At 37.4% G+C, this 144,179-nt stretch overlaps 3 protein-coding genes across 11 annotated transcripts; all 3 read left to right on the top strand.

Moving 5' to 3' along the window:
• Positions 1-25,242: 25,242 nt before the first annotated feature.
• On the top strand, positions 25,243-45,301 carry Plscr5 (phospholipid scramblase family member 5). Of its 2 annotated transcripts, none has more exons than XM_020157800.1 (7): positions 25,243-25,255; positions 32,563-32,711; positions 37,101-37,143; positions 38,114-38,334; positions 40,581-40,742; positions 42,571-42,732; positions 45,263-45,301. In XM_020157800.1, exons 1-7 carry the CDS (start codon positions 25,243-25,245, stop codon positions 45,299-45,301), a joined length of 789 nt encoding a protein of 262 aa, XP_020013389.1. The 2 variants fall into 2 exon arrangements, with proteins under 2 accessions (XP_020013389.1, XP_020013388.1); XM_020157799.2 differs by having other exon boundaries at positions 32,563-32,741.
• A 15,959-nt stretch (positions 45,302-61,260) lies between these two features.
• On the top strand, positions 61,261-95,874 carry LOC109682524 (phospholipid scramblase 1). Of its 7 annotated transcripts, none has more exons than XM_074060174.1 (12): positions 61,261-61,408; positions 65,230-67,067; positions 70,029-70,381; positions 70,856-70,906; positions 81,049-81,074; positions 82,421-82,501; positions 85,682-85,905; positions 87,221-87,263; positions 89,763-89,983; positions 90,101-90,262; positions 94,330-94,491; positions 95,544-95,874. In XM_074060174.1, exons 5-12 carry the CDS (start codon positions 81,062-81,064, stop codon positions 95,598-95,600), a joined length of 963 nt encoding a protein of 320 aa, XP_073916275.1. In that variant the 5' UTR covers positions 61,261-61,408; positions 65,230-67,067; positions 70,029-70,381; positions 70,856-70,906; positions 81,049-81,061; the 3' UTR covers positions 95,601-95,874. The 7 variants fall into 7 exon arrangements, with proteins under 7 accessions (XP_073916275.1, XP_073916276.1, XP_073916277.1 ...); XM_074060175.1 differs by having other exon boundaries at positions 70,847-70,906; XM_074060176.1 differs by lacking the exon at positions 65,230-67,067 and having other exon boundaries at positions 61,295-61,408.
• A 1,983-nt stretch (positions 95,875-97,857) lies between these two features.
• Positions 97,858-122,113, top strand: LOC109682523 (phospholipid scramblase 2). Of its 2 annotated transcripts, none has more exons than XR_012443075.1 (8): positions 97,858-98,062; positions 104,963-105,028; positions 111,929-112,236; positions 114,044-114,086; positions 116,676-116,896; positions 117,014-117,175; positions 117,523-117,699; positions 119,892-120,020. XR_012443075.1 is itself a non-coding variant. In XM_074059008.1 (8 exons), exons 2-8 carry the CDS (start codon positions 104,965-104,967, stop codon positions 121,682-121,684), a joined length of 990 nt encoding a protein of 329 aa, XP_073915109.1. In that variant the 5' UTR covers positions 97,866-98,062; positions 104,963-104,964; the 3' UTR covers positions 121,685-122,113. The 2 variants fall into 2 exon arrangements, 1 of the variants encoding a protein (XP_073915109.1); XM_074059008.1 differs by lacking the exon at positions 117,523-117,699 and adding an exon at positions 121,655-122,113 and having other exon boundaries at positions 97,866-98,062; positions 119,892-120,053.
• The last annotated feature ends 22,066 nt before the right edge of the window (positions 122,114-144,179 follow it).

Genomic DNA, 144,179 nt, shown 5'->3' with positions numbered 1-144,179 from the left:
ATTTTTAGTTTACTACAATGCCATTTGTTGATTTTAACTTTTGTTTCCTATGCTCTGGCATAGAAAATCACTGTCTGTGCTAATATCTTGAAATGTTTCTCCTACATTTCTTCTGGTAGTTTCAGATTGTTAGGTCTTACACAAAAGTCTGATCCATTGTGAGCCATCTTTTTTCAAGGTAAGAGATAGGGCTCACATTTCAATCTTCTACTTGTGGAATCCAGTTTTCCCAGCACCATTTGCTAGAGAAGCTGTCCTTTCTCCAATGTGTGTTTTGGCAACTTTGTGAAGAGTCATTTGCCTGTAGATGTGTGGATTTATTTCTGAGTTCTCTATTCTGTTCTACTGGGCCTTATGTCTATCATTAGGCCAATTTTATGTTGTTTTTGAATTTGATTTTGAACATGATTTATTTTCAAAAAGGACCATGCAGGAAGAAATGTGAGCTATTCTAGGATGTAGAAACTAAAGAGGAGTCTAAGTTATCAGGAATAGAATAACCTTTCCATTCTGTGTGGTTATGCAACCAATAAATACATAGTTAGGTTCATTTATTACATTTTGAATTTGGATTTTAGGAATTAAGTATTCCAATTCAAATTAGGTTTATATTTATTGAAATATGTAGGTGACTGAAAAGCCAGAGCTACAAAGCAAAGAAAATTATCAATAAATACAAGCCCTCTGACTTAGTACTTGTCAGATTTACTATCAAATAACCAAATTCTCAATTTCATAAGAGCTCTAAGATACTTTAAAAGAAAATATGTAGCGTGTCAGGGAAAGACTCAGGTTCTTTTACTATTATAATTATTAGCTAAGAGCATTTTTAAATTTGTTCATTTGTTTGCTTTACCATTTGTTGTTTTTGGAAAAATGTATATATTCTTTTTCTTCAAAAAATGGTTACATTTTACCAGTGTAGCTACAAATGATAAATCTTGCTTGGTCCTTGGTACCAGAAGTAAGAATTTATGAGGATTTCTATTAAGTATCTATTTTGAGCTTTTACCATAGGCCAGTAACTGTGTCACTGTACTAAGGGCTTTTCAGTATCCTTAAAATAACTCTGGGAAGGATGTATCACTACTGTCGTTTTAAAGGCATGAACCCAAATGTTTTAACAGATTAAGGAATATACCCAAGAATCTCACAGCTGCTTTCATACCAAGACTGGAAACTAGGTTTGGCTAACTCTGAAGGCATTACAAACAAGCAGCCTGTAGCCTCCTAGTTACTGCAGCAACTTCATTTGACAGGTCACTTGTGTCCAACTCCAAAAAGCACATCAAAGCCAAAGGGTACAATCTTTGGTAGTTTTATATAAAATCTCCATTCTGAAGAGGAAAGCACTGTTTTAGCATGTGGAAAGACACACAGGCCTTAGCTGGCAATGTATGATTATAATTTTTTGAGGTTAGTGTCAAGATTGAAATTTTGTGATCAAGAAGGTTTAACTACATATGACTTTGTATATGATCATGTTTGTTTCAATGTATCTACCTTTTGAATCTGTCTTCCACGTATGACAGAAAGTATGCGACTTTTGTCTTTCTGAGCCCACCTTACTTTGCTTAACTTGATGTCCTACAACTCATCCATTTACCTTCAAGTCCCATGTTGCTATTCCTTATGGCTGAGAAAAACTCCATTGTGTACCACATTTTCTTGATTCAGTCATCAGTTGTAGGGCATCTGAGTTGTTTCCATAGCTTGGCTATTGTCAATATTGCTGAGGTGAACATCAGTGTGTAGAGTTTCTGTTGTATCCGTATCCTGATTTACATCCTTTGTCATAGTGGAAGTACTCTGTGGAACTTGAGGGAGGAGGGAAAGGAAAAGAGAGTAATAGAGCATCAACAATATCATAAAACATAACATCTGTAAAGATAGTAGACATAAGGCTATGTATTGAAAGCTGCTGACAAATGGCAGGGTAAAAGGGTAAGGGAAAGCAATGGAAGGAGTTGAATGAACCAAAATAAAGTACACTCACAGGGGGACTCATTGAGAAATCTCCTTGAACATCCACTTAGATATTAATAATGAAAGCAAGGCAATAAAATATGTGTGGGAGTGTACTCGTGAGAGGCGGGAGAGTCAACAAAGGAGATTAAGGTGAGGGAATATGGCTGATGGACTTATATGCTTATACCAAATAGAACAAAGAAACTTCTTGCAACAGTTTTAAGTGGGGCAGAGAGGGGGGTCAAGAGGGAGAAACAGTGGGGGCGATCTAACCAATGTACATTATAAGCCTATTTGAAATTGTCACAATGAATTCCCCATGTACAATGAACATATCCTAATTAAAACATATTTGTCCTCACCTATTATTTTGAACATTTAATAACTTTGGAAATTACCTTTTTCTATAAGCTTGCAAATTTCTTCTTATTAATTTGAACTGAAATTATAAGATAGAATGGAACTTACATACAAAACTTAGACCACAGGAAAACATTCTGAAGACAACTAGTACTACTTGACCCACAAGTAATATGAATTAGTAGTTGGTCAAAATTTCAAAAGTTAAGATAAAAAAGAATACTCCTATTCCCACACAGTTTTGCCGGGATTATACTTTCTAAACTTAAACCTCAGTACCATAGTTTCAACTTCAAAGGACATTTCCATTATTTCAAAATCTATTTATGTGTGTAGGTGGGGATCTTCCACCTTCAACTGGGAGGGAATAATCTTAAAAAGTAATGACATGGTGAAAAGAAACATCTAAAGAATTTATCACTCTTAGAGGTGTTTTCCCTATGCTGAGGATCTGCATCAGTTCTTGGCTGTACCTATCCTATGAAAGTCATTTAAAACCATGAAATTTGTAAAATCTCATTGTGGACCGACATTGACAGATGAGCACTGGAATTGGTTTTGGTGACAGGAAATGTGACCTTTGAACCTCAATTAAGTGAAATACTACCTCTAAAAGAGAAGTCCGTTTTTCTCCTTTTTATATCTACATTGCCAAAGATTATCGGTTTTGAATTACGTCAGTAAGATATGTGGAACCTTGTTTTCTGGCCTATATAATGACCTCTAGAATACTCTGGACTTTGTTCTTAGCACACAATGCTTAAAATATTTACTGCCTGACTTTATGTATGATAGTCATATACAGATAATCTATAATAGTCATATACTGTATTGTTATATATATACTTTTTGATAAAAAATCATAGCAAAAGCAGAAAATATGTACAAAATCTTGGTATCTATCTTCGATATTGATTGGATATCTGAGTTCTATTTAAGAATAATTCTATGGTACCATAAATACAATCATGCTAGCAACAAAACAGTTATGTAAGAGAAATTCTGAGGAGTTTCGGAATGATAGCCCTTGGGCTGCCACAGTCTAATTCCTCTAATCTTGAACTGCTTGAAGCCATCATTTGTGTTTTGACATAAGATAAAATGATGTGAAATTGTTCCATATTTTTCACTGTGCTAGTGTTTCCAATATAGCAGGTGCACAGTTAATCTAGTCATATAATTATGTTTTTGTATAAAGTATTTTTGTTTTGTTTAAGATAAACTTCAAAATAGAAGAAAATACCAATTGTAGCAACCTAGAGAAACTATAACTATGCAGAAAGTATAGATTTGGGCAGAACATTTTTGTAGATTCTACCACTTTGCTTCCTATTTATACCAAGTGGAGTATCAAGAAAAAAATTGAAGTGAAATAAATACAAGATTTATAACTAGCAAAAAGTTTAATAATATAACATATTAAATGATCTCATGCTACATTAATAATCATTAAAACATAGACTATTAGAACTGTGGTGCTACACAATAATGAGGCTTTTAAAATATATGCACACCCGAAATAAAGCTTTAAATTAAAAATAATGAATATTGCTTATTTACTCTTCTAGATGGAATTTCAAGACTGTTATTAAGTGAATAAAACAAATTAGATGGGGATTGTTAGTGGTCTTTTATTATTGTAGAAGATAAATGCTTTGTTAGAATTGAATTCATCTCAAACTTATTCCTTCTGCATGCTAATTAATAGAACAGAAGCACGGATTTGTTAATTAAAATAAGATACCTCAGGGAATTAAAATTAATTTTGATGTCCTAATAGATACCCTTATATCAATAAATCTCCCAGATGTTTTGTCAGCATTATATGAAAGTAGATAAAGGCATTTTTAGCTTGACTTTGGCAAGAGTGAAAGGGGATTATCCATTTTAGGCTAATCACAATGCATGAGGTAGATTAATGTAGTTTTTCATTAAGACTAATCTCCATGGATATGTTAGAAATTTCAGAATAAGCTTTCAAACACTATATATCTAAGTCGTTTGTTCAAGTCCCATCCAGTTTAATAGTTACTGAAAGCTATAACCATCTGGCAGATGTTTTCTGGCCGATGTGAAATGAGTTGAGGGGCTCATTTCTGTTTCTATTGAACACATGTCCAGGTCACCAGAAACACTACCACCATTTGCACCCTAATTAGTAATATCAAGCATGTTGTGGACTGTATGGTAATGGAACATGGGCTACCCTCCAAATTTGGAAATGAGTCTATTCAAACACAAATAGATGTGCTCTTGAGGGTCAGCATTCAGAAAGCTTGCATTCTGTGTAGCTGAAATTTCAAAGCCACAAAAGATTTTTTTGCTATTTAAAGTAATCATAGGGCTTTTGATATGATTTTTTTCCTTTTCTGCTAATACTGTAAAATATAACAGAGCAAAGGGTTTCATCATTTTGGCTCTTAACATTTTGAGGAAAGCAGAACCTTTTGAAATTTTGGTAATAGTTAGAGCTTCCCCCATAAAGCCATCCTGTATATATACACCATATTTGCATATAATTGACATCAGAGATTTCACAGAATCTGTACCCCAGCACACACAAAAATGATATGAAGTGTAATCAATATTTTTACTGTGATGAATCAATCACAATATCAATCGACAAGTCTCTTCAAACAATATGAGGCTCAGTGAAGGTAAGTATTTCAAATGGAAAGATTTGAAATAATCTATGTCCTTCCTTATCTCTTAGCTGGATTCATACACACACACACACACACACACACACACACACAACACACCCATGCACACATGCAAAAACAAAATACTTCCCGATGTGTTTATAAGTTGGTAGCTTTTTTTAAAAACCTCTGAGGACTATAAAATAATTAAAGTATGTGGGAGGGGTACTTTTGGGAGTAGGAAGAGTGAATGGAGATGAAGGTGAGAGAAAATGGTTGGTGGGATTCATATACATATATAAAATAGAAAAATACAGTGATGAAATTCTTGCAATTGCCTTAAATGGGGCAGGATGTGGTTTGCCAAGGGGGCAGATGCTGGATGCAATGTAAGGCTAATTCAGAATTGTTACAATGAATCCCACCTGTACAATAAATATATCCAAATAAAAATGGAAATAAATAAATAAATGGTTTATCATGGAATTGTGGTTGTCACTGGTGGTGCTAGGGGGGTGTGCACATGTATGGCCATAATTTACAGACTATCGGAATATTGCGTCATTTTGAGTAATCTGTATGGATCTGTAAAATTAATTAAAAATTTTACAAGAATTTCAAGAAGAGAACTATGAATTACTAATATGCTTTTGGTGTTGATCAAGCCTAAAACCAAATATGGAGAACACTGTTCTCAAAGTATATGATGATATAATTTAAAAGAAGCCCCAAGATGAAGGACAGGTAAAACCAAAATTAAAAATCAAGAATGCCATCAGGGTCGTAAATGCAAAACCAGGAAGAAATAATGTCAAATAAGCCAAAGAAGGACAGCGTTTCAAAATAAAGGAGTTGTCAACAGTCAAGTGCCTAGAGAGGTCAAGTGAATAAAGATTTCAAAGCATAGTTAGTTTGGGCAACCAGAGGGCCATCTGTTACCTAGGAAACAGCAGTATCCAAGGAGTGACAGACCTTTGAATTAGGGAGGGGAAGCCAGAGTTCACTTGTCTACCCAGTGAATGGCGGGTGGTGGGCGGGAAGAGGAAGCTGAGAAGGCAAATGTTGTATTTAGGAAGCTTCTGTTCAGATAAAAGAAACAATGACTAGGGCACACAAAGAAGGGAAATATTGTATCACATTTTCTTTCATGTGACATTTAAATTCTTGTGCAAAGCATCTCACACAGATTTAAGAACTTCCTGCCAGTAAGGGGAGGTCCGTTAAACATGACAAGGGATTGCTAAGAATGGTTTGTGGAATCACCTTTCCCTGAGGTTCATCTGTTCAAATTACTTGCTAGACATACATACTAGAGGATGAGAAGGTAAAGCCTGGAGGTCAGGAGCCCCAGGAGCTCCGGGAGGCCCAGGAGGCCCTTACAAAGTTGTAACACTCTCATTTGGTATTTGCTACTTTAATTAGCCTGTGGAACATTGCACAGATTCCTCGTGGTTATCAAAAGGATAAAACATGAGGAAAAAGGATACATAGATAGTACCAAAGCCCTTACACCATGTCCTTATCTATAAATACTTGCAACCAAATTGAACTATGATTTTCACATTTTTCCTTGCTAATTTGTTTGCTTCTACTTGATTTGAATAATTGGTTTCCTTCTGTACATTGTCTCATACACTAACACAGGCAAGTGTAAATTCATTAAAGCAGTAAAGATGAGTTAAATAAAATTCCATGGTTTGGAGATATGTCATAATTTTTACAACTGAAAATGCTCATGTGTACTTTTTTCTTTGTTTACTTTAAACCAGCATACTATCTGAGCCCTCCTCTAGCAGGCTAAAAGAGGGAGGGGGGTGGTGAGCTTCTGCAGAATCCCTAAAGTCCTCTCTTCTGATAATTGCATTTTAGTTACAAAGAAAAGACAAAACCATTTTGAATTATTTTCCTCTCACTCTTTCATCACAATATCTTGGTGGCAGAGTCACCAGGCTTTTTGTGTAAATGGATAGTCAGGTTTCACACTGTCATCTACTTGGGTAAAACTAATCCAGATCACTTCAGGAAGGTTCACAAGGCAGTATTCAAGCAATCAATGGAAACATGGCTGCTTATTAATTTAATAAACTCTTCTCACTGTCCTCTTAATAAACACAATATGGCCATCCACAAGAGACATCCAAAAGGACAGACAAATGCCAGGTCATAAGAATGAACAGGACAATGATCTTCACTGGGAAGCTGTAGTCTACTGTTTTTCACTTTCACTTTCTAAAAGAACTGCTTGTATTGAATCACAATTTGTTTAAATGAATTAATGAAACTTGTGGAGTAAAATAGGCAATTCTAGATGTCTGTGAACACCAGCTGATGACTTAACTGTGATGTTTGGAAGATGAAATTTTGAGGGAACATGCTTCTCCATGTTCATATCATATAGGTTTGACTTTCTGGGATTTTTGTGTGTGTGTGTGTGAGGGGGTGGGGGAGAGGCTCTGGGGATTAAAACCTGGGGCCTTAAATATGGCAAGTGCTCCACCACTGAGCTATACCCCAGCACTCGGTGTTTTGAGGCACGGTCTCACTATGCAGCTCAGGCCAGCCTTGAACTCCCTCTATAGCCCAGGTTGACCTCCAACTCATCATACTTTTGTTTCAGCTTTCCAAGTGCTGGGATTGCAGCTGTGCCTAATCTCCACTGATTTAGGCTGGCTGTTTTTAAGAAAACTTTGAAAGCAGATAAACTCAAACCTTCCGTGTTTGAAAAGGAGGAAGAGGGAGTCCACACTCTCACCTGTCCATCCTCACTTGAGCCTCCAAACTGCTATGTCTCTCATGCCCACAGAGTTCCCAGAGGCCTTTCTTGGAACAAGAGGACTTCCCAGGATACATTTTGAAATTTGTTGATCTAGTTTATTACTTTTTTGTATTTCTTTTCTCTCCTAACTTGTGTCGTTTTACAGTTCATAATCACTTTCAGCTGAACAGTAATCAAAGGACATGTTTGGAAATAAATTTTGTGAAACACATGCACAGCAATCAGAAAATGGAGATGCATGTCTCACTTTGTCAATTAAGTAAATTAAGTAAAATATGTATCTGTGTAGTAAACCCTAAATGCAGCATCTAATATAAAGATCCTAAATGTTTTCATTGAAACATCCTATACAATAAAATTCAACTTGTGGTGTTTTTATACTCAATGGTATATAAAAATATATATCCCACACTCTGAGTTCCATCAGGGTGACTTCTGGTGCATCAAAATGTAAATTCACAGTTCATGTGATTTACTGTTTAACAAGGCATCTTAATAGAAGATACCACACATGAGGTCAGCCCAGTTTCCTCATTTTGGATTTTTGGCTTTGCACATTTGTGCAGTATACAGGGTTGCCATACCTAAGAAGAAATCAGTCACATTGTAGATGTGGGAATTTTGCATATTAATTACATTTTTTCTGTCAGATTCAAAAATTCCACTTCTAACAAAATCAGAAAAGGTTCTTTCTTTTGCTCCTGAAGCTCCCTACTCCTGCCATCTCTACCTACCCCTACCCTGCTCTCTGCCCAGAGGAGCTGACTTTTTTCTTCTACAAATGAGAAACTTCATGTTCCCTGGCTTCTGGCTGGGGTTGAGAGCTGGGAAGGTGGGAGAAGAATGAGGTTAGCAGAGCTGTTGCCCTGTCTTAGTCTCTCAAGGAGATCAATCTAAGTGACTCTTCTCCTGGATTCCTGTTGTAATTCACGTGCTTGCCTCTGTGAACCTCAGTAGACAGAGGGGTATTCATTTTTTATCTCAGACTCACATATTGTTCTCACATCATTATTTATAAAAACTCTTTTGGTAGCCAAACATTCCTGCTCTATTTTGAAGGTACTTCCTGTTTCCTTTTGTTACGGAAGTACATCCCTCCTTTATTCACACACAGGCGTTATACATCTATGCCTGTATTCAGGGCTTCAGTTCTACTGATATACACCTCCCTAATAGAAAAAGGCAACAAAAGGAAAATAGGAAAAGAAGGGTTCATGGGCTTTATATGGCTCTCATAGGAAATCTTCAATTAGGAAAATAAAATACATTCCCTTTTCTGTGAAACACATTACTCCAAATTGTAAAACAACAAAAACATTGATTGGAAGTTTATTTCAAATGACTAGCTCAAAGCATAAATGTCAAACCATACAAAGTTTTCAAATATAAGTTTTATAACCCAGCCTCCAACACCTGCCTCCATTGTCTTTTCAATAATTTTTACCACCTTTGGAAGAATATCATAATACATTTTTAAATATTCTAAAAATATTAGAATAGCTAAATATTATAATATCTGCAAATCTTTATGATTGTTCTTAGACATACAAACCAAATTTTTGGTTTATTAATTTAAATAGTACATATCAACTCTCAAAAATCTTACATCAACAATTTAATGAAATCATACTTCTTTTTACCACACCTTAATATGTGCAAAGATATACAATTGTTTTTACTGCCTCATGATTTCTGTAATATGCCTTGTATTGTTTATCTGAAACAGGTCCTCTGTATTCTATCCACTGGTGCACTATAAAAACCAAAGACTAAGAATAGCATTTATGATATCATGCCATACAGTACTACAGAATGAAGTTGTATAAAGGAAAAGGACAAGTAAACTTAAGCTACCAACTATTTACTAAAATGGATCTATGCCGAGCCTCGAGGTCTAATTAAACCTCTTGTCAGACAATCGATTGCTTAACACCCTACTGCCTGAGTTGCCTCTCCCTCCACTTTGAACTATATGCACTTATATGCAATCTTCCATGGGAGAGAATTGAAATAACCATCCAGCCATTTATAAATTATAAACGAATACAGAGCTATTTATGTTAATACTTCAATGGGTTTATTATTCTTAGGAAAAAAACTGATAATAAGAATGAAATGATGGCTTCAGGAAGGTAGCCTTGGTAACGGTTTGGCTTGGTTTCCATGGTTACAAAGAGTACAGCTGAGAGGCTCAAAGAATCACAATTTCCTTTGATTGGTAGATTCTGAAAAATGATGATTTGAAACGTGACAGGGGATTTAAAAAAAGAAAAAGATTTCCTCATGAGGAATGAGGCATTAAGTATAGTAATGGCACACTGATGGTTGGACACAGACAGGCCTTTGAAATTTAATGAAACCTCCTTTTACTCTTTCATAAAAAATTGGGTAAAATATCTCAATTTATAACAGCATGAACCCACAGGCTAAAATCCCTGCTTCTTATTAATGAGACAAAGTATATTATATTGTTTATAATATACATTTAAAAATTAGCTTAACATCTATTCGTTGACTAAAATTAAGAGACTGAAACCAATGTTTCTGATGTCTCTGTATTGTTTCATGAGATTTAGTAAAAGCAAAAAAAAATGGTACAATAAAAAATATATAATGAAAAGAACATCAAGAAATTTAGGGTTGAGAATATATCTGTAGCTAGTTGCATGAACACAGCCACCTCATTTTAATTTCTACTTGTTTCTTTTCCTGAACTATCAGTATTTAACATCAAAAATAATACAGAATCTATATAAATATCTATGCTAATATCGTATAGATATTTGTTGACTTACAATACCTGAACATGTTGTAAGTTGAAAATGTATTTACTACACCAAGCTTACCAAAAAACATAGCTTAGTGGCACAGTGCAGGGGTTATTTAATCTCATGATGGAGCTGCTAAATCCCACAACTGCACAGCATCTTGAAATAGCATGATACCCATATATCACTAGTCCAGAACCAAATCATATGGAATTTTATCTAAAAATATCTATTGAATGCCTATTATTTCACACAGTAAAGTTAAAAAAATTAAACCATCAAAAATCAAGAATGTCTGTAACTTATGATTTTAAAGATTTCTTTCTATACCTTGAATCCTATTATTTCAAAATATTTTCTCCCAATGTGAAACACAAGGTTGAAAAGATGTACGGACAGGCTTAGAAAAGTCTACCAAAAGATCTAGATATTTAGCCCTTCACTGTGATGTCAGAGTCTCCAAAGGGGTGGGTGAAAAATGTCCGACACTTTTCATTTAAGTTTTCCTAGAAGGAAGGTATTAAAAGGAAAGAAAGGATACACAATCTTTTCCAGAGTTAACTTTTTCCACCTGGAAGACAGCAGTTGAAGACAAAAAACTGAAAAAAAACCATAATTCTTTACCCCCATCACCACGACAACCACCAGGTGAACAGAGCACCCTAAAGACCCTGTGGCTGAGCATCCTAATATCACACAAGCAATGGTAGACAAAAAGAAGTTAAAGGAAATTTCCCTCATATGGTTGCATGAATCACAAGTTTATGTGTTTCAAAAGGAAATACTGCACAATAACCATTTACCATATGGTAATCAACTTCTTGAGATTCAAGAGATGCAGAAAGACTTCTTCAGACACATAAGCAAGGAAAGAAAGACATTTATGGGGTGAAAATGCCTGTTGTCTTTGATCATCAACATAAATACCCAAGTACAATAGGAGCAGGCTCTAAAGTGAGTTGAACCTGGTAGCGACAGGATGAGGTGGAGAGGGAGGGGGCAGAGGTGGGTAGAGAGAGGAGGTGGGGGAGGAGGGGGGTAAGGGGAGAAATGGCCCAAACAATGTATGCACATATGAATAAATGAATAAAGAAAAAAATAAAAATGTAAATCAGATTACATCCAAAAATATTAAAAATAAAGTGAGTTGAAACCCAGAGAATGCAATCCAAGAATGTTATACCCAGCCAATGTGTCAAGCAAGCATAAAGGTGGCAAAATTCTCAGATAATTAATGTGCATGATTATAGAAAATAACTTAGAGTATTTTATGTAAGTATACCCAATATGTAAGGCCCAGCTCTATAAGAATAGAAATAGGAACTCCAATTTCCAAGTCAAGAGAAGGAAAGAAAATAAAGAGAAAGTATAAAAAAATCTTTATATATTCAATGGAAGATAAAGATGATATTTTAAAAAGCAGAAAAATTACAAATAATATGTGAAATGAGATGGTAAAAATAGTCCAAATGATTCAGAAATTGAAATATACAAAAATACCACAATGAAATATGGGTATTATTAGATTGGGTGGTATATTAATTTGTTTTCTGTTACTATATTGAAATACTGAGGCTGAGACTTTATAATGAAGGTGGTTTATTTAGCTCACAGTTCTGGAGGTCTAGCATTTTAACACTGCTCTGCTGATGATTTGGTGATTTACACATTAGTGCAAATCAATACTTATTTATATAGTTATATATTAATATCTTATTTACATAGTGATTTATAGTAATGTGTTTGAGACATGCATTTGGATTCATGTGTGCTTTTAAAACCCTTAGATTGTTTTATGTTGTACTTTTAAGTTATAAGAAAGTTATATTCTCTCAGATAGTTCAATCAGTGAATGTTTATTGAGCATATAGCAATGAAACAGGCACTGTTTCAATGCTTAGGATGCATTAATGAATAGTATAAACAAGGATCCTTGCTCTGGAGGAGTTACATTCTTGAGAGAGGAGGCAGATATATAATAAACACAAGAAATAAGATATGCATACAGTGTGTTAGATAATGATGAAGCACAATAAAAAATAAAAATTGAACAGGACAAGAAAGACCTGGGCAATGCTAAAGGAGGGTTGTTAGGAATACTAAATGGGGTAGTTAGAATATGATAGAGTAATAATGTCGCCATTTTGTGAATAGGCAGCCATTTTATCCTCAGGCCTCACTTCTTTGCCTTGTTGATTTCTGGTTTGCACCACCACAACCGGAGACTCCCGCACACGCACTAACTTCCTCAAGCTCCCTCTTCTATAAAAGCCACACTTAGCCCAGAGTCACTGCTGTGCCATCTTTCCCTGGCCAGCCTGGCAGTTTCAGCCTGCCATTAAACCTTGCTCTTGGATGCGAGACTTTTCTTGTGAGCTCTCTTTGTGAGCAGCATTTTTCCTAACAGGATAGACATCATTTAGAAGGTGCTGATGATGTGAAATTAAATGTAAGATGAAGAATCACCAGGCTGTTTAAGGAATAGCAGAGAGGCCGTGACTGATTTGTCATAAAATGACCAGGGTCAAAGGATGTGACAAAGTAGCCACATAGGATGAACTCTGCCCAGTGCGCCCCAGGGTGCAGAGATACAGAGAAGATGTATATTTTCAAAGAGTAGTTTTTGCTGTTTGCCTTGAGACTCGAGTACAGGGTCGGGCAGAGGTACAGGGAATGCATCCATGAGACCAGTACAATAGTCCAGGCATGAGGTCATCCTGACTGGACTAGAGCAGCTGCAGTGGACACTGAGAAGTTTTGGACATTTAATGTATTTTGAAGGAAGAAGCAAAGGATTTCACTTACAAGATATGAGGCCTGAGAGCAAGAGTCAAGGACAAATACAAAATTTGTCCACGCTGGAGCTGGGCAACTATGGGTGGGTGAAACAGATTAAGAGTTCAGTATTGAACCTGTGGATAAGTTGTTATTCAAGTAGAGAATTCAGTAGGGAAGCCTAAGCTTAAGGTATACTTTCTAGTCATGGACATATTAGTGTATTTAAGGCCATGAAACTAGACAAGATCACTCAGAAGTTAACATTCAGAGAAGAGGATAACGATTGCAATTTGGGGTACTCTGAAACAGATATCAAAATAATGATATGTCTCCAGCAAAGCAGACCAAGAAAGAGTGTCCAACCAAACTCAAGAAAATGTGACCAGCTAAAAGTCTGTTGAGGAGCGCTTGAAGGAGGTGCCTGTGATCGACTGTGTCAATAGTTACCAGTAAAATAAGAGAAAAACCCACATCAAGCATTGGATTTAAGAGTAGGGAGATCATTATTAATGTTATAGAAAGTAATTTCTGTGGAATGGGGAAGACAAAAGTTTAAATTAGTGGCTGAAAGAAAGCCAGAGATTGCACAAACAGAAATCTCTTGAGGAGATTGCTACAAAGAAGACCAAAAACAGGGGTAGAGGAGAACACCATGTTAAGTGACGTAAGCTAGGTTCAGAAAGACAAAAGTCACAAGTTTTTGCTCATATGTCCAAGGTAGATCCAATATGAATATAAGCATTGTCAAATACACATATAATTATTTGCAGGAAATGTTTCCAAAAGTGAAATTGTTAGAGGAGACTATGAGAGAAGGAAAAGAATGATAGTGAATGATAATGATATACGTGTGTGAGTGTGTGTGTGTGTGTGTGCGTGTGTAGGAACAAGACACAAGGAAACACACTAAAAACTGTTGAACAATACAGGGTAGAGGAAAAGGGTAAGGAAGAGTAGCGGAGGGGGTAAGAATGCTTTGGGCACAATATACTTACAGGTAAAATACCAAGGCAAAATCCCCCATGGAACAACTAACAGACAGTTAAACAATGAATGCAAGGTAATGGATATAAAACATGTCATGTTAATTGGAGGGCACTAGTGGGAGGTGGAGGGTAAATGAAAAGGGTAAAGGAGGCGACTATGGTCAATGTACTTTCCATACATGTATGAATATGGAACAGTGAAACATTGAAGTTATCTTAAGAAGGGAATGGGGTAGGAGAAGAGAAAAATGGAGGGGATGAACCGAACCAGGGTATAATATATGCATATATGGAAATGTTGCAATGAAACCCTCTATAGCGTACACTAGTAATGTTTAAAAAGAAAGAAAGAAAAGGGGTAGTATCTGATAGGGGAATGGATCAATAAAAAAGTTCATGATGGAAGTAATGATTTGTTGCTGACAGACATGATGCCAAGGAGGATGAAGCTTGATGAAAGAGAGGAAGTCACTGGTGCAATGTCCTTTATAGGTTGAGACCTAGTATGCACTGGAAGGAGAGAACCCAATCTGTTATCTGGGAATACAGATGACATCTGAGGATGTGCAAGTGTCCTTGGGGACAGGTGGGCAGCTATGGCACTGGGGATTTTTGAAAGTCATCTGATTGCTTCCATTTTCTCAATGAACTGAGAATAAGGACCAGGAAGTATGGGGTTCTTGTTTAGAGAGAAGGTGTGAAATAGCTATCCATAAGAGTGGGTAGAATGGTGACTCCAACACTGAAGTCCCACGTGATTTTGAGGTCAGGAATACAAAAGTGAGACCAATAGACATTGTTCTATGTGCTTCATACATGCTTGGGTAGAGACATGAAATTTGAAAAACATCAGAATTAACTTGGAGTTTTTTTCTTTTGCCAAATAAATACTAGGTAACAGGAAATGCTTACACAGGAGTGTGACTATAACAATCTTTTTATGAAACAATTATTGGTTGAAAGGGAGAGATGGATATGTAGGACTGGGGACCTTGTTGGATCAAAAGTCTATGTTCATAGGAGTTCTAGAGGGAGTGAGCCAGAAATAGAAAGAAAAAATGGAGGAACACTGATCGTGAATTAAGGTGATGGAAGGACACAAAAATACTTAATATACAGTGTACAGGATACAATAAGACATAGGGAAAAAGGTTCATATTTTTAAGGAAACTGAGTTAGAGTATGGACACGATCAGTGGAGAAAAGTGAGAGTGTCAGGTTACTGAGACCATTTGTGTGTGTGCTGGGTTTCCCAGCAGTGGAGATAAAGGCAGTGTCAGAAAAGATAACAGAAACCCTGGATCTAAAATCACTGAGAAGTAAAAGTAAATCTCAGTAGACACCAGCAGCTGTATAAGCCTTGCTCCTCCTTTTTTATTAAACATTCTCCAACTGTGCATTCAGGTTATGTGTGCATTTAACTCATCATTTCTAGTGTCTGCATGTTATTCTAGAGCAAGAATTCACTGTGTTTTGCCTTTACCCATTTTCCCAGCTATGGACATCTAAACTGACTACAACTTCTCACTCCTGATGATGATCCTGAGTGTTTCCTGTGGGGGATTTTCCCTGAACTATGTGCCCTTGGTATGTATCCACACAGGGTCAGGACACCCCTCAGAGCACCAGCACCAATCTATAAACCACACCAGTGAAGAATTAGAACAGGCCAAGAACTGAGAATCTACTTGTAGGCCCCTATCCTTTCACCTAGCTTTCTCTTCCCTCTGTGATAACTAAACACACGTCTATATTTGTAATGGTCATATGTTTGCTCTTTTTTTTAAGTGTAATTTTAGTTAGGTTCTAGTTGGGCATGGTGGTATACATTTGTAATCCCAGCTACTCAGGAAGTGGACTTAGGAGGATCATGAGTTCAAGACTAGCTCAGGCAATGGTACCTGTGAGACCCTATGTTAAAGACAAAATAAAAACAAAAATGGATCAAGTGGTAGAGCACTTGCCTAGTATGTGCAAGGCCATGGGTTCAATCCAGCACCATTAGAAAAAGTATAGTTTTACTATCTAAGAATGTCACTGGTTTAGACCATTTCAAATTCTGTGGAAATGGAGTTGCTCTATGAACATGTTTTCCTGTGAATTGCTTTGGTTATCGCCTATTTGATATTATAATGATCAATACTTTTATAAACAGTCTTACATATTTTTCATGAGGAAATGTTATTTAGGGGATATCCATAGAAGTTGAATTGCTGAGGTATAGATTATGTGTCTCTTCAAATATATTAAATAACGCCAAACTGTTTTCAACAGTTCTGTAGCAATACATGTACCAGCAGTGTATGAGAGTTGATATTGATCCATGATCTGCCATTACTTGGTACTATCAATCCTCTAAATTTTTGCCATTTCACTAAGTATTTAATGGTATCTCACTTTTCTCTGCTTACTATCAAGGCTGAGTACTGTATAAGTTTTCAAAATATTTTATATACGTAGAAATTTATATTCCATTTATAGATATAAGTATATTTTTGCCCAACATATACACAAGAATTAACAGTAATTACTTTTGGAAAGAGAAGGACTGGTATGGGGAAAATAGAATCCTTAATTTACATTTCACATTTTACAGAACAATTAAAGTCAGTTTTCTCCTTCAATATATTACTACATTACTACTATAAAACTGTAGTAGTAAAATTTTATTTTAAAGACTGGAAATTAAAAATTAAACTTCAAAATTGTCTTCTAATATTTATATATTTAAACAAAATTTATAAAGTCATCAACTGACTATTAACCTGTCTCAACCAAGGTTTCCTGTTTAACCAACTAGAGAAAAGATAACGGATATTTCAAAATAAAAAAAGTAGAACTCTGCAGAACATAAATGCAAATCACTTCATGCAAAACAATTCAAACACTATTCACAGAAACAAAAGTAGGGCTTTATGGATCCTGTTATAAATAAAATAGTCAACAGTTACTTGTTTAAGAAGTTCACTAGTATTTACTTATTTTATTATGTTTCACTAGGGTTGCATTGTGACATTTATAAAAGTTCTTACAATATATCATAGTCGAATTCATCCCCTCTATCATTCTCCTTTATCTCCCTTTCCCTTCTATACACTTTCCTTATATCCTCCCCCTTCCCACTGGTATCAACCCTCAGACAGGGCCTGTTTTACCTTCCTGTTATCTGTTTTTGAAAAAAGACATTTTTATTTGTTTAAGATGGCTACACAGGGAGTTTCATTGTGACATTTCCATGTACATATGTACTATAACCTGAATTGGTTCATCTCTATTTTTCTCCTATCTTAGTCCCCTTGTTATGGTGATTTCACCAGGTTTAAAAATTCTGTATCCATTCTTGTACAGAAAGTACATCAACCGTATTCACTTTCTTAACTTCCTTCTTTTCTCCTCTGCGGAGATCACTTATGGATGGATTTACATGTGTCTTTTTAGGAGCAACAAGCCACCTCATGTGTATCATTACGTCTCTCAGGTGAGATGCTCTTCTCCTCCACCCTGGAAACTTACTCTTAACATTCAGAAACAAGGTCCAACAGGTCATATTTTAAGAAGTATTAATGCCCCAAGCAGCAGCAAGAGGTATTAATGTCCTCTTCTTCATGTTACACGTACTTTAATATAGGACTTTTTTGCATGTTATGCTTTGCTCCATAGTAATAATTATCTTTTTACAATGCTGTTTTTCAACTGGCCCCAGAATGTACTACCATACTTGGGACATCAACAGATTCATAAATATTTGTGAATAGACATTTCATGAATACCTTTAAGATCTACAGGTCAAGGTGACATATCAGACGTTCATCTGACTAGTCTGTATCAGTAATTACAATGGGAATGTGAATCTGAAGCTAGCGGAAGACCTCTGAGACTCGATTTTTGAAATGTCCATTTGACCAAAGAACAACTCCATAATGTGTTTTCCAAAAATCATAGCAGCCTATATTTCTAGATACACCAAAAAAGTGGCATATGATTTTTTTAGTCATGACTATTATTTTGAAGTGAACAACTGAATCATAGTTCTCATCGTTATCCATTTTTTATAGTTTATATATTGTTTGTAAGAAAAATAATTAAGGAAGACCTGAGCCATAAACAATGCAGCTTGTGACATCTATTTCATCTTTCTGTCAGTGAACATCCCATGCAAGCAGAGAGTGAGTCCGCACCTGAAGTGCTATCTAGCAACAAGAAAAAGAATATACACAAGTAGAAAAAGCAGACTTTGTTTATCCACCCATCTCTAGCCTTCCATCCTCTGAAGCCACATGACAAACACATGTGAAACCAGATGGAATATAAGAATCATTCCAGTCTTTTTTGTTTGTTTTTGTTTTTATATTTTTTATTGCTGTGCTGGGGGTACACTGTGACATTTACCCAAGTTTTTACATTATAATATATGTGTCATTCTTGAATTCACCCTCTCCATCATTCTTTTAGTAAGCATTTTGCAAGGCATGTCTTAAATGTGCTAACATTTTTCTCAATGACTTAGCCTATAAATAGCACCCGAAGTAAACACTGAATATGCATTATTAACCATAAATTAACTCTAATGTGCTTTGCCTATATATTTAATGTATGTTTATTATAATAACTATTTCAATTTCTTGAAACTTTGCACTTGAGGATCCAAGCTCAGGGAGCTTATTTTCAATGCTGAAATAGAAGTAAAATGCACTGCAGAAAGTGTGTTTTCCAGCTGGCCCTGACTCCCAGCTGCACTGGCTGTGCATGGCAGGGCTGTTGTCAATGAAGCAGTTGCTTGCCGAGCACGGCTGGCTGGCGGCTGCAGCTACTGAAGAGCTGGTTGCAGTATTTTGGTGATAATCTGAAGATGCTGACAGAGGTTGGGAGGACATTAAAATTGGCCATATTAAACAAGGCATAAGGTAATTCTATCTTAAGTAATGGTAGAAACGAAGATTTTCAAATGAGTAAAGGACTCCTTAGGTGGGAGTATTGAGGTCTCTGGAGAGTTTTTATGTCTTCTTAATTCTCCTATTAATGTCTTCTTAATTCTCCCCCTCCATCTGTTTATTAACTCCAAATCCCTCCTTTCTGTCATCTCTCTTTTCCTTCCTCTATCAAACACATACATAAACATAACCTTGAAATATATGTAAATAAATAATTATCGATGCATCATATGTCTGTGGGGTACAGTTTTTTCTTATAATTTCTCTCTCACTCCCTCCCTCTCCTCTTCCTTCCTTCTCTCTCTCTCTCTCTCTCTCTCTCTCCCTCTCCCCCTTTCATTCTCTCTGTTTTTTCCCTATAATATAGTCTAGAATGTTTTCATAACCCTGTATTTGGGTGATATCTGAAGAGTTTGGGAGAACAGATTGGCCACATTAACCAAAACATGAGTAAATATAATTTAAATAATGGTAGAAATGAAGGTAGAACCTCTCGGAACATTGTCTTTCACTTTAGGTTCTTTACAAGAAAATACCTTATAAATTATTAAAAGTTTTCATTGTGCCCAACAGACCAGATAAATGCCAGAAAACAAAGACGTCATGAAGACAGATTATGTAGAAACATATTCAATTTACCTTGGTCTTACTTGAAGAAAACATGTAAGACTAATAATTTGAAAAGAATTTCTATGCACAAACGAAAATTTTGTTTCTGCATTACAGAATAGGCTTTACAGTCTATTGATTATAGAATACGATTTTTCCCACGATGTCCTTGAGCACAGAACTACAAATTAAGAGCCTTTCCATGCCACCTTGATCAATGAGGACCACGGGATAAATTTGCTCCAGAACCACCATGCTTCTCTCAGCTTCACACAGATTCTTTTGTGTACTTAAACTTCCTTTCCTTTCTTTCTGGTTCTTTGAGTCAATGTTTTGCTCTTTTTAATTTTGGTGGAGAGGAGATAAGAGTTACTTCTTATTATCAACCAACAAGGGTGATACAATTTACTGTTTATTACTCAATAATGAATTTCTTGATAGTTACTATTTTCCTGTTTTAAAACAACAGAGAAATGGAAATTTAACATGCATGTCTGAAACAATGAGATGCTTACTATTGATTCTAATTAGTTATGCTTTTCAGGGAGAGGAGGAATCACATCATTTTATTTTCAGGAAATAGAAACTGACTGACAATTTTTTTAAGTAGAATATTGAATCCTTGTGTTGTGTCGCTCCACTAGAGTACACATTCCCATAGAATAGAGACCATGGCATTACACTTTAGTATGTTTTCTCTCACACATGGAAGACATGAATGAGACAGTAGATGGTGTGGCCATTTTGACTGATAACGGCAGTCCCGGTTCTTCTGTGGAGTCAGAGGAATTAGGTGAGGACTGATGAACGTGAAGGTGAAGTTAGATGTGTCACCCATAGCAGGAGGAAAACAGGTGAGGCCTGTTCTTGTGGAGCACAGAGCAGATTACCCAGCTGCCTGATCACACAGCACTAGGATCCTTGAAAGGCCTGAGAGTTTATTAAGGACAGTTTGTCTATGTAAGAGGAACCTTTAGCCAACATTATAATAAATAGAGATCAACTGAAACGGTTTCCACTAAAGTCAGAAATGAAATAAGGATGTCCACTTTCTCCACTACTATTCAATATAGTTTGGAATTCCTAGCCAGAGCAATAAGACAAGAGCACGAAATAAAAGGGATTCAAATAGGAAAGGAAAAATTCAAACTAACCTTATTTGAATATGCCATGATCCTACAAGTAAAAGACCCTAAAACTCTACTAAAAAATTAGAAATTATAAACTCTTCCAGCAAAGTAGCAGGATACAAAATTAATGTACAGAAATCAGTAGCTTTCCTATATGCCAATAACAAACAGACTAAGAAAGAAATAAGAGAAACAACCCCATTAAATAGTCTCAAAAACAATAAAGTGCCTTGGAATAAATTTAACAAAGGAAACCAAAGATCTTTTTAATGAAAACTATTAACCACTAAAGAGAAAAAACGAGGAAGACATCAGAAGGTTGAAAGATCTCCCTTGTACATGGATTGGTAGAATCAACATTGTAAAAATGTCCATACTACCAAAAGCAATCTACATGTTTAATCACTATCAAAATTAAATGACATTCTACACAGAAATAGAAAACTCAATCTTGAAATACATCTGGAAACACAAAAGACCTCAAATAGCCAAAGCAATTCTGAGCAAAAAATGTCCAATGCTGGAGGCATCACAATACCCAACTTCAACAATAAAAACAACAGGTATTGGCACAAAACAAACGGGAAGATCAATGGATCAGAATAGAAGACTCAGACATAGACCCACACATCCACAGCTAACTGATCTTCAACAAAAGACCCCAAAACACGCAATGTAGAAAAGACAGCCTCTCCAACAAATGTTGCTGGGAAAACTGCATATCCACATGTAGAAGACTAAAACTAGATCCCTGTCTTTCACCCTGTACCAAAGTCAACTCAAAGTTAATCAAAGACCTTAATATAAGGCCTGAAACTTTGAAACAACTACAGGAAACAGTAGGAAATACACTGGAATATATACATATAAGGCACTACTTCCTAAGTAGAACTCAAAAGACTCAGCATCTAAGAGAAAGAATGAACAAATGGGACTGCATCAAACTAAAGAGCTTCTGCACAGCAAAGGAAACAGCCACCAGACTCAAGAGACAGCTCACAGAATGGGAGAAAATCTTTACCAGCTACTCATTCAATAAGGGACAAAAATCCAGAATCTACAGGGAACTCAAAAAACTCAGCCCCAAAAGATCAACATCCCAATGAAGAAATGGGCACGTGAATTAAACAGGGAATTCTCAAAGGAAGAGGTACAAATGGCCAGTAAATACATGAAGATTTGTTCAACTTCCCTGGTTTTAACAGAGATGTAAATCAAAATAACACTTAGATTTCATCTCATCCTAGTTAGAATGGCCATAATCAAGGGTAATAACAACAAATGCTGGAGAGGATGTGGCGAAACAGGAATCCTTATACACTGCTGATGGAATGCAAATTATTACAACCGCTATGGAAAGCAGTACGGATATTCCTCAAAAAACAAGATATAGAACTGTCATATGATCCAGTGATACTGCTCCTGGGCTTCTACCCAGAGAAACATAAGAGAAGATACAGTAGAGACACCTGTACACTGATGTTCATTGCAGCATTATTCACAATAGCCAAGCTCTGGAAACAATCCAGGTGCCCTACAACTGATGAATGGATCGTGAAATTGTGATATATACACAATGGAGTATTACTCAGCCACAAGGAATGATGGCATGGGGTTTGAAGGTAAATGGATGCAATTGGAGGGCATCAAGTTAAGCGAAGTTAGCCAGGATCAGAAAGACAAAGGCAGCATGTTTTGGATCTTTCTCAGAAGACAGATCCAAAGATAAACATATACACAAAAACAAGCATGATCATATGCAAACTCAGATGTAGAAGATGATTGTAACAGTGGAACTACTCTATGGAACTTGGGGAAAGAGAATGACAGAGCAACAGAAATATGGCATACCATAAAAGGTGGCGGTAGAAGATATAAGAATGTGTATTGAAAACTGTTGAAAGTGGGGGGTGGGAAGTAAGGGGGTAAGGGAGAGTAATGAAAGGGGTTGAATGGACCAAAGTAAAGTACATCCACAGCAGGGATACATTAAAAAACACCTTTGACCATCAACATAAATATTAATGATGAAAGACAGGACTGTAAAATATGTACAATGTATATGGGAGGGGGTACTAGTGGTGGAGGAGGGTGAAGGAATGAGATTAAGGTGAATGGTATATGGTTGATGGACTTCATAAACCTATGTGAAACAGAACTATGAGAACTTGCGATTGCTTTAAGTGGGGTGGGGAGGGGGTTAAGGAGAAAAGACAATTGGGGCGATGTAAGTAATGTGCAATATAAGTCTAGCTGGAACTGTCACTATGAATCCTCCCCTGAATAATGACTACATCCTAATAAAATTTATAGCAATAAAAAGATGCATTGTGAGCACATGTGTCGTGATGTATATCCTCCATACAACTATTATATGCTAATAAAAAGTAATTTTTAAAAAAAAAGAATTAGCTTGCTCCAAAGAAATTTAGAAATAATTTTGTAAACATACTGAATCAAATCTCACCCAAACAGAAGTTTATCACCATCTGATTTGGCTTACTAAGTAGTTTGGTGAGCCAATTATAAACACTAAGTCTCCATAAGTTATACAGACTGTGGGGGACACAAGCTGGAGGTGTAGATGGAAGGGAAAAAGTAACAAAAAAAAAAGGAGTGTTTGTGAGCCACTGCAAGAGAAGGACTGAAAAACAGACAGCATAGACTGATGAGAGGGCTGAGGATGGTGGATTTTAGGCCTTTAAAAAGCAGAACCATGTTGGTCCTATCTTTGGTAGGACAGTAAGAGAGTGCCAAGGAGAAGTCATAGGAATTGGAGACACCTCACAATATCCTTACCAGGTTAGATAATTTAATTCTTCACTGAAGATTAAATATCGAAAGATCCCATCTGTCGGTCAGGAGACCATGTCCAAATGCAGGAATGGCCCGCCTTGTATGGTAAAATATTTTTATTTTAATTAGATTATTTTTTAGTCTCAAAGTTGATGGTCCATAAAACAGACAAAATTAACTGCAGTATTATGACCACAACATAAAATACCCATTTGATAATGTAAGTAACTTCATTTCTTTGGATTAAAGTTTTTGCAAATGTCTATTAAATTTTTGAGAAATTTAATTTTAAAATAAAAATCATATTTATACCTCTTTTCTGCAAAGTGAAAATTTAAATAATATCAATTTTTTCTAACCCCAATGGAAAAACAAAACAAGAAAGATAGCTCTTGGCCAAATAAGAAAATTTTAACCTTTTGAAGTTTACAACCTGTTTTAATTTTTTCTTGCTATATCTTCTAAGTCCTTTTAACTATTTTTAGAAGTAGACAGTGTTGCTGAAAATGCAATATATCTTACAAGTTCAACTTTTGCAAATCAAGCCAAACAGGGCAATTGACTTGGCCAGCAAATCTCCTGGGCACCTCGACAGCTTCAGCTGGACAGCTCGTAGAAATACAATCTGTCTAGTCAGGGTTACGCCACCTTTTTTGAGTATGCAGTTAAATGTATGCATACTCTGATTAATCAAGTTTAATTTTAAAATGAAAAATATTTATTTATGTGCATAACGAGTAGGGAATACATCCTTTTCTTTTTGGGGGATGGCGTACAGGAATCACAGGACAAAAATATGAATAATGATCAAACATTTTCAACATGTAAAGAATTGTATTTACAACTATGAAAATCTGACACATAATTGGATGTTTTCTCACAGCCTGTGGCACAAGAGACTTCTCGAAATTAAAAATCCAGACTATTTCTGATGTAGGAATAAATACAAACATGCATATTTCAAGACTTACAAAACAAATGAGTGGAAATAAGACTCTTTTTATTTGTGATAACTATATAAAGGAATTATTATATTTGTAATAATTATACAAAGGAATTTATTGTGATATTTCCATGCATGCATTTCATGTACGTTGATCAAATTCATACCCTCTGTTCCTCTCTTACTCCTCTCTTGTTTTTTACAGTTTTAATAGATGTCATTATGCTATTTTCATACGTGTTAAAAATGAATGCAGTATGCTTTCTTTTCTTGTTTTCAGTATTTTTAAATGGCTTCTTCAGCTACCAAGTTGCATGACGGTGTCTGAGCAGTGTTTACCTCTGGCAATAGTTTCATCTATCTCCCCGTTATCCAAACAGATAAAATCAAGCCTACTGGAAACAGCAAGGTGCTCCCTTCCCGTTATTTGTAAGCTGACATGAGGCAGACAGACATCTTCTGAAGTTTTATGCATGCTGTTTTCTCTCCGTGTTGCAACAAGAAAAGCCTTTTCTTTAACCTGGCTGCCTTTGAAAAAGTGACTCAGACATATTCATGGCCTCTAAAGGTAAGAGTATAACCAGCTAATAGATTTTTCCTTATTTTACGACTAAAAATGCTTGGTTGTTGAGTTGTTATAGTTGGTAAGACTGATACTTTAAAAAGCTGTCATCTGTTGTTTTTAAACACCGGAGCTTAAGTTTTTAAGTCCAAGGAGTGAGCATGTTACCTTAACACATATACACACGCGCACACACACTGTCTCTTATAGAATGCAAAATTCAAATATAAAATATACTTTCATTGTCCTAAATGTAAACAGTAAATTAATGAGAAAAACTTCATAACAAAATTGGGAATGGGATATTTAACATCAAACCCAAGGACAAGATGAAATTTCAAGTTTAAAGGGCTCTGAAGAAAACTTTTCGTATGTAAGTTACATAGTGTTACAATGTAATTCAGTGTTGCTTCATTTTTCATTTGTGGTTAAAATATGTGACACATACAAAAAATAGGTAGGTGAGGTGGTACACATGTTATAACCTGATTTGTTTATTTCATAATGCACACACATATCAAAATACAACACTGTACCCTCTGTACATAGAATTACTATTTGTCAGCTAAAAATAAAAAAATGGTTTAGTTAAAATATGAATAATACATGTGCTACTAAGTCTGATGAACTGGAAATAAGTTTTTCTGTTTTATGAATTAAAAATCTTTCAAAATGTATTTGATTATAAATTAAATACAAGAAAGCCAATAAAAATCTCTAATTGAAGCAAGAAAATCAATTAGGAACATTTGAAGGGCAGGAACTGCTAAGATTTTCCTCAAATTCCTAAAGCTGTAGATATATTATTACTGCCAACTTAAATTTAAAGAAGTTCTCAAAAGATAAAAGTTATAGTTTTCTTAGGATAAGTTGAAATCCCACTAAAAATATTTGTGAAACTTGCATAAAACACCAAGTTACATCTTTTTTTTCTATTATCAGAACAAACCATTAAATTCTATGCTATAATAAAAGTTTTAGAAGAGTTATGACTTGTATTATCTGTAGAAACTTTTAGATCTAGTTTTAAATAAGGATCCACAAATTTATAATATTCTAAATTAAATTAATGACCCATTTAAAGAAATGTATCAAGTAGAATTATTTGTTTCTTTTATCAAACACACTTCACACACTATTTAAAATTTAAGACAGGTAATCTTTTCATTCTCTATCAACATTTAAAGTATAACTGTCACTGAGACTCATTGGGAAAGCTTGCAAGCAAATTGTAAAATACGTATACAAGAAAGAGCAAAATCCTAAATTTGAACATGTATACTCTTCATTTTCTTATCCTCGAAGACAAGCAAGCAACTCCTTGACAATCTGAGCCCAAAACATTTTATCACTTTACAAAATAGGAGTTACAGCCACATCGTAGCCTGCAAGGTTAAGAGTTGCAGAACGCATAAAATATTTATAAGTTAGTTATACATTTTTAAAAGAGTAGATAGAAATTCAAACCAGATAGAAATTCAAAGGACTTCCTTATTCATCTGGTGGTCTGGCTCTTTGTAGAAACTTGTGAGTAGAAAGCAATGTGATGATCAAAATATGATTAATCTTCCAAAAAGTAGTGATGTTCAGAAATGATAAAGAGTGAAGACTAAACCTGAGACTAACTTTAGGAGGAAAACTACACTCCTTGTGCAATCTAACCAGAGGAGTTAGCACATGGCTTGGATGAAACACTTGTTGCAGACTCTGTTCTACTTAAAAGAATGGACATGACAATGGAATTCTCTTTTGAATCAGAAAGCTTGTTTGAATGGAGAGGTATTATCATAATTACTTGCCTAAAACATTTTTTAATCTTTATTTTTTAGACAGGGTCCTGTTATGTGGTCCAGGCTGATCTTGAACTCACTGCTTATCCCAGAATGGCCTTAAAGTCTTTATCGTCCTGCCTCAGCTTTCCAAACGCTGGTATTACAAGTATTCACCATCAAATGTGGCCAGCCTAAATTTTTTTTAGTGAAGGGAGTACTGAGGTTTGAACTCAGGGCCATGCACTTGCTAAGTAGGTGCTCACACCCCTCATTCCCTTTTACATCCGTTATTTTTCAAATAAGCTCTCCTGGTTTTACTTGGGCTGGCCTAGATCACAATCGTCCTATTTATGCCTTCCATATAGCTGGGATTATAGGCATGTATCACAACCATGCCCAGATTTATTGGTTGAGATGGGGTCTTGTTAATGTTTAGCCCAGGCTGGCCTCAAACTGCAATCCTCCTGATCTCTGCCTGTCACTTAGCAGAGATTATAGATGTGAATCACTGAGTCAGGCCTAGACATATTTGAGGATAGTTTTCTTTAAGTATATTTATATTATTTGTTTTTTATTTGCTGGTTATATTTTTAAATTGTACATAGTAAAGGGCTTCCACACATGAATATAATGTGCTTTGATCATATTCACAATCTCTATTAACATATTACCTATGATTCCATGATTTTCTCTGGCCCGTGAAACTGTACTGTCAGTTAACCTCTCCCAGGGGAATGCAGGGTAAATACAGGCATGCCCATCTCTACTACCTAACCAAAGGACAAACTCTACTGGATGCTATTAGATCCAAAGAAATGTGGGTTGCCTGGAATAATAAATAAATTTATGTACAGGTTGGTCTTAAACTGCAAATATGAGAAAAGCAGAGAGGGATTTTTAGGGTGGCCTAAACGACAGAGGGCCCAAAGGATTCTTCATTGTGAGCTGCCACCCCAAGGAGGAAGCCCCTGGTCTCTCTGTTGGCCATTGGCTCCTCTTTCTTTCAACACTCCCAGACAAGACTTTCCCATATTCCACTCCTGAATACTGTGGACTTGGGGTTCTAACTGCTTTGATGTCTCTAGGCCTACTATCATGTCTAAGGACTTAATGACAAAGGTCAGGAATGCACAGCCACTTTTTGATGCTTCATAATCTGTTTTTATTTTTTATTCGGCGGTAGTGGGGTCTGAACTCGGGGCCTCATACTTGCTAGGCAGGCACTTTAGCAATTTATTATGCCCCAGCCCTGACTACTGCATTTTTTTATAGCAACATAGTTTACTTTTAATTATTTTTTGAGATACTAGAGATTGAACCCAGGGTCTCACACATTCTAAGCAAGCACGCTAGTTCTTAAGCCACGTGTCCAGCCTGTTTGTTTGCATTTTGTTTCCAAGGTAAGGTCTTGGTAACTTTGCCTGGGCTGGCCTCTAACTTGTGATTCTCCTGTCTCTGCCTCATGAGTGGCTGGGATTACAGCGGTGCACTACCACCTTTCTGCCAAAAATTAAGCAAGGAAAATGGGAATGAAAGTCTGATAACCTCCTACCAATTACTCCTAGAAACTATCCCTATGCCTTTTAAATTATATTCAGTAACGTGCAGAGAACCAAATGCAAATTCCACAATTTTTTTGTTTTTGGCAGTGCTAGGGGTTTGATTTCAGGGCTTCCCACTTGCAAGGTAGTTACTCCATCATTTGAGCCACACCTCCAGCCTCTTTTGCTCTGGGTATTTTGGAGATAATGTCTCACTTTTTGTTCAGTCTGGGCCTTGATCCTCCTACTTGTCCTTCCCTCATAACTGGGATGACAGGCACCCACAACTGCACCCAGACACTGGTTGAAATGGGGTCTCACAAACACTTTGCCCTAGCTAGCCTCAAACCACAGTCTTCTCGATCTCTGCCTTCCAAGCATCTGGGATACAAGGCACCAGGAAAATTTCCATGATTTTTTAAATACGGATAAACTGATGTAACCACAACCGAGATGGAGATATGAAACACTTCCAGCACACCACAAAGTTTCTTTTCAGATCAATACACATGCATGTCCATTTTGAAAATGAGCCACTATTCTGAATTTTATTATTGAGAACTAGTGTTTTCTAGGGCATAATTTTGCTTCTGTTTTTTCTGAAATGCAATAACAACAGTGGTTTTAGCAATATGCTGAAAAAGAGATGTCTGCTGTCTTTTAATATTTCCCAGTGTTACAGCTCGTCTGTTGGCTATTTGCTCCTCTCCTGATTTTAACGTTGTCTTACAGAGTCTTCCTTTTGGTTCACCACATGGGATCCATCCCAGTTTTCAAGCCATTCTTTGTCTCTGCCCCAGATCTAACAGAAGTTCAGGATGGAGTCTATATGGGAAACAAACTGCTGTCATGAGCTGTCATAACTATCGTCACCTACAGTATTATCACTTTGAAGCTATGTGTTAGTGGAGCTAAATGACAAGTTTTTCTTGGTTTTTTTTTGTTTTCATTTACTTATTTTTTTATGCTACTGGAATATTAATTCAGGGCCTTGTACTTGCTAGACAGGTGCTCTATGACTTCAGCGAGGCTTCCAGCCCTTTTTTTTAATTCTTAGTCTCCCTTTTTTTCCCTGGGGCTGGCCTCACACACAGTCCTCTAACATATGCATGTATGCCTCCAATTAGCTGGGATTACAGATGGAAGACCACTATGCTCAGCTTGTTTGTTGAGATGGGGTCTTGCTAACTTTTGCCCCTGTTGGCTTTGAACTGTAATCTCTGCTTCCCAATTCATTTGGGTTAAAGGCATGAGTCACCACACCCTGCCCCATGTTTTCCCATTTGTTCCTAATCATAAAACATGCAAAGTCTACATGTAATAGACCCAAGGAGCCCACATTAATAATAACAACCAATCTCTTCCTACAGCCTTAAGGTTAAATAGGTAAATGAATCATCTGGCTTTGATCTCTCACTAATACTACATGTGTTCCCAACCTTAACGAGCTGTCATAACTATAGTCACCTTATGTCAGTGTCCAAAGAGATGTTCTTTGATTGTCTACATTTATTTATCCATATTTTGATGCCCTTCCAGGAGCTCATTCAGTCTGTGCTTCAGTTTTTTCATGATGGGAATTTATCTTCAAATGAGATCCAGTGAATTTTTAAATTTTATTGTTTTAGAATTTAAGGTACAGAAAGCTATCCACCTCATGCCCCAACTTTCATAAATGTGGCTATCACTTCTGTAGTAAGACCATCGTGACTGATTGTTACAGACCTAGCACCCCAGTCTTACTGTATGGTTAATGGGAGTACTTACTCAAGTCTTCGTGCAGCTGGAGTACATTTCATCTGTGTGTCAATGCAGAACCAGTTTCCTTGTCCCTCTCGTTCACGTTTCTTTAGAACAGTTGGAATTACAGTCAGGCATTGCCTAAGGATGCTGCAGCCAGTGATGGACCACAAAGGCATGGTGGCCCCAGAAGATTGCATTGCCTGGTGAGGTCACAGCCTCCTTGGTTTGTGAAGTACATTCTGTGATGTTCACATAAAAACAACATCCCATGATGCTGTATTCTCAGAACATAATGTTCCAGCTGTCAAGCAGTGCTTGACTGAACAGTAAGCCCATCTTACCCATGGGTTTATTACACAAGGTTTTGACCACATATAGTCAAAAATTAGTTTTAAAAGATGAAAAGAAATTTCAAAAACAAAGCAAGAAATTTAATTCCTGCATGCGTTCTACAGCTCAGTGAATGCAGAGAAGCTATCAGTCAGTCCCATGTTATCATCAGCTGTGTTTAAATTGTTGTGTGATTTGCTGTTTCTCTATCCTTAATTTTGTAAAAATCTGCCTCCCCAAAAGCACATGAGGCCCTAAAGCAAGGTGGAAGTGAATGTGCTTACCTTAAGTGATAAAGTGAAAGTTTGAGATCTGTTGAAAGGTGGCAGGTCTTTATGTTAGGGGGGGGAAATGAACCAAGCACCAGCAGTGCCGGGCTCAGCCCGTGCATCCTGAGCAAGCTCGGCTCTCCTCAGTGGAACCAGGTAGTCTGAGGTGCTGAGGCTCTGCTATTCTTGTGCTCACGACCCTTTCCGTATTTCAAAAAACCTGGCCAGATACTTTGGCCCACGTCTATTCCCCACATAGTGTTGATTAACTAAACGCACTTGCAAAAACTCATACTTTGTAGATAAAGATGAGAAGTAAAAACCAACAATACTCTTTGAAAAATATGTTGATATTTTTCATGAGGGAGATATCAAGAAGCAGGTATTAGAAGAAAAAGGGAAAATAATTCTTTAAAGGCTATCATTTACGTTTTAAATTAAGTAAAGGACTCTGCATGTAACACGTTAGGGCTGATGCATAAATGTTACACAGACTAATGTATAGTAAATGAAAACCTCCAAATTCCAATTTGAATGACAATCGAAATAGTAACATTTTTGTCTAGCAACAAAATAGAAAAGAGGTGATTTCTCTAAAAAGGCAAAGTTCAACTATATAGAATTCTGTAATTATGTTACCTTTTATAACATTGAGTGAGCTGAAAGGGGCTCATATTATCAAAAAAGTATTAGATATTTTTTAACAAAATACTAGGAAATCAAAGATTAATTTGATGTTTATAGCACGCTCAAGGTACTCACAGCTGAGCATGGTGGAACTCATCTGTAATCCCAGCACTGGGGTGGCTAAGACAGGAGAATTGTAAGTTTGAGGCCAGCGTGGGCTACATAGTGAGTTCAAGGCTAGCCTGGGCTACATAGTGAGACCATGTTTTAAACAAATAACAGAAGCTGACAAACCAGCTGTGAACGTCTCATAGTTTATAGACTTAATAGATTTAATGAACTCAAACCATTAGCCATCAAAGCATATCCTCAGATCAGCAGGGCTATTAGGTTGAGGAACTCATGAGCCCCACCTCTCAGCCCAGCTCCTAAATCAGAAGATGATGGAAGTCCCAACAACCTGTTTTGATAACTCCTCCTGGTGGATCTGATAAAGAGAGATATAAAATCGACAACTTCAATGGAACCCCAACAGTATGGGAATAACATTAGACAAAATATCCTCATAAATCGCAAGGCACACCCATAATATTTAGAGAAGGGAGACTATGCTTGAAAGCCATCATTGTGATTAACATTCTAAGTCAAAGGGGATCCGTTCATGAGTGTGGGGTGCCCAGTGCCCTTTGCCATTGTTTTCTGTGTGTCGCTTATGATTCTTAATCTCTTCCGGCAGGTGTTACTTACCTATCTATGTAAGTGACTGTAGGTAATACATTTACGTTTCCTAAAGTCATTTCTTTTGACCTAGTTATCCAGCTTTTTCTTACAACTGCTCCCAACTGTCTTTCACATTCCTTTTTCTCATACTTAGGGGTCGAATGATAATGACACTGAGCTGTGAAAACAAAAGAAAAGGGCACTGAAACGAGAGTGAGCAGGAGAGGAAGGAAGACATAAAAATATTCTGAGGAGGATGAAATACAATGGGGTGAATTTAAACGTGCGTTGAGACTGTTATTCTCTTGCAGATGCGCAGAAGCAGAGGAGTAGAGGCCTCCCTGGTTTCCTCCCTGGAGCTCCAGATCCAGATCAAAGCCTTCATGTCTCTTCCAATGCAGGGAACCAAGGACGGCAGCCTGGTGTCCCTGCACCAAATACTTTCCTGTCAACACCCAATGTCCCTCCTGGTCTAGAATGTTTAAGTCAGGTGTTTATACCTTTCTACTTCTATAAAAAGCATCTCCCTTAAAATTAATACAAACTTGATTTCTTGCTTTTCAACCCAGGTTGAAACACTTCGGTGAATAATTGACTGTGAGAAAGGCTTTTTACATCATGCAATTGTAAAATACTGATTTTATTTTTATTTATTTATGGTGGTACTTGGGGTTGAACTCAGGGGTTTGCACTTGCTGGGGAGGTATTCTTCCATTTAAGCCATGTCCCCAGTCCTTTTTACTTTGGGAATTTTTTAAGTAAGTTCTCCCTGTTTCTGCACAGGGTGGCCTGGGCTACAACCAGTAGGCTGTTAGCTTCCCACATAGCTGGCATGAGAGGCACAAACCTCCTCCCCCACCCCAGTTTTTTATTTGTTAAGTTGGAGGTCTCTGGAACTTTTTGCCTGATCTCCACTTCCTGAGAAGCTAGGATTATGGGTGGGAGCCACGATGCCCATCCATCTCTTTTATTTAGAAAGAAATTTGTCTTTTTAGGGCTACTTTCATTTTTCTTATTTACGTGACAGTGATGAGACTATTTTCAATAGAACTGTTTAATACAATTATCTACCTTCTGTTCATTGCTCAAGGTGTCAGCAAACTATTACCTAATATATCTAAGTCACTTACAGCTGTTTAATTAAAGAATATTTATTGAGTACTTGCTATACTCAAGTCATATTAAAAGCATAGTCCCTCTCATACAAACATTCTGTACCCTAGTTGAACATTTAAAAATGTTGATAAATAGCTCAAGGTTGTGTATAAAGACCAGATAAGCACATACTTATAATATGTGCAGGTGTTTAGAAAGTTTGTTAGGGCTCAAAACACCCTGGGAGAGTTTCTGCAATGACTTAAGTGTCCAACCTTTTCAACAGTCTCAAAAGGAGAATGAAAATTCAAAGGAAAGCAAATTACCAGGTTAATATTACTATCTTCTGATGCTGGTATATCCTGGACAATTTGCTGGAAAAAGCTTGATACTTTTAGGTATAGTGTGGTTCTAGTCATTGCAGGTAACTCAAGTTTCATAGTAATACAGTCAACAAGGACCATCCTCTGAGTTATATGACAAATAAGTAGCAATTGCTATTCATATATACATATATATACACACATATATATGTTGATTTTGTATTTTTCCTACAAATGATTAGAAATATGCTAATATTGAGATATCAGCACATTTGCCTCAATTTTTAGCTTTTTGGCATTCTTTCAAACTATAAAGTCTATCTCCTTTATCAAAATCAAATCTCTGTGTTAATTCCCTTAAGGTACAAGAAATTTCTGTTATGCCTGATAGGGTTTAAGCTGCATGCAGCGTATGTTCCCAGGAAAACGTTTATAATTGCAGATGCCTTCTCCAGAAACCCACTGGCAGGCAAATGTACTTTGGAGACTGCGTAGCTCAGAGAGAGGTGTAAAAGAGCTGGAAAAGTGCACCCACCACCCTCCATCTGTAGAAAGGATCAGCTGTATTCACTGATAGAGTTGATTAACTGCTGCAAGCTGTCGGGGAATATTGTCAGACAAGGTTCTGCCAAGTATAAAAGTGATACACCAGTGCCAGAGGGCTGAGGTTTGATGGTCACATATGGTCATCACATATTCTCCTTCCATCCATGAATGATGACACGCATGGCAGCCAGATGCGTGACAAGCAGTCATTCTCTTTCAACATCCAATAAATAGAAATATGAACTCGTTGGCTTCAGTCTGAAATGTGGCACATTTCCCAAAATCATATCTTTTCTGATTATTTTCAGAAAACAAAATATGCCATAAATTGTTGGATATTTTAATTCCAAAGGGAACAATAACTTAATAATTAAAAGTATTTGTTTCCTTCAAAGCAGTATATATATAAAAGCACAAATGAGCATCTCAAAAGTGTTTTGCCATGATTCTGTAAGAAACAATATTTAATGAATTTTTAGGTGTTAACTTTAAACTACAATCCAGAAGAACTAAGTAAAATCACAAACATCTCAAAATAGTACATTCTTCAAGAAATAAAAAAAGAAAATAGATAAGAAAAATCATTATTATTAAAAAGTTAAGTAAATTTTTACACTTTTTGTCAGTCAAGTCTATCCACAGACTATTGAGAATATTGTTTTTATAAACAATTTGAAAATAATCATATACATATATAATATAGGTTAAATCTGAATTTACATGATCATAAAAGTCAATAACATCTTATTCTGTGGTCCTAAGGGATAATTACTATACCTTAGTCACCTATAACTAAGAATAGTAATTTAAGTCCCATGTACATATTAATTTTTTTGAAATGCATATATGAAATAGAATCAAGGATACTAGTAAACCTAACTAAAATATTTATTCATAAGGTACATATCCAAGGCTGTTATATTTTCACCTCTACAGCTTTCCTATAAGAAATACTTTTCTTGCTCTGACTTCCTGGATGTATAATTATTAATCTGTTTAAAGTTTTCATCAACTCCTAGACTGCCCGCCAATAGAGGAGAGGATGGAAGAGGCCCATTTGGACAATGGCTCATAAGAGACTCAGGGCTACCTAGATAAACTATAAAAATAACTAAAATCAAGACCCTCAGATCCAGAGGTTTTCCCTGAGAAAGAGATGAAATCAAATCTTATTACAGAGGTTGGAGTCAGTAGAAGAGAAAGAAAACAGGGAGCAAAGACCACCAAGTTTTGGAATTGTGTACCCTAGTTCCTAAGTTTAGTTTAGCAATTTCAGTATCACAGTAGAAAATGACCACTTAGATTCTTTGTGATCTAGGGTACGTTCCTTAATCTCTTTCGGATTACTTCCTTGTTTGTAGCATTAATGAAATCCATCTCTGAGTGTTTGTGAGAATTAGATCAGACATTATGCTAAAATATGTAGCACAGTGACTACCTCATGATAGTCACTCAATAAACAATTGCTGTGTTGGACACTAGAGAGGTAAAACCTCCCTTTTCATCGTAGAAAAGATATCAAGGGATAGCTTCAAATTTCAGAAATGAAGTTTGATCCATATTGCTAATATGCATTGACCCTATTGGTCTCCATCCCTAAGAATATATACCTGTAATATTTATATCCTTTATATCATTTATATCCTTGTAACGTTCCCCCTTTTTCACACAACTCTCCAATAACCTCAAAAGAGAACAAAAATAATGCAACACACTACACAATTTATTCTGTTTAAAAAAAACAATTTTCCTTAATTGTTTATATGATTTTAGAATAACTCAGATCAAAACTTAATTTTAGAAAAATATTTTAAGTGAGTCGTAAAAGTTCTGTTTTATCAACAAGAAGATTTAAATTGAAGCAATGGTATTAGCTTGACTCCTACCTCAAGATATTCAAGGAGAAAGAAGAAAATAATGGAGCTTCGAACTTTCTTGGTTTGTGGTGTCCAATCAAAACCAAGTTCCAGTAATGATTGGCTGATGAAACCATTCCTGATGAGTTTATTAATGGGAAGGGAGAATAAAGTGTTGAGTGCAAAGTCCTGAGTTCAATCCCCAGTGCTGCCAACAAAATGGCAGAAGAAAATACAATAACCTGCAGTGTTATACATAAGCACTGTCTTTGTATTTCCTTTTAATGTAATCATTTTTCAACTAAACATTATCACTGTAAATTAATTTTATTTGTAATTACATAAGGCAAACTTTATGACACATATTTAGAATTCTTATTATGCTTAAATTGGTATTTGGTTCCTTTTCTTAGCCTAAAGAAAGGATGAATGGGAAATACTTATAAAATATCCCCTTTCAGGGCCTAAGGCATGGCTCAAGCACAAGGTCCTGAGTTCTAACCCAGTACCACCAAGATAAAATTAAATAAATAAAATAACCTCTTTCTGCCTAAACAGTGTCATTTCATCACTGAGATGAATGAGTTGCAGACTGACAGAGTGACAGTAGAGCCTGTCAGTGACTGAAAGGAAAGGCTAGACTCTCAAATCCTTATTGTCTTGCTTTATTCTTTAAAATCAGGGCATTATGAAACATCTTAGACATTTTCATTAAGAGATAGCTTGAAAATCTTCTTCAACTCTTTCTTTTTACTGATCAGCACAGGAAGAGTTAGCATCGAGTTAACCAATGTTCCTATTCTTAGTCTTAGAAATTCTGCCTTGGAATTTTAAGAGTTCCTGTAACTTTGTATTTCAAGAAAGACACTGTCCCCTGTTTTGCGTTATATCTGTTTACAACTGTTTTAGCAGAGAATATGAAAGTTGTCTAACTTCATGTAGTGTAGTAAATAGGTCAAGAGCATCTCCAAAGGTTTCCAAAGCCTGCCGATGTAATACTTTTTATTTCTTTATGTCGTCCTCTGACAGTTAGACCTGATCATTATACACCAGCAGGTGGAGCTTCTCGGAAGTAAGTATGCTCCGCTCTGCACTTATTAAAGTGGTTGAGATGGTTTTAGTGTCCAGATGTTCCGATGTTCTTTTACACTAAATACGTCATAACCAACAATGTTAAATGTGTAGAATGGAATTAGACCAAAAAGAAAAAATTGTCTTCTCTTTTTTTCAAAAGCCAAAAGTAAATGTAGTGTGCTTAAGTAAAAATGGAAGTGTAAGATTCTCTAAATCTTTGGTGCTGTTGCCATCCAAATTCTAACATTACATTTAATCTTAAAATGATAAAAGGTAATTGACTATTCCAATTAAAATTTCTTAGCAAATACAGAAATACAAGTCAAGATTGAGACTACATAACTAAAATCCCTTAAAGCAAAACACTGTGCTTTTATTATTTCACCAATGGTTCAACAAACAGGTAAATTATTCATCAATACAGAAATTTATGAAGATGATGAATTACATGAAATTGATTTCAAATTACTTTCTGTTCACAATATTCTATATTCAAACCCAAACAAATCAAAACTGAAATAAATATTCAGACAGCACACAGCTGTAGAAATATTACCAGTCAGAGATTTCAGGTGAGTCATTACCACTGTAAGTTGTTTCCATAACTTGAACAACAAAAATTGAGTACTTGAGTGGTAGATTCTTCCGTACAGCATTGTCTCTTTTTTTTTTTTTTTTTTTTACAGCATTGGTTCTTTACTTTAAAAGTGGTTCTACAGGTGTGGTCATCATTCTAGAATCAAAATGAGTGAACAAGTTAGCTTTGTTCTAAGAGTTCACTTTGATTCTGTAGCTGAATGTTCACAGTTCAGAGCACAGAAGTAGACACGTATGAAGAAGAAACCAGAAACAACAAAAATTAATCATTGATTCTTTTTTTCTTTTAATACTGTCTCCTCTTTACTTATTTAAAAGTATTGATGCCAACCAAAGAGTCATCATTTTACAAAATGGTTTTTTTCTGTTAGTGATACTTGGCACTGAGACCTCCAACAAATATGAGATTAAAAATGGTTTGGGACAAAGAATTTACTTTGCTGTGGAGGAAAGCCTTTGCTTCAACCGTAATGTCTGTTCCACACTGCGGTCCTGCACCCTGAGGATCACAGATAACTTAGGGCAAGAGGTGATCACAGTCAACAGGCCCTTGAGGTGCAACAGCTGCTGGTGCCCTTGCTATCTGCAAGAGGTTAGTAACTGGCTTTGAGTGTCTCTCTTTTTTCAGATTAGCAATTATTTATTTAAATGACATTTGTCTGGAGCTATGGAGCAATTAAACTTTCAGTTATTTAAATTAGCATATTGCTTTTCAGAATTAGAACAGCTTGAGAATTTGGTGAGTCACTTTTTTTTTCCAATGAAACACTATGGTGGCTTCATGGGGTTAATTGGTAAAGATAGCTCAGACATCTTGTAATCAAGACACATCCTTGTGAACCTCTGTATTAGCTATATAATTGTAATGTCTACAAATTCCAGCATTAAGCAAATATGTGCTGGTCTCTCAAACAGTAGCAAAGTCCAGAATGTGCTCTGTTCCTCTAAGGTGCTGCCTTGGTTGAGTATTATTATTGAGTAGAGAATTTCACTTTGCATCTGTGTATTTACTACAAACACCACGTTTTGGCAAAGGCAATGTTATTGTTCTAGAGGAATTGATGCAATTACTTTAGTTTGAAATAAAATTGATTGTCATTATTGTTTGACAGACCCAAAACAATAACTAGTATTGATATGTCACAGTTGAATTTACACTGACCTTTTGCTCACTTTAGACTTTGATATAATGCCTCAATAAGCTAGAAAGAGCCAGTTTTATTCTTTGCATTTTGCAGTCCAGCAAACTGGGCTCAGAGAATAGAGATGGCTTACCCATGATCCAGAAAAACATCATACATGGGACTTGATCTAGTACCCTGATTCAATCCTAAGTTTCTTTGTTGAAGACATCTGTATAAATGTTGTCCTCAGGACAATGGCAATAAATGTTAGTATGGAAGATGGTTATTTAGGAAAGTTTCTAACAGTGGCTAGTGCAACTATTTCTGTATTTATAGTCAAACACCTGGCTAAACAATAAAGGAGGCCCAAGGATTCATACATGGAGCGCAAGTGTTCTCATCTCACTAGTGAGAAAAATTAGGATTCATATGCCCAAAGATGGCATAGTCAGTGAAATAATAAATATATACATCTGAAATTTTTTAATAATAAGTTTTATATTACATACCCTAATTAAACAAGGTCCATCTTAATATTCATTAGTATTTTAATTGGGTCATACTCAAACTGACTAATTATAAGAAATCTCAGAACAAGTATAATTCTATGAAGTCTAATTAAAACCACCTCTGTCTATCCAAGGACCCTACAGACATCATGCATATAGAGTATGAACTTAGTAATAAGTCAAATTTAGATTAGGGAATGTAGAGCTATGTTTATTTAGAAGAAAACAATTTTTGAATTTGTACCCAACCTCCCCCCAATTAATTTTATTAAAGGATTTGATGGCTTATATAAATACATAAGGATAACGGGATTCTATAATTTCTAACTATGAAAAAATGCAACTGCTAGTCTTCAAGACTTTGGAAAACATACACCCATAACCAAATTGATGTTTGTTTAATAATTCTATCTCTTTAAGAAGTATTTTTTAGAATGTATTAGTTATGCATGGAGATTTCATTGTGACATTTACATATGTGCTTACAATGTATCTCAATTAGATTTACCTCGTCCATCAGTCCCCATCATCCTCCCTTCTCCCCCTTCTTAGAACAGATTCAACAGACTTCTTTGCTCCATTTTCAGCCATACATACACAGAGTACGCAGTATTTGCCCTTCTTCACCTCTCTGTGTACGCTCCCTGCTCCTACTGGTACCCACCCCTAGACAGGATCTGTTTTACCTCCCTGTCATTCATTTTTAAGTGTATATTGCTAAGAAATATTTCCTTTCAATGAGACACAAAGAAGTTGTAAGTTAAAAATATGAAGAGAAAAAAATACAAGAACACTTAGTAATTGGTAGAGGAGGCTTAAGATACAAGTGTGTGATGGCTGCAACTAAGAAGTAGCTTTGAGTTACCACAGAGTACATTACTGTGCTTGACTAACTTCGAAATGAAATGGCAAAGAAGCTAGTGTTCCAGGGTGAGGAGATGGTCTGTTCCGGTCTGTTGAGGGAAGTGAGACATGGACTTAGGTTCACATCTGTACAGTGAATCTGCTTCTGTAACTAAGACGTTACAAAACATGAAACAGAAAACCAACTGCTTTATATTCTTAGAATCAAATATTTAGAATGATTAGTAGGATACAAAAATAATTTCATAACAGAATACTGTTTAGAGGTGAATTGACATTGACATGTAATTAAAATACAATGACCTTAGAAAATCTTACTGTATGATTGTCTCTTCTTACAGCTAGAAATCCAAGCCCCTCCTGGTTCTATAGTTGGCTATGTTGCACAGAAGTGGGACCCTTTTCAGCCCAAATTCACAATCCAAAATGCAAACAAAGAAGATATTTTGAAAATTGTTGGCCCTTGTGCAACATGTGGCTGTTTTGGTGACGTGGATTTTGAGGTATGGTGGACAAAATAAAGACATTTTTAATGTAGCTCCTGATTTTTTGTAACATAATTCAATCTTTATAACATTCATGTCATGATATATCCCTAAAATACTTTTAGAAGGTAATACATTAGTGAAATAATCTAATAAACTCGTTTTTTCCATGCCATTAATAAAAACTTGTAACTCCAGAGATGTTAGTCCCAGAATTTTTATAAAGATAATACTACAGATATTTACTATGTTGGCCATGATATCAATCCTAGACAATGGCAAATGTTATTCAAAGAAATAAATTTAAAATGATGATGATTATCAAATAAAAATCCCCAAGAGTAGATTTGCTATACACAATGGGTAAAAATACTATATCTTCCTACTTCAAGTGATATTTTTCAATCTTCAAACATCAATCTTCTTATGTATAAGATAGATAACCAATATTTTCTAACTTTGAAAATAGTAGTATATCTTATTTTTTGGTGGATTTGATTTATGTGCAATTATAACCACACATGGTAAAAAGCAAATAAATATAATATAGTACATATTTTATGTATTATTTATAATGTATATATTAGATCACCTAAATTATGCACCTTCTTTCCTGTAGACCTACCTGGTGGTCACCTAACACAGTTCAGGCCCCATTTCAGAAGCATAATCCATTAAAATATTAATGAAATAGAAAGCTATGTTTGTAAGACTTGCCTAACTTGTTTTGTAAAACATTCCACTCTTAGTTTTCTGTAATTTAATGTTAAAATTGGTAACTGCAAATTCAACTGTGATGATATGAACTACTGTAGCAGATTCTCTTAGACATACATCTTAGACATCAAAGACAACCCGATATAAGACATATATGTATTTTTCATTCATTCATATGCATCCCTCTTAGGTCATTCAGTTTTTAAGACTTCAGGGAACACTATTCACATAGAATACATTGTAAGTTTTTCTAAGTAATATATCCTAAGCCCACCCATCCCAAAGGACACAATCTTTCAGAGTAATGTGACATTACTCAGAGTAATATGAATGATAAACCCTAAGTGTTTTAGTATTCACGACATGGAGACATCCCAAGTAACTTTCTCTATTTTCTTTCATTGCCATACAGAAAGTGAAAGTTTATATTAAATCACTTTCAGAGTCAGAGTAGGAAACAGGATAAAAATTGCATAGTGACTATAGTTGAATTGTTGACTTTTTTTGGCCAAGAAGGACCAACAGATTTTGATTTCAGGCTCATATCAACTTCTTGCATTGTACATTAGCACAGAAATTTTTAATGTTTAAATAAGGCTTAGGATTAACTAGAAAGGAATGACATAACAAATACTGAGAATAACAAAAGTGTAATTTAACAATGTGTGATAATGTTCAATGTTTTAATAACTAACTTTAACAATACAAAATTTTTAACTTTAAAAAATTTTATCTTATAAATCTTTCTCTAACATATCTGCATATATGCACTTTTTAAAATTAGATTCAGGTTTTAAAATTTCAATCATAGATAAAGGAATTACCTTCATGGTTAGACAATATAATTGAACTGGTTGCCTGCTGCCATCTTGTGGTTGTCGGGCCTTAATTATTTTGCTATTATATTCTCCATCTGCATAATAAAAGCACAAAAAAGGGAACTGTGGCAGATTAGAAAATTCAGCATTCTCAAAGAGTGAGCTAGGAAGTAAAATTTACACAACTTTGCGAACATGAAATTGTCATTTGGAGATGATGAATAAAGTAATTCATAGCTGTCATGAAGTGATCAGACTGAGAAATGTAAAACCATTCTTCAAGTTTAATACCTCTTATTTTCATTTCAAAGGTGAAAACCGTTAATGAAAAGCTTACAATTGGGAAGATTTCAAAGTACTGGTCAGGATTTGTAAACGATGTTTTCACAAATGCCGACAACTTTGGGATCCATGTGCCTGGAGACCTAGACGTGACAGTGAAGGCAGCCATGATTGGTGCTTGTTTTCTCTTTGTAAGTCTGGTCTTAGAGAGGATAGGTGATTTTTCTCTTTCTGACTTGTCAGTTACTATTCAGCCAATCTCAGTTTGCAAAGATTTGACCCACACAGGTTGCTTTATCTATTGAAGGTGAGTTTAGGACCAATGTCCTTCAGAAATCAGAATTTGGAACTCTTTTGTCTCTTGGGCAGCCCCTTTCCAATGGCCTCATACCCCTCAAGGATGACAGTGTCCCTTGACATTTGTCTCATCATTTACTCAAAAATCGAGTTTCCCATTCTTTTCAATTTAGATTTTCTGATTTATTTTCCCTTTAATTAAAAAAGATGGAAGCATCAATGTCACATGATTCATCCTGGGTAAAGATCAAGACTGTTCTGTGTCTCAACAATGATCTGGGTGATATTCAGATCTTGAAAAGGGCAGTTTTTTGCCTTTCCAGTCTGAACATAGATACTTCATGACTTCCAGTTGTCATTACAAAGATATGTCCTTGCCCTTGCTTTCCACCTTACAATTTTATTAAAACATCCCTTGGTATCTGGACATTGGTGACCAAAGAAGATAGAGTAAGATGTGTGCCAAAATGCTTGGCTTATTAAAGGGAAATTAGCTCCCCTCCCCCAACAAATTCCTCATTTAGAACTATTTTCAGTGCACTTACAAAAACTCATAGCATTTTAAAACAAATCAACATTTTTCCTCATATTTTCCCATTCTTCAGGGTTTCGGGATCATAAATCTTATGATTGCATTAATGTATGTAACTACTGAATAAAAACTAGCCCTATTTACTGGACTTCCTTTAAACACACTTAGAAAATAATAAATTAATTAAAAATAATACTCTAGTTATTTCATTGATAGACAAAGAATTTAGTATAAAAACAGATAAGATCAGAGATCGAGATGTCTATCAGAATTTTTTCTTCAGGATGTTACGGGAATTAGCTGAACCTACTGATTCCCTATCATAGGTAGAAGATAGAATGAATATGTGTAAATACTGGGTTTTTATACTTTTGCTCATTTTCCATTTTTATCTAAATCTAACCAATTCCAGTCAGGTTTACCTATTTCTTATCTTATTCCCCTCTATCCATGTGACAGTGCTTTAAGTGATCACTTCCTGCCCACTCTTCTTACAATAGTGAAGCAAAGACAGACAGTTCAGACTGTCCCAGGCTGGCACTGAACTCACTATGTAGTCAAGTCAGGACTCAAACTTGAGATTTTCCTCCCTCTGACTTCTGAGTACTACAGTAACAGGCATGCCCCACCAAGCTTGGATCACTTTTCCAATTTTTTGGTGGGGGGGATTGGACCAGGGTTTAAACTTACGGCTTTGAACTTGCAAAGCAGGTGCACTACCACTTGAGTGGTTATTTTGGAGCTGGGATCTCCAAGCTGGTGCCCAGTTTCTTCTGATTTTTTCGATCATCCTGTACTTCTTCAGCACTAACCTCTCTAAACACACACACAAACAAATTCATTCACTCACTCACATACCCTTTTCCCAAGACCCTCATTAGACAATCAGTATTAATCCAACATTTGAATTTCATACTAAAAATAGATTTGTAACCTGCTCTACTCACCCACTTTACCTAATAGGCAGAAGACAACAATGTACTATGAAAAGAGGACTGTGTTTTCTTTGTCTTTAAACCTTAATCATTTTTCTTTTTAGTCATTTTCAGAAACCGTCTAAACATATGCTCATTTACAACAAAGACATTTCCTTATTCAGAGCTTGTATTCTGTGAGAGGTGAATGGAAAGTAGTCATAACAAAAGTCCTACTCAAAGCCAGGTGCAAAGTCCAGCCACCGGACCCTGTGGAAGCGGGTTCAAAGTGCAGATTCTCAGACTCCACCTCACATTCGTCAGAGACAAACTTGAACAAGGTGTCCCAGCGAGACTCCTCTATGCCCTATAAACTTGAAGAGCATTGATGTAGATAAAATCCCAACATCCAAAGGAGAGAAACATACTCACTAAGAATAGCTAACAGCACCCATCCTTGTTAAATTATAGTATCACTAAACATTTGCCTTTTTTGCCTAGATAACTTTTAAAACAATTTCTCAATTATATTTCCAACATAAATCACATTTTCCTATTAATAATCTCAGAGGTTGGTGTCTGCTCTTGAGTGTCTACAATTCAATTCTGCAGTCTTAATTTTTTTTTTTTTTGGTGGTACTGGGGTTTGAACTGAGGACTTTGTGCTTGTGAAGCATGTATTCTTCCACCTGAGCCATGCCTCCAACCCGAACTCTGCAGTCTCAATCACCCAAATAGTAACTGATGACACTGTGCTGAGTAGATAAGATGTGAAGTTACCTATACTCTGAAAATTCAACATATGTGTGCTATGACGCTTGAAACTTTTCCAGTTTTGTGCTACCGATAAATAACATGTTGCTGGGACACCACTGGAAAACATAATTGCTTTTCATAATCAAAGCTTCCATGTCAGGCTCTTGATCCTAATTGTTGCTCTTCTGTAAATTCACTCATATTCAGTTTATTTGTTTATAGGATTTTATGTTCTTTGAACATTCACTAGCTGGCTTATAACAAGCAAGATGATGAAAATAATAGAATACGCAGAACGTATTTCAGTAAGTAAAAGGCAAGTTTAAATGATCTCTTTCCCTTTGAAGATGTCTATATTCGACGCTATCTAATTCTTTTTTATTTTCTTCTAGATATCCCGTGGGCCCTGGATTTCATTTCTGGATGGTTTGAGTATTTGCTTTTTTGTAACAAAGCGTTAATTATTATGTTTATTAAAACATGGTTTAATGAGGCAATTACCCTGTTGTGAATTCATGATAGCTGAGTTCACAATTACTGGCTGGAGCACAAGGTTGCTTTGAGAGATTACCATTCTGTCTTTTTATCCTTTTGAAGTCATTGCTTCTCATGAAAGATGAGAGCTAAGGCTTGCAGCATTACTGATGAAAATTCAATTTTTAGACAACACTTTGAAGTTTTCCTGGTACTGGGGGTGGTTACTAATCAAAAGGACTGCATTTAAAAAAAAATTTTTTTTTTGAAAGTGGTTCCTTTTGACTTTGTTTGCTAATTTGCTATTGAGGAAAGATGCTTTTACAGGTTGAGTAAATATATATTGATGAGGAAGAGGAAGATAATGACTTCAGTTCATTCTAGTGGAAAGAGTTAGACTCCATAGGAAATGAATATTTATAAACCAAGGCATGATTAAATGCCTAATGATGCCAGAGATTTAAATAACCTTATGAATGATGTTCCAAATTAGTAAAAGGAGTGTTGTCTGGCAGGATTTTTATCTTTTTTGCAATGAAGTTTTAGCTAATTAAGAGACCTAAAGCTCTGAAAATGAAAACATGAACAACTCTTGGACTTAAAAACAAATAAACAAAACAAGTAAAGCTTGAATCTGTGAGGCAAATTCAGAAGCAAGGAAGTACTGTAAATTCCATTAATTAACATCTTTTACTTCTTAATGTTTTTGGAGTCCTCCCAATTTTATACCCTAGTTGTCTACATATTACCAAAGTCCTCACAAGAATGATGATCTCTCTCTTTCTCTCTTTCTCTCTCTCTCTCTCTCTGTCAGCAGTACTGGGGTTTGAACTCAGGGCTGCACACTTGCCAGGCACACAACCACTCTACCAGCCTGATGATCTCTTTTATGAATAACAATTTTTCCCTTTTCAAAATGATGGACAGGATATTGTTTAAGCAAGAAACCATAAAGGCTGTAACTTAGAATTACACAAACAGTAACTAAATTTCCAGGTATATATGAAGGTGTTTGCAGAAGCTCAGAGCAATCCCCCAGGTAACCAGGGAATGTCTGCCAAGCATTTGTTCCTAAGTTCATTGTTCAGAATTAGCAACCAATCGTCTCCTAGAAGTAGCCCTGTCTATGGTAGTTAGATTGTCCCAGTAGTCCACAACTGCTAACTTAGTTCTGTAAATGATGCAGGGTGGAAAGGAACAGGACCTCTTCCCAATTTTCTGGTTCAGTTACCTCTGGCATTCTTTGTTCTTAACTCTATGCTTTCACCTTTTCTGATGGCTCCCTCCTTTAGCAGGCAGAATTCATGACTTTCCTCAATCAACCATAAAAGTTCTTCTACTTGGAGCAGAGTAGTTTAGGTATTAACCACCAAAACCACAGTCAACTGTATACACCCTTTCTCCCAGTCACACTGTCCATTCCTTCAGGGCAAGTGGTGTCAGCTGCGAGTGGGAGCAATGTATTCTTAAAAATACATAGACGATGAATTCATCTATGTTTATTTATTTATCTATCTATTTATTAATTTTCTTGCTTTTTGCGGTTCTGGGGCTCGAATCCAGGGCTTTCCACAAATGAGGCAAGTGCTCTGCCACTGAGCTAAATTCTCAGCCCAATGCTTATTTACTTTTAACTGATAAAATTTTACATATTTATTACCTGAAGTCACTTGAAAGGCACATTGTGGAATAGCTAAATTGAGCTAATTAACATACGCATTTCCTCACATACCATCTTTTGTGGTCAGAATGCTAAAAAACCTACTGTTTTAGCAATTTTCAAGAATGGAAAATATTGTTATTAATTATAGCTGCAACATTACATGGAGACCTCTTCAATTTATTTCTACTCATTTAATGAATATTTTATGGGACTACTTCTAAGTAGTTCTGTGTTAGTAGTTCTGTCTTAGGCACTGGGAATGTTATATTCTATGGTACATTTTCCCTCTCTAAATATTCTTTCATCAAACATTTATAGAGTGCATAAAATGTACCATGCACCAATGTTAGTATCAAATGATAAACGTCAACAAAAAACACTAAAATACTTGCCCCCATGGACCTTACATCTAATAGACACAGATAGTAACCAAAAGCTTAACAATACAATGATATTATACATGTTTGTCCCGTCCTGCAGGACACATCAGCGTGGGTAGCGAACCTAGAAGGGGAAGAATGAAGGGACAAGAGACACGAAGGAGAGAAGGAGACAGCAAGACAGGAGTTCTGATCAAGCTGCAAAATTTTATTGTTCACACAGGGGTATTTATGTGCTGAGGGAGTGAGGGGTATGAGGAGGTGCAGGCTGGTTGGCTGGTTCTGCTATAGGGTGCCCGTTTGCGCCGGCGGCAAGGTAAACTCCCGGAAGAGAAGCAGGGACGGCGCCATCTTGTGCTGGAGATGGAGAAGTTGGGACAAACAACCGCAAAATGTTCCAGGGCAAGGTCAAGACAGAATGGCTCACAAAGGGAGCCTTGTCTCCAACACATGTTCATCAATACTGGCAGAGCTACTTGTCTAAAACAATTACCTGAACTTAGGGTTTTAGGAAAGGATGACAGGTAGAGGCTAGCGTGTGGCCTGTGGTGCACTCCAGCTATGGAAACCTGTTTACCACAGAGTCAGACTGTGGCTGATTGGCTGACTCAGAAACCTGTTCATTGCACCAAAGCTATTGGCGATTATCTGATTTTTAGAAATTTTGTAAAGGATGAACAAGTAGGTCAGGCAGTCAGCTAAAATTAGACAGTATAGCTAGGTCAGAGGGCACCTAGAAACCTTCATTATTACCTCCCCATTACCATAAGAGGTGGAAAGAATGAAAAGCAGTACAGACCAGAATGAGGACACTAGGAATATTAGGACATGCCCAATCGGCATGTTGCAGACACAGCCGACCAAAATGCTGCTTTCTGCACACCCAGTTAATATAGAGATTAAGCAACAAACTGAAAAAAATGGATAAAAATCTCAGCTCACATCACTTCTCAGGCACCCTCTCTTGGACCCCTTCCAGCGCAGGGAGCTCTACTCTTTGCTATTTTTCTACCTCAATAAACTCTCCCACTTTTTTTTTTTTTATTTTTCTTTTATTATTCATATGTGCATACAAGGCTTGGTTCATTTCTCCCCCCTGTCCCCACCCCCTCCCTTACCACCCACTCCGCCCCCTCCCTCTTCCCCCCCAATACCCAGCAGAAACTATTTTGCCCTTATTTCTAATTTTGTTGAAGAGAGAGTATAAGCAATAATAGGAAGAAACAAGGGGTTTTGCTGGTTGAGATAAGGATAGCTATACAGGGCATTGACTCACATTGATTTCCTGTGTGTGGGTGTTACCTTCTAGGTTAATTCTTTTTGATCTAACCTTTTCTCTAGTACCTGTTCCCCTTTTCCTATTGGCCTCATAAACTCTCCCACTTTACTTGCTCTCATTGTCAGTGAAGTTCATTCTTCAGCTTCATGAGACAAGAACCTGGAACACCGACCCTGCCTCTGGGTAAACACCAAAGCCAGCAAGGTTGAGTTTTTGTTCCTACACAATCCTTTCGTTTCAAAGGACATGGTCCCCCACTGTCTTTTGAAGTTGTGTGACTTTTGTAAATCAATTCCTGATTGATTAAACAAGTTTAATTCTGGTTTTGATTGTTACTCAATGGGAGGATGAGTTGACAATCAGTTCTCTCCCAGGAGGGTAAGAATTGCATTTTCCCCAAACCTTGAAGAAGAGTAATTCAGAATAAAGAACTAGAGAGAAAAGCTATGATATAGTTGAGTATACACCAGAAGAAAAAAAAGTAAGCAAGACATAAGAATATTTAGGAAAAGAGAATCCAAGGCAGCACAAAGGTCTGAGTCAAGCATTTTGGAAAAGTTTGAGAACCACAGGAAGCCTGAGTGACTGGAGAACAGTGAACATGAGGTGAGAAGTGTAAGCTGCAGTTAGAAAAGTAGCCCTGGGCTAGATCACGTACAGGCTTGCAAGGCAATTAAGGAAACAGAAGTGACAAAACCAGATTGGTTGTAGAAAACTATGCATAGTAAGAACAAAGACCAAAGTTCTAATTTCTATTTATACCTAGTATCTGTTGTGCCCCTCATCAACACAGAGGTAATTCAGTATTGTAAGGGCTGTGATAAAAAATTATAGCCCACAAAGGCACAAACAGGAAGCATTCAATATCACTTAGAAGAGAGGTCAGAGGCCTTAGGGAGTGGGCACACTAGTTTTTTCCTTCAGGCCAGCTGGGGTCAAAACTGGAAGGGTGTATACTTGGGAGAACATTCCATCTCAAGAGCACAGTATAAACAAAAGCACAGGGAGTAAGAAATGCAAGGCAACAGTTAGCATCAAGAACAGAGAGCCCTCCCTAGGACTCCAGTGCACCTCCTGAGCTCAGACTCCTTGGGCAAGGAGACCACCCCTTCATACTCACCTTAAATATAAATATCTGGTTTTTAGAGTCAGTGAGAATGGAAGTGTAAGAGATTTCAAATATTAAAATTTGATATTTTGCTGGGAAAAAAACTAAAACATGATGAAATTCTTAATTTGTATATAAAAGAACAATAAACATTATCAAAACACTGGGTTATGCTCAGAAAGGTTAAATTGGTTACCACATTACAGACCTTGTTTGCTTTTTGTCTACCTTCTAGGGTGAGAATATGAGTGGGCAGTAAATGGCAGAAGGAAAGGAAGCTTTAAAGTACATAGAATTACAATCTGGAATCCCAGGGAAGGAGTGTCTTCATTCTTGTGAGACCTAAATAAATTTTCATCAATATTGAATAGTATTCTTCTTGGGAAAAGCAATATCTGAACAACTTAAAATCTTTCATAAACCAATTTTTTTATGGATGTCTTTTAGTTACTCTTCCAAAAAACAGATAAAGTAGCTATAATGTGTTAATTTGAAATTTTCTCTGATAAAAAGTTCAAATTACACTAGATTAATTTTTTAAATTTTTGGTCAAAGTTAATGGATTCGAAAAGTATTTATTTCCTGATGTCTGTCAATAAGTAATGAAGGTTATTTTTGTCTATTACTTCATTGTCTTTCAAAAATTAAATTTATTATAACACAACTGAGAATTTATAGATTCTCAGATTTATACTCTGAGAATTTCAGCACCTGTACCACATTCTCAAGAACTTAGAATGTTTTAAAATATATCACATCTTTTAAAATACGTTGAAGACTAACAGTAGAAAATATATAGAAAGACTTATAGAGAAATTAAACAGTTTGTTTTTTCTAAGTTAAGCAAGTAATTTAAGTCAGTAATGGGCTGGATGTGGTGGTGCACCTGTACTGTCAGCTACCTGGAGGAATAAGAAGATCACAGGCCTGCCATGCTGGGCCAGGCAAAAGGCAAGTCCCTATCTAAAATCCTAAAAGCAGAAAGGGCTGGAGGCATGGCTCATGTATCAGAGCAACGTGGCTAGCAAGTACAAGCACCTGAATTCAACCCCTGCTATCATCAGTCAATGAGCAAACCAAGCAATCAGTCAAATCCAGCAATGTGTGTGTACAAAATCCATGCAGTTAATATGCATTTTTAATAAGTCTTTTCTGCTGCAGATGGCAGCACCACTTCACCTATGATGGACACCACTTAGCTCCACCAGAAGAATCACAGAAAAACACAGTTCTATTGAAATTCACTTTATGCTTTCTGTAATCTGGGAAAGAAAACATGATGATTTTGAATGTAAGAGGGTGAACCTTGATGTTATTTTTCTTACCAACTGAGAAACAGACTATTTTTCTTGCTACTGGGTATCTGAAATCTTTAGTAATTACTCTTTTCATTCAGCAGACATGATGCAATTCCAATCAATTTAGTGAATGCAGATTCCTATTTTTTCCCTGGAAACTGAGGAACACTAACTTAACAAATAGTTTTATAAAAGCAATCCTAAAAATCAACCGTAAAACTGAAAGCAGATTCCCAAATCTGATTTTCCGCTTGTTTACATAAGAACTATACAACCCTTACACACCATCTAAAATACTTGAAATCATGCAGAAAAACTTCACTTTGGTCACTTGCAGAGGAAATCTATAGACAATGCCAAGACACAAACATGGAATCTAGTCTCTTCTCGGAAGGGTGAGTAAGGCTGACTGTGAATACAAATGCCCTGCCATTTTAAAATAGGTTTTTAACATATTAAAGTGATAAGAACAAAAGTCATGATGAATCTTCCATACAGAATTGGGTGTGGTACAGAAGAAGGAAAAGGGCAATAAAATAAAGTAATAAAATGCAGACATTCAACTTTATCTTGTGTAGGTAATTTTCAACCCAGGCTGAATGTTTAAATCACATGGGTACATATTTTCTTAAATAGCAATGCCCAAACCTCATTCTAGACCAATTAATTCAAAACTCCTAGACCACATTTCTGGATCACTATATACTTTTTAAAAAATCTACCTACAATTCTAATGTACAAGTAGTAACAACTCCTTATCCAATATTGAAAATTGTGCAGATTTATAAGTTCAAATCTCAAATTGGGCATTTTAAAACTTTAATAGATTCTGGCTTATTTATATAAACTTTCTTTTAGCCTGACTTTATGTCTCTCTGGGGTCCTGGAATTGATCCCTAATTTACACTTTTTCTACTCATGTTTCAAATGTACTGGATGATTGTGAATAACAGTGCTAACAGTGGTATCCTCTTGTATTTTGAGAGTTCTTTATAGTACTTCAAAGCACTTCTACACATACTGATGATCTAATCTGGGCCTCACAAGAAAACAATGGTTTCAGTTGTTCCTGACATTGTAGATAAGCAAGTGCAAACCCCATTTATCCAAGACTCAGAAAATGAGAAGTAAAAAATTTAAATGACTTCCTTCTTCCTTATGTGTGCAGGTCTTGTTTACTATCCCAGAGTATATTTTAAAAGACTGTACATAAATATATAAGAGCTTGACAATGATGTACTAGTTAATAAATGATTGCTCACATGTAGAATGGAATTGATCTTTCTTAAAAATGACATCGTTAGTGAAATCATAGGTAAAAGACATAGACCAACAAGTCAGCAGGGGAAACAGCTATAATATTGAAGTAAAAGGAAAAACAAATTACTCTGCATAAGGATGCAGAACCATAATTCACTTGAAAAATAAAAAATAATTACATGTGTGTATGTGTGTGTGTTTAGTGAGCAAGAGACAGAAAGAGAAATAAAGTGTCTGAATCTCTTATTTGCTATGATAGAAGCACAGATATGAAAATCATGTCAAAGCAATATTTTCTTTGTATATAAAATTAAAAGATTGATAGCCAGGATATAGGTCTGCTCTAAAGTATATTAAATGTGTAGTTTATACCTACACAAATGTATCCTAACTTTCTGTTTGATAACCAAATTAAAATAATTTGATAGAAGTAGTAAGCTCCCAGATCTAACTCTGAGGAAACTGTATGATTGTGATCAAATCACAATCTTAGAACTTGCATATTTTTTCTGAAAAAAATTCTTCCTTGGAGCTGCTTTTGAATTTAAGTTAGTTAGATGACCCTAAAGAGTCTGGTTATCCTATTGTAGTTTGGAAAGTCTGGTCTATAAAACTCAATGGAAGAAATAAGTATGCAATCATATATAGGAATGATTCTTGACAATCAGTTCCCAGTGCCGTGGGGGAACACTGGATCTTATAACTTCTTATAATCCATATAAAGAACTAAATGTACAAGACAATGTAGTTCTCAGTAGAAATTTAAAAGCACATCTGAAGCACAAAGTCCAGAGATATAATGACTCTTACTGTATGTGGAAAGTTGCTGATAACAGAGTGTCTTCAAAGAAAAGAGGTTAAAGAATACATGGATATTTATTTATCAAATAGTCACTTAATAAACTCTGCTAAGAAAAACTTTGACAATATGGAGACCCTGTTTGGCTTGTGCACTTCCAAAACACCTTTTGCTAATAGTAACTACAGAGGCTATTGTGTGATGACTACGTGTGCCTACGTGTGTGAAAGAGAAAGAAAGAGAAAATACCTAGAAAAGGTTAAATGCCTATCTGCAATAGGAAAAGCACAGGTAGCAATAATTATAAGCCATATAAAATGTTGTTAGATTTGTGTTAAAAGGGTAACAGCCAGAAAATAGGCCCAACCTACAGGCTTAAGTGTACTCTGAAACGATTTGCTTTCTCACCAAGATAACCAAAAAGAGTAGCTGACCAACCAGGACACCAGTGACTCACTTCTATAATCCTAAGTACTTGGAAAGCTTAGATCAGTAGGATCACAGTTTGAACCAGCTCAGTCAAAAAGTTCATGAGACCCCTTCTCAATCAGTAGCTGTTCACGGTGGTATATGCCTGCCATCCCAGCTATGCAGAAGACTGAGACGGGGAGACTCCTGGCTTCAGGCCAGGGCAGCCAAAAAATATTTGGCAGGCCCCATCTCATCAGAAAAAAGCTGGGTGTGGTGATGCACACCCTTCATCCCAGCTATGGCAGGAAGTACAAAATAGGAGAATCATAGTCCAGGCTGGCCTGGGCAAAAAGTGAGATTCTTATCTCAAAAATAACCAGAAGGAAAAAAAAAGTCTGGAGATGTGGCTCAAGTGGTAGAGCACCTGCATAGCAAGAGTTAAACCCTAGTACTACTACCAATAAATAAATAATAGCCAAAGAAGAAACACATAATAACCCAGGGAAGATGAGAGACCACTATAAAGAAAACTCCACTGTATGTTGAGAAAATTGAAAAATTAACACATCCTTTAAGGAAGACTAGAAGGCTATGAAGAAGAAAGAAAAGGAAAAACTCCTCAAAGTAAATACATTCCTTTATACCTGGGACCACAAATAGTTTTGTATCCTCATCTAAAGAAATTTGCACTTCCTATTTTAATCTCACAGTTTTAGCTCCTTTTCCAGGAAATGTTTTGATAATAAGTAGCATAGTAAACTAATGTTACATATTAAATCTTGCAATTCTCAAATGAGAGTAAATAAAAAGCAAGCATGGGGCACAAAACCCAGGCAACCACTTGCTGACTCTTTGGCTTAATAAATTTACCAATCATGATGCACGTTAGCACAAGAGTCAGAAGTCAGATTTGTGTATTAGAAAAAGAAAAGTCAGAGGCATTATTTTTTCCATTTTAATTTAGAACACTATAAAAGAAAATTATAAATGTGCAATCCACATAAAGGATCCAAAAATTGTCATAAGCAATTGACAAAGGTGCAAGCTCTTTTCTTAGGTATTAGTTTACTATTTCTGAAACAAGTGCAAACTTCTAACCAATAAATACATTAGAAAAAGGATTCATCTTGGTCTTTGACTCTTCTGTCTCATGGTATGATCTCAATAACACAGTTTTTGGGGGGACCTACACCTTATGGGTTTTCTGGAGATATGGTCTCGAAAAATATTTACCTGGGTTGACTTCAAACTGTGATCCTCCTGATCATGGACTCCTAGTAGATAGGATTACAAGCGTTGAGTCACAGGTGCCTAGCACACATTTTAGCTGTTGTGGTGCTGTCTGCCATGAGGTCTTCACCAGACAGTAGAAGCTGGCATCATGCACTTGAACTTCTGGAACAGGAGAGAAAACCTCTTCATCACAGGTTACACATCCTAAGAAGTAAGAGGAAAGGAAGAAGGGAAATGGAAAGTCCCAGGAAGATAACAGCGCACCATCACCACAGAGACCTCCAGCCCTGATGCAAGGCCAGTCTTCTAAGAGAGTACAGAAGTGCTTAAGAGTAAACACATCTTGCCCAAGAAGCATGAAAATAAAGTGCCTCATCAACCTAGGCATACAGTAATCATGGAGACATTCTCCAAAGAATTATGATATTTATTTGGGAATAAAATGCAATGGGAATAGCGAGACATTGCAAAGGAAATAAACACTCCTAATGAACAACGGGTGTATTCAAAGTTGTTAAGGCAAGGCGAATGTTTTTAAGGCAAAAGTGGGGAGGGGTCACCTCAGATAATTTTGAAACAATTATCCTTGGCCACAAAGATTAATAACAGAAGTGGCATCAATTCAAGTTTGAGCAAAGAATTATTGGACAGATGTCCTCTCAGAAGCACCTTAAGTTTGTGGTGGCCTCTGTGAAAGCTAGTGATTCTGGCGGAGTGTTTTGTAATGGTTATTAGCAGGTACTCATGCCTAAGAATGCTTTCTTCATAACTTCCTGACTTTACATTTTAAAATAAGGTTGACACACGACACACGCTTCTTCATTTTGATTCTGAAAACTTCGCATTTCTTTCAGTGTCAAGTAAAGCAAAGAAGCCAAAAAGAAAAAAGAAAAAGAAATGTTAAGAAAGAAATCCCAAAATATTGGAAATCCAGTTTCTTAGAACTACCATATATTCTCCCGCTGAAAAGTAAACCATGTAGAAATCCTCCAACTAATGTTTCCCTTGGAACTGTATTGACAAACGGATACAGTTACCAAAGTTCCAAATTTCCAGTAAGTAGGTTAATGACTAACAGACTACCTGCCTTAGCAAAAATTCCTTTCACATCATTAAGAGCTAGACAGTGCTAATAGCTGGGAGGGTGAGAAAGGACCTAGGGGATGGATATTCCCTTTAGAAAGCTGTAGCTCCACTGATAATCTTTATAAACTTTCTCTGCCAACCCTCAAGACAGACATTTCTTATAACAATAGCAGACATCATATTCCCTTTCATCCCTCTGCTCTGACCCTTGCCAGAGCCCCCTAAGCAATTACAGCATCTTCACCAACCGCAGCTCTCAAACATTTGAATGGTTTGCATTCAAATGGAAGCAAAACAAACCAACAAGCAGCAACTTTGTTCCCTGGCAGTAAAGATAGTGCCACTGGTAGCTGGTGTCAGAGCTGGTTAGGACAAGAGTCTAGGCAGGAATGGCTTCACTAAACTTTCCTCAAAAAAACAGACATTGCCAGTAGTCTGTATATTTCACACATTGCTATAAACAGGGATGGTTCTGACAGCTCCATTTTCAGAATATATCAGCAACCCAAGAACCCATGACTTCATGCTCTAAGATTTGGAAATTGTATGATCTACCTGGTGAATCTTTCAGAAAATTTGGGTTATCTCAATCTTGCAATCAGTCTTTACAGAAGAGCTGGAAATAGTGGCCCTTTGAGGTCAGCCAATTCTGGCTTCCTGACTCGCAGAGCCACCTCTGTCCTTGGCAACAGCAGCATCTTGTGGAGTTTGCAGTCCCTCACTCCATTCAGTAACTCAACTGAATCCAACAGCCTCCACAATGCCCCTCCTTCAAACACTCCAGCAGACAGACTATCAAGTATTAGCCTTGGACACACAGAGCTCTCCTCATGCATCTTCCACCTCAGATCTAAATGATGATTTAGGGCCCCACAATTGGAAGAAGAAGTCCTGACCCTTGGTCTTATTTATATTTCTCCTATGAGACTTCAAAATAGAGGAGAGAAGTGGGGACTCCTCATCTAGATCATAGTAGGCCAGCTCTTAAGACTTTTGTGTAATTCAGCTTCCCCTTCCCTACACTCCCATCCTTTGCGAAATAGGCTCAGGCAGAGCAGGCTTACACAACTCTCTTCTTTCAGCTTGTGGGAAAGTCTGGACTCAGACACAAACTAATAAGACTTGTATCAATTTAAACTTCAACTATTTGTGTTTTCAACACCTGTCTTCTTCCATATTTTCTTTATCTGTATGCACACAAATTTGACAATGAAGTTAAGGAAATAATATGAGTTGATTCGTAAGTCTTGACGTGATAATTTTATTGAACAATCAGGTTTGGTTGTTAATAATACAGCAATACTATGTGTCGAGGTCTAATTTTGTAAATGTATGAGAACCATGTGCAGAGTTGTCTCTTAAAGGAAGGATGTTTTGGTTTAAAAGCAGATTTCAGCATGTAAATCAACTTAGAAACAGTGAATGGATGTAAAAATATTTGGGTGAGACCATATACATTTTCTGTGCTTTTTGTAAAAGAAGCAGGTAACATTTGCTTGCATACCTGAATTTATTTTACCAATGAACAGAAATGCACATAGTCATGTTTTGAGATATGAGACTGAATAGTTATTCCTTAAAAATACAACTTTGGGTTGTACTTTGAAATAAACGATGCTTTTCTTTTTTCAAAAAAAAAAAAACCTCCACATTTATTCTCTATAAGAAATTAATGTTATCTCCTGATCCAGAAACTTTAATAATATTTCTGTATAAATTATGCAATATTACATGAGTCAAATGTATAAAAACATACATTTTACAAAAATGAATACCAAGAATAGAGTTGAATGGATACAAAAACAAGCATTCAATAATTGTAAAAAAAAATATGGTGATTGACTCTCGAAGTAAACTCTGCTACAGACTTATGACTCTTCCTATTGGAGGAGGATACATATTTATGTTTGTAAAATGATACCAATTTTATCCTTAAACCTTTGTTCCAATAATATAGGGCCCAGTATGTACATTTATAAATGCAAAAAGCATTTCATAGTCACATCAGTCACTATTTTATGACTGACTATAGCTTCCAGAGAATGCTATAACTATAAATCTCATTGTTGATGGAATATTTCAATTACTCAAGTAGCAAGCAGGCGCATTATGAGCTGCAAAAGCATTTAGGCTCACACATAGAATACAGACTTGGATTTCTGCCCTTCCTACACTTGTGTGCAGTTATAAGGCAAAAACAAAACATGCCTATCAATGAAGGCAGACAGCGTACCTCAATGCTGAAGTCTCAAAACATCGGTATTAAGCTTCACAGATCTAAATTTGAAGCAATAAAAACAACTGCTGGACTTTCATTACTTATATGACTTGCTTGATTCAAATATAATGACGTTTGGCATTCCGATTTCCAAACGTGTTGCTTTCCCCTCTTTAGGACATTTCATATTTTTCTACCTGTCTAAACACTTTTCGAATATGGCAAAATTTTATCTGCTTCAAAATGATTCTTTAATTTTCATTTAAGCTGCATTACCTTCCCTTTTGTCTTCATGTCAAGAAAATATAATGGTAAGTTTATTATGGAAAATACCATGTTCTATTGTGTTTTGTAGCTGTTTACCTTCCATTTCTGATTCATCTTCTTTACTAGACTGTGAGTGGATTCTGAGCCAGCTCTGAGTCCAAACCACTTTTTTAAAAAAAATCTATCCCTCATGATGTCAAGAATACAAATGAAAATTTTAAGCAGATAGTTGTAACATCTTAGACTTGACTAAAAATGAATTTTAAAAATTTCAAAATAGAGGGAGTGTCTACATTCTATGCAAAAGAAAAATAGCTTTTACTTCACTATAAGCTCAAATTATACTTAAAAACCAGAGATGCACTGAGCAGAGCTGGTAGAATGCATGCCTATAAGATAAGGACAGTTCTAGCATTAGATGTGTCAAACACTCTGTGTCCTCAAGGTTACTAACTCCATGGGAATAAATTCCAAGGTTTAGGAATATGGGAAAACTGGAGAACATCTGGGAAAGAATGGCTAAAGGGAGGCACATTATGGGATCTATATTCTATGAAGGATGAATAACAGTACCCAGCACCAAGGTGGGAAACATGAAGAAAGATTGCTTATTCTGAATCACTCTGTAGTGCCCCAGGTTGCTCATCTATAAAACTGGTGCAATCCTTGTAAATTCTTCACCGGGCTCTTGTGACAGTTAAGCAAGTCACTGCAATAGTGCTGCCCTTTGAATAGTTCCTGGAACATCATAAAACCTATAGAGATGTCAGTTACTGTCATTCTTCCAAAGTGGACAAGGAACAATGACAGACACCGGCTGAAAGATTTTTCTCTGCTTCAGAAAGAACTAACTAGAATTTCCCAGCCCCTCAAAACAGTAAATAGCTCAACTTTGAACTTCAATGCTTTTCCATGAAGAAGTTACAAAGAATATTCGAGACTTGGGAAAAAGTCAAACTACATGAGCTTCCAGCTGCTAGGCAGGATTGTTTAAGTGTTGAAAGTGGCCATAAATGGCTAAATGCCTAGGCAGGTACCACTGAGCATTCTGCATGTGGTGCTGAGATTGGAAAGTTCCTCTTGCCTCTCCCCTGGGACTGGGGGAATTACTCCTGCATTGATAGTTGGGCCATCATCTTGTGAGTTGGAGTGCATGACTAAATTTATGACCTATGTATACAACACTAATACACTTCAGGAATAAAGAACAATGAGTACCCTGTTCCGAGAGTAAGACACAGAAAGAAAGTAGGTGATTCACAAAATACCCACTTTGCAAATTAGTCTAAAATTCTTCTCAGTAAAGGCAAACAAAGGCAGAGAGTAGCTAGGAGTATATCAAGGAAAGCATAAATGTCTCATCTGCCCGGAGTGTTACAATCGCCAGTAGGAGAAATCCAGCCATATTTTATTTCCACCTTGAAAATCCTCCAAGGGATGTTCACACTATGTACTGTTCTGCTTCATTTTGAGTTTGTAAATATTTGGCTTAGTAGGAAGCACAATGCAGAGAATATGGTTATTTTCCCCAATAAAATACTTAGTCTGTACTGAAATGATTTATATAAGGCAAACCAACCAACATTCTATATCACACTAAGAAAGTGAACCCAATAATTCTTCCCTATGGAAACCCTTTGCAAAGGCAACACTCTCTGTCATACCTGATGGTCTTTAATCCCACGTAAGTCACTCTAAAATCCAATGTCTCAAATTAATTAGTTAATCTCACATGGAAAAAATGTCAAATCAGTTTTTCTCTTATTCTGCATTTGGCAAACACCATAAATTTTTAAACCAATTGTTAGTCTCAACATATAATACCTTTAAATTTTCATTGAACTAGGTTTCTTCTATATATTGAGTGTATGGCAGAATTAATGGTCGCCAAAACCAAACTATACGCTGGATAATTGAAGCATAAAATAAATGTACCAAAGTTCATTAGGTAGTTTGCAGAATGGCCAGTGTCTGACTTGAGGTCATGCAGTAAGATTCAATGCCCAAACCCTTCTAGGACTTCTCCACACTACAGGTCTATGTGGAATTGGGGATGAAGGGGAAGGTGGAAAGGAAGAAATTAGGAATTCATGAAAAGCAGAAAAGGATATAGCACATTTGTTAGGGAGGAAATTAAAGCTTGAGAAAAAGGCAAGCTATTTTGATTTTTCCTTCCATACTTTTCATCTATAATCTCAACTGGTAGACTGGGTGCCTTGGGGAATAAATAAATTGAAAGGAAAAACATGAACATAAAGCAGTGAAAGTAAAATGTAAAGGGAGAAGACAGAGTTCCAAGACTGCAAATCAGCTAAGCTTATTACTGCATCTGATGAATTCAAGTTCAGTTCCATCCAGAGTTAATTAGAGATGGCTGTGAACACAGGTGCATTTGTTTGAGGTCATAATTACAGCTTTGTTGGTGTTTAAGTGATCCAGCTGTACAGAAACTGCAGAATTGTTCTCGTCATTGTAAGTGAAACACCTAACATTGTGAGCAAGTGCTCCTGGAACACGGAGTCCAAGGCCTTTGGGACTAGGCTAAGTAAAAACCTTAGTAATAAGGATGGTACATGAGAGAGGAGCTGCAGAGGTACTCCCTCCCTTCATATGACACCAAAGACAAGAAAGTCAGTTAGCATTTCCTTCCTCTTTTTCCAAGTTCCCACACAGTGCATTTAAAGTCAAAGAACCAATTTGGAAATAAGATTAAAGTTCTAGATTTCTATATTCTTACATCAGAGATCATGGGACTTATTTGCCCTGTGATGTTTACAGATGACAGCCATAAATTCCTGGGCCTCAGACTCGTGATCCTCCTGACATCCTCTTAGCCGCGTGTGTCACCACAACTGGCCTTTTTATCAAGAGAAAAACCAGAGTCTAAAGAAGGTAAGTTAACATGGTTGGTTAAAATATTTTAAATGCAGTTACATAGACGGTGAAAAAATATTTATAGGAAGAGGAAACAACTCATCTTTCAAACTAAGAGTCAAGGCTTCTTTGAGTAAAAGTTCCATTATTCATCCCCATATTTCCTTAGTACACAGTAATTCATGCTAAAAATTAAAGTTTCTTCCATGAGAAAAAGTAGGCAGTCTTACAATGGGTACTAACTTGAATTTTCCATATTAATGTAAGTAATAACCAGGTAACATATTATCATTTCACAGAATTAAATAATGCAAATATTTTAGAATTAAAAAAAAGTATCATACATGATTATAAAATCCTGTAATTATGCATGCCTGTGAAAGTTAAGAATTATGGGTGCACTTCTCATTGTTAATATTACCCAACATTGATTTCAATGTTACAAGTGAACAAAGAATAAAAATGAATGCAGATATGAGTATTGAAGAGACAAAATTGTCACAATTTCAGATTATTTTATTTTTAGAAAATAGTAACTGATCAGTTGAAAAACAAGAAATCTTATCATTTGCAAGTAAATGTATGGAACTGGAGAACATCATTCTGAGCGAGGTTAGCCAGGCTCAGAAGACCAAAAATCGTATGTTCTCCCTCATATGCGAACTTTAGATCTAGGGCAAACACAACAAGGGGATTGGACTTTGGTCACATGATAAAAGCGAGAGCACACACAGGAGGTATGGGGATAGGTAAGAAACCCAGAAAACATGGTAGTATCTGATGTCCTCAATGCAGAGGAACTAATGCAGAAACTTTAAAGTGACAGAGCTCAATAGAAGGGGATCAGGAACTTGAGAAAAGGTCTGTAAGAGATGAATCAACTTAGAATGTAACACATTTGTACATGGAAGCAATGCTAGGAATCTCCCTGTATATCTATCCTTATCTCAACTAGCAAAAATGCTTTGTCTTTTCTACTACTGTTTATATTCTCTCTTCAAGAAAATTAGAGATAAGGGCAGAACAGTTTCTGCCTGGAAGCAAGGAGGTGGTAGCGGGGAGAAATAGCTCAAACAGTGTATGCACATATGAATAAACGGAAAAAAAAAAAAGCAAAACAATAAGGTACTTAGTGAATCATTGACAAATATACTATGAATTAGCAACACACAATTTGAAAGGTCAATAACAGAAGATCCCATTTAAAATTTACCACAAATACTGTAAGATGAATAAATTTTAAAAATGTGTAAGAGCTCAACTTAAAATAATATAAATCCCCAAGGAACATATGGACAAGAAGAGAGCTTTTTAAATGTATCTTGAACTTGATACACTGATTCTAAGATTTATCCAGATGAATATATATGGAAAACATATGTATTCAATGACAGGGGACTACTTTAAAAGTTATCCAAATCCTAAATACTATAAAATTAAATAATTAAAACTGTAGTTTTGTACATAGGGCTTTAAGGTAAAGGTTAAAATGAAATAAATTAGATAATTCATATATGTATACACATGAGAGTTACATGTATGGTAAAATTGCCACCTTAGATCTGTAGAGAATACTTACTTTAAATGTCATTAGAACAACTAGACAATATTCGTAAAAAAGAAAGACAAAGTTAGAACCCTCCTGAACATAATGTACACACTAAATATTAAAAAATGGAAAAAACCATGCAACATTATAGAAAAATCATAGTCATGCCTGTATCCTTGTTTTGAAAAAGTGTCAAAATGAAAAACTTAGTAAAATGCTGGCCAAATTTTAACCACCAAAAAAGTTTAGAATTTTTATATTTTAGAGGAAAAAGCCTCAAGATAAAAGTGAAATGCCTCAAAATATTAACATAAATGAGCTCTTTAGAGTTTTTAGGAATTCCTAAAATAATTCAGGTGATCTAAGTAAATTAACATTAGCCAATGTGTGTATAAGTAGATATTGAATCTTAACAACAATCAAAATCATAGAGATTAAACATTTTAGCTTTTCAAAGAAAACATTCATAGTTATTAAAACCAGAAGTATTAAAAGAAGCTATTTGCTTTTAACATGTTTAGCAATAGAACTTTGATATACTTATTTAAATATCTTAACTTTGATTTTCTTAAAAAGTCATTTTCAAAAGCTTGCGAAAGTTTTGAATATTTAAAACTAAATTCCATTTACACAACTTCAAACCTATAAACATAGTTATTTTAGAAATCTAAATTTCTCATACTTAAAAATAAACTGGAAGAAAATGTTTTTAAATTTTAGCAGGGGTTTAAAATAGAATTATAGCTAGGCATGTTGGTGGATGCATGTGATACCAGGTATGCGGGAGAATGGGTTCCAAGGCTGGGCCCCAGGCAAAAGGAAGAGCCTATCCAAAAAACAACTAAAGCAAAAAAGGGCTGGAAGTATGGACCAAGTGGTAAAACATCTGCCCAACAAGTGCAAGACCCTGACTTCAAATCCCATTAACTAAGTAAATAAATAATAAATAGTAAATAGGTGAATACATAAATACAGATAAATGGATATGTACACATATTCAGTATAGATTACAAAGGGTATGTCCCAGCATAGGGATTGACAGAGCCCTTTAAAATTTTTATTGCCTTTACATAGCACAGTTCTTGATATAATAAAAGAGTCCTGGTAATTATTTGCTGAGTGAAAGTCAATCTTTACTTCCTTCTCAGAATATAGATGTCAATGTACTCTCTATATTTACCTCACAAATATAAAGGAAAGAAATCTCATACATATGTTTATCTGAATGACTTAAAGTGAGTAATATATTTTATAATAGTCATGTGATTTGAATATTAGTAATAAATTCTTACATTATGATTAAATAAGGATGCACCCATTATGAATTACATATTTGTTTAGTTATGTATATATGACTGAAGTTAATTCTTTAGGACTTTAGGTAACAGAAAATTTGGAAAATTTCTATCTTTAGTTCAAAAAAGTACTAGCCCAATTGAAGTCAGTGTATTTCTTTGCAAATAGTTTCTAAATTATACTAACAACAAAATATAAAATCAATAAGTAAAAATATCAGAGGAAGACATTTGTTTTTTATTTTCTATAATTGACAGATTTAATAAATTCAACAAATTGACAACAGCAACAAAATCCAACAGGCACAGAAAGTACCTAAATAGAAATATTTTCCCAGCATAGAGCGATGAGACTTCACACATAACTTTTCAAAGTCTTTTAAGTTTCTAGCCGGTGGAAATGAACATAAATTTCACATTGTAAGCATGATTTCCTATCATAAAGATTGTAGGCAGTTTTCATGGGGTATAGCTCAGTGGTAGAGAGCTTGCCTACCATGCATGAGGCCCTCCTTCTAGCTTAGCACTGCAAGAAAAAAATTAAAAAGGCAAAAGAAAAAGATGACTGTTGTAAAATTCAAATGAGAGATAAGGAATGTAGATAAAGCACTCCTAATCTTTCCAAGGTTGTAAATTTACCTCCTACTTTGTCTGTGACAGCTGTACTTTTTCTGACTTGATACAATTACTCATTTTAATCTAAAAAGACTATTTTCCAAAGCATAGCCTTAATGAGGAATGAAAGAGGTAAGAATGTAAAAAGCAGATTAGCAACAAATCAAAGAACATTTTCATAAAAGAGAGAGAGAGAGAGACCATGTCCTCAACACGCTTTACAGAATTGATTGGACAATGACCACCCGCTCTTGTGAAGGATGATCTTGAGCTTGTTCCCCTTGGTCCTCTCAGAGTGACCCAGAGACCAGGGCAGATCAGCATCACACTAAGGGTCATTGCCTACTGACCTCAAACTGTGGCTTCCTCCCAATTCCCAGGAGCAGTTTCCTACAGTGAAAGCCAGCAACTTTGAAAGATTTTTCGTTTGAGAATGATGGCAGAGAAGCACCAACAATGCTCCCTGGATGCTGTGGTCTGTCACAGAAATGTTGGTGCCCACTGACTGATCTGGCCTCATCTGTTCCTTTCCTTCACTGTGTGACATGCACCGTGTGACCAAGGAAAAGTCAAAGCAGCTGAGATGAGGTGGCAGACAGGGTTCATTTCATGGAGAAATTAGTTTTCCAGTCTGGAATCATGATAAGTGACTTCTCTTTATTATTTTGGGGTTTTTAATATATGAGCCTTTCAAACTAACACAGGCAGAAACTCAACTTAACCAATTCTTTTGTATGTTGGAATCATAGCTACTCTCCACAAAATGGATGTGTTCACATTACCAGAGCCAAAGAGGTTAAATACTACAATGCATAAAATACTGGCCCTTAAAGCATCCAGCTGGCAACACATCTACCAGCTGTGATCACATTCCCAAACTCTGTGCAAAACATCTATCGTCCCTGGGTCTGGGATAAAGTTTAACCTAAAACACACAGAGGTAAATGCTCAGCATAAACATTTAGAACAGGAGCTCCTTGTAAGTACTGCCTAGGAAATCTGCAAAGTATTTTTAAAACCATTTTAGTACTGGACATAATGCAATAAAATGAGCACGCTAGCAAAGAACTAAAAAAAAAAAGTTTGGAAAATAAACAGACATATCTAAGTGATACAAACACATTTCACTTCATGTCTTTCCTTCTGCCCTGTTTCCCAGCATTACTTTCTTAAGGCCCTTTGATCACATGGGATAATGGCAAAGTTAAAATGATAAAGATAAAAATATCCCTGATTCATTAATTACCTGTATATTAATTACCCTTTTATATTTGGGCTTACATTGTCGATGGGAAAATACTCACATTTAATATTTTAGGTGTTTATATTTAAGAGATGCTTTATATCAAACTCAATTTTTGAACCAAATTCAAGACTAACACAGCCATATCTGAAGTTGTGGAAGTAATGAACATCAGTGTACAGAGGGCTTTGAACAGCTTCAGCTTCTAGCCTTCCAGTGGAAAAGTCTGTTGATTCCCTCTTTGTCCAAGGAAGGCCTGAATACTACAAGTGCTTCAGCGCTTACCATAAAATATCACACTGAATTGTGACCTACCTCAATGATAGGTGAAACAGAAGACATCTCACAAATTCACCCTTTTTCAGTCTTCTTACTTCTCACAAAGGTACGTTTTTATTTCATTAGAGCTTCCCAATCAAGAATCCACAATAGTTTTGCTCTCAATAGTGTAGAAAATTATGGCATGTCTAATTCCTTCCAATTCCAGTCTATTCATGTTGACTACAAACAGTTTTATTTTTTCCTATTTTTCATCTGTAGTTGATTGAATCTGTGGATTTGGCACCAGTGAGTATGGAGATCTGTCAAGCACTTGTACTTAGCACCTGAAGTGAAGACAGTTTTGGGATTGAGTCCTTAACCTACAGGATCTGATACTAACTTCAAGTCAGCACTAGTCAAATTGGATTTGATGTCTAGTGTAGAATCAGTTGGTGTATGCAGAAAACAAACACCACTCACAGACATACATCCAAAGTTAGAAGTGTTCTCAAGTGAATGATAAGTAGTTTGCAAGAGCAGGAAAAACATTTTTTTTTCTATCATAGTCTGTGGAGGGTATTTCTAGAAGACACCTGCCTTTGGATTAGTAGACTGAGTAAAGATCTTCCTCACCAAAGAGGTGGCATCATTTGATCCAGGAGGACCTAAATAGAACAAAAAGGCAGAGGAAGATGAATTCACTTTCTTCCTCAGGTAGAACATTCTTTTTCTGTCCTTGATCACCAGTTCTTGTGGTTTCCAGACCTTTAGTTTTTAACTGGGGCCTATACTTTTGAGCCCATTAGTTCTTTTTTTTTTTTTTTTAATTGTTTTATTATTCATATGCGCATACAAGGCTTGGGTCATTTCTCTCCCCTGCCCCCACCCCCTCCCTTATTCCCTTACCACCCACTCTGCCCCCTCCCTATCCCCCCCCAATACCCAGCAGAAACTATTTTGCCCTTATTTCTAATTTTCTTGTAGAGAAAGTATAAGCCATAATAGGAAGGAACAAGGGTTTTTGCTGGTTGAGATAAGGATAGCTATACAGGGAGTTGACTCACATTGATTTCCTGTGCGTGGGTGTTACCTTCTAGGTTAATTCTTTTTGATCTCACCTTTTCTCTAGTACCTGTTCCCCTTTTCCTATTGGCCTCAGTTGCTTTTAAGGTATCTGCTTTAGTTTCTCTGTGTTAAGGGCAACAAATGCTAGCTAATTTTTTAGGTGTCTTACCTATCCTCACCCCTCCCTTGTGTGCTCTCGCTTTTATCATGTGCTCAAAGTCCAATCCCATTGTTGTGTTTGCCCTCGATCTAATGTCCACATATGAGAGAGAACATACGATTTTTGGTCTTTTGGAGCCCATTAGTTCTTATCCTTCAGGTGTGAATTGGAACCAAATCACAGGTTTTTCTGGGAGGCCTCCAGATTGTAGTAACAAATTATGGAGCTTCTCAGCTCCATATAATAAATCCTCCCTTATAATAAATCCTTTCTGCAGATCAATATATATTCTATTGATTATGATTCTCTAGAGAACCTTGACAAATACACCTTATATCTCAATATTGTGGTCTAGAAATAATGAGATTTCAAATAGTCCTTAGAACTTTACCAAAGTGTCTCTTCTCTTGTTTTGCCTTGTGATATTTTCAGGCAAGTTTCACTTCTGATTAACAAATGCTTAGTTCAATGGATTTGTGATAAAGTGGTCCTGGTTTTTGGGTCTTCATTATACCATTATGATTAGTGATCTTAATATTTGCTTATAATTGCTCTTACATAGATTTAGTTAACAGTAATTGCAGTAACTTTAAAAACCTTTCTGAACTCATTATATTTCATTTCCTTGCTATTTACTCTGTAAGCCACTTAGATTCTATCCCCACCATTCCAATAAAATTAGACTTCCTAAGATTAGTAAAGGCTTTTTTATTTTTACAACCCATTGGAACTTTTAAATCTTGAACAGATGTTGAAGAAATCTATTAAAAATATTAATTGTGCTTAGGTTTCCTGGCTTTTTCTTTTAATCCTAGTGATAATTATATCTTTAATCAGTCATTTGATAATGTTCTAAATAAGTAGAAACCTTTAGGCCCTAAACCCATCCATCTTTGTTTAGTTTTGTTAATTTGAATTTTGAGTAAGAGACAATTTTTGAATTGGGCAAAGTGAAGAACTAATAAGGTGGTACCTGATAAAATCATAGCTACAACTGGTGAGCCTCAGAGGGATTTAGCTCTCTGCCTCCTCTGGGCAGCATTTACTCTGCCACCTGCTGATTGAAACAGACTCACTTGCTGTCTTCACTGTCTGGAAGTATAGCAATGTACTTCCAGGGACCTGAAAGTACACCATGAAATTGCACCTTCTTTATTCTCTAACATCATTTGCTCACTAAGTTTCAGATTGTGACTAAGTCATAGACTAAGTCTTCTGATTACAGACCTATTTTGCCTATGAACCAGGGATGTAGGGGGTACAGTAAATTAGACATTGTGTTTAGCAAGAAGGTGTGCATGAGCCTTTTTTCATTGTTATTAGGAACATGATACTGTAACCTGAAGAGTGGGATATGGCCATCAAAGCCACAACTTTTACTTCCTTGTAGCTTGCAATACCATTGTTGATCACTTCCTCATTAAATTCACAGAAACTTAAGTTTCAGAACAAGGAGACTTGTGTTTCCCATGACTCTCTTTGTCCTCCCTTTCAGTCTTCCTTTGGTAAAGGATAAAGAATTTCTGCTTTTTAAGCATGAGTGTATCCCAAGTTCCCATACTTGACCTAGGCTTTGTGCTGTAACATTTCAATCTTTTAGATCTATCTGTTACCAGGGATTTGAATGCTGTGCAAAGTACAGGTTCACTTCTAGGAGGTGAGCAGAGAAATTTTAACCACCTTATCAATTATCCTCACTTTGATGTCCTATAGGACTCAAACTCAATTAATGAAACTATACCCCAAAACTCCTGCAATCCCTAGTGTGTGTACTATCAATGACCCAAGGTCCTAACATTCTTAAGATAATTCTCTTCTTTTTCCTTCCCAAAGTTTATTTAGTCACCACTATTCTCTTTAGCACTTCTCCTTCTTCTGCCCCTCCCCCTCCTCTTTCTTCTTCTTTTTTAATCCTTGGAAGTCCTCCCTCCTTTTGAATTTTACTAGGCATCATCTCAGAATCTTAGTTCAGGATCACATTATTTTCATCTTGAATTGTCACTAACAGTATCTCCTAGCTGCTTGTTTCTCTAGTTCTACAAATCAATCTTCACTAATTTAGTTTTTCTAAAACAAGAGTTTTTCTCATACTTAAATTTATCTCATGCTTTATTCTATCTCCCATGATAAAATCCCACAATACATGGTCTTATGCTAATGACTCCTTCTGAACTAATAGTTTGAATAATGCTAGCTGTTATAACATATTTTCTGGCAGAAGATGATTTCTCCCTTTCATGAATAACAAAATAGGGGTTTCTGATTGGTGGGCAGCTTTTATCCATATAGCATTTCAGTGTGAAGGGATCCTTCTGAGTTTTAGTTCTGCAGTAGTTTACAGTCTTATCATTTGCAACAAGCCAATGGGAGGGAAATAGTATAATCAAGGCTCATGTAAGCTTGGAAGTAACCCTTGGCTTGGAACTAACACATTTGTTTCTTTCTCTTAGTTTCCACTGGCTGGAATTCAGTCATGAGGCCACACCCACATACAAGGAAAGGAATTTCTAGGATAGACAGCGATTTCTCAGAGTAATTCTACTCCATGGCAGAAGGAACAAAACTTTTGGTCAACAATTATTTCTGCTTCTAGATCAGGATGGAGAACTCCAAGTTTTGCTCCCACTTGCTTGGAAGCCACATGTTTTTTGTATTCTTGGAAGGAACCACCATCTCCATTTGCATATGTTACTGCCTTCTGCTCACGGTTACATTCTACTTGTCCTTCAAAACTTATCAGAGTGATCGTGTATTGGAGAATGCTATCATTGACTCTTCTTTCTAGATTAACACCATCTCTGAGGTATCTATATTATTGCATTGCAATAAATGCTTGGAAAAATCTTGATAGACTCAGTTTTACTTAAAATGTCCATTTGCCCACTGAAAAAAAGTAGGACCTGAAAAACATCAGCATTGAAAACCTGACTCATTTAGAATGGAGATATTTTTGTTAGAATAAAATGATTTAAGATTTTATAAATAATCGTGATTATACATATAGTTATTTGTAGCCTTTTAAAGGAGAGGTTTTAATCTGTAATGTAAATCCTCCACAAAATGATATACACTTGTTTGATTAATAGCACATTCACTTCCTTTTCTCTTGGGGAAGATATCGCTCTGCATATCCTAGCTTCTCTTGCAGTTTAGTGCAAGCTAGTTCAAACCAAAGGAATGTGAACAGAAGTGATATGTTTCAATTCCTGACATGACCCATAAAATGTTGCCTAATGTAACCCCTTTTTTCTCCCTCCCCCATCTACAGACCCTACAGTAAAGTCCAGAACAACCTGATGTTGGGTCTGGGGATCTAAAGAACAGATGAGTGAGTATCCCATCCCCCTTCCCATGGAGGGCACCATGAACCCTGCACCCTGAGGAAGAGATACATGGTCTCATAAATCCACCACAGGGCTGAGAAACAGAATGCTCTCAAGGTTGTTTCCCACCATAAGGAGCAAACAGACCAGCTCATCAAAGAGAGCCCATTTGTGTGAATCCACAGCCAATGGAAAGAACCCATCTATCCCTTACCCTGACCCAGAGTTAAAATGTCCATAAAAAGCTCAGCCTTCAGCTGAGCCACCCGTTTCTGGGCTCTGCTGTACTGCTCTAGATGTAGCCTTTTCTTTCTCTAATAAATCCTACTTTGTATGCTGATCTTGTTGTCACAAGAGTCAATCAGCTGCCTCACGAGCCAGTTCTTTGGCCTGTGAAGGCAAGAACTGTCAACACCTGCCTGCAACACTGAGAAGCCATATACTAAAGATGTCAGAGCCTACAGTAGCCTGGGTTTTTGACCAATGCTAAAATGCATATTCCTCCCCCTCCCCAACACACACCAATGGCAAACACCTGCGTTTTTTTTTTTTTCTTATTTTGCTATGTTATTGAAGTTTGGAGGTTGGTAACCCTAGAATTACCAAAAAAAAAAAAATGGCCCAATGTTGATAAATAACAAATTTGTGTTGGAACCTAATTAGAAAATTTAAATCCTTTGCTAAGGCTAGTTTTTCAAATTAGAAAAATCTGTCTTAACTTAACTGAACCAGAGGCACAAAGATGTTAAGACCTGACATGCAAAGTGAAATAATCTTCCCGCTGCTGAGTCCCACGAAGCCGTTTCACTCCTTCCCCTTGGACTGGGAGAGTCCCAGAGCTATTAGAAACAGCAGTTACCTTATGCAGAGAACAGAGATCAGAGCGATAAAGAAAATTTTAGGAGAAATAATAAAAAACAACTTCAATCACTTAAACAAAAAGCCGGAATCTCAACTAGCTGCAAGCATGGTATAAAATCAAAAAGAAATGTACCATACCATGCAGAAGAAGACATCAATAAAGATGCTTGGTTGTACTGAGTGAAATCAGGTGAAAACAATGATAAAAATAGAAACCAGTCTTCAAGTGGCAAATCATCACAAGTGCAGTAGGTCATGCTCTTGGGCTATTCCCACATTTCATTTCCATCATCATTAAGGTTGGTCCCTTTTGCTAGGAATCGCCCTGTAGAGCTGTCCTTATCTCAACTAGCAAAAATGCTTTGTCTTTCTCATTATTGCTTAAGTCTTCTCTTCAACAAAATTGGAGAAGAGGGCAGAAGGGAAATGAGGTGGGTGGGGGCAGAAGGAGGGGGTAGAGGACAAAGGGGAGAAATGGCCCAAACAGTTTATGCACATCTGAATAAATGAATAATAAAAAAAGATTGTCCCTTTTTTTGACATGAATGAATTAGTCTAAGAGGACTACAGGGAGGTGAGAGAGGAAAACAGAATGATAGAGAGTGAAGAACATTGAAACGCAATGCACCTTTTTCATGCACTGTAAGCTGTTGCATAATTGGGGAGCAGGGTGATAGAGAAAGAGTAACTAGTAGAGGGGTTGATCTGATTAAAGTGCAAGATATACATGTGTGAAATACACAGATGAAACTTCCCTTAACAATCACTATACACTTAAAAAAAAAAGGACACAAAGGTAAAACAGGTCTTGTCTGGGAAAGGGCAAACGGAGAGGGTGAAAGGGGGTGAATATGGTGGGTGTACCACCTATAAGTATATGAAAGTAAAACAACGGAACTTGCTGAAATTGTCTTAAAGCAGGAGAGAGGATGAGGGAGAGTGATGGAGGGGGTTGAATCTAAATAAGATATATTGTAAGCACATATTCAAATGTCACAATGTATCTTCCTTGTATAACTATTATACGCTAATAAAAAATAAAACAGAACCTAACCCCCCAAAACAGACTTCTTTTTTGGTCACAAGATGACTTATCATATTCCATGTATCACTGCCTTATATAAGACACAAGAAGTTGTGTGTGTGTGTGTATACATCAATACCTATACCCATGTAAGCAGTAGGTCCTTTCTTAGAAACACTCAAAATTTTCTCTTAACCAGATGTAATATGTTCACAAGTGCATAAATCACAGGGGAAAAAGGATGGGAAAGAGTCACTGTGACTGTCTACTAATCAAAATCATTCTTTGCACTACAGTATTTCTTGCATGAACACAATACCTGAAAAAAGTAGAGTTATTTTAGCATATATTCTTAAATTGTAATCCAGAAAAAATACCATCTGTATCATATGGAAATTTGTTAGAAAAGCTCCATACCAGACACTAAATCAGAAACTGAAGGTGTGGCTCTGCCACCTTACTTTTAAGTGGAATTTCTAGGTGATTCTTATTCATGCTGAAATTTGAGAACTGCTATAATGTAATATAAAAGCAGATACTAAGCTTGGGTAGGCAACCAATCATTTATACCATACATAAATATTTTCCAATTAACAAGAGTACTTTCCTTCATAGTACATAATAAAATGAAAGTGGTGTTAAAATAACATCAAAAAAAAAAGAAAAAAGGAAAAAGAAAACCAAAGCTTTTACAGGAACAAAGACTGAAAAGATGAACACAGACTAAGATTTCAACAAATTTGAGAAAGAGGCAGATGTAGTAACTGATTTTACAAGACTCAGTTTGTAATGAGGAATATCAGGTTAAGGAAGTCCCATCTACCTCCGTGAACTCCAGTGAGACCAAGGACTCAATGATATCACAAAATCACCCAGGAAAGAAGGTGGGAAAATACCACTGAAAACTGAATTGATTTCTTCAGCCTTCCTGCCTCTTGGGCAACAGAGGAACAGAGGAAGTCAGGAAGTTTAATATGAAGCAAAAGTTTACTCTAGGCAGATATTGTGCAAAACATTGTGTGTTTTCACTTCCTTAAGCATAACTCCATAAATCCCCTAAAAGTAGATACTATTACTACCCTTATTTGCAGATTAAAATTAAAACAATAAAATAAAAAAGCACGGAGACTGTCTTTCACAAGGATTCAAAACATGGTAACTTGGCTCATCTCTCTCCTTTTCTATCTTATCACCTCCATTTGTCTCCCCACCTCCCTCCTTTCCAATCCACTTTTATTTCTCCCTCATCTCTCTTAGAAAATCCTCTCATGTCTGTTAACCTTGGTAAGCAGGACAATGGGGAGGAGGTAGGCAGTGCAGAGTCAGGTTTCACTTTTTTTCAGCATTGTTTGTTACCTCTGTAAACAAAAAGTTTTCATTGAATTCAGTAAGTATTTACTTGTGGAATGTCTCTTGGTGTGGAAATTGAAACTAAATTTCCGAAAAAAAATCTGATCCTTTTGACTCCTAAAATATATCTACATACCTTGAATGGAAAGAAAGAAAACGACAGGCAGAAACAAAAGGCACTATAAAGAAAAACAATCTAGGCTCCTCAGTTCTCTCTCAGTCACAGGAATCTAAGGGATGGGGGTCAAGGCAATACAAAGAAGTTACCCCAACAGGCCACTCCCCAGGTAATGATTTTCCAGCCAGATGATGTCAACATCCCAGCAATTCTATACTCATAACCTCAGGGCAAGTCTTCCCAGCCTCTGTAAGAGGCGAAAAGCAGGCGCTCGCTCTGCCTAAGGACTGAGGTCGCCCTGCAGCTTAGCCCCGCTCAGCAGCGACAAAGCACCAGGACCAGCGCCCCGCACGAAGAGAATTTTGCTGCTTAAGAGGATCCAGAAGGCGAAACCAAAAGCCACTAGTGTGAGAACCAAGGCCCCTTCCTCACCAACTTCGGAGAGGACGGTCTTGTAAGAGCTGTGTCCTCCAGCAAGGGTCCAGAAAGACCCCCCCAGGTGCGGGATTCCCACACCTCTGCTCTCCAGGGCTGCGCAGGAACAGAGGAGCAGGTGAGCCAGCGGCTGCCTCTGTCGCCTCAGCCACCAAGGCGCGGGACCCGCACGCTTCGGGGTGTGGGGAGCAGGTGGACAGGAGGCTTGTGCAGAGGAGCCAGGGAACCCCTGGATTAGTGTTTGCTCAGAGGTGCAAAGTGGGGATGAGAGCAGGAGTCCAAGACATCATGGCAGTGACCCCAGAAGTGGAGAGGAGACTCAGCAAGGGGTCCTAAGCTGTTCAGTAGTGCCTGTGGTCACTTCAGAGCCATTCTAATGACAAGATGTCACCGACCTGGAAAGACTCAGGGCTCTGCTTCCTCGGAGCTTGACTGCTGTACAGCTCAGGTAGCAGCCCCCATCACATACCCAAGCTGGGCCCACAGGTCTGCCAGCATACTGGGGTTTACAGGAACCATTCATGGTACCTGCTGGCTGTCATTGCAGAGTAAGTATTAATTGGAGTTATGTCTGGCGCTCAAACTATGCTTGGCATGCTAGAATAGCACCGAAGAAGGAAGGATAGGGGGGCAGATAGCATAGAGGATAAAATCATTAGATCCAGACCCAGAATCCCTAAGTCTCATCCTGCTTCCACTTCTTCGCATCTGTGGACTCTCAGCCATTTTCTTCGTGTTTGTTCCTTTGCTTGCTTCATTTCTGAAATTGTGTCATTATTGCAAGAGTGATCAGTTAAGACAGTATTACGTGAATTAATGAAAGCTGTGGAGCAGCACCTGGCACAGCACAGGGTGCTTAGGGGAAATTAACTTCAGTGATTTCAAACGTGTGGCAAGCTGTTATCAGCCCGCTACCCCGTCCCCAGGTGGTTTTATTTGTATGCTGCTCTTCTTGGAAGACTGGTCATGAGCACGCCCCTCAGTTCCAGAAAAAAGCAATCTTTATTTCTTCCGGTTTGGCAGTTGGAGAAGTATGTCTAGCACACTGGTACTTTGTGAGAAGAGTTAGGCAGATCAGGGGCTTTTTTTTCATTCTCGGACTGTCCTAACAGCAGAACTTTCCTTTAATTCCACCTTGGCATTTACATCATTTTAGGGTTCAGAAAAATCAACAATCACAAGAAGATGAAAAATGAAAGGGAAACAAAATGAGGGGCTTTCTGCTGTTGAATAGAAAAGTGTTATGTAAAACAGGCGGATGGGTTCCAGACCAAGGTTCCTTCAGACTAAACTGGACAGATGGTGGCGGTAGTGGGCTGGCCCCTGTGCACCTGGCCCTCTTCTCTATGGCTCTCCCTCCACTGTTCTGTAGCTCATAGATCTTTCATCACCTTGAATGAGCCGAGATACTTCTGATCTTGGGACTTTCTACCTGACACTTCTACTCTACACAAATCCCACACCCAAAATCCTATGGTTTGGCTGATTTAAGACATTCTTTAACTCTGATATGATTCTCCTTATATTGCCATCAACACTACCATATTTATCAGTGCTCCCATAACCTTTTCTTCCAGGAATGTTATTTTTACTCATAGCACTTGGAGTATGTTACATAATGTATTTAATTGTCTTAATTAAATTGTCAGCCTCTTGGGTGCCTAGGTGTTGTGCTCAAGCTTTCCCTGCTATATACCTTAAATCAATACTCCTTGAGAACAACACAAATTTATATGAAGTGAATATAAATATTTCATAGTAGGAAATATTTGCATAAATATACACACGTCTGTGGCACGACATTGAATCTTTTAAATTGTAGTAAAGTACCCAATCTAAAAGCCAACATGTTGGTTAAAGAGTATTAACAACTGACCTTTTCGTTTTCCAAAGTCTGTTTCATTAAATGGTTAGAAACAATTTACCTAGCCTTAGGAAAAGTAAATGGCCACAAGAATAAATTGAAATTAAGTCTTACATAAGAAAAGTAAAGATACTTCGTAACAATTTCACAGAAAGGTGGAAGCCTTTTTTTCCCAATGAAACAGGGACAAAGGATATGAATGGTGACTCCGAACTCAGTGCGCTGAATGGCGTCACATAAGCATTTTACCTTTATGGCCAAGTTTCCTCATTTCTACATAAGAAGGATCTGATTGCCAACAAAATCTTTCCAGGAATCATACAGCAATTAAATGAAAATAACCAGCTTCTGAGATAAGTTTTGTTTCTTTTGTCTCTGGTTTCCTTGTTAGTTTTGTAGAACATTGAGCCACTGCTACCTCAGCTCTTCCTAGTTGATTAGGCTCTATATTTTTACTCAGGTTTGACTATAAAATGCTCTAACAATGTGTCTTAAATTGGTTGCAAGTTTGTTTTATTTCCTTGGGCCTAAAATACAGAAGGAGATTTTTAAAGGAAGACTTCCTGTTACAAGAAAAATTTGCATTTACAATCCTTCTCTGTCATAGTGCTTGCTTCTGACTCATCTCAAAGGTACTTTCACTGGGTACTCAAATCCTCACTCACACCTTGCTGCTTCTATTTTTGGAAATGCAGCTACCTTGGTCTGCCTATTACCAACACCACAAACAGATGAAATGTTTTTCTCTAGAGATGTTAACTAAACATTGTTAAATGTACACAATTTACCTATGGACAGAACCAGAAGTACATGGAATTTACTAGATTTGTAACTGATCTCAACAAATTTTATCTCCCCTCTGGTTACTCCCAATTCTTTTCACCCCCATCCCCACCATAGTGTCTCATTCTTATTCTCACTTATTGTAGGAAGTTAGAGACCTAGAACTCTGGTGACTGTTTTTAGAGAAACAGAGTTTTGCTAAAACAATTTAGAACATATATCACCATCTTAGGGTCTGACAGGGATATAACCTGGTTTATCTTGTGTGAGGGTGAGTTGTAGTGAGGGGATTTGTTCTTATAAAATTAGCAAATAATTTCAGACCATTAACTCAGATCTAGTTCATGTGTATTTTCTAGGCATTGTAGTTATATGATATTTCAAAAATAGTATTGAAATCAATAAGAAAGATGTCAGGATCCCAAAACTTTTATTAACTATAGTATGAATTGTGAAGACATGCCCCGAAATCTCTTTGTCCTTGGAGAAAATGATTTCCTATTATCAAACATCCCAGAACAGTTATGGGGATGTAAGATTTTAAACAGAATGATTGAGACATACTGCATTTATATAGTATACGCTGACTCAATTTCCTCCAGGCTTTCCTGTAATATACTTAGGAAGGCATTACATGTACTGATAACATATTTTGAATTCCTATGTTTGTCTAAAGTAATTATGATTCCAGAGGGACAATATATAGTATGACTTTATTGCAGACATTTTCTCTCCCTTTGGACACACAAGTATGATTTTCTCTTTCCCTTTCCCTGAAGTCTTTCTAGAACTTGTTTGTTCATAAAAGTAGTAGATTCTGTCATTTAAAAGTTACTGTGTTAAAATTATTAACTAATCCTTTCAACCAGGGTCATAAAACTGAGTGACCTATAAGAAAGCAAACAGGGTAGGTATTCACCTAGTAGATGACTTTATATATCAGGCATTCTTTTGATCATTTTAAATTGCCACAGATACAGGTACAGGTTGTACAGGACCACTTAACATGTTGACCAGAGCTCATGACATACCATTGTTAATGCTTGAGATATTATATAATTGTTACATTCCAAACTTACATGAAGTAGAATCCAGATTTTATTCTGCAGCAGTTTTACCAGTAGGTGCTCTTTCTCCCTAACTTATGTTTGAAGACTCAAAATAATTCAACTACATAGGAAAAAGAAAGGAGCAAGCATCAACACATGAGCAATGTCTTAGAATCTACTCAATTTCCCTTCTAGGATTTCTGTGTAAGGAGGAAATGTCTCTAACCTTGGAAAGGTAGACACTGTGTGTGTTCTCAGTTGGTACTCACCAGGCAGACTTGGAGTCTTTGAGCTCTCCATGCTTAAGCTCCACCTGGTCTGAAACACAGCAGGAGTTCATGAACTCCCCACCCTGGTAACATATCCTTTATTTCTAGCTTACACTGGACTTCCTAGCTGAAAACAACTAAATTCTAAGAAGAAATACTTTTTAACCAAAAGCAAATATCATTTTTCCATCTCAGATATATAGACTCGCAATCTATACACTAAGGAAATTTTTTCAAATTCAGAGATTCCTTTCCCAAATGCAAGAAATGTAAACTTGCCTATATATATGGTAGAGATGACTAAAAATTCCACTCCCTTAAAATTGTTGTTAAATTTAGTTAAGATTCATGCAGCATTTTCTAAGCTGGGCTAAGGTATTACAAAGTGATATCATAAGAAAAAGAGGTCAAGCTAGAGATGCAGTTTAGCAGTACAGTGCCTGTTTAATATACACTATTCCTTGGGTTTAATCCCATCACCACAAAAACCAAATAACAAACAAACAAAAAACAGGACACAAGAGATGGATAAATGCTTTAAAGACATGCATTTCAAAATATTAAATTATCAAACAAGGGATTTTACCTATTTCTACTCCAGAAGTTACCAGACTTCTAATTTTTAGTTGTCTTTTAGGATGGTCGGGCATATTTTATGAAACTGGGTATTTCTTTTACTCTATACCTTTTATAATAGAAATGTACAGTTCATAAAAATAATTCTGGCTTTTTGTATGTATAAATGTAGTCTCCTTTTAAAGTTCCTCATATGATGGAACCTGAAACACTACTGGGATCCTATAGGTATTAATTTACTATGGTTATGTATTTTATTAACTTATTGTTCATATTATAAGTTAATTGTAGATAAATATAAATATTTTTTCCCTTATGATTAATGGAAGTTGGTTTCTGACTAGTTAATACAAACTTGTATTTGTGTTGTTCTAAGAGAACCAGAAAGGTAAGTCAGTAAAATGAAGAAATTTTTAAACTTATTACAGGGCTATGCAAACCTGTTCTGAGCTATTGAAACATTGCTGAGTATCTTGGGTGTTGAGTATATATAACTGAGGTGATAAAAATGGAATATTGGCACCAGTGGGAAAGGGGGAGGTGGCAGGGAAAGGGGGTAGGAGGGTGAATACATTGCAAAAAATGTGTACACATGCATGTAGATGCAAAAATGATACCTTTTGAAATTTTTCCTTGAATTGGCTGTGGGAGGATAAAAGGGAGTGGTAGAGGGGATGAATTCAAGTATGATAAAGTTGACACATTGTAAGAACCTGCGTAAAATGCCACAAAGTATCCCCACCCATCACAACAATAAAGGGAAAAAAAGAAAGAACAAAAAGAGTTTTAGTAGATTATGAAATGTTATGATTAGAATTGAAAATAATAAAAAATGAATTTGATATGGAGAGGAAGGAGGTGATTTCTATTTGAGAGTGCTAGATTTTATTAGCTATGTAGAGATGTCGGTTGATGTCTTTTTCCCATTTAGGTTGCACAGTGGATGGAACTATTGAAAGGACAGCCAGTGCTATGGCAGGTCTGAGAATGGGAGGAGTGATTCATATTGGTGTGGGGGTCCAAGATAACACAGTTGGGTAAAAGTTTTGCCTGATGTTTTTCAATAGCACTCTGTAGGTATCAGGCAGATTGAAATTTACAGTTGACAGAGAAAACAGTGACTGAATAATAATAAGAAAGACTGGGATATGATCAAAGTTCAGGAAGGCAAAAGCACTGAGCACAATGTTTGGTGGCTACTATGTTTTTGTAGAAATAATCACATGCAAAGTATCCCTTGTATTTTCAACGGTGATACACCTAAGAGAACTTTGAATGTGGAGACCTCTGTTAAAAGCAGTTCTTGATGTACAGAACTCAATTTTAGGTCTTCTCAAATTTGCTGCTCAAGTTGGGTAGAACAGTCTGTGTAAGCTGGAATTTTAGAGATATTCTTATACTGTGATTTGAGAATTAACCTCTCTTGCCATCATGCTGGACCATCCCTGGAGCCCAATTCAGAGTCTGCGAGCTGGACCACATGCTTCCTTTAGATGTATAGGTTGTCAAGGCTGCAGTTTTTTAGCTTTCCTGACAGTTGGGATCTTAGGCTCACAGTGTTCATGACTTTCTCATCAGTGGACCCTCTCCCCAAAGTCTTTTAGAAAGTGTACACCAATGTGGGCTGACTAACAACTTCTAAATCCTGCTCAGAATAACAGCATGGGGTTTAAGTCAAGCCAAAATGGGTAAATGACTAGATAAGGGTAGACAAGAAGAATGAAGAGACTATCGCATGAGTGTGAAACCTTGTTTGAACAGTCATACTTGACCTATAAATTTGTAGATAATGGGCTAATATCATATCTTCTTTTTCAGCGCTACATAAATCATGGATAAGCACAGTAAGTAATTCACTTTGGGCATTTCATTTTCCACCTTGTAATATTAGATGTGTTTAATTATTTGTCATACGGTTTTATTCATTTCTTAAAAGTACGCAGCTGAATTTGTGTTTATGCTCCAAAATCCAATGTCCAGTTCAGTGTTTAAGCTGTAGAGAGGACGTACACAAATATCCAGTAACACTAAATGTTTATTTAATAGTAAGGAAGCCTGAGAGAAAGGTTGTAAGGTTATTGGCAAAGATATTTTAATGTGTATGCTATATTTCAACAAGAACAGTTTCCTATTTTTGCTGCACATTTTGCATACATAGGACTATTTAGTCACATAATTAACAAATAATAAATTTAGTACATCATGTGATTTTAATCAAATCATCAGACATATACCTTGATATATATAGATATATCTATCTATCTATCTATATATATATATATATTTAATAACAGTCATGTTCTCAGGCTTAAATGAAGACCAATCATGTTCTCAGATTTTTATCTCTCAAGAAAGTTTTAAATAAAAAAGCTATTTATTAAGCATGTAATAAAAGATTTTGCCTTGTTAAAATTTTAAGGTTCTGAAGAGAAAACACTCCATATCAGGGAAAATATCAAAAACCAAATCATTTTTTTTCTGAAATTTTCTTTATCTTTCTTTTGCTTTTGTTGAGATAGCAAAAAAAGATTAGTCTTTTCTCCACATTGCCAGTGTTGATCATTTTGTTAGATCTCGTTCGGGACACCTCACCTTCCCATGTGAATTCTTGCTGTATTCTCTTAATGACTTGTATTCTTAATTTTTCTAGTAAAATAAAACTAAAACTCTTCAGATGTAAACATATAGAATTATGTCATTTTATATGCTAGAAACTTTAAAATGCTTCGCCTCAACTTAAAAAGATTTATATGTCCATGGTTTCATTCACTTTTTATCTTTCAGTTTCATATTGCTTATATGTATATGTTTCTGTAAATAGATAGATATATAGATGTATGTAAGTATGTATATAAGTATGAGAGAGAGAGAGAGAGAGAGAGAGAGAGAGAGAGAGAAGTAAAAAACATACCTTTATGGCTATGTGACAGTCTTATGACTTTTATAAGATACTTATAAGATGAATTTCCACAATGCAAACACTGACTTTTAATTCATTAAACTGCATCTTATGTTGAAATAGGTCCTACTGCAAATTAGTTGATAACAGGCACATTTGTTAAGTGAATTTACCATGTTTATTTTGATGCAGCATCAAACCACACAAGTGAAACTTAAGTAGTATGCAATTTTTCTTTGTAATGAATATATTTTTTGAGCAGACATATATTTACCTCTCGCTGAATTGCAGATATGGAAACAAATACTCTTCACTCAGAATCCAATGTGCCACCCGGATATCCCCCTCAGTACACACCAGGAGCATTCCAGGGTAAGACATCTGGCTAAACAAGAAAAAACAGCATTGATCAATTGATACTCCAAAGGAAAAGAGGAGGAAAAAGAGGATGTGTGTGTGTTGTATGTGTGTTTGTGTCATTAAGTTTTTTAAATTGCATTAAAGAAATTTTGACTTCCTAGCTCTTCTTAATTTTCTTTTGGAGCACATACTTTCCATAGAAGTAATTTTATTTTATTTTATTTTTATTCGTTTATTTATTGCTGGTACTGGGGTTTGAACTCAGGGTCTATACCTTGAGCCAGCCCACCAGCCCTGTTTTGTGGTGGGCTTTTTTGATATAGGGTTCCACAAAATATTTGTTCATGCTAACTTCAAAACAGAGTCCTCCTGATCTCTGCATCCTGAGTAGCTAGGATTACAGGCATGAGCCACTAGTAACCTGGCAATAGAAGTTATTTTAATTTATTGAGGACAGTAAAGGAGTAAATGATAGTTGGCAAATCAATAGTGAGTTTATATTTAGCATTGAAATATAAGGCTGCATGGAAATACAGATACCAAATAAAGCATTTTATTCTGATAATTGTGTTCACATAATGACATTTAGGAAACTGATCCTTGTTTTTTTCAGTCATGCAGTATTAGGAATTAATTGTGTTCAGTGATAGTGACACAAAATGCTGTCTGGATAGACACTGGAAGGTGCAAGGAATAGTAATGTAGCTAACTTAAAACAATTCTCATCTTTTTCATTTTGTGACACATATCAAAGCTTTGTTTTCTATACTTGCTGATACATGCTTTGTATTTCTGAAAAATGTAGGTGAATCATATCACTACATACTAGGAAGTATGCCTTGTCTTTAAATAATGCATAAAAGAATTAATTTAGACAAATGAAGTTTTTAACATTACTGGAGCTTTATAAACAGTAGGGTCTATGGAGAGCCCAGCTTTGGAAAGAAAACCCTGGGACTTAGGATCAAAGGTGTCTGGTTTGGATGGAAGGGTGTTCCCATTTTGTTTTCTTCTCTGAGTAAACAAACCTGCAAGGGAGCTGAGTGGCCTGTTAAACTGTCTTAGAAACTTCCAAGTGGGTCCTAGGCCTGGAGCAGATCTTTGGAATTAAGGAATATGAGTTTGTGAGCTCCAAAGCCCTTGGGTGGTAGTTTTCAGTCCAGGCAGCACTTACCTGTCACTTACAGACATTAGTACAGGCAGCATCCCAGAAAAATTAAGTCAGTCCTCTGAACTCAGGGATTGATAGCTTTTTATTTTTGTTATTTATTTATTTATTTATTTTTGTTGTACTGGGGATTGATTTCTGGGCCTCATATTTGTGGGGCAGGCACTCTACCACTTGAGCCACTCCACCAGCCCTTTATTATGTTGGGTTTTTCAAGATAGGGTAGTTTGAACTATTTGCCCAGGCTGGCTTTGAACCACCATCCTCCTGATCTGTGTCTCCTGAGTAGTTAGGATTATAGGTGTGAGCCACCAGCACCCAGCTAGGGATTGATAACTTTAATACCTAGCAGCCAGGTTGAGAATGGCTGCTCTACATTTCTATAGAGTTGATGTTTGGAGAATTATTACAACAATTCTATGATGTTCATCCAAGGCACTTAAAGAATGATTTGATCCACCCCACAGCTAATTAAACTAGGTATACAAAATTGAATCAGACATGAGAGTTTGATAGTAGGAAAGCTTGGTATTGTTTCTCGAGTCCAAGGCAACAGATAGCATAGGTCTTGAGATGACGATGATGGCAACAATGATGATAGCTTAACATGGAGAGCCTGCTGTGCTGTAGGTATTGTATGGGGAAATCAAAAGGATTGGGTCATCTGATCTCAGAACACTGCTATAAGTATAGTCAGTACCCTATATCTTTATCCTTGGATTCAACCAAAGGTCATCACCAATTTTTTAAAAATTGTATCAGTACTGAATATGAATAGACTTTATTCTTTACATTATTCCCTAAACAATACAGTGTAACAATTATTCACATAGTATTTACAATGTGTTAGCTACTTTAAATAATCTACAGCTGATTTTCTTTATATGGGAGTTTATGCATAGGTCATGTGTAAATACTGCACCATTTTATATAAGGCACTTGGAGCATCCTTGGGTGTTTGTATCCAAGGAGAATCCTAGAATGTATCCCACCTGGGTACTTCTGTACTATTTTATTATCTTCATTGCCCATAAGGATAAACTGAAGCATTGAGAATTTGGATGTGGCTTTGAGTTCTGTGTTCTGTATTAAATAGTTATGTGGTAGTCTTAAACAAGTTACAGTACCCCAAAGCTTTAGTGTTCTTACCTATAATTAGGTATAATATTTTCCCATTAGGTTATTTTAGAGATTAAATGTACTGAGCATAATGGATTGCAAATAATAAAGACTAATATTTGCTAGCTCATGCATTCATGATAGGTTGAATCATTTGGCTTCTTATATATGAAACTATTATACATTAATTCTATATACCTAATATTTCATTTGAGAAATAATCAACTGTACTTTGTCTCAGAGAACAATAATATACATTTACCTCTTTCAGGATATCTTGGGTTGGACAATCCCTTGTTTTCACTTATGTCCTGGGCATTTTATGAAGTTTACCAGAGTCCCTGGCTTCTACATTTCAGACGTCTGCATCACCCTTCCCCCCAGTCAGAGGAATAAACATTTCATAGTCTTCTGAAAGTCACTGGGGTAAAAAGGGAAAGTACCATTCTCAGGTCTGTGCAGAATTTGCTAAAACCCTGGAATTATTTTGTCAGGGTGCTTCGGTCCTTGAATTTCTGACTCACAGCCTTTATTTTGAGTCTTCTTCCCCACACCACCTCTTCCATGAAGGCTTGCCAGAATGTTCATGCTGGTGACTCCAGGTCACAGTTGATGTTCTTTCACATTTTCAGCTATGATAGCATCATTTTTTTCCATCACAGTTTTTAAAAGAAAGGCCATGTGCTATCAGTATTCATAGCATGCCACCTCAATGTAGAGGTAGGTTAGAGATCAGAGATATTGCAATGAAAAATCCCTGAGAGATAAAGCATACTTTAAATGTCATAGACACAGGATTTCTGAGTTGAGATGTCAGCTTTCGATAGCAGGGTAACACTAAATGGGGTGATGAGTCCATTGTGTGTGTGTGTATTTACTATTTGTTTCACTTGCTCCTATTTCAGGACCTCCAGGATACACTGGCTACCCAGGGCCCCAGGGTGCCTATCCAGGGCCCCAGCCTGGCTACCCAGTCCCACAAGCTAGTTATGCAGGTGCTGGTCCAGCTGGCTTTCCTGTCCAAGGTCAGCCAGTGTATAACCAGCCAGTGGGGCCTGTAGGGGTAGCATGGATGCCAGCGCCACCACCTCCACTAAACTGCCCACCTGGATTGGAATACCTAAGTCAGGTAACTTCAAGCACATAAAGTGATCATAAACAAAAACACAGAGCGTCCAGTTTTCTTAATTAGAATAGTAAATGAATATAAATGAATAATTCACCAAAGTCTGAAATGGATAAACAACTTTTTTTTTTTTTTTGCTAATAGATTATTCTAGTTCTAGGTTAGGTTTACTTTTTAAGCAAAATGTAAATATGAGGTAATTGTGTTTTCTGTGATAATGAATTTAACCTATGGTGTAGCTAATGGCTAATGTTTATTAAACAGTTTTCATTCATCCTCCTGAGGATGTATAGTACATTGTATATCTCATTTACTTCCTATAGACGAATCTATGAAAACTACTACCATTTTTCAGAAGAGGAAAATGGGGTCCAAAGAAGCTACATGCCCTTCCTAAGGAATTAGAGTTGGGTTTTTAATATGGTCATTAGTACTTAGTCCAGAACTCTATCATACCTACATCAAATCTTTGGAATTCTAAAGAAACATTGTATAAAGCATTTTGTTGCATTTCAGTAAGTGGTACCAAAGAGCTAATATCTTGTGTATAATATAACTCACCTTTTTATAACCAATAAACCTACATATTTATGGTACTGATTTATTGTTTGGAAAAGCCAATTTTATAAATGCCACCTAAAAGGGAAAAAAAATGACAGAATTCCTACATAATAGTGAAATTCAGCAACATGGGATTTAAAATGACAGAATTCCTACATAATAGTGAAATTCAGCAACATGGGATTTTTTTCATTTTGCATGAAAAAATCATATAGGAAGAATGTGCAGTCTGTGAATTTATAAATAAATAGTCTTGAGATAGTCAACTAATACTCAGTATATCAAGAGTCTCTCTTGGCACTCTGAACTAATTTAATTTTCCACAGTGCACTCAACCAGTACAAACCATAGGAATATATAGTCATTACATTCTTCATGACTGATTTAAAATAGGTATTTTTTAAAATAAGGATGTGATAAAATACATAGGAGAATGCAACATATTGTATGAAGTACACTTAAAAATTTTTTTAATTGTAGAAAAAAACTGCAAATGGATTTTTAAAATGTAACTATTTCTCAAGCCTCTTTTAGAAAGAATAGTGCTTTATAATTTTTATAGCAATTCCAGTGTAAATCAATTTTATTTGACCTATATTTTCTCTCATTACTAGTGAATGATTTCAACAATACATACCTTACCACTTAAAATATTAGCTTTAATTTTTCACTAAAAAGAAATAAGAGCTATTAAATGTAGGTAATATGAAGTATTGGTAATTGATCACATCATTTAATTTTCTCTTTGCCACAACAGATAGACCAGATTCTGGTTCATCAGCAAATTGAGCTGCTGGAAGGTATGTGAACATGATCGTTACTGAGAATTAGGGGTCTCAAAGTATGTTCAGTAACTTAGAAGGAAGACAGATGAAACTTACTTTTCCTCCTCTCTCTACACTTCACTTTACCTGACTTCTCCCCTCTCTACAGTCACTTTACCTGACTTCTAAAACTACTGCTTTCTCCCAATTTTTGAGCACCTGGAGAATGGCCCAGAACCACATGCCACAGCAAGCTACCTCTGTACATTTCCAAAAGGAGCGATCTTTTTGAGTTTGGGTGGGGACGTTTAGGAAAATGATCGACTGTCTTCACATTTTCTCCTAGGAGGTCAGGTGAGCCCTATAAAATCTGAGTCCCATGGGCCATGAGTTACCACCTGGGGTGCAGGGCACTGCCATGTTGGAGGAGGCTAACCAGCAGCTCTGGCAGCTGCTTCCTTACAGGAGCACTCACTCCTGCTCCTCTGAGTGGGTCTGCTGCCTCCAGAGGCCTCCTTGGGTCCAGGGCTCTCCAGGCGCAAGAACAAACTTAGGAAGACACTAGATTCTTCAGTACAGCTGCCAGGGAGTGAGACCCCGCATGGGGTGTATGAACCATCATATTTTCCTTCTAGATACAAGGGTGTAAGAAAACTCTGCTGATTTATAGAATATATCTGTAAGTGAATCTTCACCTGTTTGCAAAGTTCCTTTCCATTGCTGGAAATTAGAACATGAACTGTACAAGGAGAGCAGTTGATTTGGGTAAAATGTACAATCATCACTGTTATATCTAAACCATTTACAATGTAAATTGTTACTTAGAATTTTCTTGATATTGTTTAGTTTCTTACCTAACAATTCTCTCAATTAGAACTCTTCATTGATAATTTGTTTGCCCAATTTTTTAAAATATTTTATTTTGAAAACATATATTTTATGTTATAAAATCCAAATACCCAGGTACCATTTATTATATACTGTGCCATTTATCTCTTTTAGACTTAAAAGCTTTAAAAATGATAAAGTATCAATTTTAATTAAGAAAAATAATTTTTAATAGTAACATTTAATTTTCATTTCTTTTCCTTTTTAAAAATTTATTTAATTTTACTGTGCTCAGTGTGGGTACATTGTGGCAATTAGAAAAGTTCTTACAATATATCAAATATATCATAATTGAATTCACCCCTCCATTTTTCATTTAAAAAAATGTTTTTCACTTTCTGTTTTTATACTTATATTGAAATTTCCTATTATTTTTCATATTACGAGTAGAATAAGCATGGAATTCTTTGGTTGTGTTTTTGTTTTCTAAGTAACCAGAATAAAACTTAGGGATTATATAAAACCCATGTTGTTTATCACAAAAATTAGCTGAGCATTTCTGAGTTTAAGGTATTAATGACACAATAAATTTAATAATAAATACCTGTCGAAAGCAGATTATTATTTTATTATTATTGTCATCTAAAGACCTTTGTCAGGTGTTGAGATAGTGGTGACACTTAAAAGACAGAGTTTGGGGACTTTCTGAATCCACTAAGGACACTTGAAGGGGTCCATGGTGACAGGATTTCTCTTACTAAGAGTCCTTCTACACATATATCAGAGAGTTATTTTGGATTCCATGGATTCTTTTAATCACTTATTTTGTTCAGTCTGCTGACACTATGAACCAATTATCTTTCGTCTTTGGACATTGCTCCTTTCTTGCTCTGCAAAAGTCGGGGATCCAGTGTGGGGACCAATATGAGGAGGCCATTGGTAAGATGCCATTGGATATCATCATTTAGCACCCCTCTGTCTCCCATGAACACGTCAGCCCTGCAAGAGACAAATCACTTAGCGTGACCATGGTCTCGATGCTCTGAGTTGAAGTGCTGAGTTGCCCAAAAATTTCCTCACCCTCATCCCTTATCCAGTACCAATCTCCCACCTCTGAGCAGCTACTCCTGGGTTGAGCAAGGCTGCCCAGGGCCCTATGCAATGCTCCACTTCTCTCTCCATTTCTCTTGTTTCACACCTCTTCCTTGAGGGTGAGTCATCTCATTGCTTTTGTTCAAGCACAGTGCATAATATAACACATAACTATAGTTTGTACAACAAAGTCTCAAACCAGTTAACTCAGTGTAGTATTTTAGAGTTTATAAATGTAGCAGTTACCGTATAATCCCAGGATAATGTACAAAAATTTTTTCTGGTAAGTAGACATTTTATCCGTCCATCTAGTCCCACTGAGCCCACCTGCAGCATTCCACCAACCATGGGCAGCAATGTCTCCTTTGTGACAGAGTCCATGGAGTCAGGAGGCTGCTTGTCTTTTTATCCATCTAAAGACTCAGTTTCTTCTTACTTTAACAGCTCTCTTCCTCCTCTGCCTTTGTCTGAGTCTTCTCTAAATAACTTTCCTTTTCTTCTTTCCCATGCTACTTGAGGTGTCATCCAAATTACCACAGCTGGATATAATATATTAAGATAGAGTCAATACTCTTAGCATAATGGTGGTTATGAGTTCCCCTTTTGTGTTTTTAGTTTTAACAGGCTTTGAAACTAACAACAAATATGAAATTAAGAACAGCCTTGGACAGAGGGTTTACTTTGCAGTAGAAGATACTGACTGCTGCACCCGAAATTGTTGTGGAGCATCCAGACCTTTTACTTTGAGGATTCTTGATAATTTGGGGCAAGAAGTCGTAACTATGGAGAGACCACTGAGATGTAGCAGCTGTTGCTTCCCCTGCTGCCTTCAGGAGGTGGGTGTGAAGTCACCACTGCAGTGTGTAAAATAGCTGAGCAAGAGTGTCAGCCTTACTTTGAAGCTAGACATTGTGACTAGCATTCCATTCACATGTATTCCTTTGCTTTTGTAGATAGAAATCCAAGCTCCACCTGGTATCCCAATAGGCTATGTTATTCAGACCTGGCATCCATGTCTGCCTAAGTTTACAGTTCAGAATGAGAAGAGAGAGGACGTTCTGAAAATAGCTGGTCCGTGTGTTGTGTGCAGCTGTTGTGAAGATATTAATTTTGAGGTAAGGTATACCATAATGTCTATAGGATTTTCGTTCCTAATAGAAGAGTATGTTTTGATAGAATTTTTAAATGTATTAAATAAGTGTTGTGTACAGATATTTCAATAGACAGATAATGTGCTCATATTTTTAACTTTTGTCAGAGTGATAGTCACTGTTATGGTTAAAAGTCTGTGTTGGTTATGCTAAATCCAAAAAAAAGCAGCAATTTGTAGTCAAAACTGCAAAAATACAGCACTAGTAATTTTTGTGTGGTGACACTGTGTTGTCTATTTTAAAATAGCACACTTACCTTGTCCTCTAAGTCTGATTGACCAAGCCCATGGGTCCACCCCTAAGGTGCTTTGCCACCTACTGGTGCTCTAGGCCATGTACAGAAGATGTAGCATTTGAATTCCCACAAAAACCTCAACTACACAAATCAGTTTTCATATGGTTATTTCAAAAGTCCCTCGTTTTCTACAGTGTCACTTTCCACAGTTATCACAGTCAACTGTGACCTGAAAATATTGACTGGATTATTCCAGAAATAAACAGTTCATAAATTTTCAATTACATGATATTATAAGTAGTGTCTTTGAATTCCTGTATTGTCCTGCTCCATCCAGCCTGGGCACGAGTCTTTCCTTTTTTCTGGTGTATCCTTCCAATGCCTGCTACCTACCCATTGAGCCAATGGCTTTGTAGCATTCTTAGTAGCAGTCAGTTGTAATTGACTACTGTTTTATCTCAGTTCTTGTGTTCGTTCAAGTTACCCTTATGTAGTATGCTCATGCTGTAACACAATGTCTACACCTTTACTTCTTTGTTACCACTTCACCACATAAGGATTGTATCACATCATCTAAAAAAAAAAGGATGAGAAGCTATAATTTTTTAGGATATTAGCGAAAAAACGGAAGAAGCAGGGGGTATCTTGTACTGCAATTAATTAATTTATTTCCTATGCATCTAGAATGATGATGTCTAGGCACAATCTTAGACAGTGTTGGGAAGTAGTCACTGTTTTCTATAGTGTTTATGATAAAATATTTTGACACATTGAAGCATGAATTATCAGTCAGATAATTCCCATACCAATAGGCATGTACCCCAGTACAATAGGCATGAAGCCCAGTAGAGCAGGAGTCATTCCAAGGAAGGAATAGGTTAAGATACATCTCACGACAAAGCATAAGTGGCCTATACCTATAATCCTAGCTACTCAGGAGGCAGAGATCAGAAGGATAATAGTTAAAAGTCAGCCCCTGACAATTATTTCTTGAGACCCTATCTCAAAAAACCCTGGTGAAATGGCTCAATGTGTAGAGCGCCTGCCTAGCAAGCATGAAGCCCTGAGTTCAAACTTCAGTACTACCAAAAAACAAACAAACAAACAAATATATATATATATATCATAGCTGTGCCAAATGAGATTAATTCATGCATTTATCTTTAATTGAGAATGAAAGAATTTAGAGATTCTGTTTTCTTATAATCTTGATGTCTAGTTCTTAAGACCCTGAATGGTAAACGGTACTATTGGCCAAGTTAAGAATCTTGGGGGATACAATACATACATACATGGAAATGATGAAATTCTCTGTAGAGCTATCTTAAACAAACAAAAATGTCTTTTTTCTATAAAGGATGACAAGAAGGTAAACAGTTCCTGTTCAGGGGTTGGAATCAGTGAGAGGGAGGAGGATATAAAGAAAGGGTGTAGGAGGGTGAATATGATAGAAATATTATGTACTTATGTATAAAAATGGAAAAATGAGATTTTTTTGAAACTATTTCAAATAGACTGAGGAAGGTTAGAGAATGATGGAGGGGGTGAATTTAATTACAATATATTATAAGCAATTTTGTAAGCATCACAATGTACCCCCAGTACAGCAAGAATATAATAATAAAAAATTTGAATAAAGAAAATTTCAGAAACAAAGTAAAGACAAAGAATCTTGGGAAAAATGTTGATTTTGGGGGAAACTAGTGATTTGTATTTGGGTCATGTTGGATCTTAGGTATGAACAGGAGAAAGTTAACAGTTTTTAGTGTACAGAAGTTGTGAGACAGTTACCCCAAGGTTGATTATAAGAGAGAGAAGTAGATCTTTAATTGCAAGTACAATATACTTACTAAAAGCTATGTAAATGCTTTACTAGTAAATATATATAATATCAACCACCACTCAACCACCGTATGTTACACTTTGCTATATTCCTTTAATGTGTAACTATGGTCTATGTTCTGTATGTTATTCTTCTATTTTTTTAAATATATGTGTACATGGTGATATCAATTTAAGATTTCCTTTTAGAATGTTTTTTACTAATTTCAGGTGTTAAACTGACAGATGTAAAATGTTAACATTAATCCAATTCCAGTTTGTTATCTCAGGGTTGAAATTTCTTACTATAAGAATTTCCTATTTTAAAATATTGGCTAGAATTTAGCTAAGTTTTTTTGAGTCCTGAGGACTTTTGGGTCCTAAATCATCTTATTTCTGATCCTCAGCATAAAAATTACATTTTCTACTTTTGACATAAGCTGTGGTTAATTGTTAATTTTTAACATAAGAAACAAAATAGTAAATGTTAATATATTTTTTGGCATAATATTAGCTTTAGGGTGGCTGAAAAGTTGGCATCTTCACTTTTCATCTTGGAGTGTTTCAAAATTATAAAATACAAAGTTTTCATTATTAGCTTCTAACACTTAAATGGCAGTGCTTGTAGATAGAACACTACAAGTGGAGGGACGATCTTTGTTGGCCTACTTATCACAATAGTGTCACACATCACATGACCACTAAGTCTCAATGGCTTAAGCAGTGAGCATTTTTTCTCACGCTCATGGGTATGCAGGTCAGCTGTGCTTCAGTGGACATTCCTAGGCCCACCCTCATGACTGACGTAGGCTGCAAGTTGGCCTCATGTCTCACCCAGGTGCATGTGTCCTAGGGCTATAACAACAGCAGCTAATGGGATGAACTTTTCTACTAGCTTTTCACTGAACAGCAAGAGCTAGTCCAGTTAGTTCTTGTTGAAGAACACCATTTGGGTCACCTGCTAACACCCTTTGGTCCAATAAATCATTTGGCCAAAGCTAATTATCAATGAGCAGGAGGACCTACAGTGGGAGAGGAATGAAGTGAATATTGATGGAGAGTAACCCGTGATATAACAACTGCATAATGGAAGTATAATTTAGGATTTCTCATATCCCATCCACATCCACACAAATAAAATGGGTCAACTGAGTTTCCCCTGTGGAAAAAGTGGGTCCCATGAGGCAGGGGCTTCAAAGGGTGTTGCTAGCATGTGTGGTACCTAATGTCCATGTGGAAAGGACGCACTTCCACCTTCTTTAACACAATCCTGTGTGTACATAGTGTGAGGAGTGGCGGCTACATCCAGCCCCCATCTGCCCACTTGAGGAGTACTTTCATATGGGTACAATTTGTTCGACTTTGTGATGGCTCTTGATGTTCCTCAGGCAGAGCCATAGAGTCAGAACCTTTGCACTCTGCACTCTTTGCTTCATACACCTTTGTTCTTTATGATTCACAGCCCCCTAGTGAGCTGGGCTGACCCCCAAACCTTGACCTAGGAACACCCACCTAGTTGCTTATTGGTAACTTTTCAGTCAACCTGCCAATCATTTCTTTGCTCTTTTAACATCTCATGTTTCCCTCTTAACAGAGAGTGGAAATAAGCCCTTCCTCCATCACATTTAAACTTTCATTCTATAAAAATCGTGTGCTTCTCCTAAAGCAAAAATCTAATAAGAGTTTTATTTATTGTCTTCCTTATGGCTTCTAAAATTTAATCAAAGAAACACGTTAGATATTTAACCTGTTCTGCTTAAAGTTAGATTTGGATCAGTTCAAATAATTGATAAATATTTCAGAAAACTTTTTTCATGTAATTTGTTCACAGAATGAACCTATTATATATATATAGGTTCATAGTTACATAGGGCCATAATTTTAACACCGTATTTGTTTCATTGTACTCTAAATCTGAAGGTAGCTTTTCTATAAATTTTTGAGAGATCTTTAAGACCTTATTTTTTTACCATAGATTAAATCTCTTGATGAAGAGGTTGTAGTTGGCAGGATTTCCAAGCACTGGTCTGGGTTTGTGAGAGAGACCTTCACGGATGCGGACAATTTTGGGATCCAGTTTCCATTAGACCTTGATGTGAAAATGAAAGCTGTGATGCTTGGCGCTTGTTTCCTTATTGTAAGTGAATTCTCACTAATCTTGTTGTAGGTGGTTTCTCTATTGTCTTTCTGAAGGATTCAGTAAATTGTGCATTCCATAGTGACCTTCTTAAATCACTAGGTTTTATACAAAGATTCTCAGTTAATCCTAGCTCTGAAATTCCATTTGATCCTGACACTTTGGATAGACAGGTTTCCCGTTTCTGTCTGAAGAATTTATGTATTTCACAAGAGAGATTTTAGACTATGCATTCTGCAGAGTTCATTTTCTTGAGTTCTTTGGGGAAGATTTGATACCTTTTTATACATACAGCTTAAGCCATTGACAATTATTTACTTAACTGGATGGCATAACACTAGGCATAATTAAATACAAATTTTACAAAGGTATATCCTGGTGACTATGTAGGAAATGGATTAAGAGGTAAAATTGCAATAGTGCAATGCAAGTGATTGGCAAAAAGGATAAATTGTTATTGTTGAAGAGGTAAAGTACAATGATAGATGAGACAGAAGTAAAATCCACAGGATTTGACTGAAGTCTTAAAAGGAAGAGTCTAGTTAGAGAGTGATGGAGGAGACAAGCTGGGATCTCAGTAGACAGAGTTACAGAGAACTGATGAGCCTGAGACAAGGCGTTCCACCTGCAGTGCATGTGACTGTGACTGAAATGGTTGTCATTCTTTCCCCAATCTAAAGCTGTATGTGGAACTACTGTTACTAGTGAAGTGGTGTTACTAGAGGAGGGCTACTAAAAGTTGAGGAAGAAAGGTTAAAAGGAAAGATTTCAAGAAGGTTGAAAAAAAGTGATATTTAGAGAAATTATAAGTAATTGTAACTAAGTACATGAATTTATACAGGTATTGATAAATAAGGAGAAATGTAAAATTTGATTATTATAATGGAAAGGTGAAAGCAGAGTTTATAGAGCTATAGACTATTCCCAGATTTATGATTGCATTCAGTTTTCTTGAGTAACAGATGTGTTACCATGTGATAAGTTCCCTTAGCTTTCTGTATCTGAGAATTGATCTGTTTTGTGGCTGAATACTTATTTTTGGTTTTATGCAGGATTTCATGTTTTTTGAACACACTGGTGACCAGAAACAAAGATCAGGAGTTTGGTAGTTGATGGATGACACTCTTCAGAAAACTTAAGGACTGCATACTGATTAAGATTATTTAAAAGGAAGACCTAATGGCTTTCTTTTCTTTACTGAAATTCTTCAAACCTGTGATGTCTATAGCTCCACTTGCATGGTTTTGCTTTCAAATAAGAGTTTATTTTCTGTATCAATAACTTACATATCTCTTTGTACATTTTAAAAAATATTTTCTGTGAATTGGAGAGAAAGGATATATAGTTTTTACATTTAGAAATAAAATTTTCTATGGAAAACTGCTTTGAATTATAATTTTGCATTTTATTACAAAATTAAAGCCTTGTTGTTACAGGAAGGCTCAGAGACTGAGAGGGCACCAAAGCTTTCAGGAAGCAGGTTTATTAAGCAAGCCGGCAGCGACTTAGCAGACTCTAGTCCAATGGCTGAGCCCCAAGAACAAAGGGGGCTTTCCTTATATACCATTTAGAGCAGGTTACAGAAATGGGAGGAGAGTACAGCTTGTCCCGTACATAGTCACATGTCATTGCATTGGTCACTCTAACCTCTGGGGCAAGGTGACCCTTCTCTGGTCTCCAGGTAACATTCCCCAATTCAGTTTTGTCTTTGTTTCACTGTAGCACTCATTAATCTCTCTTCCCCCTCCCTGCCTTCCTACCACAGTATGAAGGTAACTTTAATATAAAATTTACATTATTTTATTAAATATAGTTGCAATTTATTTAATATAAAAAATAGAATTTTGGGTTGGGGTTAGGGATGTAGCTCAGAAGTAGAGCACTTGCCTGGTGTATATGAGGCCCTGAGTTTCATCCCTAGTAACACAAAAAAGGAAAAAAAAAAAGAAGACAAAGAAAAAATATCTAATGTTATTTTGTTTTTATGTTATCAATAAATAGATTCCTCTTTCCATTGCCATTGTGGTGACGTTCTTAGCTCATTATGGACATTACTTGAAAGGAAAGTGAAGAAGCTGAAAAGAGAGACATTGAGAAAGAATCTGTGACCTTCATTAGTAAAGAAAAGTAAAGTCTGGGCTTGGTTTTTCCCTCTCTGTAAGAAATCACACCATATTTATATGTTCCTATTAAATATTCTACTACTTTTAGTTTTCATACTGGCAAGAGGATAAATTATCAATTTTAAAAGGTTTTCAGTGAAAGAACAAAGATGTGATTCTCGGCCAAAAAAAAAAAAATGCTCATTTTTAGACTCCCTCTAAACGTGTTGGTATAAGGTTTGAAGTAATTGTTTACACATGAAATGTTTAGGTCTTGTAGTCTATCATTTATATAGCATGGTAATTATGAGACTACTTAGGTGTTATTTAAATGGACCAAAGATATTCATTCACAGATTATAAATTTCAACAATGGTCAATTAGTTTTTCTGTAACAATAGTCAGATAACTGAAATTAAAGCTAGTTATGTATTTTTATATATTTGACTTTCATTTTTAAACAAAACGTGGTCAATCCAGGTGATACTCTGAAGGAGCATTCAGTTAAGTGAAGGCTCATCTACTCCCTTCCTCTTCAAAATCTCCTTATCAAGAGACAAGGCATAGAGGGAAGTCTTGTGAAATCTGTCCCAGAGCTGAAAACTAGGTTTTCTACCTGTCGGAAATGAAAGGTAGATTTCAGTAATCAGATTTCTGGGGAAGATTGGCTTGAGTAGGAAACAAACAATTCACAATTTATGTCATGCAAAAGAGAAATGGGCTTAAGGAACAGAGCCACAAGGAGACTCTCTCTCCTCCTGTCCTGAGCAGAGGTGCATTGCAACTAGCTCCTCACCACAGGTGAGCCAGCAGCTCTGCAACAACCACCACAGAAAACAATCATGGCCAGACCTGGTGGCTCCAGTCGGTCATCCCAGCACTTGGAAGGTGGAGACAGGAGGATCACCCAGGAAGTCAACCTGGGTGATAGAGTAAGACTCTTTCAAAACAAATACAAAAGAAAAAGTAAAAAAGGGAGGGAAGTAAGGAAGTAAGGGAGGGAAGAGGGAAGAGGAGAGAGAGGAGAGAAAAAAAAAACCCAAGACAATCTTGAGGCCGCTTCCATCATTGGTACTCCAAATTACAGGAATCTTAGGGATGGAGGTCGAGGCCATATAAAGGAAGTTCCCCAATGGACTTTCCAGCCAGATGATGTCAACATCCCAGCTCATCTGTGCGCAGAGCCTCAAGGAGCAGGAAATTTGGGGGAGGGGGTGAGGGGGAAGGGGACCGCACAGGGACTGAAGTCGCTCTGCTGTAGCGACATTGGGAAATCCTCTTTCAATTTAAAGCTCAGGAACCGAAACCAAAAGTCTTGGGTTGAGCCCTGAAGTCACTGAGGCCCCTTCTTCGCCAACTTCAGGGGCGGTCCTGAAAGAGCTGTGTCCTCTGGCAAGGGTCTAGAAAGGACCCCCGGGTGCGGGATTCCCACCTCTGCTCCCCAGGGCTGCGCAGAAACAGAGGAGCAGGTGAGCCAGCGGCTGTCCCTGTCGCCCCAGCCACCAAGGCGCGGGACCCGCGCAGAGCCTGGGCGGGGGGAGCAGGTGACGGGAGGCTCGTGCAGAGGAGCCAGGGGACCCATGGATTGTGTTTGCTCAGGGGTGCAAGATGGGGGCTGGGAGATTGAGAGCAGGCATCCAAGACACCTGGGGAAGTGACCTCAGAAGTGGGCGTTTTCCAACCATTCAGGAGTGCCCCTGGCCACCTCAGAGCCATTGTAATGACAAGGTGTCACCGCCCTGGAAAGACCCCTCAGGGTTCTGCTTTCTCTGAGCTGCATTGCAACACAGCTCAGGTACCAGCCCCGGTCTTGAAATCAAGCTGGGCTGGTAAGTCTGCCAGCATAGTGGGGCCTTTCAGGAGCCATTCATAAAGTCATTGCACAGTGAGTATTAATTGGAGTTAGTTATGTCTAGAGCCGTTAATAAGCTTAAAAGTCAACAGAATATTTTTTAGCTTAGCATGTTAAATAAGAAGAGTAATGTGTTACAAGAAAGGGGACAGGTAAAAACTTTAAAGACTTGGAACCCCTAATGTTAAATGAAGTATTGTGCTTATTTCTACAGCAGAGTTCATTAGTCTTTAATTTTTATGTATCTGTTAAGGTACTGTTAGGAAAAACGCGCTCTCAAAGAAAGCTCACGAGAAAACTCACGTCCATAGAGCAAGGTTTAATGGCAGGCCCAGACTGCCAGGCTGGCCAGGGAAAAGATGGCACAGCCCCAAGTCTGGGCGAGCAGTGGCTTTTATAGAAGGGGGAGGGTAAGGAAGTTAGTACAGGTGCAGTCGTCTCTGGTAGGGGTGGGGCTGTCTTAGAGCGCGGGAATTTGTTTAAGGGCGGGGCTGCCGTTTTGGCTGATTCACAAAATGGTGACACTATTGTTCTATCAGGTACCCTTAGCATATTTTATTCAAATGGGTATTCTTTTTAATGTGTACTCTTTTTTAAAGTTTTTTTCTCCTTTTATTTTATCTTTTTGCATTACTTACATTTGTATACATTATTTGTGCCCCTTCCTCCACAACTCCCTGCTTCCAAGCAGAACTTGTTCTCCAATTTTGTTGAAGAGAAATCATAAGAGATAATAAGAAAGACATAGCGTTTTTGCTAGTTTGGGGTAAAGATTGCTATACAGAGAGATTCTTAGGTTGCTTCCATGCACTTGTGTATTGCAACCCATAATGTATACCCTTGATAATGCAAACTGTGAAGGTGTCAAAAATAACCATGGCTTTTTCTATGTATCAATTTATTTTCCTTAGTATTTTCTCCCAAAACACTATTGTTGCCCTATGAATTTTAGTTTACTATAGTTAGATATGTTTATTAGCTTACTATACCTTATAGATTAATTGCAAACATAATTATTAATATTTCTGCCATTATGCCTTGATGAAATCCACTGAAGTTAACTTCTGATCACTTAATACAAACTTGTATTCCTGATGTTTTAATAAAGCCAGAAATTTAGATCAGTAATATAAACAGATTTTGATTTACTCCAGAGCTAAGCAAACCTATTTTGGCTTATCCAAACATTGCTGAGTTTATTTACTAAATATATTGAGAAAACTGTAATTGAAACACCCTTAGGAGTTTTATTAGATTATGAAATATTTTGCTTAGAACTGTGAATAATCATTTTGGCATGGAGAGGAAGGGGGTGATTTCTATCCGGGAATGCTGAGTTTAATTGATTGCATAGAGATATCAGTTGACTTTGTGTCATTTAGGATGTATGTGGGAGAAACCAGTAAAAGACTAGTGGCCTGGGAAGGGGAAGGAAGGACTGATTGACATATTAGTGTGGGTGCCCAAGATACAACAGTCGGGTAACAGAAGTTTTGACTGATAACTGTAATCAGTATACATGAAATGGGGTTGAAATGTTTTGGAGACTGAAGCATTAGTGTCTAATACATCAGTGTCTGCATAACAGTAGGAAAGCCTGAGACAGGAGCAAAGGACAGGAAGGCAGAGGCACTGAGAACAATGCTTTGCTGCTTTTCATGTCTCTGTAGAAATAAACAGGTACAAAGTGTTGAAACCCAAGGCCCAAACTCCTGAGATTCCATATGCCAGGCCCAGCCACCCACCCCTAAACGCCAAATAAAGAGGCCTGGTGAAAGCAGAGAAAGGAGGTTTATTACACAGCTTGGGACACACTGTGGGAAGAGGCAGAGTAAGTGACAGCTCATCCTCAGCCATCTTCAGGGTACAGACATGAACTATAGGTTTAAGTAGACAAAGAACTGGGGGCAGGGGTCAAAAGTATGCATAGTTAAACAGTCCAGTCATAGATGTGCTCTGGTTGGTCTCATGACTGGTGGGCCCTGCAATCTTGGTCAGGCAGATGGTCTGGTCCAGTTTTGGAAGTCACCTACAGGGAGTCATCTGGTTCCTGTTTGAGAGGATTCTTGGGATAATTATCCTCACTGGGAGGGTGGCAGCTCCAGGTGGCTCCAGTTCATTGTCATAAAGATATTACCAGTTTTGCCTTTTTGGAATCCAAGGTGATTGTAAAGTCAGATACAAAATGGAGACAAAGATGCCAAGCTTTCCCTGTTTTTAGTTGATTTGTGGGCTCAAGTAAGGAGTCAGTGCTTTTCAGCAAAAGCAACTTGAGCTCCTCTTACAATATCACTTGTATTTTCAAAGGTACTACAAACACGACAGCCTTCAATTTGGTTCCTCTGGTAAAAAGCAACTCTTGGTGCACAGAACTGGATGTTAGGTCTTCTCACATTTGCTGCTCAAGTGGAGCAGAACCGCCCTGGAATCCCAGAGATAAACAAAGTACTATTGTCACCCGAGGACAGGTGAGGGACTGTCATAGCTTCCCAGTTTCCATGCAAAATCACAGGTCCTTGAGATCCACAGACATGAAAAGCATTTCAAGGTGTCTCACAAGGCAAAAGTTTCAGCAAGGATTTACTTTAGTGTGACAGAATAAAGTATAGACAGGGGGAGGGGAAGAAAGAGACACATTCCCTGTTCCCCATGCAGGAAATGGGAGCAAAGACTCAAAATGGTGGTCCCCAACTCTTAGTTTTATAGTGGAGAGCTGGGGGAATACACGTGGCCAAAGATGATTGGTCCGGGTGGCTGAGATGGCTGACAGAAAGGGGGTCACCCTCTAAATTACACCCGAAATCAGAGACAGTAGGATGCTTTAGAACTTCCTTTCATAGATGTATTTCTCCACACATCCAAGGATCCTGGTAGCTTGTTAACATCTCAAAGAAGAAAGGGGAAGCTGTTAGCATCTAAAGGAGATGGGAGGCTGCTAACTGCTCTGGCTCTTCAGCCTTTACTTCCTTGTTTCCATGTCAGTGTGTCTGATCCATTAAATATTTATTAAAATAATAAAATTTCCCCATCTCACCTATCTACCCTGCTTCACTGTGACCTGAGTAACCTCTTTTGCTCTCTTGCTGGACCATTGCTAGAGTCCAGCTCAGTCTGAACACCCACTTCCTTAGGGAAGACCATAGTTTTTCTCTAACTTGCCGGTTGGGTTGGGGTCTTTGGCTCACAGGGTTCTTGACTCTCTGCCTCAGTAGACTCTCATCCCAAAGGCTTTTATAAAATGTCCACCATTGGGGGATGAGCAACAACTTGAAATCCTGCTGAGAATGACATCATGGGGAAAAGGGTATACGGGATATACAGAGATGCATGTGCAGGGTGTATGTAAGGTGGGTATGTATATGTATATACATGTATATAGTGGGTGTATACATATATATATATATATATATATATATCTCATCCATATCTATACATATAATCCTATGTGCATATATCCTTAATTTATTTCATAACAGACCTTTCCATAGGCGTAAATAAACACCAACCATAAAGTTCTCACCTTCAAGAAAGTTCTCACCCTCAAGAAAGTTTTAAATAAGACAGGTATTTATCAAGCACATAATAAAAGCTTTTCCTTCTTAAAATTTTAAGATTCTGAAGAGAAAAACACTCCATATCAGGGAAAATATCAAAAACCAAATTATTTCTTTTCTGAAATTGTTTCTTTGTTGAGAATAGACAAAGCTGCAGCAATCTCTCACCACGATGTTAGCCCTGGTCAATGGATTAGGTCACTATCTTTATGACCCCATACCTTTCCCTTGTGAAGTCTTGTCATCTTCTCTTAATGATTTCTCTACTGATTTAATTTTATCTAGAATTCCATTAGAACTTAATTTTAAAATGCAAATTTATATCAAATTATGCTGTTTTATATTCTACAAGCCTTAAGATGCTTCAGTTCCATTTAGAAAATGTCACTTGGCTATGCATAATCACAGTCCACTTGTTAACTCTTTGAGATAGAGTTTTCCTTTATGCCCAGGCAGCCTAGGCTATGATCTTCCTAGTTACACCTCCCATGTAGCTGGGATGACAGGCATGCACCACCATGCTCACCTTTCATTGGTCAAGATGGGGTCTCTCTTACATTTTGTCCAAACTGGCCTCTAACCATGATCCTCCTGATCTCCACCTCTAGAATATTTAGGATTACAGATATGAGCCATGGTACCAGGGCCTGATTTTATAAGATTTTAAATTGCACTTCAAATATACAGAAATCAGTCTATTGAACATCTAACTACCCATTCACTTATTTTCTCTTTGTTATGAATGCCTCCTGAAACTAGAATCATTGCTCTTATATACAAACTCAGAGCTCATGAGCTCATAAATTCTTGAATTTAGGTGTACTTGTGTGCATAGCTTATATAATTCAAACACTGCTAACTGCCTGTTAGCAGTGTGCCAAAATGGAACATGTTCGTTAAAGGTAGATCTTTAAGTCAGACTTGGAATGTGTTTCTCGAGATGTGCTGTGAATCTGCTTCTGTTGTGAATCAATGTGAGTCAATGCCCTGTATAGCTATCCTTATCTCAACCAGCAAAAACCCTTGTTCCTTCCTATTATTGCTTATACTCTCTCTACAACAAAATTAGAAATAAGGGAAAAATAGTTTCTGCTGGGTATTGAGGGGGTGGGGGGGAGAGGGAGGGGGCGGAGTGGGTGGTAAGGGAGGGGGTGGGGGCAGGGGGGAGAAATGACCCAAGCCTTGTATGCACATATGAATAATAAAAGAAAAAAAAAAAGAGAGCAGCAGGGAGAACAGTTAGAGATCAAGGGGGCTGTGCAGGCCACCTGCAGCTGAGAAACAGGAAAGGAAGGTGCAGGTGGAAGGACCAGTGGAATTACATAACTTTTGATAAGTGGGAACAGTGTTTGTTCAAGGAAAAGACCTGATCTGAGTAGGGGATTCTTTGTTTCCTGAATGTGCGGTTTCTGCACACTGCATTCTGCTGAAGCTATTGTGAAATCAATTAGGTGGAGGAGCAAGGGGGTTGCAATATAGCCTTTCTGACTAACCCACATGGATACATAAAGTGATCTTTGAAAGATCATTATAGAGAAACATACAGAAAATGTCAGATTGAAAGCTTGAATGATAGTCCTCCTATATTTGTGCCATGTCTCCATGACTTGAAAAGGAATAATTTTGAATTTATAGTTAGCAACCCATCAGGAAAGGTAATGCAAGTGTTTTGCTTACTAGAATTAATTACTAGAATGATTTCTATGAAAGCAGAGACATAGGGCGACACAGGAGATGCTCTGTATATATTGACCAGTTGGGGATCAATGACTCACCAGAGAGACATGAATATAAAGAACTGATAGGATCAACCATTTGTGCATATATTAAGATTATTCAAGCCTGGTGCTGGTGACTCAAGCCTGTAATCCTAGTTACCTAGGAGGCAGAGATCAGGAGGATCACAGTTCAAAGCCAGCCCCAGGCAAATAGTTCAGGAGACCCTCTCTTGAAAAAACTCTAAATAGAATAGGGCTGGGCTGGTGGAGTGGCTCAAGTGGTAGAGAACCTGCCTAGCAAGCATAAGACCCTGAGATCAAACCCCCCAGCACTGCTTAAAAAAAAAAAAAAGATTATTCAAGCCATAATAATTAGCAGATAATAGTATAAAATGCTAGTTTATTATAATTAAATAGTATGGGTTTGTAAGTAAAAATAGCTTACATTTTATGCTTCAGCCTTGTTGGTACAGTTCCAGAGTAAGTATGAAAAGATAAATACTGGAAACATGCGTTATTTTAAAGATTAAAAAAGATTTTGTTTTTTAGCAGTACTGAGCTTTGAACCCAAGGCCTTGCTCTTGATAGGTATGTGCTCTATCACTTGAACCACACCTCCAGTCCTCCTCTCCCACACACCTTATTCAAAATTTCATTTGGAGACAGAGTCTTGCTAGCTTTACCAGTAACTGGGCTCAATTTGGGACCTGGACCACAACCTTCTTTATATGTGTAGGTTATAAAGTCTGCAGTTTTGAGCCTCTTGCCTCTGCCTCCCAGGTAGATGGGATTGTAGGCCTGAAGCACCAAGCTTATCTGTAAGTAATTCTTAAGTAATGAAGGTGGCAGATGCCATTACCATCTTTTTTCTTCCACCATTATCATTAGGGGATCTAACTAGTTTTGTTTATTACTTTCTTCATACTCCATATGTGCTTTTTAAATGATCTTTTTCCTAATACCACAAAATCAGGGCGTGGATCTGAACACTCATAAGCACATTTGAAAACCTAGGAATTCAGTAACTAAACTGTCTCATTCCATCTAGAAGGGGATTTACTCGAAATAGGGTTCTACTGTAAATTAGCTCTGATAAAGGCATGGCATTTGGGAAGTAAATCTATTTTGCCTATTTCAATACAGCATAAAACCACAGGAGTACAAGTTACCTAAGGACTATGTATTTTTTCTTTATAATGCTTATTTTACTTAAGCAAAGATATGTTACCATTCCTTTAATCACAGACATGGAAACAGATGCTCTTCATCCAGGTGGATACCCCCCTCAGGACCCACCAGTAGCATTCCAAGGTAAGACATTTAGCTAAAGAAGAAAAAGTACTATTGGTCAATTGATATTCCAAAGGAAGAGGAAGAGAGGGAAGAGAAAAGAATGTGAGTTTATATTTTAGCTGGGCTTTTCCTAAATTTGTACTAAAGAAATGTTGGCAGACTAGCTCTTCTTAATTTTCTTTTGCAGTGTATGTTTTCCATAGAAGTGATTTTTACTCATAAAAGAGAGTAAAAGGAGTACATGACAGCTAATAAAATGCGTAGAGCTTACAATTAATAAAATTTAAGGCTACATGAAAATGAACCCACAAAATACACATAAAAATTACATAAAATATAGTCTTCATCATTCATCTGTTCTGAAAGTTGTTATCACACGGTGACATTTGGGAGATTTAACCTTGGTTGTTCAGAGTCACAACAGTCTTTGGAATTAACTGCTCTCATCGGAAAATGATGACTGCTTAAAACTGGAAACTGCAAGCAATAGAAATGTAGCTGCCTTGACATAATTCTCATTTCCATTCTGTGACACATATGGAAGCTTATGGGTGTGTGTGTATATATATGTATTTGCAGATTCATGCTTTTCATTGTGAGAAAAGTAGATCTGTTGTATCAATACATAGGAGGGTGTGTGTCTTTTGAATTAATGCAAGAATTCAAAGATGCTCATTGAGACAAATGTAGTTATCAACATTACTAGACCTTTACAAATGGCAGAGTTGATGGTGTGCCCCAATCTTAAGTAGATCGGCCATGCACATCTTGAAAGAATACCCTGGTTTGATAGAAGGATATATTCATTTTGCTTTTCTCTCTGAGAAACAAATCTTAAGAGCTTAATGGTCTGTATAACTGTCTTAGGAACCTCCCAGTGGGTCCTAGTTCTTATCCAGATGTTTTCAATTAAAAGAATATGAGCTAGATAAGTACTAAGGCTCTAAGGATGTTAGTTATCTACCATGGCTCCACTCCTGTCACTTAAAAATGCCAGTAACAGCTGGTGGCAGAGACCAGGAGCCAACCTGGGCAAATTATTTGGGAGACCCTGTCTTGAAAAATACCCATACAGTAAAAGGACTGGCAGAGTGGCTCAAGTGGTAAAGAGCCTGCCTAGCAAGCATGAGACCCCAAGCTCAAACCCCACTGACACCAAAAAAATAAATGCTAGTACCAGGGTACCATCCCAGAAAAATTGAATCAGGCCCCTCAAGTAAGAGACTGGTAGTTTTTTAATACCTCAGGTGATTCTAAAGTGAAGCCAGGGTTGAGAATTTCTGCTCTAAATTTTTATAGTGCTGATGTTTGGATAATTATTAACAAGTCTTTGATACTTATCCAAGACATGTAGAGAATGATTTAATCTACCCCATAGCTTACTAAAGTAGGCATACAAAATTAAATTCAATTATAATAAAAAAATGAGAGTCTGATAGAAAAGTAGCTCAAGGCCAAGGTGACAATAGCACAGGTGTTGTTGATGATAGTGATATTAACAATAATGACACCTTACCATTGCCCATTTGTTGTTTCAAATGGGCAGTTCATGTGGGTTGACTCACTAAACCTCAGAACACTCTTGTGAGGAAATACAGAAAGCCCTCTGTATCCCTATCTTCTGACTCAAACAACCCTGGATCAAAGATATTTGAAAAATATTGCATCTGTACTTGAATGTGGGTACTTTATCCTTGTCATTATTCCCTAAAAAGTATAGTGTAGCAACTATTTCTGACTATTTCACATATACTATATCTGGAGGTGATTTTAAGTATATGGGAGGATATAATAGGTCTTGTGTAAATACTGTACCACTTTATATGAGGGATTGAGCATCTGTGGGTTTTTGTATCCTGGGAGAATCCTAGAACCAATTACAGCTAGACACTGAAGGACCACTGTACTATTTATTTTCTGCATTGCCCATGTGGAAAAACTGAGGCGTAGAGAATTTGGATGTGGCTCTGAGTTCTACATTCTGAACTTCATGGTTGCATAGTGATCTTAAACAAGCTATGGTACCTCAAAGCCTTAGTCATCTCCTCTGTAATTAGAGATAATGATTTCCAATCAGGCAGCTTTGGACATTAAATGAGAACATAAGGAAAACACTCAGCACAATTCATTGCAGATAATAAACAAGTGTTTACTAGGTAATGCATTAATCAGTGGTTAAATCAATTTGAAACTCATTCATATTTCAGGTAATTCTATAAACTTATTCCATTAATTGAAGAATAATTAACTATACTTTGACTCACAAAGTCTGGACAAGATTATAGTGATGTTAATAACATATGCAATTAACTTACCTTTCCACGTCCTGCTGAATTAGCCACTGTCTTGCCTCTGTAGGTCACAGGTCTTTAAAAATGTCATTCTGATCATCTACTGTTAGTGTTCAGCCTCTACTTCTTTCACTGCTCACTAGTTTTAGCATAAAAGCCCAAACCTGATTCTAAGGAGAATTGCACCCTCCTCTCATTTCAACTCTTTCCTAAGGCTGGTTCCCTACCATCCAGTTAGAGTGAACATTTTTCATATAACTAAACACTCATGCCTTGGTACTGGCACAAAAACAGACATGAAGACCAGTGGAACAGAGTAGAGGGCCCGGATATGAATCCACAGAGCTATACCCACCTCAGTTTTGACAAGGGTGTCAAAAACATATGATGGAGAAAAGACAGCCTGTTCAACAAATGTTGCAGGAAAAGTGGTTATCTACCTGCAAAAAACTGAAACTAGATCTGTGCTTGTCACCCTATACTAGTATCAACTCAAAGTGGATTAGGGACCTTAATATCGGACCCAGAACCTAGCAGTTTGTACATGAAAGAGCAGGGAATACCCTGGAAGCAACAGGTATAGGCAAGGACTGTACCCCAGCAGAACTCCAGTAGCCCAGCAACTAAGAAAGGATAGACAAGTGGGAATACATGAAATTTAAAAACTTCTGCACAACAAAAGAAATTGTCTCTAAAGTGTAGAGACCACCTACAGAGTGGAAGAAAATATTTGCTAGCTATACATCAGACAAAGGACTGATAACCAGAATATAAAGAGAGCTCAAAACACTAAACTCCCCCAAAATTAGTGAACCAATAAAGAAGTAGGCAACAGAACTTTTTCAAAGGAAGAAGTCCAAATGGGCAAAAAACACATGAAAAATGCTCACCAACCCTGATCATACAAGAAATGCAAATCAAAACCACACTGAGATTCTACCTCAGTCCTTTTAGAATAACCATCATCAAGAACACCACCAATAACAAATGTTGATAAGGATGAGGGGAAAAAGGAACCCTCATACACAGCTGGTGGAGAATGTAAGCTAGTACAGCCACTTTGGAAAATAATATGGAGGCTACTTAAAAATCTAAACGTAGATCTGCCATATAATCCAGCAATCCCACTCTTGGGGATATACCCAAAGGAATGCAGCACAGGTTACTCCAGAGGCACCTGCACACCCACGGTTTTTGCAGTGCTATTCACAATAGCTAAGTTATGGAAACAACCAAGATGCCCCACTCCCGACGAATGGATTAAGAAAATGTGGTATTTATACACAATGGAATTTTATCCAGCCACAAGAGGAGTGAAATTTTGTCATTCGCCAGTAAGTGGATTGAACTGGAGAACTTCATATTAAGCGAAGTTAGCCAGGCTCAGAAGGCCAAAAATCCTCCTATGAGGATTATAGACCTAAGCAGTAATATTATTGGACATGGGTCACACACGTACACGGAAGGAATAGAGAAAGGAAAGAAAACCTAAAACTTGAATGTGTTTGATCTGCCCACTGTAGAGGAGTGAATAAAGTAACCTTAAACTAACAGAGGCCACTATGGGAAGGTGACAGGAAGTAGTGAAGAGGTCTGGGAGAGATGAACCAATGTGGGTTGCAATTCACATGTGCATGGAAGCAATGCTAGGAATCTCTCTGCATAGCTATCCTTATCTCAAACTTGCAAAAACACTATGTCTTTCTTATTCTCTCTTATATTTTCTCTTCAACAAAATCGGAGAACAAGAGGGTGGAACAGGCTCTGCCTGGGAGGATTGGGGAATGGGAAGGGATTGGGGAAGTGGTCCAAGCAATGTATACACACTTTTCTCTGAAATTTTCCTCTATGCACTTGGTTTGTTTCACTCTTGTGGTCAGATCCCAGGTGAAAGGAGATCCCTTGGGGATCCTGTCTCTACTTCCTTTTCCCATTCCCTCTCCCCATCTCAATAGCTAACTTTGGCATATGTGTGTAGTTATAAAATCCTGGAGTCTTACTACAAAACATTTTTGTCCAACTCTACATAATAAACTACACTGGTTTTCTACCTTCCTACAATAAGGATGAGCATAAAGATGATCTGTTCCTTGTTGCTTTAACCATAGTCATCCTTACTCTTTCTGTCTAATGATGTTTGTCTCTTTTTCAAAGTCATAACCTAACTCAGGTTTTTACATTTTCTTTTCCTTCCTACTGGACCATTTCTAACCAGATCTTTATGCCAAGCTTTTTCCTTTTGTCATCTTTTGAGTCTCATCGAGGAACTAGAGAAAAGGTTAGATCAAAAAGAATTAACCTAGAAGGTAACACCCACCACGCACAGGAAATCAATGTGAGTCAATGTCCTGTATAGCTATCCTTATCTCAACCAGCAAAACCCCTTGTTCCTTCCTATTATTGCTTATACTCTCTCTACAACAAAATTAGAAATAAGGGAAAAATAGTTTCTGCTGGGTATTGAGGGGGTTGGGGGGAGAGGGAGGGGGTGGAGTGGGTGGTAAGGGAGGGGGTGGGGGCAGGGGGGAGAAATGAACCAAGCCTTGTATGCACATATGAATAATAAAAGAAAAGAAAAAAAAAAGAAATTATATCTACTTAAAGTAACTTCCTCTTAGGCTGCCACATGCCATACATTTTCTCTGTCTCTTCAACATGAAATGTATTTCTGTGTGTGCACACCTGACAGCAGGTTGTCATGTTGTACCCCTGCTTTATACAATGTAGCCTGTCATAGGCTTATTATCTATAAACACTTATTCATTACAGAAACCATAAATCACAATTGCATATTACAGCTGGGCTCTAGTGGCTCAAGGGGAGGTTTGCCATTCAAGATCAGCCCAGGCAAAAAGTTTGAGAGACCCCATCTCAAACAATCAGTAGGCACAGTGGTACATGCCTGTCATCCAGGTTATACGACATTGGGAGAATTGTAGTTCTAAACCAATCTGAGCAAAAAAGTTAGCAAGACCTCATTTCAATGGAAAAAGCTGTGTGTGGTGGTGTGCTTCTCTTATCCCATAGGGATGTGAAAAATAGGAGGATCGTGGGCCAGGCTGGGTCTGGGCAAAAAGTGTGGTCCTATCTCCAAAATAACCAGAACAAAAAGAGCAGAAGGTATTGCTCAAGGAGTAGAGGGTGAGCTGCTGAGTTGAAAACCCAGTACCACTAAAAACAATTTAAAAAGCATTATTATGAAGTTTAGTCTGTGATTCTAAGCCTTATTTTTTCAGTGAATTGTGTCAGTGTTCCATTCAAAATTATTTATAAATTGTGTATTATAAGTATTAATTTTTGCATGGATTTTCATGCTAAGATATTGTGGAACCCAGCCCATGAAAAATGTTTTCTATTACTATGGAATTTCTACTCTGTAAATAAGGTTATGAACCTTCATTTTAATCCCACATTCACAGAGAATATAAAGTGCACATTTCGTAAGTTTATTTCCCTCTACTCTACTTATTAACTACTTAAAAATACTTTGCCTCTTAGACTTTGGCTCTTTTTAAAATAATTTTTCAGAGGACATAGATTGGAAAATTGGGATATATAAATATGTATCCTAAATATCATTAATGAATTTATTTAAATTTTGGGGGGTGGGTGTTTCTGTTTGTTTTGTTTTTGGTGGGACTAGAGTTTGAACTCAGGGCTTTATGCTTACAGAGCAGGTGCTCTACCACTTGAGCCACACCTCCATTTCATTTCACTCTGGTTGTTTTGGAAATGGAGTCTTGTGAACTATTTGCCTTGGCTGCACTCAAACTGCTATCCTTTGGATCTCAGCCTCATAAGTAGCTAGGATTACAAGCGTGAGCCACTGTTGCCCATGGGAATTTAGTTTTTAATGGACAGAAGCTCAGGAAAGTAATGCACTGTGGATGAAATCACCAGGCAGATTGCTAACCCAGATAAATATCAGGAATGCACCAGAGGAAATGCTGTGCCTTTACCCCTATTCCAGGTTTCTCTACAGTGGCACTATAATATTTAGGGTTGGAGAACTCATTGTTTTCAGGGACCTGTTCTGAGTATTTTAGAATGTTCGCAGCATCCTTGGTTTCTACCCACCAGACACCAGCATCACCATTCACTGCAACTGTATAACTCTTCCCAAATATCCCTTGGGGAGAGGGGATAAAACCATTCCTAGGTCTATACAGATAGGAGGTGCTGTTTGCTAGAATTCTGGAATTATCTTTGTCTCAGGGTGGTTTGGTCTTTGAAAAACTGACTCAAAACTTTTATTTTGGGTCTTCTACACCATGCTAACTTCCTTGCATGAAGGCTTGTCAGAATGTCTATGCTAGTGACTCCGGGTCACACTTGCTATTCTGTCACATTCTCAGCATTGGCAGCAGCATTTTCCTTTCCATCTGAGTTTTGAAAGGAAAGGTCATGGGCTGCCACTGTTCATAGCCCTCCACCCTCAAAATCAAAGTGGATATAAAACCACAGATACTGCACTGAAACTACTCTCAGAGATAAAACCATTCATTAAATGTCACAGACACAGGGTTTCTAAGTTAAGTCAGCTGGTGGATAGCTGGGCAATACAAAATGGTTGATGATTCCATTTGTTCTGTGCACTTTACTAATTATTTTTTTTATTTTATTTAAGGTCCCAGAGAACATACTCACTACCCAGGGCACCAGGTCAGCTACTCCAGGCCCCAAATTGGCTACCCTGGGCCCCAGGTTGAGTACTCTAGGCCCCAGGTTGGCTATCTCAGGCCCCAAACAGGCCATCCAGGGCCCCAAGGTGTTTGTCCAGTTTCCCAGGCTGGATACAAAGTCCCACCAGGTGCTGGCTCTGCCACTTTTCCTGTCCAAAATCAGTCAAGTTATAATCAGCCAGGTGGAACTTCAGTGATGCCAGCACCACCACCTCCACTGAACTGCCCACCTGGATTGAAGTACTTAAGTCAGGTAATTTCAAATGCATAAAGTACTCGTAAAAGATAAAACAGTCCTTGCAATGTTCTTAACTAGAATACTTAATGAATGATTAACCAAAGCCTGAAATGGATATGCACCAGTTTTTGCTAACAGCAAAATAAATGTATGAGTTGTGCTTTCTGTGACCTTGAATTTAACCTATGGTAATATCCACTATCTAATATTTACTAATCACTATTTCCAGTTGTTGTCCTGAGCATTTTACATGTACTGTCTCACTTAATTCTTAAGAAAAACTTACCACGTAGAGGAGCGACAGTTACAACTAGTTCTCCGAAGAGGAAATTGAGATCCAGAGATCTCAATTTTACATACCCAGTTCAGAGTAAAAAAAATCTCAGGAAGTGGGTCTGACTGCCTTTTTAATGTGGGTTTTGATACTAAACCCAAGACGTTATCATCTCAGCACTAATTACTGTCTTTGGAATTTGAAACAAACTTTATTTATTTGTTTATTTATTTGGTGATTCTGGGGCTTGAACTGAGGGCCTACACCTTGAGCCACTCCACCAGCCCTTTTTTTTTGTGATGGGTTTTTCCGAGAAAGGGTCTCATGAACTATTTGCCCAGGCTGGTTTCCAACTGTGATCTTCCTGATCTCTGCCTCCTGAATAGCTAGGATCACAGGCGTGAGCCACTGGTGCCCAGCATGAAACAAACTTTCAATCAAATGTATTATTACTTTCAAAAAGTACCAAACAATGGGTTTGTGTATAACATTACTCACCATTTTGTAATCAATAAGACAACACACTTATGCCACCTTTGCTCTTTAGAGAATCCAATTTTATGCAGCCAATAAGTAAAGAAAGAAAATATAGGCAAGGATTTTGTTGTGCTACTTGATCGTGAATTTCAGCAATATGAGATTTAACATTTAGCTGGTGTGAGATATCATATAGGTAAAATAGGAATTGGAAGTATACAATCTATAAACTTGCAAATGGTCTTGAGATAGCCAACCAGATTTTTAGTAAATTGGATGTCTTCTCACACACTGTACTTAGTTTTCCGCAGTGTACTCAAACAGCACATACTACAGGAATTTTTGTTAATATTATATTCTTTAAGAAATGCTCTCCCACATACAGGAGATATAGGAATGGGTAGAAAACCCAAAACATGAAAGCGTTTGATGCCCCCACTCCAGAGGAACTAATACAGAAACCTTAAAGCAACAGAGGTTATCATGAGCAGATCAGAGGTGAATCAACTTGGGTCGTAACACATGTGTACATGAAAGCAATGCTAGGAATCTCTCTGTATAGCTATCCTCAACTCAACTAACAAAAAAGCTTTGTCTTTCTTATTATGCATATGTCTTTCAACAAAATCAGTGATAAGGACAGAAGGGGACCTGCCTGAAACTGAGGGGGGGAGGGGGAAGGGTGGAGAAATGACCCAAACAATGTATGCACATGTGAATAAATGAAAAAAAAAAAAAAAAAACAAGGGCAATGCTCTCCAATACACAGGACCTCAAAAAATAAGGAGTGGAACTTACGGAAAATGATAATATCTTGTAGAAAAGTGCTTTTTAAATGGATTAAAAAGTTATCCACTGTATCCTGAGCCTCTTCTAGAAAGATGGACCATCAATTCGTAATGTTTATGGTATTTGACCTATATTTTCTCACATTAGCAATTGATTTCCACAAGTTTTATGTCATTTAACAATATCAGCTATGGTTTTACACTAAAGAAAGTTACTAAATATTGATGACGTTATTCATCTATAAGTGATTACATTTCTTTAATTTTCTTTATGCAACCACAGATAGATCAGATACTCGCTCATCAGCAAGTTGAGCTCCTGGAAGGTACGTGTTCTTTGTAATGGTCCTATTTCTACACTGGCAAAAGGTGTACATAGATACAGGGACATCAGCAATCTCAGCTGTAGCACTCTCATGTGGGGTAGCTCAACCAGGTTATTTAAAATGACTCTTTTCATATTATTGAATTTGTCAGCATGAGCAGCAATTCTGTTCTGAAAATTAGGAAGCAGATCACCAAATGTGTAGTGGATCTCATGGTACGTTCTGCCCTCTCTACTTTTCACTTTAAGTTATTCTGTCACTTTGCCTGACTTCTAAAACTACTGTTTTCTCCCAATTTTTGAGCACCTGGAGAATGGCCCAGAACCACATGCCATAATAAGCTACCTCTGTACATTTCCAAAAGGAGCGATCTTTTTGAGTTTGGGTGGGGACATTTAGGAAAATGATCGACTGTCATCACATTTTCTCCTAGAAGGTCAGATGAGCCCTATAAAATCTGAGTCCCATGCGCCATGGGTTACCACCTGGGGTGCAGGGCACTGCCATGTTGGAGGAGGCTAACCAGCAACTCTGGCAGCTGCTTCCTTACAGGAGCACTCACTCCTGCTCCTCTGAGTGGGTCTGCTGCCTCCAGAGGCCTCCTTGGGTCCAGGGCTCTCCAGGTGCAAGAACAAACTTAGGAAGACACTAGATTCTTCAGTACAGCTGCCAGGGAGTGAGACTCTGGGCGGATGTATGAACCAGCATGTCTTCTTTCTAGATATAAGGCTGTAAGAAAAGTCTGCTGATCTATTAAGTGCATCCTCACCTGTATGCAGAGTTCCCAACCATATAAGGAGATTAATGAATTTTATTAATTTATATAATTATCACCTATTATATCTAAATTATTAGATTTTTTAATGTTCTTAATTTTTTTTTTCAGTTTTCCAAAATTAGCATTTCTATGAATGAGAGCTGTCTATTGATTGGAAATTTATTTTCTGGATTTTCTGAATTTTTGAAAATATTTATTTCAATGTTGTATGTTATTTAAGTTATAAAATCAAAATAGCCTGATATCATATAACACATCATCTATCTCTTTTTTAGATTTATAAGCTTTAAAATACTTATTACATATATCTTATTTATGATATACAAATTTCCATGATTACTGGTATTTAATTTTTAAGTTTTTTTAAAGAAAGAAATGCCCTTAGTTTCTTGTTCCTTTGTCCCCATATTGAAAGCCCACATTATTTTTCATGTTATGAGCAGGGTAAAGAAGATGAAGATCTTTTACTGTGTCTTATTGTAAAAACTGAAAAAAATAAAAAGGCGCAAACATGGAATTCTTTTGCTTTGTTTTCATTTTCTATGTAACCAGAAGGAAACTTAGTCATATAACCCATGCTGTTTGACAAATAAGCTGACTGTTTCTGAGATTAAGGTACTAATAAAATATAAGTTGGACAATAAATGTATTATCCAAAGCAGGTCATTTTTTTTCTTGTCTCCAAACCATTGACTGTGTGGCAAGTGTTGAGGTCAGTGATGACCCTTAGAGATGCAGAGCTCCCACTGAAGACACTTGTGGCAGTGCAGGGTGACAGGATTTGTGAGGGACAAGTCTCTCTAAAAGTCCTTCCACACAGAGAGTGATTTTGGATTCCATGTATTTTTTTTAAGCACTTATTTTGATCAGTCTGCTCACTCATTGTGATCCCAATTACCTTTGGTCTATGAACAAGTGTAACATTGATGACTCTTCTTCCTGGTTTTACAAAAGTAGAGGATCCAATGTGGAGGCCAATATGAGCAGATCTTTGGTAAGATGCCATTGGGTGTCAGCACTTAGCACCTCTCTGTGTCGCCCCATGAAGAGGTCAGCCCTTTAAGAGGCAGAGGTCACTCAGGGTGACCAGGGTCTGGATGCTGTGAGTTGAAACCCTAGATGCCCAGTGCCTTTCTCACTCACGTCCTTTGTCCAGTATCCATGTCCCACTTCTAGACAACTACTGCTGAGCTGAACAAGGCTGCGCAGGGTCCAGTGTGATGCTCCAGCTGACTTTCCATTTTGACTCTTCTTTTTCACACCTTTGCGTTGAGAGAAGCCCCCCTCATTGCCTTTGCTCAAACACAGTGCAAAAAATAAGACAAAAATAGGGTTTATAAAACAAAGCCTCAAATCAGTGGGTTCAATGTAGAGATTCACAGTAAACAAACATGGCAGACATTCCATAACCCCTCTATAACACATGACAGCTGTACCTGATAACCGTACATTTTATCCAGACATCTAGTCCCACTGTGCCACCTGAAGCATTCCATGCTGTGTGGCAAAGTCTCCTTTGTGACAGAGTTCATGGAGTCAGGAGACAGTGTCTGTCTTCTTAAGTATGTTTCACAAAGGAACTCGGTTTCTTCTTAATTGAACAGCCTCCACTCCCCCTTTGTCTTGCCTTTTATCTCAGTCTGTGTCACCTCCAACACCTTTTCTTTTCCTCTGCCTTGTGCCACTTGCCTTGTGCCACTTACACGGTACAATGCAACACTGGCACAGCTACATGTTATGATATATTAAAGAAAGTAGAGTTGGTAGTCTTAGCATAATGGTGGTTATGAGTTCCCCTTTTGTGTTTTTAGTTTTAACAGGCTTTGAAACTAACAACAGATTTGAAATTAAGAACAGCCTTGGACAGAGGGTTTACTTTGCAGTAGAAGATACTGACTGCTGCACCCGAAATTGTTGTGGAGCATCCAGACCTTTTACTTTGAGGATTCTTGATAATTTGGGGCAAGAAGTCGTAACTATGGAGAGACCACTGAGATGCAGTGACTGTTGCTGCCCCTGCTGCCTTCAGGAGGTGGGTGTGAAGTCACCACTGCAGTGTGTAAAATAGCTGAGCAAGAGTGTCAGCCTTACTTTGAAGCTAGACATTGTGACTAGCATTCCATTCACATGTATTCCTTTGCTTTTGTAGATAGAAATCCAAGCTCCACCTGGTATCCCAATAGGCTATGTTATTCAGACCTGGCACCCATGCCTGCCTAAGTTTACAGTTCAGAATGAGAAGAGAGAGGACGTTCTGAAAATAGCTGGTCCGTGTGTGGAGTGCCGCTGTTGTGAAGATATTGATTTTGAGGTAAGAATTATCACGGTCTTGATAGAATTTGCTTTCCTGAGATGAGTGCAATTTTATCAGACCTTACAAATTTATTAAATGAGTATTGTGCACTGATATTTCAGGAGAAAGACAATGCACTCATGTATTTCACTTTAGTCTGAATGATGGTCACCATTGATAAAAATCAGTTTTGATTATACCAACTGAAAAAAAGACAGAATTCCATTGTGAAATAAAAATAAAATATCATTTAATCATTGTTTTTTATGTTGATGCTATATATCATTCATTATTAATATAACACTAATCTTATAATCCAACTACGATTACCCTAGCCCATGGATCCTCCCTTAATCTGCATATAGGTTTTAGATGCTGTAAGCTATTCAAAAAGTCTGAATCTTGAGTTTCTACAAAAATGATGAATTCCACAAAGAAAGTTTTGTTTATTTAACCTTTGGGACATCAAACCTAAAAACAGCCGGCAAGCATTCTACCACTGAGCCACATCCCCAGCAGCCCTTAACAACAATTTTAATGAGGTTAGTGTGAAATCTCCTCTTTTCCACCCTCAGTTACCCACAGTCAACTGGTCTGAAAATACTGAATGGAAGATTCCAGGAATAAACAGTTTATAAATTCCAAATTGCATGACATTCTTAGAAGTGTGTTGACATCTCATGCCCAGTCTTGGTCCTTCCAACCAGGACATGATTTTTCCCTTTCTCCTGTGTACCCTCCTTGTGTAAGCTACTGGTCCATCTGGTCAGTCACTTAGTGGCACTCTTAGTGGTAGCAGTTTTCACATCCTCTACCCGGTATCTCAGCTATCTCGGCTCTTACATTCAAGAGACCGTCGTGTAGTAACCTGACACTGTCACAATGTGTACCTCCATTGCCTCATGTCATCTCATGACACAGGCATTGCATTATCTCACAACATCACACTATAGTAAGATACTTTGAGAATAAAAGCCACCAATTCATGTAATTTTTATTACAGCATTTTATTATTTTTTCTATTTTGTTATTAAGTATTTAATGTTACTGTGTCTGTTTTGATTAAATCTTGTCATAGATATGCAAACATGGGAAAATAGACTGTATAGGATTCAGTACTTACTATCTGCATTTTTTAGACCTCCATTGGAGGTCTTGGCACATAAGGCTTATCAGAATGGGATACTACTGAAAATAGTTCCCAGTTATGCTTCTCTGTGGCTGCTGATTTGTCCTTGGATTAAATTGCGGTATTGGAAATTACAATATTCATGCGTACTTACTACATGAAGGATTTTCACTACAAGAGTTTTCCAATAGAAGTCCTAGCTTATAACAGAAATTTTAAGTTGTAGTTGTTTAAACTTTTATCTTAAAAAATATTACCAAATTAAAAAATAAAATGTAAAGTTTTCATTACTAGTTTCAAACACTTAAATGGCAGTTACTATAGATAAAACACTAACACATACAAGAGAAGACATGTATTATCCTATTTATCACAATAGTGTCATGCAATACACAGCCACTAAGACTCAGTGGCTTAAGCAAGAAACATTTGTGCAGGTCTGCTGTGCTTCAGTGGACACACCTAGGCCCACCTATGTGACTGACTTAGGCTGCGAGTCGGTCTCATGTCTCACCCAGGTGCATGTGCTGTACAGGTATAACAGCTAACGGGATGAACTTTTCTACTAGCTTTTCACTGGACAGCAAGAGCTATGCCATACGTTAGCCTGTTGAAGAACACCATTCAGGTCACCCACTAACACCCTTCGATCCAATAAGTCACTTGTCCAAAGCTAGTCATCCGTGTGCAAGAGGGCCCACAGGGGGACAGGAATGAAGTGAATATTGATGGATAGTCATCCTTGATATCACAACTCCATATTGGAAGTGTAATTTAGGATTTCTCATATCTCATCCATGTCTACCCAAATAAAATGAGTCAACTGAGTTTCCCCCATATATGCAGCAGGTTTTGTGAGGCAGGGTCTTCAACAGGTATTGCTAACATATGTGGTACCTTAGGAACATGTGGAAAGGACACACCTCTCCTTCTTTAACACAATACCATGTGCATATAGCTTGGTGAGTGTTGGCTACATCCAGCCCCCACCTCCCCACTTGAGCAGTGACTTTCATGTGGGTGCAATTTGTTCAACTTTGTGATGGCCCTTGATGGTCCTCAGGCAGAGCCACGGGGCAAAACCTTTAAACTCTGCACTGTTTGCTTCATACACCTTTGATTTTTATTGTTCATAGCCCACCAGTGAGCCAGGCTGACCCCAAACCTTGACCTTGGAGCATGCCATCAGTTTTCTTATTGTCTATCTGTCTATCACCTCCTCCTGACAGAGAAGTTTTATTTATTGTCTTCCTGATGGCTTCTAGAAATTTCACCAAAGAAACATCTTTTTGTGCTTAAATTTATTTTGGATCAACTCAAGTAGTTTATTTCTGTCTCAATGTAAAAGAGAAAATGATAAATACTTCAGAAAACTTGTCTTATAGTTTACCTGAACAATGAACCTGTTTTTTCATGTAATTATAAATAGATGCAGGGGTCTGCATATATATGTCTAATTCTCATTACAGGTTCGTAGTTACATAGGTCCATAATTTTAACACGGTATTTGTTTCATTGTACTCTAAATCTGAAGGTAGCTTTTCTATAAAGTTTTGAGAGATCTTTGAGACCTTATTTATTTTATTATTATTTTTTTTACCATAGATTAAATCTCTTGATGAAGAGGTTGTAGTTGGCAGGATTTCCAAGCACTGGTCTGGGTTTGTGAGAGAGACCTTCACGGATGCGGACAATTTTGGGATCCAGTTTCCATTAGACCTTGATGTGAAAATGAAAGCTGTGATGCTTGGCGCTTGTTTCCTCATTGTAAGTGAATTCTCACTAATCTTGTTGTAGGTGGTTTCTCTAGTATCTTTCTGAAGGATTCAGTAAATTGTGTATTCCATAGTGACCTTCTTAAATCACTAGGTTTTATACAAAGATTCTCAGTTAATCCTAGCTCTGAAATTCCATCTGATCCCAACATCTGGTTATACAAGTGAGCAGTTTCTGTGTGAAGAAGTTGTGCATTTTCAAAAACAAGAAAAGGAAGGAATTTATATATTATGCAGTGGCCCTTGTTGGGGTTTTTGTTTTTTAAAATTCAAAGTAGGTGTATTGGGGAAGACACTGAATCTGACTTTAAGTAGAAGAAATCTCAGTGAAACAGGGATGGATTTGCTTTGATTTACTAAAAAATCAGTTCATCTGACAGAATTATAAACTGCAGTAGGGGTATATATGCAATTTCACCTCCACATCTAAGTACCAGCTCACAGGACACATGAAGTGAGCACAACAAGATGTTACTTTTCAAAAACCCAAGTTCCAGGCTGTACCACAGTTCAACCAAATCAGAATTCATAGTCAAATAGCTCTGTAGTGACCCATGTGGTTTTAATATGCAGCCAAGCTGAGAATTACAGGAAGACGGCAATGGTCCTGAACTTGCTGACAGTAGGAAAACCTGGGTAACTTTTCAATGTGCCCCCACTACCTTCTGTCAAATCCTGTGCAGTTGAGTCCAAGCCTTCAGTCTATGTAGAGCTCCTATGTGATTGCATTGTGTAACTGAGCTTTGTACTTAAACACTGATGTACAGTGTTGGTGGTACTAGTGGGAGGGTGAAGAAGGAGATTAAAGTGACAGTACATGGTAGATGGACTTCATATACATATATGAAGCAGAACTAAGAAATCTCTTGCAATTGCTTTAAGTGGGGCAGGGAAAGGGAGAGATGATGGGGCAATGTAACATATAATATATGTCTAATGGGAATTGTCAGTTGAATACTCCCCTGTATAATGAACATATCTTAATAAGAAAAACATTGATTTGGGGTGCAATCACACACACAAAAAAAGAAAATATACAGCAAAAAGGACCCAGTTCCTTCAATAGATATGTGCAGAGAAAAATAAAAAGGTAAAGATAAAATAAAGCAAGAGACTTAAGAGATACCATCCTAATCAGGTTGTGGATAATGTTTGGATAACAATTCAAACAAACCTATATAAGAAGTCATTTAGGAAAAATTCAGGGAACTTTGAACATTGCCTGGCTACGTAATGATATATAGGAATTATTAGGGCAGTGTTCTGTAATCTGTAAGGCGTGATACAAAAATAAATCATTTTTATAATACTAAAAAAAGATTTCAGAGCGATAGAAAAGAAAGTGATATTTACAGAAGTTGTCAGAAGATTAATTAAATTCTTATTGGTATCAATAAATACACAGAATTATAGAATAAAAGTGCTATTAAAATGCAAAGGTGAAGGGAGAGCTTACGCAGCTGTAACCTTTCCCAGTTTTACTTATTACATTTAATTTTTCTTGAATAATAGATATGCTACTGTGTATGATAAGTTCACTTAGTTGTGTGTATTTGTTTTTGAAAACATTTCTATATTTTTGTCTTTATCTAGGACTTCAGGTTTTTTGAAAGCTGTGACTAGGAACAAAAATCAGAAGTGAGGCAGTGTATTATTGAAAGAGTTCTCAGAAAATCAGAAGTCTGCATAATAACTGAGCCTATGTAAGAAGAAAACTCAGTGGTTTTTGTTTTCTTTATTGGATTACTCATAACTATATGAGTAAAACTCTGATGCCTGGAGTATCAATTGTACAATTTTGTTTTTAAAATGATAAGTGTTCAGGGCTGGGGGTGTGGCTTAGGTGGTAGAGCATTTGATTAGTGTGTGCCAGGTCCTGGGTTCGATCCCTAGTACTGAAAAGTTAGTCAAATTATAGAGTTTATTTTCTTTATCACTGGCTTATATATGTCTTTATATATATCTCTATCTATCTATATACATCTTTATACATATTCACTGTCAATTTGAGAAAAAGGACTACACTTAGAAATAAAAACCTATAAAAACTGATTTGCATTGTAATCTCTGACTTATTCCATTTTTATGACAAAGGTAAAGCTTTATAAAAGCTAATTTTAATACAAAATTATATATTATGCTATTAAACTTAGTTGTAATTTATTTCACACAGACCTACTATTATTTTGCAAAACTATGCATTTAAAAAACATAGTCACTTGCAGTTTTCTTTACCATTATGGTTAAAAATACTACTCAGTACAGATATCAGGAAAGAATAGTAAAATGCATTTTTTTTCTCTTTAGGGAATTATGGTATATTTAAATAATCTACTACTGTAAGTATAATTTCCATGCTGACAAAACAACAAATTATCTACTTTAAATATGTTTCAGTGAAAAAGACATGGTTCTCTTGCAAGGCAAGTGTGTTTTAAAGACGCACTCTCTCTATTGATGTGGGTACATCGTTTGAAGCTATTGTTGAGACCTGAATTATTTAGCTCCATAGTCTGTCATTCACAGAGCATGGGTAGTTATGAGATTATTCAGATGTTAACCAAATGGACCAAATATGCTCCTTTGCACATTTTAAGTTTCGACAATGGTCAATCAGATTATGCATTACAATAATCAAATACCTAGAATAAATTATTGATGTTTTTTGCATATTTGGTTTTCATTTTTAAACAAAATTTGGCCAGTTCAGTTGGTGCTTTGCACCAACACTCAGTTAAATTAGGCTCATTTACTCCCTTCCCATCCAAAATTCCTTTAACAAGAGCAAAAACATAGGATGTCTTGTAGTGAAATCTGTACCATTTCTGAAAACAAGGATATCTACCTGTCAGAAATAAAAAGGAAGTAGGTAATTGGTTGTGTGTGGGAAGACTGAAGTGAGAAAGGAAATGAATGGCCCACAATTTATGTCATAAAAGGAGAAATGGGCTGAAGAAATAAGAGTCATGGGGAGACTCCCTCTAGTCTTGAGCAGATCCCCACAGCAGCCAGTACCTCTCCACAGGTGAGCACCAGCATCTATCCAATAATTCAGTGGCTTCAAACAGCAATGATGAGGGCATTGGAAGGAAGGGGGTGTGGGGAGGACTGCAGGGAGAAGCATGGCCTCCTAATACCTGAAACAATCCTCCAGACCCCACATTCCACGAATGCACTCACCTCACACTTGCACTGGGACAGACACATGCCACAAACTGGATCTAGGATGGTCTGGAACTTGAGGATGTTTCTGCAGTAGAATGATAGTAGGAGAGTTTACAAGGAAGTGTGTTAATAATGATCAATACTTTTCAAAACACAAGGAAGTGGCTCAAGCTAAATAGGATTTCTGCATGTGCCCTTGCAGTGCATATATGATTCATCCTGACCCTACAATGTGCATTGACCTTCCCCTCAGGAGAGACAAGATGTCTTCACACAATTGGTATACTGGGAGATGACTGTCATTTCACACAGAGTGGAGTCACATGTGGGCACAGAGGCATTGGCTTTCCTTCTTAGACTCATAACCTTAAAATGTAACAAGCCATGAGGAAGATAGAATAAATCTGGAGTATGAGACCAGACTAAATGTGAATCAATGACACAGGGTTTGGAGTCACAGTTCTGGATTCATAGGTATGAGTGTCTGTAGGGCAGCAGTTCACAGAGTTCACTCCCCACACACATACACCCTGCATTCTAGTTAATCTTCAATCTATTTTTAGTGTTTATACAGTTGAAGATGCCCTCTTTGTGCCAAAATATAGCTTAACATTTTACCCAAGTAGGAAGCTAACTAGATTTGGAAAACTGATGTTTAAAGTCAGCTTTGAAATAGAAATTTGAGAAGACAAATGTAAATTTGTTTCTGCCTATGTATTTTCACTTTCACTCACATACTGAAGTTATTCTGTCTGTCAGGAATAGGGAACAAACAGTGGTCCATTTCTGCAATAGTAATTTGACATATTTGTTTTGGTTTACTTTTTGAGAATCAGTTGCTAAGAAACATTTCAACCTTAATTAAGCATTGCCAAGAGACCGCAGTTATGTAGAAATAATAGTTTCCCTCTTACCTGAACTTTACAGAGTAAACTGGATCTTACTCTACTGCTTACATACTCTCAGTTCATACTCCTATAACAAAAATACATTGCATTTTGTAATTTATAAATAACAGAAATTTGTTTCTCATAGGTTTGAAGGCTGAACTTGAAGATCAAAGGCACCTACAGGTTAGGTAGGCCCAGTCCCTACTATCATGATGACACCTGTGGCTATGTCATTCAATGTTAGGAAGGATAGAAGAGCAAAAGGGGCCTCTCTAACTCCCTAATGTGCTTTACAAAGGTATTAATCCCATTCATGAGTATGTAGCCCTGATGACTTAATCACCTCCTAAGTTTTCCACCTCTTCATACTATCATAATGGGTTTTAGGTATCAACATCTGAGTTTTTGGGTCATATTTATTCAAACCATAGCAAGTTGTCCCTGACCTGCCAAAATTCATATATTTCTCAAATATGAAATATATCCATTCTATCTCTGCAGTCCCAAAAGTCTTGTCAGTTTCCAGCATCAACTCTAAGTGCAAACTCTCACCTAAGTATCACCTAGAGCAGATATGGGAAGACTTAATGCAAATTTCCTTGTAGCTGTGAGCCCATGAAATCAAATGTACTTTCAAATTATAATCATGGCTTAATCATTGGTGAGGCATTCCCATTCTAAAAGAGAGAGAAAAGAGGATAAACAGTTCCCAAGTTAGTTCAGACCTTCATAAGGCAACCATTAAATCTTGAGGCTTGAGAAAATTCTATCTTCATGTCCTTCCTTCTGGATACACTGGGACAACAGATAAGGCAACCCTGTAGCTTCAGTTTTCTGGAAGCAGTCAACAACACATTTCTCATGGATTTCATTCCTGGGCTTATGGCTCTCCCCAGCTGGAGTTGCATGGTGGCATGACTCCTCTTCCATTTGTAGTCATGAGCGCAGCCCAGTTCTCAGGCACCCTCTTCCTTGTGACAGCCCCAGTGCCATAGGTCTAACTGGGTATTGCCCGAGTGAAGCTTCTCTGTAGTCTAGGTCTTCAACTCTAGGGTTCCACAGGGCACTGGCTGATTGGGGACTGGTGGCCCTGCCCCTATTTCAGTTGTCTACCTTGGCCCTGGAGCTCTCAAAGGTACCCTTTGAAATCCAGGTGAAGGTAGACATCACTCCACAGATATACACTGTATACACCTGTAGAATTAGCACCACATGAACCTAACCAGAGTTTATGGCTATGCCTTCTGGAATGGCATCCTAAGTCATAGTTGAGTCCACTGGCACCACAGGTGGGGCAGTCAGGAAGCACTGCCCAGAAATGGGAATCAGAGACTTGAGATTGTGCTAGGCAGAAAGCCTCAGTTTCCCGCAGGCTCCCCTGGCTCTCTCTTGAATGTTCATCCTTCAGGGACATGAACTCTGGGCCTGGGAGCGTAATGGCACCCTCAAGAGTCTCTGAAATTACTTCAGGGTCATTGTGCATTGTTTTAAGTAATGAGGTTAAACTTCTATTTATGAATGTATCAGACATTGTCTGGATCACAATCTTATACTGTAGTTACACACTTCTTCATTTTCTACAAACCAAGAATTTTCCAAATGTTTAGGTTCTGCCTCCATTTTGAATAAAAATTCCATCTTTAATTTGTTTCTTGTTTGCACATTGTTGCTATAAGCAATCAAGAGAAGCCATGTTGCAGCCTCAATGCTTTGCTTAGATATTTTTTCAACTAAATTTGCCAGTTCATTGCTTTATAGCTCTTCCTTCCATAAAGTAATAAGACACAGACTCAATTCAACCAGTTTCTTTGTCATTTGCAGCAAAATGTTGACCTTTCCTCCAGTTTCTAATACCTAGTTCCTCTTTTTGTCTGAGACTTTTGTCCCTCATGAGAATTGCCTTTTCCATGGTGGACACAACCTTGTAGGTAATCTCTAAAAAGAGTCAAGCTTTCCCCACAGTTATCTTTTTTCTTCACTTTCACCAGACTCACCCATATAATCTGATTTCTACCCATTGCCCAGTTCAATAGCTGCCTCCATAGTTTTTGGATATTTATTATAGTACTTCTCAGGTACTAATGTCTGTTTTCCCTTCAGCAGGGCAGCTACAATGAAATACTACAGATTAGGTCATAAATAAATGATATCAACTTTTTGTTCACAATTATGGCTAAGTTATGAGAATTCAAGACCAAGGTGCTGGCAATTTTGGTGCCTGGTGAAGTCCTGGTCTCCACTTCCAAAATGGCATTTGTGGTGTATTCTTATGTGGCAGGAGGTGAAAGGACACAGGAACACTTTCTTCACTAGACAGGCTGCATGGGGCAAAACAGGCCTGCCTAGTTCCTATTCTCAAAGGCAGAGCTCCCATGACTTAATAACCTCCTAAAGGCCTCACCTCTTAAAATGATAACATTGAGCCTTAGATTCCAAAACAAGAATTCTGTAGAGCACAGATACTTAAAGCATAGCATCTATGACACACATTTCTATCAAATAATACTCCCAGAATTCTCTCTCCATTTTTGTTATTCAGAAAAGAAAGAGGATTTACTTGCAAGATTCTCTATCTCCTTTGGCAGTTCTCATTTGTTACTTATGAAGAGAAAAGATTCACTCAGAAAAATATAATTGATAATTCAGACAAACATACTGATGGCATTCCTTTCCTTAGAACTAAAGAATACAAATGGGCTACAATTAATCATCTAATCATTAGTGTTTTAATAAATATATACAAACTTTCTACTTCAGGCCAGTGGATGTACTAGATGTATTTGTTGAAATAAACAATGAAAATACTTTTCCACAAGGTGGAAGAGGCTAACTATTCATTTAAAAACTTTTATTATAGGGTTCAAAGTCTACTTACTATGGAAAGTAAGTAATAGGAACACTTAACGGTTGTAAGGATCAAGATGTTTTTTAGGTGAAGTGAATTTTAAATTAATATAGGAAGTTTTCTAGGCAAAAAGGAAATAGAATTGTTTTAGACAGAGGAAAGATCAATGGTAAAGGTCACACAAGAGTTCACTAATATGGCTGAACCACTGGCTTTGTGTTCATGGCTCCACTGGATGAAGTTCAGGGAAGGGGATGAGATAAATGAAGGCAAGTAAGCCACACAATGTCTTGTTAAGACTTATGAAGAACTTCATTCTTGGTTCTGTGAACCACAGTGGAAGGTTTTAAGAAGGGGAATGGAATACCACCTGTTCCAACCACCAAACATTTCCCATATCAGAATGGAAGCTCGGATATTTACAATAGAAGTTTGCAAGTTGTTTGAGAGTAAAAGGATTCTCTCTGTGACTCTTAATGATTCTGTTTAAAAAGAAGCATACTTTCTCTAAAATAAACATAAGCTTTGCTATTCATTGGTGAACACTTGTGAGAGCAGATGTGCCCTAGCAACTAGAGTCAGTAGGGATCCACTTAATGTACTGATCACGTCTTAAAAAAGTATTATGTGGACATCAAGAATAGGTTTTACAGAGAAAATAGGGAATGTCAACCCAGTGGGTAAGGTGACAGTCAGGTTTCTGTTTTGATATCCTTTGATAAGTATCTGACAAAGAAAGCAGTGGTTTGCCATAAGGTAGTTAGAAATAATAAGAAACTTCTTTGATAAGGCGTGTTAAGGAAGGAAGGAAGGAAGGAGGAGAAGGAGAGGAAAACGGTAGGAAGAGAGGAGAAGGAGAGAATGATAGGAAGGAGGGGAAGAAGAGGTAGGAAGGGAAGGAGGAGAAGGAGGGAAGGAAGGGGACGAAAGGAGGGAAGGGATTTAAAAAAAAATCCAATAAAAATCTAAAATATATAATGGAATTAGAGAACATTGCCCTTTGACAAACATCATTGCAATAATTTGATTCCAGGAGGGGACCCTTAGTGGCTGTTAAAATTAGTGAAAGACTGAGGACAAAGAGTGTATTTGCATTATCACAGAGTAGCTCCCCACAAGATGCTCATTAACTTAAAGAGAGCAAAACAGTAACTTTACAGTCACTGCAGGATTAAATTCAGTTATCTGCCACTATATGTAAGCATTTCTTTTCCCCCAGGTTCCAATACCATGTCCTTCCTATTCACCTGAACTTCACCTGCAGTGCCATAAATTCCCTCCATGTTTCTACTGTGTTTCTTCACACAACAGGTATTCTCTACTTACCAGCAGCAGAGTCCTTGATATCATAGTTCTTCAAGTAGTCTTATCTTTGCTTGGACTGTTTAAACATTTCGTTTTCACAGTTTTGTAAGCTGGGAAGTCCACTATCATGGTGTAAGCACACTTGGTTTCTGGTAAGGGCCCTTTTCCTGTCTTGTAGAAGGCCATGATGTCACTAAGTCCTCACACAGTAGAGAGACAAAAAAAACCTCCAGATTCTCTCTTCTTATAAAGAAATCCATTCCATGCTAAGATTCTCTCTCCCCATAAACCTAAAAAGGCCCACTTCCAAGGACATCACCCTGGAACGAATTTTAGGGGGAAACAGCCATCAGTCCTTTATAGGGTAGTCTCTACCCTACAGCCCCCTACTATTCATGTCCTTGCGTGTAAAATCCTTTTATTACATCTCAACAGTTCCATTGTTTTTCATTACCATGAAATCTTGGTGTTGTCAGTTTTTTGATGCTGATATTTTAATAAGGAATCTCACTATTTTCATTTCTGACATTTCTAGTGAGTTTGAGCATGTTTTTATTTTTTAGATGCATATTCATGTTTCCTCTAATGTGAGTCAAGTTTTCATATTCAAATTATCTTTTCTATTGGTTTCTTTTATTCTTACAGATTTGCAGAATTTCTTTTTTTAGGTTACCAATTCTTCTATAAGTTATAGACACTAAAATGATCTATTCCTTAGAACACAGCTTTTGTTTTACTCGATTTGTGATGTCCTTTTTGTGAAGGGATTTTAAATAGTCATATTAACTAATTGTTTTTCACAATTTCTATTTTATTTTCCTGCTTTTGTTTTGCAGGATCAGTTTTCCTAGGTATGTCATTAGTCCACTTGGGAATTACTTTATGTATAATGTGAGTAGATACTTTGTTTTATTTTATATAATACTTTCTCTATTATTAGTGAGGTGTTAATATTTGCCACTGATTTGTAATGTTACCTCTATCAGCACCAAATTTTCAAATTTTTGTGGGTGTGTTTCTGGGCTTTTCTTATTCTGTGCTTCCATCATTCTGTGAGTGACTGCTCAGTGTTTTTAATGACAGTAACCCCCCTCAAGTATTTTTAACAGTGTATTCCTCTTGAACATTATGCTCAAAAGGTGTCTTTTTATAGCTCTTTCTTACCCACGGACTAAGGAGCAAACAAAAGAGAAGAACCCACAGAGGACAAGTCATTGCATTCTAGTACTATATGAAAGTTCTATCTACGGAGTACTTTTGGTTTCATTTTTTAAAGACAAGTTACATAATGGTAAGAAACGTAGAGTCAAAACAAAACTTTAGCTATTCCTCAAATTTTGTAGATCTTAAAAAAAAATACTTGTACAAGACTTACATCAGCTGTGCTCACTTGAAAGTAAAGAAAAAATGTGAAATAGGTGATGTACCTAAACTTCATGCTCACTAGGCTTTCTACCCATCTCAGATCTCTTGCTTGATCTTGTTGGATCTCTTGCTGATCCAAGTCAGAATCAGCACGGCAAACACATCATGTAGTTACACCTGTTCCTTAAAACTGTAAACCCTGGAGTGGGGATGGTGGAAGTTTATTTCCTGGGGACACATATAAAATGTCCTATAATAAGAACACATAGCAGTCTTTAACTATAGTGCTGTTCCTGCCTTTTCTATTTACCAGGAGCTTGGGATCACGTGTGGGTTGGGTGGATTAGGAAGAAAAGGGAATCACAGTGACTATAGATCAGTAGATCATTTAAAAAACAAAGCAAAACACAACCCTTGCATGAGATTTACATCAGCTATATTCACTGGCTCATTCTCCAAACTGTGACACAAATAGAAAGTTTTACTCCAGGGACCTGAATTGTCAAGCAACAACTTCGGATCCTCATTTGTTTTCTTCTGCACTGTTACTGGCACCAAATTACACTCTGAGGTCTTGGGAGAAAAATGTGAAGCTTCCACAGGAAAACTCCACCTTGGGTAGGAGCCAGACAGAAGCCAAATAAGCAGGAGGCAGATAGAAGAATGAAGGTGAACTCTCTCATCTGTGCACACACTTGACTTTGAGAGCTTGGTTTTAGAACTCCTGTTAGCTCATGAACTGAAATGCTAACCAGGGATCAACTGCACACTGGGGGTAGGCAAGCAAAATAAATGCATAGAGTCGCAGGTTTAATTCATGCAGGAATGAGCAAAGGTAAGGAACCACCGTGCAGCAAACCCTCTCATGTAGGCTGGCCAAATAGTTCTCATTTCCACCCACCTACCAAAAATGCAGTCATACCCAAGAACTACTTTTAGGAAAGAAAGGAATGAATAAAATTTAAGGACTGTACTTAAAATAATTTCTCATAAGCCTCAGCCTTCTTCATGAATTAAAAGTGGGAACTATTGAAATAGGCCACTAGAGCTGGTATCCTATCACAGCAGCTCCATGATTTGGCCAAGTCACATGGTCTTCCTATATCTCACTGTCCCCATCCAAAAATGGACATATTTAAAGGGAGCACTTGTGGCCTCACCTCTAGTTTCAAAACTGGAGGTGTTTTTCACTGTGTTGTTAGAAGGATTAAAGGAGTTACAAGAAATATTATGAGTTGGGAACAACTGTTCACATCTTTGTGGGTGAGATTTTTGAAATTTCTTTTAAAGAATGGTATTCTTTTTTAGGAAAAGATGTTAAAGTATATTAAATTATGATGTTGAATCTTTATTAAGAGTTGTTTGCACAGACGTAGTAAATAATTTAAGACAGAGTAGGGCAATGAAAATAGTAATGAGCTTGTATAAAGTAACTGAATTTTTCTTACCTAAAGTAGTACATAAGTTAAAATGCAGGATAATGTGTGAAACTATTTTTTTACTATCAGTTATAAACTTGGCAGGTAGCTCTACTCATATCCAGGAGAGCAACACTGTACATTTGTCCAATACAATGTTTTCATGGCCAGCCCTTCTCATTTGTTTTTGAACATGTAGGGCACTAGAGTTTGAAAGTTGAAATTCCGGTTTTGTCAAGAAGTAGAAACACTTTATTTCAACACATATTGATTTTATTTTAATTTCTTGTTGAAAATGTAGGTGTGTATTAATGAAACAATCTTATTTCTAAAGAAATATTTGATTCTTATCATTCTGTGTTAATGTGTTTAAAGTCTAAGAACATTAACTGATCTAGATGTTATATGGTCAAATTGTGAAAAAAGTCCTTCTGGAATTCTGCCAAGTATTCTGGCAGTTTTTCTGGGTCAGGTGACACCAGTCAAAACCACTGGTCTCAAGTTTCAAGGAACACATTGCTATTAAACCATGTTTATAAAAACATATAGATGTTTTTATTTCTTGGTTTGTGGCACTGTCCTGGTTTATTCTATAGGGTACAATGCTCTACCTGGGAAGCCTAGGACTTCTCCAGGTTTTTCAACTGAAAAAAAAAAAACAATGCCAAGTTCACTTCCATGATTCTAAACTGTGTTTTAAGAATTATTAGCCAAACCACCCTTCTAATAATGGCTTGATTTCACGCATCCATGAAGAATTAAAAGAAAATGTTGGAAAATTACATTCAATCATATAGTCAATCATAAGATACAAGTAAAAATATAACATTTTTGCTTTTGGTATCCAAATATGACTGGATTTTAATTTCAGCACATTTTACCTGAAAGTATGAATTTAAGCAAAAGTTTTAATGAAGACTTTCTAAGCTTTGGTTTTCTCACCTCTAAAATTAAGATAATAATTCCCTTTCCATAGGTTTTATTAAGAATGAAATAATCTGGTTATACCATTCTTATAATTTTTATTGTTAGAGCACTGCTGATTCTCAACTCTACTTGGGGTGGCAAACATTTATTTATAAATTTCATATGACACAGGTCGTGCACTAACTGGGAGATTAATTTCTTAGGAGAACAATGGTTTGTTCACTCCAGATTTCAGATGCATCTAATTTAGCATCTTCTCTACCTAGGAAGTCAGTGGTATATATTTGTGACTTAATTTCAGGGGTTTTTTTTGTTTGTTTTTTGTTTTTGCAGTACTGGGGCTTGAACTCAGGGCCTTCACCTTCAGCCACTCCAACAGCCCTGTTTTTTTTTTTTTTAAATAAAGGATTTTTCAGGATAGGGTCTCTCGAACTATTTACCAGGGCTGGCTTCGAACAGTGATCCTCCTGATCGCTGCTTCCTGAGTAGCTAGGATGATAGGCATAAACCACCAGTGCCTGGATAGTTTCCAGTTTTGATATGTGGTGCAAATAATAAGAACCATTAAATATTTATGTATATAACTATTTCTTTACTTCGCCATACACATTCCCCAGTTTGTTTTTCCAAATTTAATTTTCTTAAAGTTTTGTGTTAAATTGTGATCTCATAATTTTAATTCCATTTAATCTACATATCAAAACATGAACACTTCCTTGAGTCCCAAATTTATACCTGAGATTATATAGAAAGCCATAGATCTTTACAACTAGAGGGATTTTCTCATCTATTGATTTAATTGATAGATTAATGATACATTGATGAGAAAACTGAGGCATCCATGTTACTAGGTTAGTTGATAAGGCTCAGGATACAAGTATATTTTTTCTGAACAATTCTATTTTCTGAACCTCATGATGCTTGTGAAAGTAGGAAACATGACATATTCTTTTCAGTGACTGAAAGACAGGGAATTAAAATGGCAATTCTGGGTGAAGAGGCTTGTGAGGTAATATGTCTCCTTCAAAAATCCAAATGTGATAGATTTTGGTGTGAAATTATGTGTCTAAATTTCTTTTAATCACTTATTTCTGTCAGTTTTCTGCAACCCATGACACAGGCTACTGTGGCCATTGTGGACACAGTTTTTGCATGCTCATTTTCTCATTTCAGGGCTGTAAGGAAGGAGAGAAGCTCACATGCTAGTCTGGGTCAGGGGCTGATCAGACTGCTGTGTGCTTGGTAGCCTCCATTCACTTCTCCAGGGGAAAGTTAGCCACCTGAGGGCTAACCTTTTGGACAGGCAGAGCTTATCTTTCTCTGAGTGGCTGTTTTATCCTGTGCTCTTTATCTCTCTTAATGCCAGTTTGTCCTGAATAGCTGATGCTGTGGTGCTAGGCCTCTGCCCAGCTGCAGGAAATGCCTCCATGTGTGTAATGGTGACATTATGGGTAGGATGAGGGTACCTTTCATGCTCACATCCCTCCACAGAGTCAAAATCCTTTCTTTTGGTTTAGAGAAGATAACAAAATCCAGACTATTGTGTAGTCTGCAGGTGAGGTTGGTAAAGGTTGGAAACGGGTTTCACCTAGAGGGAAACTCAGCATAGCATCCATACCATTTTGCTTCCAGATACTCTGGTCTACACAAATGAGGTCATTCCATCTTTCTTCCATTTGAATATTTTTTCTCACTTTTTGAAATGTAACACCCTTTCCTCCGCTTTTTCATTACCCAGAACCTGCTACAAAATAAAATGGTTTTGTTTTTTGTTTTGTTTTGTTTTTGTAGCAGCATTGGAGTTTAAACTCAGGACCTCATGCTTGCTAGGCAGGTCCTCTACGGTTTGAGCCACTTCCCCAGCCCATGTTCTAATTTTAATTCCACTTCATATTTGTCTTTTTCATACATTACAGAGCAATACATCTCAATAATGAACCTTCATACAAAATGCAAAAATGGAAAGTTGTACAATGGAGGATCAGGATGCAATACACTTCGCCATTATTATAATACAATTACTTCACTGTTGTTATTTCCATGTTCACTGTTTCACAGAAACTACTAAGGCCTTCCACAGTCAGAAACCCCATGGGAACATGCCACCAAGTCAGTCAATCATTTAAAAGTGGGTTGTGTAGTGCTTCGCACATTGCTTTGCGCTACTGATGTCACCCCAAGACCATGAAGTATCAGCTGAACCTCCTTGTCTACGCGAGTTTGCAGAGCTTGTTAGCTTCTAGGTTCAGATTGGAATGTTGATCGTTGTGGCTAGTTGAATCTGCCTATCTTCAACAATTCCTCATGGAAACTCTGAGTGACTGTGGACTGCAGGTCAGACCAAGGACCAACCTCTTCAAATTGACCTCTATGGTAACCATTTCACAAGTCACTTACAGAGACTGATGTGCTCTGTAAGTTGGTGTCCATAATTGATTCTATCTTTACTTATGCCTGTGATCTTATTCATGGCCTTTCTGATGGAGATTTTATAACACACTAGTTTTATTAAATGATTTGAATGTTTATAACAAAGGCTATATACTGGGTATCTTATAAAAAAAAAGAGAAAACTACCAGGTACTGGTGACTCAGGCCTGTAATCCTAGCTACTTGGGAGGATCATGGTTTGAGACCAACCTGGGCAAATAGTTTGCAAGATCCCATCTCCAGAACAATCAGAGCAAAGTGTACTGGAGTTGTGTGGTGGTAGAGCACCTGCTTTGCAAGAGACAAGTCTGGAGTTCAAACTCCAGTTCCACCAGGATCTATTTCTTATAGCCTGGAGGCTGGGACGATCAAGGTGCTGATGGATTTGGTGTGGCTGACTTCTCATTGCACCTTCACATGACAGAGGGAGCAGTGATCTCACTGGGCTCTATTTTGTTAGAGCACTGATTCCATTCATGAGGATGCTTTTCTAGTGACTTAATCATCTCCCCAAAACCTCACCTCCTGAATCTATCATCTTACAGGATAGGACATCAACATTTGATCGTGGTGGGGGTCAAATATTCAAGCCATTGTACTAGGAAATGGTAGTCTGTTGGCAAAAGGATCCATACCTTTGCTGATGCTTCATTGATGTTGGTGAAATAGAAGAGAAAAATCTTTATTTTAAGACAGAGTCCTCGACATAGCCCAGGCTGGCCTTGAACTCACAATCCTCCCTTCTCAACCTCCCAAGTGTGGGGATTACATGTGTGTACCACCATGCCCTACTATATAAGAGATAAACCTGCTATATTTTTGAAGGCATTGCCTAAGATTCTGAGTTTAGGACAAAGTTCTAAGCTTTCAGGTGTTCAGCATCCAAAGTAGAAATCAAGCATTTTTGTTTTCTCTACAGAATAAAGAATCAAAGCCTCCAAATTCATCTTACTTCTGACTGAAATAACCATATGCACAAAATATGTCTGACAGCAAGTGGGTCTCATGTTTATTACCCTGACCCATACCTCTCACTACCATTCTGGGGTTCAAATCCACTAGGCCTACCATTCTTCTTCTTTATAAAACCCAGCTTCTTCCTTGTATAAATTTAAGTGAAAACATACCTTTTAAGCTCACATTTTTATCTGTGAAATTAAAGTGAGGATTGACTTGGAAATGATTGGTAAGTGTCCATACTGAACCAACTATAAATCTCTTCTAGAGAAAAGATTCTTCAGGAAGATGAGGTCTTATAGACAGAGTCCTAGGCCAGAGGCCTGGTTCTGAGGATTCCAGTATGTCAGGTTCAGCCACTCACCCCAAAGCAAGCAAACAAAAGTAATGTTGGAAAGGCTGGAAAGAATTTTCATCAAAATGGCCATTTTAGGAAGAAGGAAAGTAAGCATTCAAGCCCATCTTTGGGATATTACATGAGCTTTAGGTTTAAGTAGAGAAAGAATTGGGTAGAGGCAAGAAGTATGTGTTAAGCAGTCCCGGTCACACTGGGGTCTGGTTGATGTTTGTCTCAGTTGTGGTTTTGCAAGGTGGCCCTGAAGAAATCTGTATTGCTTGAGAGAACCATCCAGTTCCCATGAGATGATTGCCCCTGTTTCGGGGGTGATATCATGGGGTGCTGGATCCATGAGGCTCTATAGTTCCTGGAATTCAATGTTACTACAGGTTTAGGAAAATGGCTGGAGACATTCAGATGGCTTTTCCAGGATTTGGAACAGGAGCATTGTAAAAGTTGACCATAAGATGCCTCAATTTTATCTTTGTGCCTTCAGCTTTGGAGGTGGTGAAACAGATTAGGTATCACCAGGTTTTAGAAAGATAACTCTTTGAATGACTGACAAGCCTAGTGTAGAGTTTGACAGGAGCCTGACTGCCTGGATTGCAGAGGTCTTTGACCCAAAAGGGCTCAGGGCAGGAATGAACAAGACAGGTCACACAAAGGGTCTCACTCACTCAGGAAGGGAATGACAAAACACACATGGAGAGGGCCAGAAGGCTGATGAATAACTGGCAAAAATTTTATTTTTCTCAGTAAGCTTTATACAAAAGAGGAAGAGACTTAAACATCAAAACACTCTGGCCCAGTTACAACCTTTCTGTTTTTGCCAGCCTGTATTTTCACTGCCAGTGTCCTTGACTAAGTATAAACTTCTTTCCAGTCAAGGGAAACCATTTAGCATTCCTTCCCACCATGATAGAGACATGGTGCACCTGCAGGTTCTGACCTTGTCAGAATGATGCAAAGCCACAGTGACCTTGTCAGACTGTGGCTTTTGGTTCCCAGCGTCTCCTCTCTTCTATGTTTTTTAATTGAACGTGGCGAAGGTCCACTTTTAATTTGATGAGCTGATACGTGCCAATTCAGCAGATGACTGGAAATAAACACAGAATAAGTGAAATCAGAAAAGCCATTTCAAGCATAATCCAAAATGAGTGTCTTAAAGGGCTTTAAAAGGTTAAAACCCTTTAAAGCGTCTAACACCTGGGCGGTGACATCTGAGGGTTGAATGATGGGCAAATCACAGTTTTGTATGTCTGATGTTTCTTGATGTAAAGCAATTAAATCTAAACTCAGGTTAGCATGAGACCAGACTCCTTTTAGATGCTGCTTAATATGCTCCCAGCTCCACTGAGATTTATTATAAGGTTTAGCTGTGACACAAATCCATTGGTAAGAAGAGTGACAGTGCAGGGACACATGGGTTTTCATGGTTTGTACCTCATCCCCAAGCAACATAACTACTGATTCTAAGGCATCAAGTTGTGTCTCATTTAATTGTCAATAGCTTCCTGAGATATTAATGTTAAAGACACATTTTTAGTCAAATGATCAACATAATGAGCTGTTTGGATACTCTGTGACAAGGCTACAGTGGATGCCACAGCAGAAGCAGTAAGTGACACCAGAGCCAATACTCCAGCAATGATAAAGCCAACAACTCTTTTGTGCCTGGTTAAAGCTTTTTCAATTTTCAGTAAATCCTGTACTCTTGGATTGTCATACCAAGTACCATTTATCTGTACAGGCAGCATAACAAAAGCAGACTGCTTCACTATCAGTATCCTTTTTTGGTCTGAAGGTCTTGAGTTATTAATACAATTAGTTAAAATACAATGTTCAACAAGGTAATGTTGTAGTAAGGGTAAGGGGATCTATTACATTTAGCTATCATGACATGACCTGTTAATAAAAGATAAGGTGGAGAGATGCAAGCAGTTGTATTATGATATACAATCTGATAGTGCTGTGTTGATGACACTGTTGCAGGACCCATAGCTGCTACCAACCACCAAATATCCTTTTGCATCACTCCAGAAGATGTAACGAATATGGGTGAGATCCATCCTGCAGTTGTGACCCAATCCCCCTCATGGGTAGACATAGGCTGTCTTTGAGAGCAGTCCCAGAGATGTTCATTTGTCCAGTACCTATCCAAGGGTCGCTTACCAGGTGTTGGGTGTACAATCCAACCAAGGAGGAGTTCCATAAAACTTCTCATCCAGATCAGGACAAGGAGGAAGGTCCCCAGGTGGCCGTCCTTGATCAAGAGAATAATGACTGGGAAAGTCCATCTTAATAATAGTATGTCAGTGTAATTCAGTAAAATCATCTTGTGAGCCCAAGGCACTGGAAATTTGAGTAGTCAGTTGAACATCCAAACACGTAATGCCATCATTCTGGGATAAACACAGAGGAGGAGAAAATGACCTTGTAGAATAATTGAAGGAGGCCCATTGATAAGGAATATGGGGAGAGTCAGAGTCCCCCAATAAAGCAGTATTGTTTGTAGAAATCTTTTTTTTTTATTCATATGTGCACACAAGGCTTGGGTCATTTCTGCCCCCTGCCCCCACCCCCTCCCTTACCACCCACTCCACCCCCTCCCTCTCCCCCCCACCCCCTCAATACCCACCAGAAACTATTTTGCCCTTATTTCTAATTTTGTTGTAGAGAGAGTATAAGCAATAATAGGAAGGAACAAGGGTTTTTGCTGGTTGAGATAAGGATAGCTATACAGGGAGTTGACTCACATTAATTTTCCTGTGCGTGTGTGTTACCTTCTAGGTTAATTCTTTTTGATCTCACCTTTTCTCTAGTTCCTGGTCCCCTTTTCCTATTGGCCTCAGTTGCTTTAAGGTATCTGCTTTAGTTTCTCTGCGTTAAGGGCAACAAATGCTAACTAATTTTTTAGGTGTCTTACCTATCCTCACCCCTCCCTTGTGTGCTCTAGCTTTTATCATGTGATCAAAGTCCAATCCCCTTGTTGTGTTTCCCCTTGATCTAATGTCCACATATGAGGGAGAACACATGACTTTTGGCCTTTTGGGCCAGGCTAACCTCACTCAGAATGATGTTCTCCAATTCCATCCATTTACTAGCGAATGATAACATTTCGTTCTTCTTCATGGCTGCAAAAAATTCCATTGTGTATAGATACCACATTTTCTTAATCCATTCGTCAGTGGTGGGGCATCTTGGCTGTTTCCATAACTTGGCTATTGTGAATAGTGCTGCAATAAACATGGGTGTGCAGGTGCCTCTGGAGTAACCTGTGTCACAGTCTTTTGGGTATATCCCCAAGAGTGGTATTGCTGGATCAAATGGTAGATCGATGTCCAGCTTTTTAAGTAGCCTCCAAATTTTTTTCCAGAGTGGTTGTACTAGTTTACATTCCCACCAACAGTGTAAGAGGGTTCCTTTTTCCCCACATCCTCGCCAACACCTGTTGTTCTTGGTGCTGCTAATGATGGCTATTCTAACAGGGGTGAGGTGGAATCTTAGTACCAGTGTCATTCCATGATGCGGATGAAGAACGGGGGATGGGGGTGGTATGCCCAATAAGTTTCTCTAGAAGTCCTATATGCCTGACAAGAACAAGGTCAAAAACAAGGCCTCCAATGTCTGAGGTTGTGATGTACCTCACAGCAGCTCCTCACCCTCTGTGGCCAACTTTTTGACTTGACCCTAAGGAGGCAGAGGAGAGGCATGGGTATTACGTGCCTTCTTTACTGGACAAGGGGGCAATATCCGAGTTATTTTCATCCTTTTTACTCCTCGGTTGATCTCGTCCATGGCTTTGGGCATCACCAGAGGACTCATGATGTCTCACCAATCTTTCTATAATCCAACGAAGAGAATCAGCATCCCTGGGAAAAATACAAAGAAAGCCTCTACCTCCCATTAACACAGGGTCGGGGCCCATCCATTGATTTGTCAGGGGATCCTTCCACATGACCAGAGGATGAGTCTGTTTAGAAGGGCCCCAAAATCTTTCTGCTGCTGGCCATCCCTGTTTCTCTACATTAAAAAAATTTAAAACAAAAAGAGTGTGATTAAGTCTATTGGCAGGAGTGGCATACTCTATTCCCCCTTTTTGTTTTAATAATTGAGCTTTAAGTGTCTGGTGTGTTTGTTTAACAACCTTGACCTTGAGGATTGTGGGGAATGTCTGTTTTAAGATTAATACCAAAACGTAAACAGAAAGAAAAGGAAGACTGGCAGGTATAGACAGGAGCATTATCTGTTTTTATGTATTTTGGAATTTTTAAAATAGAAAAAGCTTGAAGACAATGGTCTGCAACATCCTTGAAGGTCTCTACTTCTTGTAGTAGCTATAAGGAAGTGCAAAAAGGCATTTATGACAACATGTACAGACTGTAGTCGGCCAAACTTAGGGATGTGAGCAATGTCTATCTGTCATAAATGGCCAGGTAACCACCCTTGAGGGTTGATGTCAAAAGTGGGAACAGAAAAATGCCGTGGACAATCTGGAGTGCTGCTTCCCTGGAAGGACCAAATTGTTTTTTGAGCGCATCAGCCTTTTGGTGAGGAAGGGCAGGAGAATTTTGGGGCCGTTGGAAAACAAATACCTGCTGTGTAGCAGCATCTGTAATGGCATTTCCCTGTGTCAAGAGGCCAGGTAAATTAGTATGTGCACGGAGGTGACCAGCAAAACAGGGATCAGAACGGTGATGAATAAAAGCTTGTAACTGGAGATAAAGAAATAATTCTTTATCTGTAGAATGGGAGATCAATGCAGTTTTAATAGTACATAATATCTGATGCAGATATTGACTGCGAAAAGATTAAAAGCATCCTTAAAAGGGATTTTAAAAGCAAGCGAAATAGTATGTCATTTAACACACTGTGCAGACCTAGGAGGGCAGTTCCTAGTGTGAACTCGTTCATCAATGACAGCAGCAGCTACTCTGGCAGAGCCGTCAGTAAATACCAATCTAACCTGAGGAATAGGAGTTTTGAGAATAATCTGAGGAAAAATAAAGAAGTTATTTTTGTAAAAATGGATTCATTCATTTGCTGGATAATTAAAAGAAATTTGTCCTTGAAAATTAGCCAGCGCTGTCAGTCTTTCGATGATTGCAAAAGCCAGGATAACTGTGTTTTAGTAAATGGAACAACAGTAATATCAGGGTCAAGACCAAAAAGTTGCTGGGTGTGAAGACAGCCTTTTGTAATAAGACAAGAAATGAGGGTATGGAAAGGTATAAGGGTACGAGACCCAGAAACAGGTAAATGTTTTCATTTCAGGGGCCCATGTTTTTGTCACAGTAACACAGTTGGCTTATGTTTTGTGGCCATTAAGAGCATCTGACTCGTGTCAGATGAAGGGCTTTAGAAATCACCTGTATGGCCTCCTTGGCTGGAGGTGTCAGTACCCGTGGAGAGGGGGGTCAGAATCTGCCTTGAGGATATCAAAAAGAGGCTTTAGAGCTCCAGCAATTAGCTTTAAGGTAGGATGAATCCAATTAACGTCACTCAAAAGTTTTTTAAAGTCACTAAGTGTTTTTAAATTATCAAATTTAGGTTGAGAGAGTGTTGGTTTTATCCAAGAACCATCAATAATAGTTCTTAAATATAAATAGAGGGCTTGTTTTTGAGCCTTTTTTGTGGCAATACATAACCCAAAAGCAACCAAAGAATGGTAACTATTATCAAAGATAATATGCAATTGATTCTGCTCTGAAGAAGTAAGGAGGATATCATCTGTACAATGAATGATGAAAGCAAGAGCCTGAGTAACGAATTTTTGACACAGGGTACGACTATTAGCCACACCTTGGGGTAATACTTTTTACTGAAATCTATATATGGGTTCCTGGAAGTTAAAGGCTGGCAAGCTGAAAGCAAACCTGGGACAATCATTAGGATGTAAAGGTATAGTGAAAAAACAATCTTTTAAAATTTATAACAATTAAATGAAAATGTAAAGGAATGGTATTAGGGGAAGGAAGATCTGTTGTAGAGACCCCAAAATCTGTATAGTTTTATTACTAGCTTGCAGATCCTTTAAGAGCCTCCATTTACCTGACTTTTTTAAAATTATAAATATGACAGCATTTTAGGGCTAGTAGTAGGTTTAATATGCCATTCCTGTAACTGTTTTTGTACTAACTGGTGAGCTGTAGCTAATTTCTCCTTAGTAAGGGGCCACCGATCCACCCAGACAGGCTCATCTGACAGTCAGGTAATTGTGTCAGCAGTCTGTAATGGAGGAGTCATCAGGGTCCTGTAGAAAACGTTTAAACCCCAAACCATGTTGATTATTTTTTTGGAGGGGCTCAGTGGGCTGAGTTATATCCTGATGGGTGACACCCAGTCCTGTCCATGGGTCAAAACCTTGATTTAACATTATTTGGGTACCTTGCGTATTAGGATTAACAAGCAATAGCCCATATCCTTTAATACATTACTTCCCCATAGATTAATAGGGAGACACGATAGGATATATGGCTGAAAGTAACCAGTATTTCTATCTGGATCCTCCCACTGAAGAAGTGAAGAACTTTAATAAGGAAATTGGCTCTTCCTGATGCCACAAAGCTGAGTTATGAAACAAGAAAGTACTGAAACATCTGCTCCAGTATCAATTAACCCTTTAAATTTTTTATCTTTAATTTTAAGCTCTAACTCTGGACGAGAGTCTCTGATCTGTTGAATCCAATAAGCTTTATCTGAGGACCAAAACCTTTTTGCCCCTCAGGGTGGATTTGTTAATACCCTATCCGAGCCTAAAAGATAAGGAATTAGAATTAGCTGCACCAATTTTTGCTTGGGAGTGAGGGTAACAATGGTGGAGACAGTACGAGCCATGACTGTAATTTCCCCCCTGAAAATCAGAATCAATTACACCTGGAAAGACATGAAGTCCCTTCATGGTCATACAACCTCCTCCTAAAAGCCAGCCAACACTACCTGCAGGCAATGGCCCATAAATCCCTGTAGGAATGGCTCCAGTGCCCATTTCAGGGGTTAGTACAACTCCGGAGGCGGGGCTGAGGTCCAGTCCCACACTTCCGGGGGTTGTTGGTTGAAGATCTGAAATTCCCCGTTTTCTGAGCTGGCTTGAATGTTATTGCTGCCATTGTTTGAGGGAGTTTCCCTGCTGTGCATTAGATTGAATAAATGATGGGCTGGCCCTCAGCAGTATACCGAGAGTGACATTGATTTGCCCAATGCCATCCTCTCTGGCATCTCAGACAAAGTGCAGGAGGAAGCGGGCATTTGTCCTCCAGCTTCAGAAGGAGGCTTGGAGGTACCTCCTGACTTCTGAGGACCCTGCTTGGCCAAATGTCCAGGTTTTCCACAATTAAAACAATTTTCTTGAGACCGCTTGTAGGATTGATTAATTGTTTTCCATAACTGTGGTGGCATTATTTTCCTCACTGCAGTGACCATAGCCACACCTTGTAAATAGAAAGCTACTATGTCAATGCACAATTTAACATAATCTGCTAAAGTTCCCTTTTTTCTACAGGGCCGAACGGCTGTTTGACAAGTGGCATTAGTATTCTCAAAAGCCAGTTGCTTTACTAAGATCATTTCTGTTTTTCCCTCTATTACCAACCTTTTTACAGCTTGTAACGAACGGGAAACAAAATCCTGATAGGGTTCATTTGGCCCTTGTCTGATTTGATGTAGCTCCTCCATCTTTAAGCCCAAAGAAGGAAGTCACCTCCAGGCCTGATCAGCCAAAGTATCCACAGTATTCCTTGGAGAAATTCAGCTGTTGTTGCACACTTCCCCATTGGCCTTCTCCTGCCAGTTGTTGGGCAGCACAAGGGATCTTGGGTGGCCCAATTCCTATTGGCTTGAGCAAAACATCTGTCTTGAAACTCAGATCTCCATAGCAGGTAATCACCTCCTGAAGGACAAGCCTTGGCCATGGCCTTCCAATCCACTGGTGGCAAAGGCCCACTCACCAGTGTTTCCACTATTTCCAGAGTGAAAGGAGCAGTAGGTTCATACTGCACCACTGCCACCCTCAGTTCCTTTAAAATTTTGAAGGGCAAAGCCTCATAGACTCTCTGATTCCCCCATAACCGAATAGGGAAACAATGAAATCCCCTCATATCTTTTCCCTGTTGCCTAGCCTCTCGCATAGCCTTTTGTAAAGGGGAAAGATCAAAAGTCTCATGGCTACTTATCACAGGGCCATTATGAGGAGGCTTAAAAGAAACTACTTTTGAGGACTTGGAGACAGATAATTGCTTAAGGAGGTGCATTATAGTAAGAAAGTCATGATACCGTGCAGCCTCCTCTTCCAATTCTGCCTCTTCCTCTCGGGACAAGATATCAGAGTTGGGATCAAAATCATCCTCCGAGGATGACCAAGGGGCTCCTCGGGAGGTGACAAATTTAGGTCCACAAGAGGGATAAGGGGGAAGTTTGGACTCAATTTCTCTCTTTAGAAACTCTTCTGGTTGCCTCTCAGAGGCGGAATAGTGGCGACCTC

This window comes from Castor canadensis, chromosome 17 (assembly GCF_047511655.1).
Source record: "Castor canadensis chromosome 17, mCasCan1.hap1v2, whole genome shotgun sequence".
In the NCBI taxonomy this organism is placed as follows: Eukaryota; Metazoa; Chordata; class Mammalia; order Rodentia; family Castoridae; genus Castor; species Castor canadensis.
This window is presented reverse-complemented; position numbering and strand designations above follow the sequence as displayed.

Excerpts from the sequence above, each read along its gene's own strand:
- LOC109682524 (XM_074060174.1), top strand. Across the intron at positions 82,502-85,681 it reads CACACCAGGAGCATTCCAGG|GACCTCCAGGATACACTGGC; the intron begins GTAAGACATCTG and ends CTCCTATTTCAG. Across the intron at positions 85,906-87,220 it reads GATTGGAATACCTAAGTCAG|ATAGACCAGATTCTGGTTCA; the intron begins GTAACTTCAAGC and ends TTGCCACAACAG.
- Plscr5 (XM_020157799.2), top strand. Across the intron at positions 37,144-38,113 it reads GCAGGTGGAGCTTCTCGGAA|TGATACTTGGCACTGAGACC; the intron begins GTAAGTATGCTC and ends TTTTTCTGTTAG. Across the intron at positions 40,743-42,570 it reads TTGGTGACGTGGATTTTGAG|GTGAAAACCGTTAATGAAAA; the intron begins GTATGGTGGACA and ends TTCATTTCAAAG.
- LOC109682523 (XM_074059008.1), top strand. The coding sequence starts at position 104,965 with ATGGAAACAGATGCTCTTCATCCAGGTGGATACCCCCCTCAGGACCCA. Across the intron at positions 105,029-111,928 it reads CCCACCAGTAGCATTCCAAG|GTCCCAGAGAACATACTCAC; the intron begins GTAAGACATTTA and ends ATTTTATTTAAG. Across the intron at positions 120,054-121,654 it reads TTGGCGCTTGTTTCCTCATT|GACTTCAGGTTTTTTGAAAG; the intron begins GTAAGTGAATTC and ends GTCTTTATCTAG.